This window comes from Opisthocomus hoazin, chromosome 33 (genome assembly GCF_030867145.1).
Source record: "Opisthocomus hoazin isolate bOpiHoa1 chromosome 33, bOpiHoa1.hap1, whole genome shotgun sequence".
In the NCBI taxonomy this organism is placed as follows: domain Eukaryota; kingdom Metazoa; phylum Chordata; class Aves; order Opisthocomiformes; family Opisthocomidae; genus Opisthocomus; species Opisthocomus hoazin.
In genome coordinates, this window is record NC_134446.1 from 2876117 (window position 1) to 2982975 (window position 106859).

General features: G+C 51.5%; 2 protein-coding genes across 2 annotated transcripts; one reads left to right on the top strand and one right to left on the bottom strand.

Annotated features, from left to right (window-relative positions):
- Positions 1 to 21983: 21983 nt before the first annotated feature.
- On the bottom strand, positions 21984 to 51431 carry LOC142365219 (protein maelstrom homolog). Its single transcript, XM_075445854.1, has 14 exons — positions 51322 to 51431; positions 50850 to 50880; positions 43102 to 43203; positions 34268 to 34354; positions 32015 to 32117; positions 29877 to 30032; positions 29315 to 29356; positions 28316 to 28443; positions 27402 to 27456; positions 25500 to 25641; positions 24205 to 24267; positions 23197 to 23329; positions 22854 to 22932; positions 21984 to 22099 (listed from the first exon to the last, which is right to left on the bottom strand). Exons 1-14 carry the CDS (start codon positions 51429 to 51431, stop codon positions 21984 to 21986), a joined length of 1347 nt encoding a protein of 448 aa, XP_075301969.1.
- A 2066-nt stretch (positions 51432 to 53497) lies between these two features.
- Positions 53498 to 67335, top strand: LOC142365220 (protein maelstrom homolog). Its single transcript, XM_075445855.1, has 13 exons — positions 53498 to 53519; positions 53856 to 54007; positions 55207 to 55293; positions 57443 to 57545; positions 59527 to 59682; positions 60222 to 60263; positions 61135 to 61262; positions 62122 to 62176; positions 63878 to 64019; positions 64977 to 65039; positions 65915 to 66047; positions 66312 to 66390; positions 67220 to 67335. The coding sequence occupies exons 1-13, from the start codon at positions 53498 to 53500 to the stop codon at positions 67333 to 67335; spliced, it is 1278 nt and encodes a 425-aa protein (XP_075301970.1).
- Positions 67336 to 106859: the final 39524 nt, after the last annotated feature.

A 106859-nucleotide genomic window follows, 5' to 3' on the forward strand; every position in this document is an offset into this window, starting at 1 on the left:
CCAGGCTGAACAAGCCCAGCTCCCTCAGCCTCTCCTCGCAGGAGAGATGCTCCAGTCCCCTCATCGTCTTCGTAACCCTTCACTGGACTCTCCAGTAGTTCCTCATCTTTCTGCAAGTGGGGAGCCCAGAGCTTGAACACAGCACTCCAGATGGGGCGTCCCCAGGGCAGAGCAGAGGAGGAGGATAATCATAGAATCATAGAATCATAGAATGGTTTGGGTTGGAAGGCACCTTAGAGATCATCTGGTTCCAACCCCCCTGCCATGAGCAGGGACATCTTCCACCAGACCATGTTGCTCAGAGCTCCATCCAACCTGGCCTGGAACATCCCTCAACCTCCTGGCCACACTTCTCTGAATGCACCCCAGGATCCCCTTGGCTTTCTTGGCAGCCAGGGCACGCTGCTGGCTCATGGTCACCCTGTCGTCCACCAGGACACCCAGGTCCCTCTCCACAGAGCTGCTCTCCTCAGGTCAGCCCCAGCCTGTACTGATGCATGGGGTTGTTCCTCCCCAGCTGCAGGACCCTGCCCTTGCCCTTGTTGAACCAGCAAGGGGGAAAGAAAAGAAATAATTCAAAAAATCACCGCACCGGACACCAAGTGCAGGGAAACTTCATCTCTCCTTAGTGCCCATTTCCCAGGCAAACCTCCAAACCCTGGGGCCAGCCAAGACAAAGGCGGCTTTGGGAAGCGGCATCTCCCCTCAGGCTCTGGCCACAAGCTCTCTGCCCAAGGCAATGCCTTCTGCAGGAGCACTTGAGGAGCACTGCAGAGCTCTCTGGCCTCCAGCCCTGCACCGCCAGGGCCAGCAGCCGTAAGAAATCCCATGCAGAGACATCTTGCAAATGATCCCCGCACTTGGGAGCACCCACTGGTGTCCGGCCAGGCGCTGCAAGCATTCCTGCCCCCAAGCTCCACCAGCCCAGGGGCAGCTGCCCACTCTCACAAGCCTCTCAGATGGCTCCAGCTCGATGGACAAGAGATCTGGGGCATCTCCTGGCAGGTGTGACCAGCCTGTGGCACCAGGAGCCAGCTCTTGCTCCCGTGCTCAGGGAAGAGCCCAGCCCAGCTCTGGGCTCAGCAAGGAATTTTCCCCCAGCGCACACTGGCACTGCTCCCCACAGGTTTTTCGCCTTCCTCTGCAGCACTCAGCACCACCACTTGCCCCAGCTCCTCCAGTCCCTTTGGCCTACCTTCCTGCCTGCTGCTCCTGCACCACCAAGATGGCCTCTCGTGCCCTGCACCCGCTGGGAGGAAGGCTTTTTTCCCCCCGCCGCGGGCTAGCAAGGCTCTCCGGGGGTTTTTTGCCTTCCTCTGCAGCACTCGGCGCGGCCCCTTGCCAGGGCTCCTCTCGGCCCTTTCGCCTTGCTCCGTGCCTGCTGCTCTTGCACCTCCAAGGCACCACTCGTGCCCCGGCTCTCTCGGGCTCTCTCGCCCACCCCTCGCTGGCCCAGCTCCACAGCGCAGCACTGCTTGCAGGGCACAGGCAGGACTGGCAGCGACAAGTGGAAGACTTTGGAAAAGACCACGCATGTCCTTCTCCTCCTCCTCGTTTGTGTGGGATGGGTCCTGCTCCTCAGCCTTCAACTTCTCGCTCTTGAGGAAACAGGCACCGCTCAGCCTCCATTCCTGCTGCCAGCTTGTTAGAGTTTTTCCTCCTCGGTGCTAGCTGACACTGCTGACAGTTGTTTCTTCTCAAAGGCTGAAAGGAAAGAAGAATTTAGAAGGAGAAAAGGAATTCTAATCTAGGTGGGGCAATGTTTTCAGGGCTTTTTTGGATGCTGCAATGAAAACCGATGTGAAAAAAAATTCATTACAAAAAAAGAAAAAACAGAGAGAAACCACATTCCTGAAAGCTTTCCTTTTCTTCTCCAGAGCACAGCCTTTGTGCATCAGTCATTCACCAGCTCTCCTCTTCCTGGCAAAGGTTCATATTTTCTCTAACCAGACGAGGCACGCGTCCGCCTCGCCACCGGACGCAGGGTACTGACGACGCTCTGGGGCTCTCCCTTTCCTTTCCCACGCTCCAAGGGATTTTTTTTTGTAAGCTAAACTGAGGACTGCATCAGCCTGCTCCTGGCTAGACGTGCACACCCTGTCAATGTCTGTGAGCATCTGCTCTGAAAGAGATGCAGAACAATACAATGAATCCTGTTCACACTGGTAACCTTTGTGAGATGTGTCCTTGTGAGTACTTTGGAGCTCAAAAAACCCCCTGGCGTTCCCCGCAAATAACAGCCTCGTCGTTATTGGACTCATCGGGAGGGAAGGGGAAAGGAAGGATGGAGAGTGGAAGGGAAATCACAAGATTCTTTGAGCAATTCTGGTGTTAGCGAAATGGAGGGGAGGGGAAGGGAGGGAAGGAAAAGGCGAAAAGGGGAAGGGACAAAGGGGAAGGAGACAGAGAAGAAGAGAAAAGAAGAGAGAAAAGGAATTGTTAAAGCAAAAAGACAGTCAAGTAACACTTGTACTTCCAAAATAATCATCCATTCCCATTGGCTAAAAAGAAAGGAGATGGCCTAGTGGGTGTCTACCACTGATCGCCCAGCTGCAATGGAAGCACCCACGAGTTCTTCCTTAGGCCATCAGGAGAAATTTCCAGACCTCGTCCTTACGGGAGATTTCAACCTCCCACACATCAGCTGGCAACATCCCACTGCTCTGACGCCAGCAGCGCTGCTCCTCAGGGCTCAGCTCCAGGGCCAGCTCCGTCATGTTTCGTTACCAGCCATCTGGAAGCAGGGGTTCAACGCACCAGGAGCCACCTTGCTGATGGTACCAAACTGGGAGGTGCTGTTGACTCTCTGGAGGGACAAGAGGCCTTGCTGAGGGATCGAGGCAGATGGCAGCGCTGGGCTAGGATTAATGGGATGGCGCTGAGCGACTCCAAATGCCGCATTCTGCGCCTCGGACGGAGCCCTGCCAGGCACAAGCCTGAACTGGGAGACGAGTGGCTGGAGAGCAGCCCTGCAGAAAGGCATCTGGGGCTGCTGCGCGACACCAGGCTCAGCGTCACTCAGCAGTGTGCCCTGGCCGCAGAGAGGGCAAACCGCACCCGGGCTGCATCCAGCACAGCATCACCAGCCGCTCAAAAGCGGTGAGCATCCCGCGGGATGCAGCGCTCCTGCAGCCTCAGCAGGTCCAGTCAAGAAACAAACGACAACTGGCCTGAAGCAGCCATCGTCAGGGGTTTCTCTGCTTCCTACGTACCGGCTGACTTGTCACGGGAACCCTCTGCAGCGCGTCATCAAGTCCCACACGGCCTGAAATGGGCAGCAGAGCTCGGGGGTACTACTCACTCGATCGTGACCTTCATTCATCTGAAACAAATGACGAAAACTTCAGCAGTATTCCCAACAAAACTGCTTTTCTGGATACCTCTTTGCTACTGAGAAGAGGGGTGGCCTAAGGAGAAAGGGACAACAAACACAGCTCTCCACCATATCTACTTGCTCATGCTCTTGTCCATTCACGGCCAACACCGGGTTTCCTTGCACCAGGCGTTTCTACACGCTCCTCAGGTTCTACACGACACCAGGGAATTCAGACCTGTCAGGGAAATTCCCTTCCCCAGCTCTGCTCTCGGTCAGGCTGTGCAGCAGGAAAGTCTCTTACCTTGGTGAACACCTCTCAGGTCCCATCACACCCTGCAAAGTCACGAGCTCGTGGAACTTCCCTGGCGACTCTGCTGTCGAGAGGCAGCGAGCTGGAAGCAGGCCGTGCTGAACACACCCGGGCAGGAGCAGGGCTGCTGCGCTCGGGCAGCTCTTCCCACCCAGTCCCTCTGCAGACAAGGGCAGCCCCACCTCAAAACTGCCCTTCTCCAGGCTTGGAGGAGAAAAAGGGGATCCATTTGCTCTCCCTCACCACGCAATGCGCATCACTCAGCACTGTATTCTTCCCACTGACTGCAGCCTTTGGTGCCTTTTCATGGACTGACCTAAAAGCTGCTCTGACCAATTCCCCATCTCACCGGAGGTTCCGAGGATGCCTCTGTATCACCCGCAAACTGTTTGGATACCAAGAAAATCACAAGGGAAGAAATTAAATATATTGGGTTTCATATGTCAAAGTGTTATTGATTTGCGTGGCCCTGCAGACCATGGTGAGGCAGGCTGTTCCCCTGCAGCCCATGGAGGTCCAGAGTGGAGCAGATATCCACCTGTAGCCCATAGAAGGGGCCCCATGCTGGAGCAGGTGGATGCCTGAAGGAGGCTGCGACGCCGTGGGGAGCCCGTGCTGGAGCAGGCTCCTGCCAGGACCTGCAAACCCGTGGAGAGAGAAACCCAGACTGGAGCAGGTTTGCTGGCAGGACTTGTGACCCCATGGGGGACCCAGACTGGAGCAGTCTGTTCCCGAAGGTCTGCACCCTATGGAAGGGACCCACGCTGGGGCAGTTTGTGAAGAACTGCAGCCCATGGGAAGGACTCCCATTAGAGAAGCTTGTGGAGAACTGTCTCCTGTGAGAGGGACCTCATGCTGGAGCAGGGGAAGAGTGTGAGGAATCCTCCCCCTGAGGAGGAAGCAGTGGCAGAGACCAAGTGTGATGACCTGACCACAACCCCCATTCCCCTTCCCCCTGCGCCGCTTGGGGGGAGGAGGTAGAGAAATCAGGAGTGAAGCTGAGCCCGGGAAGAAGGGAAGAGTGGGGGGAAGGTGTTTTAAGATCTACTTTTGTTTCTCATTATCCTGCTCAGATTTGATTGGTCATAAATAAAACTTTTTTTTCCTTCTGAAGTTCAGTTTGTTTTGCCTGTAACAGTAGTTGGTGAGTGATCCCTCTCTGTCCTTATCTCGACCCATGAACTTTTCATCATATTTCCTCTCCCCTGTCCAGTTGAGGAGGGGGAGTGATAGAATGGCTTTGGTTTTAGTGGAACAATTGAAAGCATCACAGAATGCAGAAGGGTGGTGGGTAAGGCCAGAAAAGCAGGTAACAGTAACCCCGCAAGTTATGGTGGAACTTGCGACAGAAAAGCATGCGCAGACACATTGGGGTGTAGATGTCATGATCTTGAGTTTAAAATCATCTGCAGTGTGTGTAGGAATGACAGGGGTAATTAAATCAATAGTGGCCAAGTGTCCAATTTGTCTCCAAAATAATCCTTTAAATGGGAAAAGGGCACCCCTAGGAGTAACAAAACAGGGTAACTCCCCAGGAGACTATTGGCAGGTTGATTTTTCTGAATTACCTAGGCAAAATAGATTTAGATATTTATTAGTATTAATTGACACATTTCCTGGATGGCCGGAAGCCTTTCCTTGTCGCACCAACAAAGCAAGAGAAGTGGTTAAAATATTGCTCAAAGAAATAATACCAAGGTCTGGGGTACCAATCGGCATGTCTTCTGATAGGGGACCACATTTTGTAGCAGAAATAGTTCAACAAGTAAGTAAAGTTTTAGGAATAAACTGAGAATTACATACCCCGTGGAGGACGCAATCAAGTGGGAAAATTGAAAGAATGAACCAAACATTAAAAAGACAAATAAGTAAGATTTGTCAAGAAGTGTCTTTAAAATGGCCACAAGCTTTACCATTAGCACTCCTGAGAATCAGAATCCAACCAAGGTCTAAAGATGGTGTAAGTCCATACGAAATCTTGTATGGCAGACCTGATCAGACTCCTTTAATCCCAGGGGATATGAAAATAGCAGGGGAAACATTTAAAAATGTATTTGATTTCTTTAGGAAGAACCCTCGAAGCACTCCGAAAATACGTTGTGCTGCAGCAATAAGTATTAGACCAGTGTATAACTAAAATATAATTTAATTTAAGATGGAAGTATTGAAAAGATGATTATTTCAAAACTTCCAAAGGGGGGAAATGTAACCAGGGTGATGGAATCAGCTGACCATAAAGCACGAACAACGCTGCTATTCTGTCCCTGGTGCAGCCCTGCCCACCTGGACATGAGGGCTGGGGACAGAGGGTCTCGTCTCTAGGTAACCATTAATGTTAAACAATAGTGGGGAGGGGGATTTTTAATAGAAACAGCGTTACCTAATGGCTGCAGGTGCATTTGTGGTACCTGTCCACTGTGTGAATGAACTGAAGCAGAGAGTCTGGCATCTCCATCCAAAGGGGTCAGTTTTTGGTAGGGGCTGGGAGTCGCCTGGAACCGGTCAAGACGACCCCGCGGTGTGGATGGGAGCCAGGAGAGAGCTGAGTTTGCGCAGAAACAAAAGTCAATCAGCGAACACTGTGATGAGGAGGATGAGCCTTCATCTTGGGACCCCCGACGACCACCACTAGGAGGCACTGCGCAAGCGCGGCTGGGAGGAGTCTATGGAAATGACTTCTTGGAACTGATTTTAATATGAAAGGGATAAGTTATGTCACCTAATGAATACGTATATTTTTGATCTGTATAAACTATCTGGAAAAGGTATGGGGTGTGCACGTTGGGTGGAATTATCCCCCGTGCATCCAGCGCTGCCATAAAGAATGCTGCCTGTTAACACCACAGTGCTGTGACGAGGTTTTATGCCCGGATTTTCGGTGACACCATCCTACTTCATTCCAGTCCATCCCAGTGCCCCCCAACCCCCTCCTAGTCCCTCCCACTGTCCCCCAGTACATCCCATTCCTCTCCCAGCGCCCCCAGATGCCCTCGCAGTGTCCCCCAGTACCTCCCAGTTCATCCCAGTACATCCCGGTGCCCCCAGATCCCCTCCCAGTCTCTCCCAGTCCCTCCCACTGCCCCCAATCCCCCTCCCAGTCCCCTCCCACTGTATCCCACTGCCCCTAAACCCCCTCCCACAACACCCCAGTCCCTCCCAGTGCCCCCAAACCCCCTCCCAGTCCCTCCCGGTACATCCCAGTCCCTTCCCAGTGCCCCCAATCCGCATCCCAGTCACCTCCTAGTGCCCCCAAACCCCCTCCCAGTCCCCCCCAGTCCCATCACAGTACCCCCAAATCCCCTCCCACTCTCTCCCAGTCCCAACCCAGTGCCCCCAACACCCCTCAGTCCCTCTCAATGCCCCCAGAACCCCTCCCAGTCCCTCCCTGTGCCTCCAAACTCCCTCCCAGTGTCCCCAAATCCCCCCCAGCTTCTGACCAGTGACAGAGACACCAATTACTTGGTCAGTATTAGAAAAGCCTGACATCAAAGTACCTTCCGTTATCCTAGAAGCCTAGGCCAACTGCAGCTTTTCAGTACAGAAACAAAGCACTACATGTTTTCTTATCAATAAGAAATAATATTTCTTACCATTCTGGTAAGAATAAATATTGCAAGGTGAAAAAAAATGTATACTTCCATCACTCACGCACAGGGAAAAACACCCAGCTTTTGTCTGTCAGAAATTTCATACAGGACTAATTTACACTCAGGCTTTGAGGTCCCAAGTAAGGTCATAAAATTACTACCTTCTCCCCAGACTAGCTCAGGAACTGAGAGTAAGCACACTCCCTCACATCCAGGGAAAAGGCATCGTCATTTAAAATACTCCTACTGCAAAACATTCACAATTTAACACTGAGCTTCAGGAGTCCCTGCTATTCTGCTCTGGTAAATTTAAGTTACAAGCCACGTTTGATCTGCATTTGTCCTTGCTGTGTTCCCCTAAGACACAAAAAACTCTCCCGTGGTAGGTACTCGTAGTGGTATTCCCACATTTACCATCAAGACAGACAACGACTGCCCACGTCCCACAATTATTTTCATTGTCTTCTGCCGAGTTTATTCTTGCCAAAGTTCAGAGGGGGAGAGAACAAATAATTACCTGTTTGCTAGCGCTACAGCGTCCCTGCTCAGCTACTGGCTGAGAGCCAGCTCTACCACACATCGCCTCAAGAGAACCTACATCACCTGTATAATCCCCGAACCACAAAACACTTCCAGCCTATCTTGCTTGGGAAGCCCACAGGCGTACCTTTCACAGAAGCTTTCAGTAACTCCATCTTCTCCATCAGGCCTGCAGTCCTTCCATTCACATCTGCGCCCTCTAACTGCGAATCGCTTCTAGCAGCACCCCAGAAACAGGCTTCCTGCTCAGAGAAAAAACACAAAAGTCATCTAGTTGCCAAGCAGGTGTATTTATTTTATAAAGCCTTCTCACAACTGCCCTGCTGCACAGCCCTTCCACCACAAAATCCTTGCTGGGAGATCCAGTACCATTACACAGAGCAATACACAGACCCAGCGGACAGAAGAATGGCTGAAGCCTCTGCTGTCTTCACTCCTTCCATGCTCTGCTCTGCTCAAGACACTTGGAACTTACAGAAATACGTCCTAACAGCAAGACCCCAGCCAGCTACAGACAGCCACGCTGCCTCTAACACCGACAACCGAGCGCGCTGTCCCGCTGGCACCTCCGCTCCCAGGACGAGCCCAGGCAGTTTTCAAAGGCCACGGCTGCCTCCCGCAGACCCTGCGGTATAAATCCAGGGCTGCCAGCACCTGCCTGCACAGCTACGCAGGACCTTGGTTTATGTTCCCACGGAGGAACATTTGCACTAGGACACTTCTGCTCACGGGCCACTCTTTGGCAGCTTCCAGCAGTACGGTCCCCAGCCCACACACGGGATCCAGCACAAAGGCACCCACCTGCACAAACAAAGGGGTTACGGCGTCCCACGCCAGACAGACTCCTCTCCCGGGACACAGCCTCCTCAGGGACGCACAGGTCACCTACCAACTCCCACTGAATCCAGCCTAGGTAACAACCACCACTGGTTTACCGGGCCCAACCTGCCCATGAGAGAGCAGAGCAGAAAGCATCGACAGTTTCGCCAAAGCCGGTGCATCAGTGCCTCTAGCCTGGAGGTGACGTTTAGGGAAACGAATTACGAGCGGACTGCAGACAGGTATTGGCTCCAAATTCATCTGTGGAAAACGTCACACTTGCTTCTGTTCTCTTTTGGGAGAACAACCCCAAACAAGGTTTGAAGCCCGCACAGTGAAAAACTCTTGCCATTCAGACATACACACCCATACAAGGATACATGGATCCTGAGGAGGACCCGGGAACACAGCAGATATCTGGCTGAACAGCAGCTGACAGCGCGCTCTGACCACAGGTAAGGCAAACCCTGCCCACAGCCATCAGAGCGCGGGGCATTCAAATCACCACACTTCTCCCAAGCTTCCAGCACCAGCCCTGACAAGCAGCAACCCCCTCCTTCATTCAGGGCTCCACATCTTTGCCACGAGCACCCACTGACACCCATTTCAGCCAGAGATGCCATGGCCCACGCAGCTGTGGACCGCAGCCCTGCCGGTTTGATATACTCTGTGTTTGCCTGCGGAAGCCTGCAGACAGCAAAAAATCACGGGAAGGTAACGGCACAACCACCCAGAAAAGCCCCTGTAATAAGAACGACCAAATGAACTGGACAGGTCTGCAGACAGACAGACAGAAACCACAGTCTGCCTTTAGCCATAACTCCCTGCAAAGTCTGGCCTGCGTGCTCAGCTCAGCTCCAGACAGACCACAAGACCGGTGTGACAGTCCAGTGAATATTAAACCAGAAGACAAACACTCACAGCAAGAGCATTTAGAAATTATGCCCGTTCTGACACTGCCTAGACAAACCCGGTGAGGAGAACGCCTACCTGAAAAGAGGAATCCCCACCACAGAGTGAATGTCGTTAAGAGGTACAAAGATCTGAAAGAGGAAAAAAATTACATTAGAAACCCTCAACCTGAAACAGCAAGAGCTTTAACTCATTTAAACCAGACACAGAAGATGTTTCTACAAACTTCTGATCCTACTTTTTAAGAACAAAAATGCACACTTTCGACAATTGTGATTAGCTGGAAGAAATCACACTAGGTAACCTGAAGGCCACTTTAAAGAGGATTTAACATCCAAGCAAGCAGGGAGGGGAATTTTGTCAGCCAGGAATCCATCAGCAAGCACTTGAATCTAAGGGAGCCGAGTTTTGTAACACTGAATGGGTATTTTTAATTATAAAACCACTCACTCTAAGCAGGAGAAGATTCTTCACAGAATGCTAGCTACTAGCACTGAGCTGTTCACACATACACCCCCTTTTCAAAAAAACACACAAAACCCCAACACAAACCCCCATCAAAAAATGAGTGCCACCAAGCCATATTTCAGATGGAAGGCAGGTGTGGGTCATCCTTCCAGAAGTACAGGCACCTCAAAGAAATTGTCCTCCTGTGCCGTTCAGAGCATCCCAAAAGCAGACTGAGCTCCCCAACAGGTCTTGCCTGACCGCAGTCCCTCCCCGGGAAGCCCACAGAGAAACACGACGCTTTTGAAATGTCCCAGTCCTCAGCACCTGAACGGTTTCAGAGCAGAAACGTGGACAAGACCAAGAGCCCCACTTGAGGCTCAACAAAGCCGTCTTTGATGCAGAGCCTGGGAAAACCGGAGCCAGTGGATGAACTCGGAGCTTTCACAGGCGGCCTCAGCATCAGTGCTGAGAGCAGCTTCCACACGCCAAGCACAGGCATGGAGAAACAGCTTGTCACGAGCAGCCAGTCCTCTCCGAGGTCTCCAGACAGCTTGGCACCAGGGAGGGTTCCTTAAGCAAGCTCCTTGTCGGGGAGAGGGTCTAGGAGGAGGCTCTCCCGCCATGGGCATTCTCAAGTCCAGCTCCTCGAGAACATGGCCTTGCTGCCCGCTCTCTTCCCCTACAGAGGCTGAACCAGCTGCCCAGTGGCTCGGGCCATCTCCGTTTCCAGCGGAGCCCAGCACTCCGTAAGCATCCCAAGACAGCGCCTGTGTGGATCCTGCCCCTCGTGCAGGCCCACGCTGGCCGGGCTGGTGTTTGAGGGCTCTGCACGGCACGCACACAGCGCCTACCAAAAAGCTCTGCTCAGCGCTACCAGATCATTTCTAGCTCAACTCAGCGGCACAAAGACAAACAGGGAGAGGCCACGGCCCCACGTGCAAAGGGAGCAGAACACACAGCAAAAGATGTCAGGGGCAGCTCTGGAAGCAGCCACAGGCCGTCCACCACGACCCCCAGATCGGGGTCCCGCAGCTCAGCCCGCCACCCACACTGCTTCGAGAGCGCTGCGCCAGCGGCTCTTCCCATCTCCTGCGAGGGGAGAGAACAGGCACAGGCAGCAGAAATAACGGGGTCAAGAAAATTACAGATCACAGCCTTGCCTGCACCATCCTCACAGACACCTGGGGAGAGAAAGGGTCTCTTTTATCCCTACAAGAACATTGGTACAAGACCAGAAGAGGCACCCCAGGGCACAGCCAGCGAGCCAGGGGCAGAGCAGAGGCACGGCAGGACAAAACGACTGTCCCTCAGCTCCAGCGCAGGAGGCCGAAGTTCAAGTCCTGCCCAAGCTACAACAAAAGCTGTCATCGTTTTAGAATTGTGCATCGCGCACAAAACATTTCTGGCGGCTGTAACCCAGATAACCTAAGAGCAAACTTGTGAAGGCACAACTGCAGCTCACAATTTTAATGCTCTTAGGGCATCCAGAAAGCTCTGAACACCTTCAGAGCAGGAGAGCTCACACGCACAGCACAAACTGAAGCAAACATTCCTGCTGGCAGGCTGATGCGTCCCACCTTCCCAAGGCACCAGCTTTAGCAGCAAAGAAAGAAAGATCTCGCTAAACGACTGTTATCTTTGAGTAAGAGAAATCTGCATAAATTGCAGCTACACTGGGTTTCTTTTCGATTTTTTTTTTTTCCTCACAGTAGAAAGATACCGTAGATGGGTGAAGTGCTGCATGGAAAGGGCCCCTGGAGGTGTCTGTGCCACCACCCTCTCCCAGCCATCTGCCCCCCAGGACACCTCCCAGGGCTGCACCACCCTCCTGGGGAACAAGTTCTCCCCAGCACCCACCCAGACCACAGCCAAGCTGCACATTCTGCCTTTTGCCCCATCTTCTCCACTGTCTGCCACAATGGAGAGCAGTCTGGCTCCATTGTCCTCGCAATGGCCCTTTAAGCACCTGCAAACCACCATCAGATCACTCCTCAGGCTCCAGGAGCCCGGCCACCCCAACCTCTTGCCTTTACTTGTCCACAATAACAGGCATTGATTAGAAAAAAATGCAGGGTAACAGTGCCCACAAATTAACAACAGCCCTTGGATTTCTACTTGTTTAAGGTAAGTGCAGGTTAAGGGCTTTTCTGAGAAAATACAGAAAAAGCTTCAATCCGCTTGCTGCTCTAAAACAGACAACACACAGCTGAAATGACAAATGAACTACACATCTCTCTTCCCCTTCGCTACCTTCTTCTAACACGCAGACACTTCAGCATAGAGCGTACCTGTGAAGGAAGTATTCTGGCAATCGCTCCGCGACAGCCACGAGAAACTCTACAACTGCAGCCAAGCTGCTCATTCGCAGCAGGTTTCTCCCCCTGCTTCTGGGAGGGTCTCCTAAGGAAGCCTGGCTTGCAGCCCGGCAGCCCTGAGGGCTCTTTCTCTCCGGTCCCACACAGCTCTCTCCAGCTTCCACTCGACCCTCCTCAGGCACGGGCTCTCTCACCTGTTCCGTCTGCTGCCTTTTCGCTGCAGGATTTGTCTCTTCTGCCGATTTCCTCTTCAGAGGCAAGCGGTCTTCTGGAGAGACGCTGTCTTTCTTCCCCTCACACCCATGAAGGTTTCTCCAGGTGGAGAGAACATCCAGCCAATGCTTTGGCTCCTCAGTGACAAGGCTTTTAACCTCATGCAGCATTTTCCCTGGAAGAAAAAGCAGCTTCAGGTTCAGTAGTTCAGGCTCAGCATTTGGTTTTCCTGCAGACCGAGAACAGCTGTTAGCAGAGACCGTGTTCAGATTTCATTGCTGTGTGAGCCCAGGAACCGCAGCAGCAGCCATCACAGGCACAGCTGAGCTCTCAGCGCCCACCTACCCCCCAGCAGAGACCCAGGCCTCCCTCTGGTTACGAGCTCTGCGGAACCAAGAGCAAATCGTGCAGGGGTCGAATTCTGCACAAGAATTCAGCAGCCCTAGAAACCAGCCCAGCCCGGAGAGTCACTCCCAGGGACGGAGGACCAGCCTAACGCACCATCCTCCCCGAAAGCCCTTGGTCCAGGATGAGAGATGTGGGGCACTTTCCAGGGCTGAAACACAGACACGAACGGGAATCGCACTGATCCAGCCGGGGCCTCCCGCGCCCGCCCTGCCCGCAGCCCGGGGGGGGCCGGGCCGCGCCTCCGCTCCCGGCCCCCGCCCGCGGGGCCGGCCCCGCAGCAGCGGAACAGCCGCTCCCCGCACCCGGGTCTCCGCCGCTCCCCCCGCCGCCCCGCGCTGGACAAGACCTTTCCCGGCCGCAGCCCGCCCCGGAGAGCCGCACACCCAGCCCCGCCGCCGAGGCGTTTCGGGCGGGCCCCTCCCGCAGCCCCGCAGCCCGCGGGGAGGGGGGCGGCGCGGCCCCGCGTCTCGGCCGAGCGGAGACGGCCCGGCCCTGGGGGGCCCTTCCCGCCCCCGCCCCGGCCCCGGCCCCGGCCCCGGCCCCGGCCCCGGCCCGACCCGCGGGACCCCCGCAGGCGGCGGCACCGCCCGCGCCGCACCCGCCCGGCTCCGGGGCGCCCGGCGGACGGGGCCGCGCTCCCCGCCGCTCCGCTCCGCTCCGCACCGCACCGGGCCGGGCGGGCCCCGGCGCCCGCGGCCCCCGCGCCGGGAGAGGCTCCGGCCCCCCCCGCCGCCATCTCGGCCCCCCCGCCGGGACCGGGCCTTGACGGGCGGCAGCGGCCCCGGGGCGCGGAGGCGGTGTCCGCACCCAGGCGGCGGGGGAGGGCGATCCGCAGGCACCCCCCCCCCCCCCCCCTGGAGCGGGTCAGCAGCCGCGGCCCCGGGGGAAGCGCCGGGAGGGCGGGGGGGCCGTCAGCTGCCCCCCACGGGCGACCTTCTGTGGCCCCGCAGGCACCTGCGGGGGTTTGACCGGGGGCAGGCGGGGGCTGGAAACCCGACGGGACAGCCGCTGGGACAGAGAAGGGGGGGACGGGCCGGCGGGGCGAGCACCGGCACCGCCGGCAGCAGCAGCTGAGCCCCGCGAGCGGCAGCAGGAGCAGCCTCCTGTACGGGGAGGGGGGGGGGGGGAAGCCCCCATCCCTGGGGCCAAACCCCTCCGGCTGCTGCGGCAGAGCGGCCGAGGAACAAATTCAGCTCCCTCGGCCATCGGGGAGATGGGGGGAGGGGGCGCGCTGGCTCGCTCCTCCTCTCCTGTCCTCAGTGCACAAATTTCACTCCCTTCCCTGCACCCGGCTCCGCCTGAACTTCACCAGAGCTCTGTCACAGCAGTTAAATATCTCGTTATCCAAGCACGCATCTTCAGGAACTTTTCTTCCCCAGACTGCTCTGTTGCACGGGGCAATGTTCTCCTCCTCCTTCCCACTCGGTCACAGGGCACAGAGCCAGAATGTGCAGTCACACAGGTGTCACGAGTCACGGGTAGGCCAGTCCTTCTGTGGGCCCAAAAGGAAATGCTCCCACAGCAGAAAAGTGAAATTCTGTCTCACCTGCCACAGCTCATGCATCTCTGGATTAATTAAAAAACTGTAGCGGTCCTTTGGCTTGAGAAAAGCATCTGTGCTCCAGACCATGCTGGTCTCCAAGAAGCGCTCGAAATCCAGAGGCAGACAGAGAACAGATTTCAGTAGAAAATTCACACTTCAAGCTACTTATGGTCTTGGTTCCCTTCCCTCAGTCAGCTGGGGATCACAGGATCACGGAATGGTGGGCGTTGGCAGGGACCTCTGTGGGTCACCCAGTGCCACCCCCTGCCCAAGCAGGGTCACCCAGAGCAGGCTGCACAGCACCGCGGCCAGGCGGGGCTGGAATATCTCCAGAGAAGGAGACTCCACAGCCTCCCTGGGCAGCCTGGGCCAGGGCTCCGTCACCCTCAGAGGGAAGAAGTTCTTCCTCGGGTTCAGCTGGAGCTTCCTCTGCTCCAGTTTGTGCCCGTTGCCCCTTGTCCTGTTGCTGGGCACCACTGGACAGAGCCTGGCCCCATCCTCCTGACACCCACCCTGCAGATATTTGTAAACATTTATTAGGTCCCCTCGCAGCCTGCTCTTCTCTAGCCTGAACAAGCCCAGCTCCCTCAGCCTCTCCTCGTAGGAGAGATGCTCCAGTCCCCTCATCGTCTTCGTAACCCTTCACTGGACTCTCCAGTAGTTCCTCATCTTTCTGCAAGTGGGGAGCCCAGAGCTTGAACACAGCACTCCAGATGGGGCGTCCCCAGGGCAGAGCAGAGGAGGAGGATAATCATAGAATCATAGAATCATAGAATGGTTTGGGTTGGAAGGCACCTTAGAGATCATCTGGTTCCAACCCCCCTGCCATGAGCAGGGACATCTTCCACCAGACCATGTTGCTCAGAGCTCCATCCAACCTGGCCTGGAACATCCCTCAACCTCCTGGCCACACTTCTCCGAATGCACCCCAGGATCCCCTTGGCTTTCTTGGCAGCCAGGGCACGCTGCTGGCTCATGGTCACCCTGTCGTCCACCAGGACACCCAGGTCCCTCTCCCAGAGCTGCTCTCCAGCAGGTCAGCCCCAGCCTGTACTGGTGCCTGGGGTTCTTCCTCCCCAGCTGCAGGACCCTGCCCTTGCCCTTGTTGAACCAGCAAGGGGGAAAGAAAAGAAATAATTCAAAAAATCACCGCACCGGGGACACCAAGTGCAGGGAAACTTCATCTCTCCTTAGTGCCCATTTCCCAGGCAAACCTCCAAACCCTGGGGCCAGCCAAGACAAAGGCGGCTTTGGGAAGCGGCATCTCCCCTCAGGCTCTGGCCACAAGCTCTCTGCCCAAGGCAATGCCTTCTGCAGGAGCACTTGAGGAGCACTGCAGAGCTCTCCGGCCTCCACCCCTGCACCGCCAGGGCCAGCAGCCGTAAGAAATCCCATGCAGAGACATCTTGCAAATGATCCCCGCACTTGGGAGCACCCACTGGTGTCCGGCCAGGCGCCGCAAGCATTCCTGCCCCCAAGCTCCACCAGCCCAGGGGCAGCTGCCCACTCTCACAAGCCTCTCAGATGGCTCCAGCTCGACGGACAAGAGGCCTGGGGCATCTCCTGGCAGGTGTGACCAGCCTGTGGCACCAGGAGCCAGCTCTTGCTCCCGTGCTCAGGGAAGAGCCCAGCCCAGCTCTGGGCTCAGCAAGGAATTTTCCCCCAGCGCACACTGGCACTGCTCCCCACAGGTTTTTCGCCTTCCTCTGCAGCACTCAGCACCACCACTTGCCCCAGCTCCTCCAGTCCCTTTGGCCTACCTTCCTGCCTGCTGCTCCTGCACCACCAAGATGGCCTCTCGTGCCCTGCACCCGCTGGGAGGAAGGCTTTTTTCCCCCCGCCGCGGGCTAGCAAGGCTCTCCGGGGGTTTTTTGCCTTCCTCTGCAGCACTCGGCGCAGCCCCTTCCCAGGGCTCCTCTCGGCCCTTTCGCCTTGCTCCGTGCCTGCTGCTCTTGCACCTCCAAGGCACCACTCGTGCCCCGGCTCTCTCGGGCTCTCTCGCCCACCCCTCGCTGGCCCAGCTCCACAGCGCAGCACTGCTTGCAGGGCACAGGCAGGACTGGCAGCGACAAGTGGAAGACTTTGGAAAAGACCACGCATGTCCTTCTCCTCCTCCTCGTTTGTGTGGGATGGGTCCTGCTCCTCAGCCTTCAACTTCTCGCTCTTGAGGAAACAGGCACCGCTCAGCCTCCATTCCTGCTGCCAGCTTGTTAGAGTTTTTCCTCCTCGGTGCTAGCTGACACTGCTGACAGTTGTTTCTTCTCAAAGGCTGAAAGGAAAGAAGAATTTAGAAGGAGAAAAGGAATTCTGATCTAGGTGGGGCAATGTTTTCAGAGCTTTTTTGGATGCTGCAATGAAAACCGATGTGAAAAAAAATTCATTACAAAAAAAGAAAAAACAGAGAGAAACCACATTCCTGAAAGCTTTCCTTTTCTTCTCCAGAGCACAGCCTTTGTGCATCAGTCATTCACCAGCTCTCCTCTTCCTGGCAAAGGTTCATATTTTCTCTAACCAGACGAGGCACGCGTGCGCCTCGCCACCGGACGCAGGGTACTGACGACGCTCTGGGGCTCTCCCTTTCCTTTGCCGGGCTCCAAGGGATTTTTTTTTTTTGTAAGCTAAACTGAGGACTGCATCAGCCTGCTCCTGGCTAGACGTGCACACCCTGTCAATGTCTGTGAGCATCTGCTCTGAAAGAGATGCAGAACAATACAATGAATCCTGTTCACACTGGTAACCTTTGTGAGATGTGTCCTTGTGAGTACTTTGGAGCTCAAAAAACCCCCGGCGTTCCCCGCAAATAACAGCCTCGTCGTTATTGGACTCATCGGGAGGGAAGGGGAAAGGAAGGGTGGAGAGTGGAAGGGAAATCACAAGATTCTTTGAGCAATTCTGGTGTTAGCGAAATGGAGGGGAGAGGAAGGGAGGGAAGGAAAAGGCGAAAAGGGGAAGGGACAAAGGGGAAGGAGACAGAGAAGAAGAGAAAAGAAGAGAGAAAAGGAATTGTTAAAGCAAAAAGACAGTCAAGTAACACTTGTACTTCCAAAAAAATCATCCATTCCCATTGGCTAAAAAGAAAGGAGATGGCCTAGTGGGTGTCTACCACTGATCGCCCAGCTGCAATGGAAGCACCCACGAGTTCTTCCTTAGGCCATCAGGAGAAATTTCCAGACCTCGTCCTTACGGGAGATTTCAACCTCCCACACATCAGCTGGCAACATCCCACTGCTCTGACGCCAGCAGCGCTGCTCCTCAGGGCTCAGCTCCAGGGCCAGCTCCGTCATGTTTCGTTACCAGCCATCTGGAAGCAGGGGTTCAACGCACCAGGAGCCACCTTGCTGATGGTACCAAACTGGGAGGTGCTGTTGACTCTCTGGAGGGACAAGAGGCCTTGCTGAGGGATCGAGGCAGATGGCAGCGCTGGGCTAGGATTAATGGGATGGCGCTGAGCGACTCCAAATGCCGCATTCTGCGCCTCGGACGGAGCCCTGCCAGGCACAAGCCTGAACTGGGAGACGAGTGGCTGGAGAGCAGCCCTGCAGAAAGGCATCTGGGGCTGCTGCGCGACACCAGGCTCAGCGTCACTCAGCAGTGTGCCCTGGCCGCAGAGAGGGCAAACCGCACCCGGGCTGCATCCAGCACAGCATCACCAGCCGCTCAAAAGCGGTGAGCATCCCGCGGGATGCAGCGCTCCTGCAGCCTCAGCAGGTCCAGTCAAGAAACAAACGACAACTGGCCTGAAGCAGCCATCGTCAGGGGTTTCTCTGCTTCCTACGTACCGGCTGACTTGTCACGGGAACCCTCTGCAGCGCGTCATCAAGTCCCACACGGCCTGAAATGGGCAGCAGAGCTCGGGGGTACTACTCACTCGATCGTGACCTTCATTCATCTGAAACAAATGACGAAAACTTCAGCAGTATTCCCAACAAAACTGCTTTTCTGGATACCTCTTTGCTACTGAGAAGAGGGGTGGCCTAAGCAGAAAGGGACAACAAACACAGCTCTCCACCATATCTACTTGCTCATGCTCTTGTCCATTCACGGCCAACACCGGGTTTCCTTGCACCAGGCGTTTCTACACGCTCCTCAGGTTCTACACGACACCAGGGAATTCAGACCTGTCAGGGAAATTCCCTTCCCCAGCTCTGCTCTCGGTCAGGCTGTGCAGCAGGAAAGTCTCTTACCTTGGTGAACACCTCTCAGGTCCCATCACACCCTGCAAAGTCACGAGCTCGTGGAACTTCCCTGGCGACTCTGCTGTCGAGAGGCAGCGAGCTGGAAGCAGGCCGTGCTGAACACACCCGGGCAGGAGCAGGGCTGCTGCGCTCGGGCAGCTCTTCCCACCCAGTCCCTCTGCAGACAAGGGCAGCCCCACCTCAAAACTGCCCTTCTCCAGGCTTGGAGGAGAAAAAGGGGATCCATTTGCTCTCCCTCACCACGCAATGCGCATCACTCAGCACTGTATTCTTCCCACTGACCTCAGCCTTTGGTGCCTTTTCATGGACTGACCTAAAAGCTGCTCTGACCAATTCCCCATCTCACCGGAGGTTCCGAGGGTGCCTCTGTATCACCCGCAAACTGTTTGGATACCAAGAAAATCACAAGGGAAGAAATTAAATATATTTGGTTTCATATGTCAAAGTGTTATTGATTTGCATGGCCCTGCAGACCATGGTGAGGCAGGCTGTTCCCCTGCAGCCCATGGAGGTCCAGAGTGGAGCAGATATCCACCTGTAGCCCATAGAAGGGGCCCCATGCTGGAGCAGGTGGATGCCTGAAGGAGGCTGCGACGCCGTGGGGAGCCCGTGCTGGAGCAGGCTCCTGCCAGGACCTGCAAACCCGTGGAGAGAGAAACCCAGACTGGAGCAGGTTTGCTGGCAGGACTTGTGACCCCATGGGGGACCCAGACTGGAGCAGTCTGTTCCCAAAGGTCTGCACCCTATGGAAGGGACCCACGCTGGGGCAGTTTGTGAAGAACTGCAGCCCATGGGAAGGACTCCCATTAGAGAAGCTTGTGGAGAACTGTCTCCTGTGAGAGGGACCTCATGCTGGAGCAGGGGAAGAGTGTGAGGAATCCTCCCCCTGAGGAGGAAGCAGTGGCAGAGACCAAGTGTGATGACCTGACCACAACCCCCATTCCCCTTCCCCCTGCGCCGCTTGCGGGGAGGAGGTAGAGAAATCAGGAGTGAAGCTGAGCCCGGGAAGAAGGGAAGAGTGGGGGGAAGGTGTTTTAAGATCTACTTTTGTTTCTCATTATCCTGCTCAGATTTGATTGGTCATAAATAAAACTTTTTTTTCCTTCTGAAGTTCAGTTTGTTTTGCCTGTAACAGTAGTTGGTGAGTGATCCCTCTCTGTCCTTATCTCGACCCATGAACTTTTCATCATATTTCCTCTCCCCTGTCCAGTTGAGGAGGGGGAGTGATAGAATGGCTTTGGTTTTATTGGAACAATTGAAAGCATCACAGAATGCAGAAGGGTGGTGGGTAAGGCCAGAAAAGCAGGTAACAGTAACCCCACAAGTTATGGTGGAACTTGCGAAAGAAAAGCATGTGCAGACACATTGGGGTGTAGATGTCATGATCTTGAGTTTAAAATCATCTGCAGTGTGTGTAGGAATGACAGGGGTAATTAAATCAATAGTGGCCAAGTGTCCAATTTGTCTCCAAAATAATCCTTTAAATGGGAAAAGGGCACCCCTAGGAGTAACAAAACAGGGTAACTCCCCAGGAGACTATTGGCAGGTTGATTTTTCTGAATTACCTAGGCAAAATAGATTTAGATATTTATTAGTATTAATTGACACATTTCCTGGATGGCCGGAAGCCTTTCCTTGTCGCACCAACAAAGCAAGAGACGTGGTTAAAATATTGCTCAAAGAAATAATACCAAGGTCTGGGGTACCAATCGGCATGTCTTCTGATAGGGGACCACATTTTGTAGCAGAAATAGTTCAACAAGTAAGTAAAGTTTTAGGAATAAACTGAGAATTACATACCCCCTGGAGGACGCAATCAAGTGGGAAAATTGAAAGAATGAACCAAACATTAAAAAGACAAATAAGTAAGATTTGTCAAGAAGTGTCTTTAAAATGGCCACAAGCTTTACCATTAGCACTCCTGAGAATCAGAATCCAACCAAGATCTAAAGATGGTGTAAGTCCGTATGAAATCTTGTATGGCAGACCTGATCAGACTCCTTTAATCCCAGGGGATATGAAAATAGCAGGGGAAACATTTAAAAATGTATGTGATTTCTTTAGGAAGAACCCTCGAAGCACTCCGAAAATACGTTGTGCTGCAGCAATAAGTATTAGACCAGTGTATAACTAAAATATAATTTAATTTAAGATGGAAGTATTGAAAAGATGATTATTTCAAAACTTCCAAAGGGGGGAAATGTAACCAGGGCGATGGAATCAGCTGACCATAAAGCACAAACAACGCTGCTATTCTGTCCCTGGTGCAGCCCTGCCCACCTGGACATGAGGGCTGGGGACAGAGGGTCTCGTCTCTAGGTAACCATTAATGTTAAACAATAGTGGGGAGGGGGATTTTTAATGGAAACAGCGTTACCTGATGGCTGCAGGTGCATTTGTGGTACCTGTCCACTGTGTGAATGAACTGAAGCAGAGAGTCTGGCATCTCCATCCAAAGGGGTCAGTTTTTGGTAGGGGCTGGGAGTCGCCTGGAACCGGTCAAGACGACCCCGCGGTGTGGATGGGAGCCAGGAGAGAGCTGAGTTTGCGCAGAAACAAAAGTCAATCAGCGAACACTGTGATGAAGAGGAGGAGCCTTCATCTTGGGACCCCCGACGACCACCACTAGGAGGCACTGCGCAAGCGCGGCTGGGAGGAGTCTATGGAAATGACTTCTTGGAACTGATTTTAATATGAAAGGGATAAGTTATGTAACCTAATGAATACGTATATTTTTGATCTGTATAAACTATCTGGAAAAGGTATGGGGTGTGCACGTTGGGTGGAATTATCCCCCGTGCATCCAGCGCTGCCATAAAGAATGCTGCCTGTTAACACCACAGTGCTGTGACGAGGTTTTATTCCCGGATTTTCGGTGACACTCCCAGTGCCCTCAATCCCCATCCCAGTCACCTCGCAGTGCCCCCAACCCCCCCAGTCCCTCCCAATGCCCCCAGCCCACTCCCAGTCCCTCCCAGTCCCCTCCCAGTGCCCCCAATCCCCTCCCACAACCCCCCAGTCCCTCCCAGTACCCCCAAACCCCCTCCCACAACCCCCCAGTCCCTCCCAGTGCCCCCAAATCCCCTCCCACTTCCTCCCAGTCCGTTCCCAGTTCCCCCAAACTCCCTACCACCCCCCTCCCACAACGCCCCGAACAACCTCTTTTGGAGTTTGAACAAGTTTTTTTTCAAGAAACAGGTTTTCACCGTCTTTAAAGCCACTCAATAGTTTTATCCTTCTAACAAGAACTGGAACTGGGAAGGGTTGCACGTAACATGAAAAACTGCAGCCTGGAGAAACTGCTGGTTATCCTCAGGAAACCACAAAAAGCAGAGGTAAACTCTGTGCTGTTCTGGATGGAAGATGAAAGATTTTCAATGACTGAAAGACTTGGGTAGATCAGCTGCACTGTTCAGCCATCGGGGAACTCCTCTTCCTCGCATGGCACTTGTTCCACAAAGGGAAGTCTTCACACCACCTGGAGAATCGCCTGTGAAATTCAATACGGTTTGCAATCAAATCAGCCTTTAAGGCTCGCATAAACAAATGGAATTGCTCTTCATACGTTGCGGAGCTGAAACGACTCAATAGCTCCAATACAAAAAGTCACTGACAGGGGTTGTGTTCTCTATAAACACCCAGCCCAGAAGATCTCACGATTTATAATGGGAACAGTTTCAGAATTTAATCCAACATGTATTTTACATGCAAGAAAAGCAGCTGCAAGCTCGGAATTCTCACAGTGATTTCTCTTGCAGACTTGATTCCGTTCCTCTGAAGATCAGCCGTGAACTGCCCAGATGAACTGAGCTCACGCGCCTTCTACCAAAAAAATTCCATCTCCAGAAAGATGACTGACAACGAGCAGCCTTTATAAACTGAGTTATCACAGAATACGTGCAACAAGCACCAGCTGAGTCTACACATATCATGACTTCAGAGCAAGGAGAGTATTTTAAAGCTGGCCCTGCCTCAAAGCACCTAAGCATATGAGAACGGACCTCACGTCGCAGAAAAATAAAGGGGTATCAAATCAGAGAGCAACATTTATGAGAAAAACTCAATTTTGAGAGACCTTTCTGACCATAAGATTGTGTCCAGTCAGAAAAGGGCAGCTCATGCAGAGCTGCTGAAGCTTTATGCCACTGACAGGCAACATCTAAGCCCAGAAATCTGAAAAAGCAGCAGCTGGATGAAGTTTCAATACCTCTTTCCCCTTACAAATGTGAAAGTTTCAAACTCACACTCAGAAGGGACGAACTCTTGATCCCGACCTGGAGAAGCGAAATGTCCATCACATCTCGAACCCTCAGCCTTCATCTTCTGTAGGAAGAAACAGACGTTCAAAATAATGTATGCATCTTCTAAAAGGCAGTGTACACCACCATCCAGGAAACCTAGGAATTACGGTCAAAAATCACAAGAAATGACCCAGCTAGTGGTTTATTTTTCTTTTCTTTCATCCGTCTGCCCAATATATGTCTCAAAAGACAGCATCCAAAGAGAAAACAGCTAACCTGCACCTGGCAAGTCTGAACGTTTGAGTTAACTGGAAAGAAAACAGGCGATCGGTTGAAAGAATCTGACCTGGAAACGTCCACAATCCAGCAGCACCATCCTGCTATTTCTGCTTTCACCGTGATCAGAGTCTTCAAGAGGTAGGTGAGCTGCCGTCAGCGAGACTCCATATGCACTGGCTAAATATTTACTGATGCAGTAACTTGACCAAAACAAAGAGAAAAGGTTGGCTAAGATGTCATGCTCATGTACGGAGGCACATCGGTTTTAGCTCTTCAGCTGGCAAACAGAAGCAAGCACAGACGGAGACGCACAGAGCAAATGACCGAGGACAGAAGGACCTTGTCGCAGCAGCTACACAGTTCCCCTGCACCCTTCCAAGACCGCCAGCCTATTCTGCAACAACACCTGAAATTTAAAAAAATGCTTCCCCACACAATCAAATGCAGCCGCTTAGAAGTGGGAAAAGCAACGCTTTTCTTTGCAAGGCATAGCAGTGCATCACAAGAGTTTTTTGAACGAAATACTATTCGTTATTATCTCTCTCAGAGCACTGCTGCTACTGACTGAGACCTTCAATGGCATTTCCTTCTTTCCCAGCCATTTCCTTTCCCTTTCCCCACACCAGAAAGCTCACAGAACCCTATCTATCTACATTACACGTAACGCAGTATAAAAGCTCCCAAAGCAGAGATATACTAGAATATACCAAAAATGTCTCACCAAACAGAGGTACACTAAACCTCGGAAGAAAACCAGAGAATGTTAATGTCATTAACACTTCTCTCAGCTCTCCACTAGGAAGTGGAGGTAGCCAGAGGATCACCACAGACTGATGGACATTACCACCACAGCAATGACATTACATCCAGGTGCTGAGACTGAGAGCATCCCGCTGCGCCATACAAACAATGCAAGCTACAAACACAGCGAAACCTTGGGGGCGGAGGGAATCAATGAAACTCCAGGCCTAGAACTACAGCGCTGCAGGCCGTCAGAGCAGCCAGCGCCGAAACGCTGCCTCTGCAACACAACAGAAAGTCCGCACGCGGCAGCGAACTCCTTAGCAATACTCACGCGATTTTCTTACAGGACGCCAAAGCGCAGCAGAGTATCTCGTTCTCTTCGTGCCACTTGCACCTACACGGAATGGAGTTCAGGCTCATTTCAGAAGCATCGACAGCGTTAATCGACATGAACAGTTGCTCTGCTCACAGGGAGCAGGAACAAGCATTCAAGATGCGACCTTTCCGTCTCAGCGACCGTACGGCACCTCTGAAATTTCGCAGAGGACCAGCGTTCAGTAACTCAGCTCCCAGTGCTCTGTGCAGAGTTCAAAGGCATGCTTCACAGGCAACCTGCTTCACGCAGAGGTGGGGGCAGGGAGACAAGAGAATCCTGAGGTTGGGAAAGGGAACTGAAAGGGAACACTCTGAAGTTTCCCACTCATGTGAAATAGGTCCTCTTAGTACAAGCACCCCCGCTTTCCTCTCCACGCCAGTGTTTTAAAATGCATTTTTCCATTCTTGTTAAGGTCTCCCTCTAGTGTGCCGATACTCGTAGAAATGGAAAACCACCTGACTGTAAAAAGATGAAGTGACATTGATTCTCCCAACAGATCTTAAAATCCATCCTGTAAGCAGACTCGCAAGAATAATTTTTTTTTTTAAAGATCTATTCAAATTTAAGATCAAATTACTGGTTCTTACTTCATACTTTTAACTTTTCCTTTGCTACTCTTTATTTCTCTAAGTTAACTGCGTCATCACTAAACATTCCCTCGCAACACCACCAGCTACACACCACTTTTATACAAACACAGAGGAATCGGAAAGCAGGAAAAGCTTTACCATTCAAGACTCATCGGGGGGGCAGGGAGAGAAAAAAATCCATCAGAGTAAATCGGATTCCAGAAGTGTTAGAAAGAACATTCATTCCAGAAGAAAAAAGATAGGATCTTGCTTAACGCTTACGCTCGAGAACTGGATTGGTACCCCTGGGAAACAGACCTTCTCCCTCCTCACAGCAGCAATATGGGGCATCTGGTGGACTGAAACAGCCAGGTCTGATTCAAATTACACGGAGAGAGTCTGAATCTTCTGACTTCTAGGATTTCCAGTTAAATACCACAATGTATTGTTTTCCAATTTTTCACCCCACCCTTTAAATCGGGCCTCAGCGTTAAAAAGCTGAGTGTCTTTATACTTCTTTTGGGGAAGTATTTTTCATTTCCAGCTGTGCTCATGATGTGACCAGAAGCATTTCTTATCACAAGGCTTGCAGAACATTCTAGCTAGCAGCATACAAGCTGTATGTAAAGCACCAAGAACATCAGATTAATACAGATTTCCACAAAGAAGAACCCAACATACCTCGTATTACAGGAGAAATCCCAATGGAAGACATCCAGTTCTCCACACACCCAACTCCTGGATGGCTCCTTCTGGTATTTCTTCCGGCAGAGTTCTATTACCAGGTCTTCTGCAGCAAGAAGCTCCAGATGGCTCTCAGTGCCTAGAGCTCAGAGAAAATCCACGTCAGGAGAACAAGTCAGTCACTATTCTGCTGAGCTCAGTTCTCACTCACTCCCTGTTCACTGCCCAGCCTCACACTGGAGCGTGAACGCTCTTGTAAACCTTCCCAAGTTCTTCCAACAGCGGTTTCAAGAAAACCTGGCTTCCTAGCAAAGCAGGTCCCATACTCCCACCATTTCAGTCCTTTAAAGAAGTTGAGTAAGACTGGGCCAAGTTCTGAGCCCTGGGGAACACCACTGGTTACCGGCCTCCAACCAGACTCAGCGCCGCTGATGTCACCCTCTGAACTCTGCCATTCAGCCAGTTCTCAATCCACCTCTCTGTCTGCTCCTCCAGCCCACCCTTCCTGAGCTTCCCTACCAGGATGTGATGGGAGACAGTGTCCAAAGCCTTGCTGAAGTCGAGCTAGGCAGCACCACAGCTCTCTCCTCATCTACCCAGCCAACCATGCCACCATGGAAAGATATGATCTTGCTCAAGCATGATTTCCCCTTGGTCAATCCATGCTGACTACTCCTGATAACCTTCTTTTCCTCCACTTGCTTGATGATGACAGCCAGAATGAGCTGCTCCATCACCCTTCCAGGGATGGAGGCCAGACTGACTGGCCTGTAGTTCCCCGGGCCCTCCTTCTCGCCCTTTTGGGAGACTGGAGTGACACTGGCCTTCCTCCAGTCCTCGGGCACCTCTCCTGTCCTCCAGGACCTTTCAAAGACCATGGAGAGGGGCTCAGCAATGACATCCGCCAGCTCCCTCAGCACTCGTGGGTGCATTCCATCGGGGCTCATGGATTTGTGGCTGTCCAGTTTGCTTCAACCATCTCTAACCCAATCCTCCTCGACACAGGCAAGCTCTGCCTTTCTCCAGGCCTTCTGTCTTACCTCCAGGGCCTGGGATTCCTAAGGGCCAGCCTTAGCAGTAAAGACTGAAGCAAAGAAGGCATGCAGTAACTCTGCCTTCTCCATGCCCTCCGTCACCAGGGCACCCACCTCATACAGCAGCAGGCCCACATTGTCCCTAGTCACCTGTTTGCGATACTGATGTACTCGAAGAAGCCCTTCTTCTTGTCTTTGACATCCCTTGCCAGGTGGCATTCCAGATGGGCCTTAGCCCCCCTTCGCGCCCCCCTGCATGCTCTGACAACCTTCCTCTATTGCTCCCAAGTGCTCTCTCCCTCCTTCCACATTCCATAGACATTTCTTTTCCATCCAAATTTTGCTAGAAGCTCCTTGCTCATCCACGCACGTCTCCTGCCTCCTTTGCTTCATTTCTTACCTATGGGGATGCACCCATCTTGAGCAGGGAGCAAGTGATGCTTGAATAGCGACCAGCTCTCTCGGACCTCCCCCTGCCTTCCACAGCCCTAACCCAGGTGTTTCCTCCAAGGTCCTTCAACAGGCCAAAGTCAGCTCTCCTCAAGTCCAAGGCTGTGATCCTACCTACTGCCCTGCTCCTTCCACGCACGATCCTGAACTCACACCACCTCATGACCACGGCAGCCAAGGCTGCCCCCAACCTTCACACCCTCAACCAGTCCTTCTCTGTCTGATCACGCTCTTTTGCTCTCACCGATGGGGAGCAAAACAAGAGGGAGAAGCATGCAAAGTAGTTCTAGCTATCAGGACCAGCTTTTAGGAAACCTTTCAGACCCAAAGCTTTTCAGACAAATACAGCTGTCCATGACTACATAACCCCTCTCTCGGGGAAAAAAGAAAAGGCCAAAAATGATCCTTTTCTCACCTGTTACGCTAGCCATTCGATTGAGACACCACTTAATTCGGAATCTGTCACCAGACTAGAGGAAAGAAAATTTCAGTCACTTTGAAGAAGTACAGTATATAACTCTGACATCTGCAAGACTTCTGACTCAAAAAGTCACCTCCAAAACAAAGGCCAACGTTTGTGGGATTCAATGGACGCTCTTCCTGACAATTATCTTGAAGAGGAACCAAATGCCACGGAGCCTCTCCAACCAAACTCCAGGCGAAATACTGGACTTGTGTTTGGGGGCACTTTAAAGGCTAACCCATGCTACTGGCATCTCCATTGAGCTCTGCATCGCTTTCACCTGTATTTCTTCAGAGCCCTATATTGATGGATGGAGACCAACATCTTCACCCTCCCTGCCTTTTGAAGAACTAACATTAGGCTCCAATGGAATCAAAACCTAATATAGCTGTCACAAAGCTTAAACGCCTCTGAAGCCCAGCAGTTTGTTTTGCTCATTGGCAAATGAAACTTGAGCACAAATTAAGATGTACAGTGTTCTCACGGGGAAAGTGCCAGAAAAACATCCCTTAGAAAAGCAGAACTGTGCAACTATTGTTCAGCACAATCAATTTCAGTCAATCTTCAAAGCTCTGAACCTAAGTTAAAACAAAGTCAGAGACCAAGTGAAATGTTCACCAGCAGACTACAGCCAGAAGCGCAGGCTGAAACTAAGGCGGCAGAAAATTAGGTCTCTGCTTTATAAAAAGGCCAGCTTCTAGGGGCCATTTCTTCCTGCACGGAACTGGGATACCTTAGCAAACAGCGCCTTTGCCCACTCCTTTCCACACCAGTTAGGTTTGAGAGTGAAGCATCTCCTTTGGCATCCAACAGAAGTGAAACGAAAGGTTTTGATTGAGAGCATCTTACTTTGACCTGGACCATACCCTGCAGTAGATGTGAGGCGAAACACCCCTGGCTGGCTGGACAAACTCCAGAAGCTCCCGCAAGACAACGGCGTAAGAAGTACGGGAAAGACCAAATCCAGACAGAGGGATCTTATGAGTGGCATCACCTAATGGGGGGGTGTCAGAAAAAAAACAAAACACCAAGTTATAACAAGTCCTGTTTCCTTAAATGATACAGTTCCCCCCTCCTTTCTATCTTTTTATATCCATATACGTACACACACACCCCCCTCTTCTTCTCTACAGGCACTGTGTCTGTGCTTAAGCCATCAAAACCCTGCTTTTGCCAGCAGCAGACTGGCAGGGCTGGGCTGCGAGCACACACACACCACTTTTACAAGGCAATTATCTAAGTATTTGACCTAGGAAACATTGGCCAAGTTTGTTCCCTCTGTACACCAGGGGAGGAAGTGTCCTAACAGAAACCAACGGGAATCTACAAACACTACTCAAGAGTCACAAAGGGAGCACGGCAGGCCAAGCCAGGCACAACAACAGCAGAAATACTTTAACTTTGGTGACAGATGTGAAGCTGCCAAGCACAACTTTGAAACACAAACTGGTATCTTTGAGCTACCCTATCATGAGTTAGCAGTTCATGCTGAAGATACACTCCAGGACTATCAAGGGAACGACGCTCGGCTCAGGTGGGCTTGAAAGCATTTAAAGCCAAACAAAGTTGTCCCATTTAAGAAAAACCTACTGCAGTTATTATGGAATTAAAATAGGAAGATGGAACACAAATAATTCTCCCACTGACAAAACCACTTTGGGTCAAGTGCTCTGCCATTTGTGGGTACAAGAAACATGCAAAAGGCGACTGCACCAAGCTGCTCTGTCACTCCTTTTTCTTCAAAACTCCACCAGTTCCCAGAAGCAGGAACTGCAGACTTCCCAAACGTTCTGACACAAATCAGATAAGCTGAGTCTAAAACCACACACCTCTGCACACCCCTCCTCTTCTCCACTGATACTCACTAGCAGTCTGGCAGCGGTACCGAAAACCAAGTGGTGGTGCTTCTGCAGAAGAGCAGGGGAGACGGGAGAAAAAGAACAATCGTTACCCACCATCCACAATGACAGATCCTTAACTCTCAGCCATGCACCAGTCTCACGTACAGAAAGGAACAGCTTCATCTTCCACTGGGGCAAGTACAACTGCCACAACTATTTTCGAAAAAGTTCTTTTCAGTCATACGCATTTTAAAAAACAAAAAGTCTATGATACAGCGTGTGTGTGTGTGTGTGTGTTTAGGTCCAACCAAGACAAACATTCATTGGCATGAACTACAAAGCACAAACATCTGAAGGTCCTTCTGCAGTTGTTCTACCCTCTTTCAAGCGTCATGCAGCCACGCTTCAGTCCGTCTCTCCAGAAACAACCAGCACTGCTCCAATATTTGAAGAAGGCCAACCACTTACAGTCAAAGAAATAAACCTATCTTCATCTCATCCGGGCAGCAGTAAGTGACCGCAGAACGCCTCCCTCTCACCCCAAAGCAGGATGAACTACTTCTCCTCTCCCTTCCTTGGAACTCACCTGCATCGATGAAATGATGCAAATCGGCTATTACGCCGTCCTTTAGGGAGTACTTCACACACCCGATCTCACAAGGAAGGAAGCGCTGTTCACAGCTGGATGGCAGCTTGCCATGGCTGTAAATGTCCAGGAAGTAGAAGATGTCTGAAACCACGGCTGAAAGGAAACAAAACCCACACACATTTTCAGAAGAGCCAACAGAGGTTACCTCAAGCCATCCTGGCCTCATCTCATCCAGCGTAAGCTTCAGCGCGCTTTATCATATGAGTGACGTAGGGTAATGACCAAGTAAAACACAGCTCTTTCTCTCTATCACAGATGACCAGGGAGTTAACACTTCTGCAAGAGTCAGGCACATTAGTGATCCCGGTACATCTCCCATAGCTGCTACTGTGTGTAGAGATCAGGGCCAAAAGAGGGAAGAAAAAAATAAATCAACCCCCAAACCCACACAAATGTTAAGAGGCCTGGAATCAACAACAGGACCTACTATTCCTTTTTATGATAGGTCTCTTCACCCTCTAGGAAAAAAAGGTTAGAAAAAACATCAGTCTGAGGCAGCAAAGCAGCCTCACCAGCTCAATTCAGTGACTTACACAAGTTACAGCAGCGAAATAATCTTCTGCAGCAAGAGGAGGCAACAAGTCTGCTCGTTAAAAGGATTGCTTCTCCACTGCTCTATGAGCTCCCAAAGAAGTCGGCAAGCACACCCAAAGCAAATGTGAAGAAATAAATTTACCATTTACTAATTTGAAAAGTACCCAACGACGAAAAATGTTTCAGAGTACACCTTAATCCTTCTCTTCATGAATGTCACATAACATTCTCACTGAAGCTTTAGGTACCTATTTCTTCTTTACCCTTAGGTTACGCCCCTCATCAAAAAAATCCTACTTGTTCTCCTAAACAACGGAGCTGTAGAACTGCTTTTGCAGACAAATACTGCTCTAGGCCAGATTTTAAGGCATTTAACACCACTTGTCCGAAGCTTGAATGCTGGTGCTCTCTTACATTGGCTATCAACCTCTACAAGCTGCGGAGTCAGGAAAGACACCTCTGACCCGCTTTCCTTACCAAAAAAATGGATATAGCTACAGGGAACCGTGCAGCACTTGGACCGAGACAGAAAGGAGCAGCAGCATCAAATGCGTCTCAGTTATCCCTCATCATTACCCCCTCCTTCAGTTTAAAGACAAATTGTGCCAGCTCAAGCCACCACCACCAACCCCATCAAATTTGCATCACAGTGACAGGGGAGCACAACCTCTGCCAGGGAGGACACTAAGATGTATCACGCTTTTTATGGAGCTGCTCTTTCCTGCCCCTCCATGACCATGGCAACAGGAAAAGACTTCAGGAGACCTGTGACGCAAAAGGCTTCAGCTGAAACTTAGCCACACAGCAGATGCAGCTCACATCAACTGGCTGCGTGACTTCTCTTGTAAGCACTGCCACTTCTCATTTTTCAGAATAACGTCATATTCATGGGGAAATGATTACAGATGTGTTCACTACTCCATTCCAATCAAAACATCCATTTGAAGAAGGGGGCACCGATAAAACAGGTTTCGTTTTGTCAAGAGTTTTCACCAAGGAAGCAAGCCAGGATGTGACAAAAGCACTGACAAAGCACATATCCCCTCTTTTATTCTCCCAAGGAGGACAGGTCACTGTTTGCTTTAACACCTCTACCACACAAAATTTTTGAACTTTGATATCTAACAACTCTTCACCCTTTCACATTAGTACAAGCATTATTTTATGCTGAACTTGGGTTAGACCTTGTAAACCACAAATCGTAGGAGTTCAACACTTTCCTTTTTCTTCAAAGCCTTGAAATAATTGTAAAGAAACCATTAGTGGCTACATTTCCCTCCAGCTAAAGAACAGAGGACAAGGATTTTGGGGGAGGGGGGGTAGGGAAGGGGGCATGGCAGCACAACACACATCTGCACTGACTTCCCGCTGTCCTACAGAAGACCTTTTCCCAGCAGCAGACCCTTGGTTTAACACAAAGAAACAGCTGACACAGACGGCCATTAGCAAAATGGAAGCAGCCTTTGTACAGGTACCCTTGAGAATATCTACACAGGGCAAGCTTCTGTCTACCAGGATCAACTGCTCTAAGATTACCCTACCCTGATCGTTCTCCCAGGACACAGCAGAGGCCTTTGGAAGAGAAGTGACACCGGGCATCTTGGTGGTCAGACAAGCAGGAACCGGATGAGCCACATTAGACGTCTGCAAGAGAAGAGAAGAGAAAGTTAAAAAAAAAAATCAAAACAGTCTACTAACACCCAACAAAGTCCTTCACCTCCTCCTCTCAGAGGAACACAGGATGGCCACTAACAGTGACGGTCAGGTGGAACAAGCCTGCAGTTTCTATACACGTGCCCATGGACTTGCAGACCCGAAAGGCAGGATTTCTCTTCTAACAAAAACAGAGCTGGGTATCTTAGCACCCTGCTCAACTCACTGCAACTACAAAGAGCTACAGCTAAAAATCACAACATGCAATTCAAAAAAAAAATTGTTTTCGGGAGCTTTTCAAGTTGGAATTTCCAATTTTTTTCCATAAACTTTATGGAAAAGTTTGGCACATGCGTTAGTTGCCTTGGACTAGGAAGGAAAGTGATGAAAAGCTGACAAAGCCTCAGGGAAGCCATCAGGCTGCTCTGGCACAGAGCAAGTAAGAAAGGCACCGGCGTCCATTCAGCGCTGCAAATTCACACAGGAGCAGGAAGCTTTTCAGAGGACAGGAAGAGAAACCCGGCAGGCTTACAGAACTCAATCATTCAGGACCCAAACTGGGAATAACACCCACATCTAGGTGCACTCATTCCAGATGACCATCTTAGCCAAAGTTTGTGGATTATCAGTTTCAACTACTGCAAATAAACCGAGGAATCGGTCCCATTCACCTAAGCTTCAGTCACCTCCAAAAGATGACCAAGACCTTTCACTACACAAAGTCAGCGGGGTTGTCTGTGTGATTAATCAATGGAGATCACACATAACCTCACACATACACACTTCCCTATTTCCACTGACAGCCAAGAAGGATGATGATCTTTATTTTGCTAAAGCAATTATTGCTTTCCCTGATTACAGCTTTCTAAAATGCCACCACTCCTGGAAGGAAATACACAAGCCTCTGCTTCTGACTTTGCTGTCATTTCAGGCAGCTCTCCATTACACCTGAAAACGGAGCTCCACTGATTACATACCCCTAGCCTGCTACATAACACAATGATGATCAGATTTTAAACAGCTCTTTTCGATATAAGCAAGCCCACAGAATCAGAAAACATTGCCTAACATCTCCCTACTAGTCTGGACTGACTAAATTAACTGCTCCAGCTTTACCCGTGACTCCACACTATGATCATCCTGGCATTCCCTCTGGAAGTGTTTCATAGTCCTCACCACTAATTCATAGTTCATACTCAGTATCTAGTCACACGGGATGAAGAAATAAATGTGGTATTATCCATTCGCTCGACCAGGCTCTCTGCTGTGACACACAAGTTTTCACACTGCCAACCAAGACTGCAATAAAATAAGCTTTCCCACACCTCGCACAAGTCAAACTCTGAAGCAAACTATGCTTCAGGGAACTGCTGGGAGAGGGAGACAGACATAAGGGACAAAAAAATAGGGGAGGTGGAGGGACAGACACATGAGACACACACCTTTTCAAGACCCTAAATAGTACAAGGGATCCTGTTAGCACTGTTTTTGACTACAACCACATTCAGCTTCACCTAACTGCTTACTTTTACATTGAGGGACTTTGTCCTCCACCAGAGCATTACTGTTCTCTCCATAACCAAACCAATCTACAAACAACGGCAAGGTACAATTCTTCTTTCTGTGCACAGGTTCCAACATTTCACTGACCTGCTCCACCACGCAGCCGCTCAACAATGCCCCAGCAGCTGCCTTTAAGATGTGGCTTCAGGCCATCCGCCAAGAACCACCTAAATTAAGGACACCCACAAAGCAAGAGCAACATGAACCTAGCACCAGAAGCCACACCAATTTACAAGATTACAAAGAAAAAAAAAATGGCAAAGCCAGTCACTGCAAAATGTTGTTAAACATCACACTAAGTTGTCAGAGAACGACATTTTACTTGGGAAAAGAGCCCAAAGGAACAAGCTGCGCTGGTTTAAAACAGGATAGAGTATTTTCACCTTTAATTGAAACCAGAACAATTTCCCGCTTAACCTTCGTCACGGTACGGACTGCCCCAGCAGCCGTAACCTCCACAGGCTGGAGGCTCTGGAGAGCAGGTCCTCCTCCATGGCACCACAGCTGACCAAACCCAACACCACTCCCTCCGCCTCTGGTTCAGCTACTCTGGAAGCTCTTCCTTTCTCAGCATTTACCTCTTGCACCATCTTCTCCGAGCGTTTCTTTTCATTCCACTTACGAGCCTTCTCTGCATATCCCATCTTTTCTTCCTTACTCAGCAACTAAAGGAAAGGGAATGGGAAAAAAAAAGTTTTACTGCTTCCTCCTAGCAGCCCCACAAAGCAAGAAACTCCATGTAAGAAATTAATTGTGCATTTCCAAAGGACCTTCTCAATGCTTGCCAAGAGCTGCCAACTGCTAGCACTGACTCCAAACATTTCCTGCAGCCTTCTCCCTAACGGACCCCCAACCTTTGATTCCAAACGCCTGGCGAGCACACGCTTCTGAAGCATCTTTGGGCGAGAGCAAACTAGCACTGCCCCACCACAAACCAGAGGTCTTCTGAAATCCCTCGGGCCAGCCGGGGATGCCACTACCCATAGAATCCTAGAGTTTGGGTTGGAAGGGAGGTTCTCCTTCCCCTCTACACTGCCCTAGTGAGGCCCCATCTGGAGTACTGGGTCCAGTGCTGGGCTCCCCAGTTCAAGAAAGATGAGGAGCTACTGAAGAGAGTCCAGTGGAGGGCTACGAGGATGAGGAGCTACCAGAGCATCTCTCCTACGAGGAGAGGCTGAGGGAGCTGGGCTTGTTCAGCCTGGAGAAGAGCAGGCTGAGAGGGGACCTTAGAAATGTCGATCAGTATCTGCAGGGGGGGGGTCAGGAGGACGGGGCCAGACTCTTTCCAGTGGTGCCCAGCAACAGGACAAGGGGCAACGGGCACAAACTGGAGCAGAGGAAGCTCCAGCTGAACCCGAGGAAGAACTTCTTCCCTCTGAGGGTGACGGAGCCCTGGCCCAGGCTGCCCAGGGAGGCTGTGGAGTCTCCTTCTCTGGAGATATTCAAGACCCACCTGGACAGGGTCCTGTGCAGCCTGCTCTGGGTGACCCTGCTTCGGCAAGAGGGTTGGGCTGGGTGACCCACAGAGATCCCTTCCAACCCCTACTGTTCTGTCATTCTGTGATTCTATGATGGAATCAGTTGACCATAAACATGAACAATGCTGCTGTGTCCCTGGTACAGCCCTGCCCACCTGGACATTAGGGCTGGGATCAGAGGGTTTAGTCCCTAGGTACTCATTAATGTTAAACAATAGTGGTAGAGGGGGATTTTTAATAAAAATAGCGTTACCTAATGGTTGCAGGTGCATTTGTGGTGTCTCTCTGTTGTGTAAGTGAACTGAAGCAAAGAGTCATACATCTCCCCCCAAAGAAGTCAGTTTTAATTAAAACCAGGAGTTGCCTAGAACCGGTCAAGACGACCTGGCTGCAGGGACAAGAGCCAGGAGAGGGCTGAGCTTGCGCGGAAACAGGGGTCAACCAGCGGACACTGTGATGAAGAGGAGGAGCCTTCATCTTGCGACCCCCCGACGACCACCACTGGGAGGCACTGCGCAAGCGGAGCTGGGAGGAGTCTATGGAAATGGGCTGATTTGACTGTGAAAGGAAGGGCTTATGTAATCAGATGAATATGTATATTTTGATCTATATAAACTGCACGGAAGGGGCATGGGGTGTGCACGTTGGGTGGAATTATCCCCCGTGCATCCAGCGCTGCCAGAAAGAATGCTGCCTGTTAACACCACAGTGCTGTGACGAGGTTTTATGCCCGGATTTTCGGTGACACCATCCCAGTTCATTCCAGTCCATCCCAGTGCCTCCCAACCCCCTCCTAGTCCCTCCCACTGTCCCCCAGTACATCCCATTCCTCTCCCAGTGCCCCCAGATGCCCTCGCAGTGTCCCCCAGTACCTCCCAGTTCATCCCAGTACATCCCGGTGCCCCCAGATCCCCTCCCAGTCTCTCCCAGTCCCTCCCACTGCCCCCAACCCCCCTCCCAGTCCCCTCCCACTGTATCCCACTGCCCCTAAACCCCCTCCCACAACACCCCAGTCCCTCCCAGTGCCCCCAAACCCCCTCCCAGTCCCTCCCGGTACATCCCAGTCCCTTCCCAGTGCCCCCAATCCGCATCCCAATCATCTCCTAGTGCCCCCAAACCCCCTCCCAGTCCCCACCAGTCCCATCACAGTACCCCCAAATCCCCTCCCAGTCTCTCCCAGTCCCAACCCAGGGCCCCCAACTCCCCTCAGTCCCTCTCAATGCCCCCAGAACCCCTCCCAGTCCCTCCCTGTGCCTCCAAACTCCCTCCCAGTCCCTCCCAGTGTCCCCAAATCCCCCCCAGCTTCTGACCAGTGACAGAGACACCAATTACTTGGTCAGTATTAGAAAAGCCTGACATCAAAGTACCTTCCGTTATCCTACAAGCCTAGGCCAACTGCAGCTTTTCAGTACAGAAACAAAGCACTACATGTTTTCTTATCAATAAGAAATAATATTTCTTACCATTCTGGTAAGAATAAATATTGCAAGGTGAAAAAAAATGTATACTTCCACCACTCACGCACAGGGAAAAACACCCAGCTTTTGTCTGTCAGAAATTTCATACAGGACTAATTTACACTCAGGCTTTGAGGTCCCAAGTAAGGTCATAAAATTACTACCTTCTCCCCAGACTAGCTCAGGAACTGAGAGTAAGCACACTCCCTCACATCCAGGAAAAAGGCATCGTCATTTAAAATACTCCTACTGCAAAACATTCGCAATTTAACACTGAGCTTCAGGAGTCCCTGCTATTCTGCTCTGGTAAATTTAAGTTACAAGCCACGTTTGATCTGCATTTGTCCTTGCTGTGTTCCCCTAAGACACAAAAAACTCTCCCGTGGTAGGTACTCGTAGTGGTATTCCCACATTTACCATCAAGACAGACAACTACTGCCCACGTCCCACAATTATTTTCATTGTCTTCTGCCGAGTTTATTCTTGCCAAAGTTCAGAGGGGGAGAGAACAAATAATTACCTGTTTGCTAGCGCTACAGCGTCCCTGCTCAGCTACTGGCTGAGAGCCAGCTCTACCACACATCGCCTCAAGAGAACCTACATCACCTGTATAATCCCCGAACCACAAAACACTTCCAGCCTATCTTGCTTGGGAAGCCCACAGGCGTACCTTTCACAGAAGCTTTCAGTAACTCCATCTTCTCCATCAGGCCTGCAGTCCTTCCATTCACATCTGCGCCCTCTAACTGCGAATCGCTTCTAGCAGCACCCCAGAAACAGGCTTCCTGGTCAGAGAAAAAACACAAAAGTCATCTAGTTGCCAAGCAGGCGTATTTATTTTATAAAGCCTTCTCACAACTGCCCTGCTGCACAGCCCTTCCACCACAAAAACCTTGCTGGGAGATCCAGTACCATTACACAGAGCAATACACAGACCCAGCAGACAGAAGAATGGCTGAAGCCTCTGCTGTCTTCACTCCTTCCATGCTCTGCTCTGCTCAAGACACTTGGAACTTACAGAAATACGGAGGCTACGTCCTAACAGCAAGACCCCAGCCAGCTACAGACAGCCACGCTGCCTCTAACACCGACAACCGAGCGCGCTGTCCCGCTGGCACCTCCGCTCCCAGGACGAGCCCAGGCAGTTTTCAAAGGCCACGGCTGCCTCACGCAGACCCTGCGGTATAAATCCAGGGCTGCCAGCACCTGCCTGCACAGCTACGCAGGACCTTGGTTTATGTTCCCACGGAGGAACATTTGCACTAGGACACTTCTGCTCACGGGCCACTCTTTGGCAGCTTCCAGCAGTACGGTCCCCAGCCCACACACGGGGTCCAGCACAAAGGCACCCACCTGCACAAACAAAGGGGTTACGGCGTCCCACGCCAGACAGACTCCTCTCCCGGGACACAGCCTCCTCAGGGACGCACAGGTCACCTACCAACTCCCACTGAATCCAGCCTAGGTAACAACCACCACTGGTTTACCGGGCCAAACCTGCCCATAAGAGAGCAGAGCAGAAAGCATCGACAGTTTCGCCAAAGCCGGTGCATCAGTGCCTCTAGCCTGGAGGTGACGTTTAGGGAAACGAATTACGAGCGGACTGCAGACAGGTATTGGCTCCAAATTCATCTGTGGAAAACATCACACTTGCTTCTGTTCTCTTTTGGGAGAACAACCGCAAACAACGTTTGAAGCCCGCACAGTGAAAAACTCTTGCCATTCAGACATACACACCCATACAAGGATACACGGATCCTGAGGAGGACCCGGGAACACAGCAGATATCTGGCTGAACAGCAGCTGACAGCGCGCTCTGACCACAGGTAAGGCAAACCCTGCCCACAGCCATCAGAGCGCGGGGCATTCAAATCACCACACTTCTCCCAAGCTTCCAGCACCAGCCCTGACAAGCAGCAACCCCCTCCTTCATTCAGGGCTCCACATCTTTGCCACGAGCACCCACTGACACCCATTTCAGCCAGAGATGCCATGGCCCACGCAGCTGTGGACCGCAGCCCTGCCGGTTTGATATACTCTGTGTTTGCCAGCAGAAGCCTGCAGACAGCAAAAAATCACGGGAAGGTAACGGCACAACCACCCAGAAAAGCCCCTGTAATAAGAACGACCAAATGAACTGGACAGATCTGCAGACAGACAGACAGAAACCACAGTCTGCCTTTAGCCATAACTCCCTGCAAAGTCTGGCCTGCGTGCTCAGCTCAGCTCCAGACAGACCACAAGACTGGTGTGACAGTCCAGTGAATATTAAACCAGAAGACAAACACTCACAGCAAGAGCATTTAGAAATTATGCCCGTTCTGACACTGCCTAGGCAAATCCGGTGAGGAGAATGCCCACCTGAAAAGAGGAATCCCCACCACAGAGTGAATGTCGTTAAGAGGTACAAAGATCTGAAAGAGGAAAAAAATTATATTAGAAACCCTCAACCTGAAACAGCAAGAGCTTTAACTCATTTAAACCAGACACAGAAAATGTTTCTACAAACTTCTGATCCTACTTTTTAAGAACAAAACCCACATTTTCGACAATTGTGATTAGCTGGAAGAAATCACACTAGGTAACCTGAAGGCCGCTTTAAAGAGGATTTAACATCCAAGCAAGCAGGGAGGGGAATTTTGTCAGCCAGGAATCCATCAGCAAGCACTTGAATCTAAGGGAGCCCAGTTTGTAACACTGAATGGGTATTTTTAATTATAAAACCCCTCACTCTAAGCAGGAGAAGATTCTTCACAGAATGCTAGCTACTAGCACTGAGCTGTTCACACACACACCCCCTTTTCAAAAAAACACACAAAACCCCAACACAAACCCCCATCAAGAAATGAGTGCCACCAAGCCATATTTCAGATGGAAGGCAGGTGTGGGTCATCCTTCCAGAAGTACAGGCACCTCAAAGAAATTGTCCTCCTGTGCCGTTCAGAGCATCCCAAAAGCAGACTGAGCTCCCCAACAGGTCTTGCCTGACCGCAGTCCCTCCCCGGGAAGCCCACAGAGAAACACGGCGCTTTTGAAATGTCCCAGTCCTCAGCACCTGAACGGTTTCAGAGCAGAAACGTGGACAAGACCAAGAGCCCCACTTGAGGCTCAACAAAGCCGTCTTTGAGCAGCCACAGGCCGTCCACCACGACCTCCAGATCGGGGTCCCGCAGCTCAGCCCGCCACCCACACTGCTTCGAGAGCGCTGCGCCAGCGGCTCTTCCCATCTCCTGCGAGGGGAGAGAACAGGCACAGGCAGCAGAAATAACGGGGTCAAGAGAACTACAGATCACAGCCTTGCCTGCACCATCCTCACAAACACCTGGGGAGAGAAAGGGTCTCTTTTATCCCTACAAGAACATTGGTACAAGACCAGAAGAGGCACCCCAGGGCACAGCGGGCGAGCCAGGGGCAGAGCAGAGGCACGGCAGGACAAAACGACTGTCCCTCAGCTCCAGCGCAGGAGGCCGAAGTTCAAGTCCTGCCCAAGCTACAACAAAAGCTGTCATCGTTTTAGAATTGTGCATCGTGCACAAAACATTTCTGGCGGCTGTAACCCAGATAACCTAAGAGCAAACTTGTGAAGGCACAACTGCAGCTCACAATTTTAATGCTGTTAGGGCATCCAGAAAGCTCTGAACACCTTCAGAGCAGGAGAGCTCACACGCACAGCACAAACTGAAGCAAACATTCCTGCTGGCAGGCTGATGCGTCCCACCTTCCCAAGGCACCAGCTTTAGCAGCAAAGAAAGAAAGATCTCGCTAAACCACTGTTATCTTCCAGTAAGAGAAATCTGCATAAATTGCAGCTACACTGGGTTTCCTTTCGATTTTTTTTTTTTTCCTCACAGTAGAAAGATACCGTAGATGGGTGAAGTGCTGCATGGAAAGGGCCCCTGGAGGTGTCTGTGCCACCACCCTCTCCCAGCCATCTGCCCCCCAGGACACCTCCCAGGGCTGCACCACCCTCCTGGGGAACAAGTTCTCCCCAGCACCCACCCAGAGCACAGCCAAGCTGCACGTTCTGCCTTTTGCCCCATCTTCTCCACTGTCTGCCACAATGGAGAGCAGTCTGGCTCCATTGTCCTCGCAATGGCCCTTTAAGCACCTGCAAACCACCATCAGATCACTCCCCAGGCTCCAGGAGCCCGGCCACCCCAACCTCTTGCCTTTACTTGTCCACAATAACAGGCATTGATTGGAAAAAAATGCAGGGTAACAGTGCCCACAAATTAACAACAGCCCTTGGATTTCTACTTGTTTAAGGTAAATGCAGGTTAAGGGCTTTTCTGAGAAAATACAGAAAAAGCTTCAATCCGCTTGCTACTCTAAAACAGACAACACACAGCTGAAATGACAAATGAACTACACATCTCTCTTCCCCTTCGCTACCTCCTTCTAACACGCAGACACTTCAGCATAGAGCGTACCTGTGAAGGAAGTATTCTGGCAATCGCTCCGCGACAGCCACGAGAAACTCTGAAACTGCAGCCAAGCTGCTCATTCGCAGCAGGTTTCTCCCCCTGCTTCTGGGAGGGTCTCCTAAGGAAGCCTGGCTTGCAGCCCGGCAGCCCTGAGGGCTCTTTCTCTCCGGTCCCACACACCTCTCTCCAGCTTCCACTCGACCCTCCTCAGGCACGGGCTCTCTCACTTGTTCCGTTTGCTGCCTTTTCGCTGCAGGATTTGTCTCTTCTGCCGATTTCCTCTTCAGAGGCAAGCGGTCTTCTGGAGAGACGCTGTCTTTCTTCCCCTCACACCCGTGAAGGTTTCTCCAGGTGGAGAGAACATCCAGCCAATAGCTTGGCTCCTCAGTGACAAGGCTTTGAACCTCATGCAGCATTTTCCCTGGAAGAAAAAGCAGCTTCAGGTTCAGTAGTTCAGGCTCAGCATTTGGTTTTCCTGCAGACCGAGAACAGCTGTTAGCAGAGACCGTGTTCAGATTTCATTGCTGTGTGAGCCCAGGAACCGCAGCAGCAGCCATCACAGGCACAGCTGAGCTCTCAGCGCCCACCTACCCCCCAGCAGAGACCCAGGCCTCCCTCTGGTTACGAGCTCTGCGGAACCAAGAGTAAATCGTGCAGGGGTCGAATTCTGCACAAGAATTCAGCAGCCCTAGAAACCAGCCCAGCCCGGAGAGTCACTCCCAGGGACGGAGGACCAGCCTAACGCACCATCCTCCCCGAAAGCCCTGGGTCCAGGATGAGAGATGTGGGGCACTTTCCAGGGCTGAAACACAGACACGAACGGGAATCGCACTGATCCAGCCGGGGCCTCCCGCGCCCGCCCTGCCCGCAGCCCGGGGGGGGCCGGGCCGCGCCTCCGCTCCCGGCCCCCGCCCGCGGGGCCGGCCCCGCAGCAGCGGAACAGCCGCTCCCCGCACCCGGGTCTCCGCCGCTCCCCCCGCCGCCCCGCGCTGGACAAGACCTTTCCCGGCCGCAGCCCGCCCCGCAGAGCCGCACACCCAGCCCCGCCGCCGAGGCGTTTCGGGCGGGCCCCTCCCGCAGCCCCGCAGCCCCGCAGCCCGCGGGGAGGGGGGCGGCGCGGCCCCGCGGCTCGGCCGAGCGGAGACGGCCCGGCCCTGGGGGGCCCTTCCCGCCCCGGCCCCGGCCCCGGCCCGGTCCGCGGGACCCCCGCAGGCCATCTCGGCTCCGGCCCCCCCCGCCGCCATCTCGGCCCCCCCGCCGGGACCGGGCCTTGACGGGCGGCAGCGGCCCCGGGGCGCGGAGGCGGTGTCCGCACCCAGGCGGCGGGGGAGGGCGATCCGCAGGCACCCCCCCCCCCCCCCCCTGGAGCGGGTCAGCAGCCGCGGCCCCGGGGAAGCGCCGGGAGGGCGGGGGGGCCGTCAGCTGCCCCCCACGGGCGACCTTCTGTGGCCCCGCAGGCACCTGCGGGGGTTTGACCGGGGGCAGGCGGGGGCTGGAAACCCGACGGGACAGCCGCTGGGACAGAGAAGGGGGGGACGGGCCGGCGGGGCGAGCACCGGCACAGCCGGCAGCAGCAGCTGAGCCCCGCGAGCGGCAGCAGGAGCAGCCTCCTGTACGGGGGGGGGGGGGGGGGGAAGCCCCCATCCCTGGGGCCAAACCCCTCCGGCTGCTGCGGCAGAGCGGCCGAGGAACAAACTCAGCTCCCTCGGCCATCGGGGAGATGGGGGGAGGCTGCGCGCTGGCTCGCTCCTCCTCTCCTGTCCTTAGTGCACAAATTTCACTCCCTTCCCGGCACCCGGCTCCGCCTGAACTTCACCAGAGCTCTGTCACAGCAGTTAAATATCTCGTTATCCAAGCACGCATCTTCAGGAACTTTTCTTCCCCAGACTGCTCTGTTGCACGGGGCAATGTTCTCCTCCTCCTTCCCACTCGGTCACAGGGCACAGAGCCAGAATGTGCAGTCACACAGGTGTCACGAGTCACGGGTAGGCCAGTCCTTCTATGGGCCCAAAAGGAAATGCTCCCACAGCAGCAAAGTGAAATTCTGTCTCACCTGCCACAGCTCATGCATCTCTGGATTAATTAAAAAACTGTAGCGGTCCTTTGGCTTGAGAAAAGCATCTGTGCTCCAGACCATGCTGGTCTCCAAGAAGTGCTCGAAATCCAGAGACAGACAGAGAGAGAACAGATTTCAGTAGAAAATTCACACTTCAAGCTACTTGTGGTCTTGGTTCCCTTCCCTCAGTCAGCTGGGGATCACAGGATCACGGAATGGTGGGCATTGGAAGGGACCTCTGTGGGTCACCCAGCCCAACCCCCTGCCCAAGCAGGGTCACCCAGAGCAGGCTGCACAGCACCGCGGCCAGGCGGGGCTGGAATATCTCCAGAGAAGGAGACTCCACAGCCTCCCTGGGCAGCCTGGGCCAGGGCTCCGTCACCCTCAGAGGGAAGAAGTTCTTCCTCGGGTTCAGCTGGAGCTTCCTCTGCTCCAGTTTGTGCCCGTTGCCCCTTGTCCTGTCGCTGGGCACCACTGGAAAGAGTTTGGCACCGTCCCCCTGACACCCACCCTGCAGATATTTGTAAAGATTTATTAGGTCCCCTCTCAGACTTCTCTTCTCCAGGCTGAACAAGCCCAGCTCCCTCAGCCTCTCCTCGTAGGAGAGATGCTCCAGTCCCCTCATCGTCTTCGTAACCCTTCACTGGACTCTCCAGTAGTTCCTCATCTTTCTGCAAGTGGGGAGCCCAGAGCTTGAACACAGCACTCCAGATGGGGCGTCCCCAGGGCAGAGCAGAGGAGGAGGATAATCTCCCTCAACCTCCTGGCCACACTTCTCTTGATGCACCCCAGGATCCCCTTGGCTTTCTTGGCAGCCAGGGCACGCTGCTGGCTCATGGTCACCCTGTCGTCCACCAGCACACCCAGGTCCCTCTCCACAGAGCTGCTCTCCAGCAGGTCCGCCCCAACCCTGTACTGGTGCATGGGGTTGTTCCTCCCCAGCTGCAGGACCCTGCCCTTGCCCTTGTTGAACCAGCAAGGGGGAAAGAAAAGAAATAATTCAAAAAATCACCACACTGGACACCAAGTGCAGGGAAACTTCATCTCTCCTTAGTGCCCATTTCCCAGGCAAACCTCCAAACCCTGGGGCCAGCCAAGACAAAGGCGGCTTTGGGAAGAGGCATCTCCCCTCAGGCTCTGGCCACAAGCTCTCTGCCCAAGGCAATGCCTTCTGCAGGAGCACTTGAGGAGCACTGCAGAGCTCTCCGGCCTCCACCCCTGCACCGCCAGGGCCAGCAGCCGTAAGAAATCCCATGCAGAGACATCTTGCAAATGATCCCCGCACTTGGGAGCACCCACTGGTGTCCGGCCAGGCGCCGCAAGCATTCCTGCCCCCAAGCTCCACCAGCCCAGGGGCAGCTGCCCACTCTCACAAGCCTCTCAGATGGCTCCAGCTTTTATCTATACATCAAACAGCATCAATAATTCAATAATGGTCTAATTGCTGTATTTCAGCATCTGGCAATACTATGAATCCCATGTAAGAAATCAACAATGATCAACAAACCCAGCTTTTATCTAAACATCCAACTTATGGTCAGTAAATCCTGTAACTGCTTTTCCCCTGTTTAACATCATTTTCTTCCCCTGAACCACTGAAAAAGGATTGTGTGGCAGTTTAAGTCAATCTAAGGAAGAATGACTGCAGTCACGTGCCCTCTCTCACACCACCAGTGCTGCTGTCACCGAAAATCCGGGAATAAAACCTCGTAACACCAATGTAGTGTTAAAAGGCAGCATTCTTTATTGCGACGTCGGATGCATGGGGGATAATTCCGCCGAACGTGCATACCCCATACCCTTTCCGTGCAGTTTATATAGATCAAAATATACATATTCCTCTGATTACATAAGCCCTTTCTTTCATAGTCAAATCAGCCCATTTCCATAGACTCCTCCCACCCGCACTTGCGCAGTGCCTCCTAGTGGTGGTCGTCGGGGGTCCTAAGATGAAGGCTTATCCTCTTCATCACAGTTTCTGCGCAAACTCAGTCCTCTTCTGGCTCTTGTCCCTGCGGCACGGGTCATCTTGACCAGTTCTAGGCACCTGCTCATTTCAATTGAAACTACCTTCTTTGGGGGGGAGATGTATGACTTTTTGCTTCAGTTAATTCACACAATAGATAGGTACCACAAATACACCTGCAATCATTTGGTAACGCTATTTCTATTAAAAATCCCCCTTCACCATTATTGTTTCACATTAATGATTACCTAGGGACTAAACCCTCTGTTCCCAGCCCTAATGTTCAGATGGGCAGGGCTGTACAAGGGACATAGCAGCATTGTTCGTGTTTTATGATTAACTAATTCCATCACTGTGGTTACACTGCCAGTGCCAGCTCTAAGGAAACTGTACAGCAAATTGGGTAAGGAAACAAATCTCTCTCCAAACTAACTCTTTAAAAAAAGCAACAGGCTTTTGGACAGTTCAGTTTTCTGACTCAGCTCAGTGTACAACAATTCAATAGCAGGACTGTGAAAAAGAATTGGAGCGCGGCAAGCGCGCACACGGCTGGAGCTTGGTAACCCCAACAGCGGCTTCCATGACCTAGCACAGAACTGCAGCTCAGTTTCTCAACAGAGCAGAGCCAAGGCTTGATTTCAGTTCTGGTGTCTCATCCTGGTGCAGCCCTTCATTACTACAGCAGCAAAACATTTTGTTCACACAAGCACGGCCCACGTAAAGAACGGGTATTTCAGAAGCTGTGCTCTCCAAAACAGTACACAGGCCCAGTCACCTACAGTTCCAAAGGTTTATAACTTAGCCAGATTTTCATGGTGACCACTGCAGGTGTTCACTGGTGTCCAACTCCAAACACACATCTTTACTCATGGGGTGTTTCCTAAAAATGTCACTACTAAATCTGTATCATGACAAACAACTTTTTCCCTTGCCACTGTTCTCAAATAACAAACTATCTGGTGGATCTTTAAAAAAAAAAAAATTAGAACAGTGCTATTGGATGCTTCTACAAGGTACCAGGCCTAATGCTGCATTTCAATCCCAGGATTTTGGAAATACACACAAGGCACTCACACTTTTTGTAATCTGGTAAGACATCTTACATATTTAGCAGAAAGAAAGCTTTTTTCCCCCAAGAGGGGGAAAACTACTACTCCACCAGCAGTTTACCAATACTTCAGGAAGTGAAGATATGGGGTTACTAAACTTACCGATAAGCAATCTGCCACTTTTTCCTCTGAATCTTCTTCTGTTGTGTCATACCTTCCTTTATATTTCATTTCTTGTCTTTCACCCAGTCTATCTTTCACAGGCCGCTCCCGTTTCAGAAAGCCTTGCCCATTTTCCTTTTCCACTGGCAATGTTTTCTTGTCATCGTGCACGTATTCATCCAGTTCTTTACCTAAAGTCTCTGCCTCCTTTTGCTAGAGCTTCCTTCTTCAGCTTTTTAGCCAACAAATAATTGTAAGTCTCAGGCTGCCTGCTTCTGTCAATACTACCATCCATGCCTAGAATCCCAAGTTCAGTAGCCACTGCATCCCGATTCTGCTCCTGGAGCACCACACCCACCGAGAGCAGTTTGGTTTTGGTGGTTCTGGCTAAGCTGAAAAGGCTCAGATTTAGCAGGAGGAAAGCTGAAACATTTCTGCCGTTTTCCTTTCCACAAACAGCTGTCATCAGCAGATTCAGAAAAGTTTTCATCACTTGAATCCACACTTTTGGTTGTCCGATAAGTAAAACTCGGTGCACACGATGAAATGCTGCTCTGGAATGGTCTGCCGGAATCATGGCCATCGCGCTCCTCATGCCTCTCCTGTGCACTCCTCGTGCCTCTCCCGCGCACTCCTCGTGCCTCTCCTGTGCGCTCCTTGTGCCTCTCCTGTCACAGCGGGGCCAAGAGGACTACTCACGGGTGTAAGTTTAGGCACGTGTTGCAGACCTTGCGGGGCTGAAGGCAGGCTGATGAAGAGCAAGGAGAGATTTCCTTTCTAAACTTGTGGCCTTTGTTCTGGGCTGGATCAGTGCGATTCCCGTTCGTGTCTGTGTTTCAGCCCTGGAAAGTGCCCCACATCTCTCATCCTGGACCAAGGGCTTTCGGGGAGGATGGTGCGTTAGGCTGGTCCTCCGTCCCTGGGAGTGACTCTCCGGGCTGGGCTGGTTTCTAGGGCTGCTGAATTCTTGTGCAGAATTCGACCCCTGCACGATTTACTCTTGGTTCCGCAGAGCTCGTAACCAGAGGGAGGCCTGGGTCTCTGCTGGGGGGTAGGTGGGCGCTGAGAGCTCAGCTGTGCCTGTGATGGCTGCTGCTGCGGTTCCTGGGCTCACACAGAAATGAAATCTGAACACGGTCTCTGCTAACAGCTGTTCTCGGTCTGCAGGAAAACCAAATGCTGAGCCTGAACTACTGAACCTGAAGCTGCTTTTTCTTCCAGGGAAAATGCTGCATGAGGTTCAAAGCCTTGTCACTGAGGAGCCAAAGCATTGGCTGGATGTTCTCTCCACCTGGAGAAACCTTCACGGGTGTGAGGGGAAGAAAGACAGCGTCTCTCCAGAAGACCGCTTGCCTCTGAAGAGGAAATCGGCAGAAGAGACAAATCCTGCAGCGAAAAGGCAGCAAACGGAACAAGTGAGAGAGCCCGTGCCCGAGGAGGGTCGAGTGGAAGCTGGAGAGAGGTGTGTGGGACCGGAGAGAAAGAGCCCTCAGGGCTGCCGGGCTGCAAGCCAGGCTTCCTTAGGAGACCCTCCCAGAAGCAGGGGGAGAAACCTGCTGCGAATGAGCAGCTTGGCTGCAGTTGTAGAGTTTCTCGTGGCTGTCGCGATTGCCAGAATACTTCCTTCACAGGTACGCTCTATGCTGAAGTGTCTGCGTGTTAGAAGGAGGTAGCGAAGGGGAAGAGAGATGTGTAGTTCATTTGTCATTTCAGCTGTGTGTTGTCTGTTTTAGAGTAGCAAGCGGATTGAAGCTTTTTCTGTATTTTCTCAGAAAAGCCCTTAACCTGCACTTACCTTAAACAAGTAGAAATCCAAGGGCTGTTGTTAATTTGTGGGCACTGTTACCCTGCATTTTTTTCCAATCAATGCCTGTTATTGTGGACAAGTAAAGGCAAGAGGTTGGGGTGGCCGGGCTCCTGGAGCCTGAGGAGTGATCTGATGGTGGTTTGCAGGTGCTTAAAGGGCCATTGCGAGGACAATGGAGCCAGACTGCTCTCCATTGTGGCAGACAGTGGAGAAGATGGGGCAGAAGGCAGAACGTGCAGCTTGGCTGTGCTCTGGGTGGGTGCTGGGGAGAACTTGTTCCCCAGGAGGGTGGTGCAGCCCTGGGAGGTGTCCTGGGGGGCAGATGGCTGGGAGAGGGTGGTGGCACAGACACCTCCAGGGGCCCTTTCCATGCAGCACTTCACCCATCTACGGTATCTTTCTACTGTGAGGAAAAAAAAAAATCGAAAAGAAACCCTGTGTAGCTGCAATTTATGCAGATTTCTCTTACTGGAAGATAACAGTCGTTTAGCGAGATCTTTCTTTCTTTGCTGCTAAAGCTGGTGCCTTGGGAAGGTGGGACGCATCAGCCTGCCAGCAGGAATGTTTGCTTCAGTTTGTGCTGTGCGTGTGAGCTCTCCTGCTCTGAAGGTGTTCAGAGCTTTCTGGATGCCCTAACAGCATTAAAATTGTGAGCTGCAGTTGTGCCTTCACAAGTTTGCTCTTAGGTTATCTGGGTTACAGCCGCCAGAAATGTTTTGTGCGCGATGCACAATTCTAAAACGATGACAGCTTTTGTTGTGGCTTGGGCAGGACTTGAACTTCGGCCTCCTGCGCTGGAGCTGAGGGACAGTCGTTTTGTCCTGCCGTGCCTCTGCTCTGCCCCTGGCTCGCCCGCTGTGCCCTGGGGTGCCTCTTCTGGTCTTTGTACCAATGTTCTTGTAGGGATAAAAGAGACCCTTTCTCTCCCCAGGTGTTTGTGAGGATGGTGCAGGCAAGGCTGTGATCTGTAATTTTCTTGACCCCGTTATTTCTGCTGCCTGTGCCTGTTCTCTCCCCTCGCAGGAGATGGGAAGAGCCGCTGGCGCAGCGCTCTCGAAGCAGTGTGGGTGGCGGGCTGAGCTGCGGGACCCCGATCTGGAGGTCGTGGTGGACGGCCTGTGGCTGCTTCCAGAGCTGCCCCTGACATCTTTTGCTGTGTGTTCTGCTCCCTTTGCACGTGGGGCCGTGGCCTCTCCCTGTTTGTCTTTGTGCCGCTGAGTTGAGCTAGAAATGATCTGGTAGCGCTGAGCAGAGCTTTTTGGTAGGCGCTGTGTGCGTGCCGTGCAGAGCCCTCAAACACCAGCCCGGCCAGCGTGGGCCTGTACGAGAGGGGCAGGATCCACACAGGCGCTGTCTTGGGATGCTTACGGACTGCTGGGCTCCGCTGGAAACGGAGATGGCCCGAGCCACTGGGCAGCTGGTTCAGCCTCTGTAGGGGAAGAGAGCGGGCAGCAAGGCCATGTTCTCGAGGAGCTGGACTTGAGAATGCCCATGGCGGGAGAGCCTCCTCCTAGACCCTCTCCCCGACAAGGAGCTTGCTTAAGGAACCCTCCCTGGTGCCAAGCTGTCTGGAGACCTCGGAGAGGACTGGCTGCTCGTGACAAGCTGTTTCTCCATGCCTGTGCTTGGCGTGTGGAAGCTGCTCTCAGCACTGATGCTGAGGCCGCCTGTGAAAGCTCCGAGTTCATCCACTGGCTCCGGTTTTCCCAGGCTCTGCATCAAAGACGGCTTTGTTGAGCCTCAAGTGGGGCTCTTGGTCTTGTCCACGTTTCTGCTCTGAAACCGTTCAGGTGCTGAGGACTGGGACATTTCAAAAGCGTCGTGTTTCTCTGTGGGCTTCCTGGGGAGGGACTGCGGTCAGGCAAGACCTGTTGGGGAGTTCAGTCTGCTTTTGGGATGCTCTGAACGGCACAGGAGGACAATTTCTTTGAGGTGCCTGTACTTCTGGAAGGATGACCCACACCTGCCTTCCATCTGAAATATGGCTTGGTGGCACTCATTTCTTGATGGGGGTTTGTGTTGGGGTTTTGTGTGTTTTTTTGAAAAGGGGGTGTATGTGTGAACAGCTCAGTGCTAGGAGCTAGCATAGTGTGAAGAACCTTCTCCTGCTTAGAGTGAGTGGTTTTATAATTAAAAATACCCATTCAGTGTTACAAACTCGGCTCCCTTAGATTCAAGTGCTTGCTGATGGATTCCTGGCTGACAAAATTCCCCTCCCTGCTTGCTTGGATGTTAAATCCTCTTTAAAGTGGCCTTCAGGTTACCTAGTGTGATTTCTTCCAGCTAATCACAATTGTCGAAAGTGTGCATTTTTGTTCTTAAAAAGTAGGATCAGAAGTTTGTAGAAACATTTTCTGTGTCTGGTTTAAATGAGTTAAAGCTCTTGCTGTTTCAGGTTGAGGGTTTCTAATGTAATTTTTTTCCTCTTTCAGATCTTTGTACCTCTTAACGACATTCACTCTGTGGTGGGGATTCCTCTTTTCAGGTAGGCGTTCTCCTCACCGGGTTTGTCTAGGCAGTGTCAGAACGGGCATAATTTCTAAATGCTCTTGCTGTGAGTGTTTGTCTTCTGGTTTAATATTCACTGGACTGTCACACTGGTCTTGTGGTCTGTCTGGAGCTGAGCTGAGCACGCAGGCCAGACTTTGCAGGGAGTTATGGCTAAAGGCAGACTGTGGTTTCTGTCTGTCTGTCTGCAGATCTGTCCAGTTCATTTGGTCGTTCTTATTACAGGGGCTTTTCTGGGTGGTTGTGCCGTTACCTTCCCGTGATTTTTTGCTGTCTGCAGGCTTCTGTTGGCAAACACAGAGTATATCAAACCGGCAGGGCTGCGGCCCGCAGCTGCGTGGGCCATGGCATCTCTGGCTGAAATGGGTGTCAGTGGGTGCTCGTGGCAAAGATGTGGAGCCCTGAATGAAGGAGGGGGTTGCTGCTTGTCAGGGCTGGTGCTGGAAGCTTGGGAGAAGTGTGGTGATTTGAATGCCCCGCGCTCTGATGGCTGTGGGCAGGGTTTGCCTTACCTGTGGTCAGAGCGCGCTGTCAGCTGCTGTTCAGCCAGATATCTGCTGTGTTCCCGGGTCCTCCTCAGGATCCATGTATCCTTGTATGGGTGTGTATGTCTGAATGGCAAGAGTTTTTCACTGTGCGGGCTTCAAACCTTGTTTGGGGTTGTTCTCCCAAAAGAGAACAGAAGCAAGTGTGATGTTTTCCACAGATGAATTTGGTGCCAATACCTGTCTGCAGTCCGCTCGTAATTCGTTTCCCTAAACGTCACCTCCAGGCTAGAGGCACTGATGCACCGGCTTTGGCGAAACTGTCGATGCTTTCTGCTCTGCTCTCTCATGGGCGGGTTGGGCCCGGTAAACCAGTGGTGGTTGTTACCTAGGCTGGATTCAGTGGGAGTTGGTAGGTGACCTGTGCGTCCCTGAGGAGGCTGTGTCCCGGGAGAGGAGTCTGTCTGGCGTGGGACGCCGTAACCCCTTTGTTTGTGCAGGTGGGTGCCTTTGTGCTGGACCCCGTGTGTGGGCTGGGGACCGTACTGCTGGAAGCTGCCAAAGAGTGGCCCGTGAGCAGAAGTGTCCTAGTGCAAATGTTCCTCCGTGGGAACATAAACCAAGGTCCTGCGTAGCTGTGCAGGCAGGTGCTGGCAGCCCTGGATTTATACCGCAGGGTCTGCGTGAGGCAGCCGTGGCCTTTGAAAACTGCCTGGGCTCGTCCTGGGAGCGGAGGTGCCAGCGGGACAGCGCGCTCGGTTGTCGGTGTTAGAGGCAGCGTGGCTGTCTGTAGCTGGCTGGGGTCTTGCTGTTAGGACGTAGCCTCCGTATTTCTGTAAGTTCCAAGTGTCTTGAGCAGAGCAGAGCATGGAAGGAGTGAAGACAGCAGAGGCTTCAGCCATTCTTCTGTCCGCTGGGTCTGTGTATTGCTCTGTGTAATGGTACTGGATCTCCCAGCAAGGATTTTGTGGTGGAAGGGCTGTGCAGCAGGGCAGTTGTGAGAAGGCTTTATAAAATAAATACGCCTGCTTGGCAACTAGATGACTTTTGTGTTTTTTCTCTGAGCAGGAAGCCTGTTTCTGGGGTGCTGCTAGAAGCGATTCGCAGTTAGAGGGCGCAGATGTGAATGGAAGGACTGCAGGCCTGATGGAGAAGATGGAGTTACTGAAAGCTTCTGTGAAAGGTACGCCTGTGGGCTTTCCAAGCAAGATAGGCTGGAAGTGTTTTGTGGTTTGGGGATTATACAGGTGATGTAGGTTCTCTTGAGGCGATGTGTGGTAGAGCTGGCTCTCAGCCAGTAGCTGAGCAGGGACGCTGTAGCGCTAGCAAACAGGTAATTATTTGTTCTCTCCCCCTCTGAACTTTGGCAAGAATAAACTCGGCAGAAGACAATGAAAATAATTATGGGACGTGGGCAGTAGTTGTCTGTCTTGATGGTAAATGTGGGAATACCACTACGAGTACCTACCACGGGAGAGTTTTTTGTGTCTTAGGGGAACACAGCAAGGACAAATCCAGATCAAATGTGGCTTGTAACTTAAATTTACCAGAGCAGAATAGCAGGGACTCCTGAACCTCAGTGTTAAATTGTGAATGTTTTGCAGTAGGAGTATTTTAAATGACGATGCCTTTTGCCTGGATGTGAGGGAGTGTGCTTACTCTCAGTTCCTGAGCTAGTCTGGGGAGAAGGTAGTAATTTTATGACCTTACTTGGGACCTCAAAGCCTGAGTGTAAATTAGTCCTGTATGAAATTTCTGACAGACAAAAGCTGGGTGTTTTTCCCTGTGCGTGAGTGGTGGAAGTATACATTTTTTTTCACCTTGCAATATTTATTCTTACCAGAATGGTAAGAAATATTATTTCTTATTGATAAGAAAACATACAGTGCTTTCTTTCTGTACTGAAAAGCTGCAGTTGGCCTAGGCTTGTAGGATAACGGAAGGTACTTTGATGTCAGGCTTTTCTAATACTGACCAAGTAATTGGTGTCTCTGTCACTGGTCAGAAGCTGGGGGGGATTTGGGGACACTGGGAGGGACTGGGAGGGAGTTTGGAGGCACAGGGAGGGACTGGGAGGGGTTCTGGGGGCATTGAGAGGGACTGAGGGGAGTTGGGGGCCCTGGGTTGGGACTGGGAGAGACTGGGAGGGGATTTGGGGGCACTGTGATGGGACTGGGGGGGACTGGGAGGGGGTTTGGGGGCACTAGGAGATGATTGGGATGCGGATTGGGGGCACTGGGAAGGGACTGAGATGTACCGGGAGGGACTGGGAGGGGATTTGGGGGCACTGGGAGGGACTGGGGTGTTGTGGGAGGGGGTTTAGGGGCAGTGGGATACAGTGGGAGGGGACTGGGAGGGGGGTTGGGGGCAGTGGGAGGGACTGGGAGAGACTGGGAGGGGATCTGGGGGCACCGGGATGTACTGGGATGAACTGGGAGGTACTGGGGGACACTGCGAGGGCATCTGGGGGCACTGGGAGAGGAATGGGATGTACTGGGGGACAGTGGGAGGGACTAGGAGGGGGTTGGGGGGCACTGGGATGGACTGGAATGAACTGGGATGGTGTCACCGAAAATCCGGGCATAAAACCTCGTCACAGCACTGTGGTGTTAACAGGCAGCATTCTTTATGGCAGCGCTGGATGCACGGGGGATAATTCCACCCAACGTGCACACCCCATGCCCCTTCCGTGCAGTTTATATAGATCAAAATATACATATTCATCTGATTACATAAGCCCTTCCTTTCACAGTCAAATCAGCCCATTTCCATAGACTCCTCCCAGCTCCGCTTGCGCAGTGCCTCCCACTGGTGGTCGTCGGGGGGTCGCAAGATGAAGGCTCCTCCTCTTCATCACAGTGTCCGCTGGTTGACCCCTGTTTCCGCGCAAGCTCAGCCCTCTCCTGGCTCTTGTCCCTGCGGCCAGGTCGTCTTGACCGGTTCTAGGCAACTCCTGGTTTTAATTAAAACTGACTTCTTTGGGGGGAGATGTGTGACTCTTTGCTTCAGTTCACTTACACAACAGAGAGACACCACAAATGCACCTGCAACCATTAGGTAACGCTATTTTTATTAAAAATCCCCCTCTACTATTATTGTTTAACATTAATGAGTACCTAGGGACTAAACCCTCTGTTCCCAGCCCTAATGTCCAGGTGGGCAGGGCTGTACCAGGGACACAGCAGCATTGTTCATGTTTATGGTCAACTGATTCCATCATAGAATCACAGAATCACAGAACAGTAGGGGTTGGAAGGGATCTCTGTGGGTCACCCAGCCCAACCCTCTTGCCCAAGCAGGGTCACCCAGAGCAGGCTGCACAGGACCCTGTCCAGGTGGGTCTTGAATATCTCCAGAGAAGGAGACTCCACAGCCTCCCTGGGCAGCCTGGGCCAGGGCTCCGTCACCCTCAGAGGGAAGAAGTTCTTCCTCGGGTTCAGCTGGAGCTTCCTCTGCTCCAGTTTGTGCCCGTTGCCCCTTGTCCTGTTGCTGGGCACCACTGGACAGAGTCTGGCCCCGTCCTCCTGACCCCCCCCCCCCCGCAGATACTGATCGACATTTCTAAGGTCCCCTCTCAGCCTGCTCTTCTCCAGGCTGAACAAGCCCAGCTCCCTCAGCCTCTCCTCGTAGGAGAGATGCTCCGGTAGCTCCTCATCCTCGTAGCCCTCCGCTGGACTCTCTTCAGTAGCTCCTCATCTTTCTTGAACTGGGGAGCCCAGCACTGGACCCAGTACTCCAGATGGGGCCTCACTAGGGCAGAGCAGAGGGGAAGGAGAACCTCCCTTCCAACCCAAACTCTAGGATTCTATGGGTAGTGGCATCCCCGGCTGGCCCGAGGGATTTCAGAAGACCTCTGGTTTGTGGTGGGGCAGTGCTAGTTTGCTCTCGCCCAAAGATGCTTCAGAAGCGTGTGCTCACCAGGCGTTTGGAATCAAAGGTTGTGGGTCCGTTAGGGAGAAGGCTGCAGGAAATGTTTGGAGTCAGTGCTAGCAGTTGGCAGCTCTTGGCAAGCATTGAGAACGTCCTTTGGACATGCACAATTAATTTCTTACATGGAGTTTCTTGCTTTGTGGGGCTGCTAGGAGGAAGCAGTAAAACTTTTTTTTCCCATTCCCTTTCCTTTAGTTGCTGAGTAAGGAAGAAAAGATGGGATATGCAGAGAAGGCTCGTAAGTGGAATGAAAAGAAACGCTCGGAGAAGATGGTGCAAGAGGTAAATGCTGAGAAAGGAAGAGCTTCCAGAGTAGCTGAACCAGAGGCGGAGGGAGTGGTGTTGGGTTTGGTCAGCTGTGGTGCCATGGAGGAGGACCTGCTCTCCAGAGCCTCCAGCCTGTGGAGGTTACGGCTGCTGGGGCAGTCCGTACCGTGACGAAGGTTAAGCGGGAAATTGTTCTGGTTTCAATTAAAGGTGAAAATACTCTATCCTGTTTTAAACCAGCACAGCTTGTTCCTTTGGGCTCTTTTCCCAAGTAAAATGTCGTTCTCTGACAACTTAGTTTGATGTTTAACAACATTTTGCAGTGACTGGCTTTGCCATTTTTTTTTTCTTTGTAATATTGTAAATTGGTGTGGCTTCTGGTGCTAGGTTCATGTTGCTCTTGCTTTGTGGGTGTCCTTAATTTAGGTGGTTCTTGGCGGATGGCCTGAAGCCACATCTTAAAGGCAGCTGCTGGGGCATTGTTGAGCGGCTGTGTGGTGGAGCAGGTCAGTGAAATGTTGGAACCTGTGCACAGAAAGAAGAATTGTACCTTGCCGTTGTTTGTAGATTGGTTTGGTTATGGAGAGAACAGTAATGCTCTGGTGGAGGACAAAGTCCCTCAATGTAAAAGTAAGCAGTTAGGTGAAGCTGAATGTGGTTGTAGTCAAAAATAGTGCTAACGGGATCCCTTGTAATATTTAGTGTCTTGAAAAGGTGTGTGTCTCATGTGTCTGTCCCTCCCCCCCCCCTTTTTTTTGTCCCTTATGTCTGTCTCCCTCTCCCAGCAGTTCCCTGGAGCATAGTTTGCTTCAGAGTTTGACTTGTGCGAGGTGTGGGAAAGCTTATTTTATTGCAGTCTTGGTTGGCAGCGTGAAAACTTGTGTGTCACAGCAGAGAGCCTGGTCGAGCGAATGGATAATACCACATTTATTTCTTCATCCCGTATGACTAGATACTGAGTATGAACTATGAATTAGTGGTGAGGACTATGAAACACTTCCAGAGGGAATGCCAGGATGATCATAGTGTGGAGTCACTGGTAAAGCTGGAGCAGTTAATTTAGTCAGTCCAGACTAGTAGGGAGATATTAGGCAATGTTTTCTGATTTTGGGGGCTTGCTTATATGGAAAAGAGCTGTTTCAAATCTGATCATCATTGTGTTATGTAGCAGGCTAGGGGTATGTAATCAGTGGAGCTCCGTTTTCAGGTGTAATGGAGAGCTGCCTGAAATGACAACAAAGTCAGAAGCAGAGGCTTGTGTATTTCCTTCCAGGAGTGGTGGCATTTTAGAAAGCTGTAATCAGGGAAAGCAATAATTGCTTTAGCAAAATAAAGATCATCATCCTTCTTGGCTGTCAGTGGAAATAGGGAAGTGTGTATGTGTGAGGTTATGTGTGATCTCCATTGATTAATCACACAGACAACCACGCTGACTTTGTGTAGTGAAAGGTCTTGGTCATCTTTTGGAGGTGACTGAAGCTTAGGTGAATGGGACCGATTCCTCGGTTTATTTGCAGTAGTTGAAACTGATAATCCACAAACTTTGGCTAAGATGGTCATCTGGAATGAGTGCACCTAGATGTGGGTGTTATTCCCAGTTTGGGTCCTGAATGATTGAGTTCTGTAAGCCTGCCGGGTTTCTCTTCCTGTCCTCTGAAAAGCTTCCTGCTCCTGTGTGAATTTGCAGCGCTGAATGGACGCCGGTGCCTTTCTTACTTGCTCTGTGCCAGAGCAGCCTGATGGCTTCCCTGAGGCTTTGTCAGCTTTTCATCACTTTCCTTCCTAGTCCAAGGCAACTAACGCATGTGCCAAACTTTTCCATAAAGTTTATGGAAAAAAATTGGAAATTCCAACTTGAAAAGCTCCCGAAAACAATTTTTTTTTTGAATTGCATGTTGTGATTTTTAGCTGTAGCTCTTTGTAGTTGCAGTGAGTTGAGCAGGGTGCTAAGATACCCAGCTCTGTTTTTGTTAGAAGAGAAATCCTGCCTTTCGGGTCTGCAAGTCCATGGGCACGTGTATAGAAACTGCAGCCTTGTTCCGCCTGACCGTCACTGTTAGTGGCCATCCTGTGTTCCTCTGAGAGGAGGAGGTGAAGGACTTTGTTGGGTGTTAGTAGACTGTTTTGATTTTTTTTTTTAACTTTCTCTTCTCTTCTCTGCCAGACGTCTAATGTGGCTCAGCCGGTTCCTGCTTGTCTGACCACCAAGATGCCCGGTGTCACTTCTCTTCCAAAGGCCTCTGCTGTGTCCTGGGAGAACGATCAGGGTAGGGTAATCTTACAGCAGTTGATCCTGGTAGACAGAAGCTTGCCCTGTGCAGATATTCTCAAGGGTACCTGTACAAAGGCTGCTTCCATTTTGCTAATGGCCGTCTGTGTCAGCTGTTTCTTTGTGTTAAACCAAGGGTCTGCTGCTGGGAAAAGGTCTTCTGTAGGACAGCGGGAAGTCAGTGCAGATGTGTGTTGTGCTGCCATGCCCCCTTCCCTACCCCCCTCCCCCAAAATCCTTGTCCTCTGTTCTTTAGCTGGAGGGAAATGTAGCCACTAATGGTCTCTTTACAATTATTTCAAGGCTTTGAAGAAAAAGGAAAGTGTTGAACTCCTACGATTTGTGGTTTACAAGGTCTAACCCAAGTTCAGCATAAAATAATGCTTGTACTAATGTGAAAGGGTGAAGAGTTGTTAGATATCAAAGTTCAAAAATTTTGTATGGTAGAGGTGTTAAAGCAAACAGTGACCTGGCCTCCTTGGGAGAATAAAAGAGGGGATATGTGCTTTGTCAGTGCTTTTGTCACATCCTGGCTTGCTTCCTTGGTGAAAACTCTTGGCAAAACGAAACCTGTTTTATCGGTGCCCCCTTCTTCAAACGGATGTTTTGATTGGAATGGAGTAGTGAACACATCTGTAATCATTTCCCCATGAATATGACGTTATTCTGAAAAATGAGAAGTGGCAGTGCTTACAAGAGAAGTCACGCAGCCAGTTGATGTGAGCTGCATCTGCTGTGTGGCTAAGTTTCAGCTGAAGCCTTTTGCGTCACAGGTCTCCTGAAGTCTTTTCCTGTTGCCATGGTCATGGAGGGGCAGGAAAGAGCAGCTCCATAAAAAGCGTGATACATCTTAGTGTCCTCCCTGGCAGAGGTTGTGCTCCTCTGTCACCGTGATGCAAATTTGATGGGGTTGGTGGTGGTGGCTTGAGCTGACACAATTTGTCTTTAAACTGAAGGAGGGGGTAATGATGAGGGATAACTGAGACGCATTTGATGCTGCTGCTCCTTTCTTTCTCGGTCCAAGTGCTGCACGGTTCCCTGTAGCTGTATCCATTTTTTTGGTAAGGAAAGCGGGTCAGAGGTGTCTTTCCTGACTCCGCAGCTTGTAGAGGTTGATACCCAATGTGAGAGAGCACCAGCATTCAAGCTTCGGACAAGTGGTGTTAAATGCCTTAAAATCTGGCCTAGAGCAGTATTTGTCTGCAAAAGCAGTTCTACAGCTCCGTTGCTTAGGAGAACAAGTAGGATTTTTTTGATGAGGGGCGTAACCTAAGGGTAAAGATGAAATAGGTACCTAAAGCTTCAGTGAGAACGTTATGTGACATTCATGAAGAGAAGGATTAAGGTGTACTCTGAAACATTTTTTGTCGTTGGGTACTTTTTGAATTAGTAAATGGTAAATTTATTTCTTCACATTTGCTTTGGGTGTGCTTGCCGACTTCTTTGGGAGCTCATAGAGCAGTGGAGAAGCAATCCTTTTAACGAGCAGACTTGTTGCCTCCTCTTGCTGCAGAAGATTATTTCGCTGCTGTAACTTGTGTAAGTCACTGAATTGAGCTGGTGAGGCTGCTTTGCTGCCTCAGACTGATGTTTTTTCTAACCTTTTTTTCCTAGAGGGTGAAGAGACCTATCATAAAAAGGAATAGTAGGTCCTGTTGTTGATTCCAGGCCTCTTAACATTTGTGTGGGTTTGGGGGTTGATTTATTTTTTTCTTCCCTCTTTTGGCCCTGATCTCTACACACAGTAGCAGCTATGGGAGATGTACCGGGATCACTAATGTGCCTGACTCTTGCAGAAGTGTTAACTCCCTGGTCATCTGTGATACAGAGAAAGAGCTGTGTTTTACTCGGTCATTACCCTACGTCACTCATATGATAAAGCGCGCTGAAGCTTACGCTGGATGAGATGAGGCCAGGATGGCTTGAGGTAACCTCTGTTGGCTCTTCTGAAAATGTGTGTGGGTTTTGTTTCCTTTCAGCCGTGGTTTCAGACATCTTCTACTTCCTGGACATTTACAGCCATGGCAAGCTGCCATCCAGCTGTGAACAGCGCTTCCTTCCTTGTGAGATCGGGTGTGTGAAGTACTCCCTAAAGGACGGCGTAATAGCCGATTTGCATCATTTCATCGATGCAGGTGAGTTCCAAGGAAGGGAGAGGAGAAGTAGTTCATCCTGCTTTGGGGTGAGAGGGAGGCGTTCTGCTGTCACTTACTGCTGCCCGGATGAGATGAAGATAGGTTTATTTCTTTGACTGTAAGTGGTTGGCCTTCTTCAAATATTGGAGCAGTGCTGGTTGTTTCTGGAGAGATGGACTGAAGCGTGGGAACTGCATGACGCTTGAAAGAGGGTAGAACAACTGCAGAAGGACCTTCAGATGTTTGTGCTTTGTAGTTCATGCCAATGAATGTTTGTCTTGGTTGGACCTAAACACACACACACACACGCACACACACACACACACACGCTGTATCACAGACTTTTTGTTTTTTAAAATGCGTATGACTGAAAAGAACTTTTTCGAAAATAGTTGTGGCAGTTGTACTTGCCCCAGTGGAAGATGAAGCTGTTCCTTTCTGTACGTGAGACTGGTGCATGGCTGAGAGTTAAGGATCTGTCATTGTGGATGGTGGGTAACGATTGTTCTTTTTCTCCCGTCTCCCCTGCTCTTCTGCAGAAGCACCACCACTTGGTTTTCGGTACCGCTGCCAGACTGCTAGTGAGTATCAGTGGAGAAGAGGAGGGGTGTGCAGAGGTGTGTGGTTTTAGACTCAGCTTATCTGATTTGTGTCAGAACGTTCTGGAAGTCTGCAGTTTCTACTTCTGGGAACTGGTGGAGTTTTGAAGAAAAAGGAGTGACAGAGCAGCTTGGTGCAGTCGCCTTTTGCATGTTTCTTGTACCCACAAATGGCAGAGCACTTGACCCAAAGTGGTTTTGTCAGTGGGAGAATTATTTGTGTTCCATCTTCCTATTTTAATTCCATAATAACTGCAGTAGGTTTTTCTTAAATGGGACAACTTTGTTTGGCTTTAAATGCTTTCAAGCCCACCTGAGCCGAGTGTCGTTCCCTTGATAGTCCTGGAGTGTATCTTCAGCATGAACTGCTAACTCATGATAGGGTAGCTCAAAGTTACTAGTTTGTGTTTCAAAGTTGTGCTTGGCAGCTTCACATCTGTCACCAAAGTTAAAGTATTTCTGCTGTTGTTGTGCCTGGCTTGGCCTGCCGTGCTCCCTTTGTGACTCTTTAGTAGTGTTTGCAGATTCCAGTTGGTTTCTATTAGGACACTTCCTCCCCTGGTGTAGAGAGGGAACAAACTTGGCCAATGTTTCCTAGGTCAAATACTCAGATAATTGCCTTTTAAAAGTGGTGTGTGTGTGCTCGCAGCCCAGCCCTGCCAGTCTGCTGCTGGCAAAAGCAGGGTTTTGATGGCTTAAGCACAGACACAGTGCCTGTAGAGAAGAAGAGGGGGGGGTGTGTGTACGTATATGGATATAAAAAGATAGAAAGGAGGGGGGAACTGTATCATTTAAGGAAACAGGACTTCTTATAACTTGGTGTTTTGGTTTTTTTCTGACACCCCCCCATTAGGTGATGCCACTCATAAGATCCCTCTGTCTGGATTTGGTCTTTCCCGTACTTCTTACGCCGTTGTCTTGCGGGAGCTTCTGGAGTTTGTCCAGCCAGCCAGGGGTGTTTCGCCTCACATCTACTGCAGGGTATGGTCCAGGTCAAAGTAAGATGCTCTCAATCAAAACCTTTCGTTTCACTTCTGTTGGATGCCAAAGGAGATGCTTCACTCTCAAACCTAATTGGTGTGCAAAGGAGTGGGCAAAGGCGCTGTTTGCTAAGGTATCCCAGTTCCGTGCAGGAAGAAATGGCCCCTAGAAGCTGGCCTTTTTGTAAAGCAGAGACCTAATTTTCTGCCGCCTTAGTTTCAGCCTGCGCTTCTGGCTGTAGTCTGCTGGTGAACATTTCACTTGGTCTCTGACTTTGTTTTAACTTAGGTTCAGAGCTTTGAAGATTGACTGAAATTGATTGTGCTGAACAATAGTTGCACAGTTCTGCTTTTCTAAGGGATGTTTTTCTGGCACTTTCCCCGTGAGAACACTGTACATCTTAATTTGTGCTCAAGTTTCATTTGCCAATGAGCAAAACAAACTGCTGGGCTTCAGAGGCGTTTAAGCTTCGTGACAGCTATATTAGGTTTTGATTCCATTGGAGCCTAATGTTAGTTCTTCAAAAGGCAGGGAGGGTGAAGATGTTGGTCTCCATCCATCAATATAGGGCTCTGAAAAAATACAGGTGAAAGCGATCCAGAGCTCAATGGAGACGCCAGTAGCATGGGTTAGCCTTTAAAGTGCCCCCAAACACGAGTCCAGTATTTCGCCTGGAGTTTGGTTGGAGAGGCTCCGTGGCATTTGGTTCCTCTTGAAGATAATTGTCAGGAAGAGCGTCCATTGAATCCCACAAACGTTGGCCTTTGTTTTGGAGGTGACTTTTTGAGTCAGAAGTCTGGCAGATGTCAGAGTTATATACTGTACTTCTTCAAAGTGACTGAAATTTTCTTTCCTCTAGTCTGGTGACAGATTCCGAATTAAGTGGTGTCTCAATCGAATGGCTAGCGTAACAGGTGAGAAAAGGATCATTTTTGGCCTTTTCTTTTTTCCCCGAGAGAGGGGTTATGTAGTCATGGACAGCTGTATTTGTCTGAAAAGCTTTGGGTCTGAAAGGTTTCCTAAAAGCTGGTCCTGATAGCTGGAACTACTTTGCATGCTTCTCCCTCTTGTTTTGCTCCCCATCGGTGAGAGCAAAAGAGCGTGATCAGACAGAGAAGGACTGGTTGAGGGTGTGAAGGTTGGGGGCAGCCTTGGCTGCCGTGGTCATGAGGTGGTGTGAGTTCAGGATCGTGTGTGGAAGGAGCAGGGCAGTAGGTAGGATCACAGCCTTGGACTTGAGGAGAGCTGACTTTGGCCTGTTGAAGGACCTTGGAGGAAACACCTGGGTTAGGGCTGTGGAAGGCAGGGGGAGGTCCGAGAGAGCTGGTGGCTATTGAAGCATCACTTGCTCCCTGCTCAAGATGGGTGCATCCCCATAGGTAAGAAATGAAGCAAAGGAGGCAGGAGACGTGCGTGGATGAGCAAGGAGCTTCTAGCAAAATTTGGATGGAAAAGAAATGTCTATGGAATGTGGAAGGAGGGAGAGAGCACTTGGGAGGAATAGAGGAAGGTTGTCAGAGCATGCAGGGGGGCGAGAAGGGGGGGTAAGACCCATCAGTATCGCAAACAGATGACTAGGGACAACGTGGGCCTGCTGCTGTATGAGGTGGGTGCTCTGGTGACGGAGGGCATGGAGAAGGCAGAGTTACTGCATGCCTTCGTTGCTTCAGTCTTTACTGCTAAGGCTGGCCCTTAGGAATCCCAGGCCCTGGAGGTAAGACAGAAGGCCTGGAGAAAGGCAGAGCTTGCCTGTGTCGAGGAGGATTGGGTTAGAGATGGTTGAAGCAAACTGGACAGCCACAAATCCATGAGCCCCGATGGAATGCACCCACGAGTGCTGAGGGAGCTGGCGGATGTCATTGCTGAGCCCCTCTCCATGGTCTTTGAAAGGTCCTGGAGGACAGGAGAGGTGCCCGAGGACTGGAGGAAGGCCAGTGTCACTCCAGTCTTCCAAAAGGATGAGAAGGAGGGCCCGGGGAACTACAGGCCAGTCAGTCTGGCCTCCATCCCTGGAAGAGTGGTGGAGCAGCTCATTCTGGCTGTCATCATCAAGCAAGTGGAGGAAAAGAAGGTTATCAGGAGTAGTCAGCATGGATTGACCAAGGGGAAATCATGCTTGAGCAAGATCATATCTTTCCATGGTGGCATGGTTGGCTGGGTAGATGAGGAGAGAGCTGTGGTGCTGCCTAGCTCGACTTCAGCAAGGCTTTGGACACTGTCTCCCATCACATCCTGGTAGGGAAGCTCAGGAAGGGTGGGCTGGAGGAGCAGACAGAGAGGTGGATTGAGAACTGGCTGAATGGCAGAGCTCAGAGGGTGACATCAGCGGCGCTGAGTCTGGTTGGAGGCCGGTAACCAGTGGTGTTCCCCAGGGGTCAGTACTTGGCCCAGTCTTACTCAACTTCTTTAAAGGACTGAAATGGTGGGAGTATGGGACCTGCTTTGCTAGGAAGCCAGGTTTTCTTGAAACCGCTGTTGGAAGAACTTGGGAAGGTTTACAAGAGCGTTGACGCTCCGGTGCGAGGCTGGGCAGTGAACAGGGAGTGAGTGAGAACTGAGCTCAGCAGAATAGTGACTGACTTGTTCTCCTGACGTGGATTTTCTCTGAGCTCTAGGCACTGAGAGCCATCTGGAGCTTCTTGCTGCAGAAGACCTGGTAATAGAACTCTGCCGGAAGAAATACCAGAAGGAGCCATCCAGGAGTTGGGTGTGTGGAGAACTGGATGTCTTCCATTGGGATTTCTCCTGTAATACGAGGTATATTGGGTTCTTCTTTGTGGAAATCTGTATTAATCTGATGTTCTTGGTGCTTTACATACAGCTTGTATGCTGCTAGCTAGAATGTTCTGCAAGCCTTGTGATAAGAAATGCTTCTGGTCACATCATGAGCACAGCTGGAAATGAAAAATACTTCCCCAAAAGAAGTATACAGACACTCAGCTTTTTAACGCTGAGGCCCGATTTAAAGGGTGGGGTGAAAAATTGGAAAACAATACATTGTGGTATTTAACTGGAAATCCTAGAAGTCAGAAGATTCAGACTCTCTCCGTGTAATTTGAATCAGACCTGGCTGTTTCAGTCCACCAGATGCCCCATATTGCTGCTGTGAGGAGGGAGAAGGTCTGTTTCCCAGGGGTACAAATCCAGTTCTCGAGCGTAAGAGATCTTAAATTTGAATAGATCTTTAAAAAAAAAAATTATTCTTGCAAGTCTGCTTACAGGATGGATTTTGAGATCTGTTAGGAGAATCAATGTCACTTCATCTTTTTACGGTCAGGTGGTTTTCCATTTCTACGAGTATCGGCACACTAGAGGGAGACCTTAACAAGAATGGAAAAATGCATTTTAAAACACTGGCATGGAGAGGAAAGCGGGGGTGCTTGTACTAAGAGGACCTATTTCACATGAGTGGGAAACTTCAGAGTGTTCCCTTTCAGTTCCCTTTCCAAACCTCAGGATTCTCTTGTCTCCCTGCCCCCACCTCTGCGTGAAGCAGGTTGCCTGTGAAGCGTGCCTTTGAACTCTGCACAAAGCACTGGGAGCTGAGTTACTGAACGCTGGTCCTCTGCGAAATTTCAGAGGTGCTGTACGGTCGCTGAGACGGAAAGGTCGCATCTTGAATGCTTGTTCCTGCTCCCTGTGAGCAGAGCAACTGTTCATGTCGATTAACGCTGTCGATGCTTCTGAAATGAGCCTGAACTCCATTCCGTGTAGGTGCAAGTGGCATGAAGAGAACGAGATACTCTGCTGCGCTTTGGCGTCCTGTAAGAAAATTGCGTGAGTATTGCTAAGGAGTTCGCTCCCGCGTGCGGACTTTCTGTTGTGTTGCAGAGGCAGCGTTTCGGCGCTGGCTGCTCTGACGGCCTGCAGCGCTGTAGTTCTAGGCCTGGAGTTTCATTGATTCCCTCCGCCCCCAAGGTTTCGCTGTGTTTGTAGCTTGCATTGTTTGTATGGCGCAGCGGGATGCTCTCAGTCTCAGCACTTGGATGTAATGTCATTGCTGTGGTGGTAATGTCCATCAGTCTGTGGTGATCCTCTGGCTACCTCCACTTCCTAGTGGAGAGCTGAGAGAAGTGTTAATGACATTAACATTCTCTGGTTTTCTTCCGAGGTTTAGTGTACCTCTGTTTGGTGAGACATTTTTGGTATATTCTAGTATATCTCTGCTTTGGGAGCTTTTATACTGCATTACGTGTAATGTAGATAGATAGGGTTCTGTGAGCTTTCTGGTGTGGGGAAAGGGAAAGGAAATGGCTGGGAAAGAAGGAAATGCCATTGAAGGTCTCAGTCAGTAGCAGTAGTGCTCTGAGAGAGATAATAACGAATAGTATTTCGTTCAAAAAACTCTTGTGATGCACTGCTATGCCTTGCAAAGAAAAGCGTTGCTTTTCCCACTTCTAAGCGGCTGCATTTGATTGTGTGGGGAAGCATTTTTTTAAATTTCAGGTGTTGTTGCAGAATAGGCTGGCGGTCTTGGAAGGGTGCAGGGGAACTGTGTAGCTGCTGCGACAAGGTCCTTCTGTCCTCGGTCATTTGCTCTGTGCGTCTCCGCCTGTGCTTGCTTCTGTTTGCCAGCTGAAGAGCTAAAACCGATGTGCCTCCGTACATGAGCATGACATCTTAGCCAACCTTTTCTCTTTGTTTTGGTCAAGTTACTGCATCAGTAAATATTTAGCCAGTGCATATGGAGTCTCGCTGACGGCAGCTCACCTACCTCTTGAAGACTCTGATCACGGTGAAAGCAGAAATAGCAGGATGGTGCTGCTGGATTGTGGACGTTTCCAGGTCAGATTCTTTCAACCGATCGCCTGTTTTCTTTCCAGTTAACTCAAACGTTCAGACTTGCCAGGTGCAGGTTAGCTGTTTTCTCTTTGGATGCTGTCTTTTGAGACATATATTGGGCAGACGGATGAAAGAAAAAAGAAATAAACCACTAGCTGGGTCATTTCTTGTGATTTTTGACCGTAATTACTAGGTTTCCTGGATGGTGGTGTACACTGCCTTTTAGAAGATGCATACATTATTTTGAACGTCTGTTTCTTCCTACAGAAGATGAAGGCTGAGGGTGCGAGATGTGATGGACATTTCGCTTCTCCAGGTCGGGATCAAGAGTTCGTCCCTTCTGAGTGTGAGTTTGAAACTTTCACATTTGTAAGGGGAAAGAGGTATTGAAACTTCATCCAGCTGCTGCTTTTTCAGATTTCTGGGCTTAGATGTTGCCTGTCAGTGGCATAAAGCTTCAGCAGCTCTGCATGAGCTGTGCTTATTCCTGCAGGTGGATTTGACTGACTAGATGACGATGTAAGCATCAAGAGCTGCCCTTTTCTGACTGGACACAATCTTATGGTCAGAAAGGTCTCTCAAAATTGAGTTTTTCTCATAAATGTTGCTCTCTGATTTGATACCCCTTTATTTTTCTGCGACGTGAGGTCCGTTCTCATATGCTTAGGTGCTTTGAGGCAGGGCCAGCTTTAAAATACTCTCCTTGCTCTGAAGTCATGATATGTGTAGACTCAGCTGGTGCTTGTTGCACGTATTCTGTGATAACTCAGTTTATAAAGGCTGCTCGTTGTCAGTCATCTTTCTGGAGATGGAATTTTTTTGGTAGAAGGCGCGTGAGCTCAGTTCATCTGGGCAGTTCACGGCTGATCTTCAGAGGAACGGAATCAAGTCTGCAAGAGAAATCACTGTGAGAATTCCGAGCTTGCAGCTGCTTTTCTTGCATGTAAAATACATGTTGGATTAAATTCTGAAACTGTTCCCATTATCAATCGTGAGATCTTCTGGGCTGGGTGTTTATAGAGAACACAACCCCTGTCTTTTTGTATTTTGTTTTTGTGACTTTTTGTATTGGAGCTATTGAGTCGTTTCAGCTCCGCAATGTATGAAGAACAATTCCATTAGTTTATGCGAGCTTTAAAGGCTGATTTGATTGCAAACCGTATTGAATTTCACAGGGGATTCTCCAGGTGGTGTGAAGACTTCCCTTTGTGGAACAAGTGCCATGCGAGGAAGAGGAGTTCCCCGATGGCTGAACAGTGCAGCTGATCTACCCAAGTCTTTCAGTCATTGAAAATCTTTCATCTTCCATCCAGAACAGAACAGAGTTTACCTCTGATTTTTGTGGTTTCCTGAGGATAACCAGCAGTTTCTCCCGGCTGCAGTTTTTCATGTTACGTGCAACCCTTCCCAGTTCCAGTTCTTGTTAGAATGATAAAACTATTGAGTGGCTTTAAAGAAGATGAAAACCTTGTTTCTTGAAAAAAAACTTGTTGAAACTCCAAATGAGGTTGTTCGGGGCGTTGTGGGAGGGGGGTGGTAGGGAGTTTGGGGGAACTGGTAATGGACTGGGAGGAAGTGGGAGGGGATTTGGGGGTACTGGGAGGGACTGGGGGGTTGTGGGAGGGGGTTTGGGGGTACTGGGAGAGACAGGGGTGTTGTGGGAGGGGGTTTGGGGGCACTGGGAGGGGACTGGGAGGCACTTGGAGGGGGTTGGGGCCATTGGGAGGGACTGGGGGGGTTGGGGGTACTGCGAGGTGACTGGGATGGGGATTGAGGGAACTGGGAGTGTCACCGAAAATCCGGGAATAAAACCTCGTCACAGCACTGTGGTGTTAACAGGCAGCATTCTTTATGGCAGCGCTGGATGCACGGGGGATAATTCCACCCAACGTGCACACCCCATACCTTTTCCAGATAGTTTATACAGATCAAAAATATACGTATTCATTAGGTTACATAACTTATCCCTTTCATATTAAAATCAGTTCCAAGAAGTCATTTCCATAGACTCCTCCCAGCCGCGCTTGCGCAGTGCCTCCTAGTGGTGGTCGTCGGGGGTCCCAAGATGAAGGCTCCTCCTCTTCATCACAGTGTTCGCTGATTGACTTTTGTTTCTGCGCAAACTCAGCTCTCTCCTGGCTCCCATCCACACCGCGGGGTCGTCTTGACCGGTTCCAGGCGACTCCCAGCCCCTACCAAAAACTGACCCCTTTGGATGGAGATGCCAGACTCTCTGCTTCAGTTCATTCACACAGTGGACAGGTACCACAAATGCACCTGCAGCTATCAGGTAACGCTGTTTCTATTAAAAATCCCCCTCCCCACTATTGTTTAACACTAATGGTTACCTAGAGATGAGACCCTCTGTCCCCAGCCCTAATGTCCAGGTGGGTCGGGCTGTACCAGGGACAGAATAGCAGCGTTGTTCGTGCTTTATGGTCAGCTGATTCCATCACCCTGGTTACATTTCCCCCCTTTGGCAGTTTTGAAATAATCATCTTTTCAGTACTTCCATCTTAAATTAAATTATATTTAATTATACACTAATTTATACTTTACTGTCAATAATGATTTTATAACAATTTAGTTATCCACTATTCACTATATGATGGTGGGAGCGTCGTGACCGAATCACTTAAATTTTGTTTTTTGGCTACGGTCTGAATAATCATTCGATTGAAGGCTGTTTTATTGGTGAGTTCTTTTTTTAAACAATAATAAATGAGTAATATTACTAAAAATATGATTAACAAATGTAGTCTAGTATTAATTAAGGATTTTACTCAGGAACTCAGATTGCACCCCAATCCACTGAAAAATTTTGTCAAGCTCATTTTTTTCCAGAGTTCTTGGGAAGTATATTAACAGTTGTGCTTTTATTGACAGCCGATTTTTATTTTTTGTTTTTACTTTTAATATTTTAAACAATGCTCCCATCATCATCAGTCTCTATGTCAGAATTTATTTTTTCCATATTTTACAATGATAGCCCCCCTTTTAGACACCTTTTTGAATTAGTTTTGCAGTCTCTGCACCTCTATTGATGACCTTCCACGAAGGGGCCTTCTTCACTCGAGTGTGGTGTACCCACGGTTCCAGCCCTTCTACTGTGACCGCAGTGTCAGTTGTTAACAGTCCCTGGGAAGGTCCCTTCCACCTCTCCTGCAGTGGTTCAGAGCTCCAAGTCCTTATGCACACGAAATCACCTGGTGGATACTGATGCACAGGCGTGTCCAAAGCAAGCGACCTGGTCAGCACAACGTATTTTCGGAGTGCTTCGAGGGTTCTTCCTGAAGAAATCAAATACATTTTTAAACGTTTCCCCTGCTATTTTCATATCCCCTGGGATTAAAGGAGTCTGATCAGGTCTGCCATACAAGATTTCGTATGGACTTACACCATCTTTAGACCTTGGCTGGATTCTGATTCTCAGGAGTGCTAATGGTAGGGCTTGTGGCCATTTTAAAGACACTTCTTGACAAATCTTACTTATTTGTCTTTTTACTGTTTGGTTCATTCTTTCAATTTTCCCACTTGATTGCGACAAATGGCTTCTTTTCTCTCACTGCCTAATTGTCTTTGCCTTGGGATATTTCAAATCCCAAATAAATCACTGCTTCTTTTCCTGTCTGGGCCTTATTTCTGGAAACTCTGTACCCCCCTTGGCCCAGAAAATTCAATAAACTGACAGTAATTTCAAAACATTTTTCCTTGCTTTCTGCTGCTATCAGAATATCATCCACGTATTGCAACAGTGTTCCCTTCTCCTGGTTCTGTTTCTTCCATATTTCTAATTCTTTTGCCAACTGATTCCCAAATATTGTGGGGCTATTTTTGAATCCCTGTGGAAGTACAGTCCATGCCAGTTGCGTCTTTTGTCCTGTAGCAGGGCTCTCCCATTCAAAAGCAAAGAAGGCATCCTTTAAATCTAGTACAGTAAAGCAGTTATGTTCCTCTTTCAGAGATGGCAGTAAAGTATAGGGATTGGCTGCTACTGGTTGTATATCTTGAACTATCTGATTTATAGCTCTTAAATCCTGGACTAGTCGATATTTATTTTCCTCCAGATTTCCTTACTGGTAATATAGGAGTGTGATATTCTGACTCGCATTCTGCCAAAAGTCCATATTCCAAAAATTTCGTGATTAACCCCTCCAGTCCAGTTGTTCATGGTAGTGAGGTTTCTTTGCAGGTAACACTGGAGTGTTAAATTCTGACTGACAGTCTCTTAATTGTCCGTGCTCCAAGAGGGAGTTTATTACGGGTTCTAACCCTTTTCGGGCTTCCAATTTGATGAGACCACCTCACTGACCACTGATCTAGCCCACCCTTCCTTCCCCTGTGAGGATGTTATGGGAGACAAGGGCAAGTCCTGTCTGGCCAACATAGTGGCTTTCGATGGTGGCGTGGCTAGATCAGCGACAAGGGAAGAGCTATGGATGTCATCTGTCTGGACTTCTGTAAAGTCTTTGACACATTCCCTCACAACATCCTTCTCTCTAAATTGGAGGAACATGGATTGGATGGGTGGACTATGCGGTGGCTTGGAAGGTGGCGGCCAGAGGGTAGTGGTCAATGGCTCAATGTCCAGGTGGACGCTGGTGACAAGTGATGTCCCTCAGGGGTCTGTACTGGGGCAGGTGCTGTTTAATCTTTTCATCAATGACTTAGCGAGATCAAGCGCACCCTCAGCAAGCTTGCAGACAACCCCAACGTGAGTGGTGCAGAAGACATGCCAGAAGGGCGGGATGCCATCCAGAGAGACCTGGACAAGCCCGAGAAATGGGCCTTTGTAAACCTCGTGAGGTTCAACAAGGCGAAGTGCAATGTCCTGCTCCTGGGTCGGGGCAACCCCTGCTATCAATACCGGCTGGGGGGATGAGGGGACTGAGAGCAGCCCTGCCGAGAAGGACTTGGGGGTACTGGTGGATGCTTTGCCTGTGCTGCACCAAAGCTGTGTGTGGACAGCAAGGGAAGAGGAGATGTGGGCACACGCCAGCAGGGAGTTTTACCCAGTTTGTTCCCAGTTTATTCCTTGGTGGTTTTGCTCCAGGGAGCCAACACGGACGTTGTTGAGACCGATGTGGCAGAGCGTCACAGGGTTTGGCCGAGTCCCCGGTCAGGGGCAAGGAGGTCTCTGTGGACATGGTGCCCTCTGCCAGGCCCCAGCCGTGTGTTCTGACGGGCTCGTGTGCCCGTCCGGTTGCTGGGAAGAGGCTCCTCTGGGGGGAAAAGCCAAGGGGGAAGCGAACCTGGCACCGGCCGGGCCTGGCCATTCCTGCGCCGAGCTGTGCGGGGGCTCAGCCCTCCCCACAGCCCCGAGCCCTCCCTCTCCCCCCGCGTCGGGGCTGTGTGGGGCCGGGCAGCGCCGGGCGGCTGGGCCGGGCCTGGCCCGGTGCTGGCGAGGGGCCGGGCCGGGCAGGAGGGCCAGGGCCCAGCTGGGCCTGTGGGCCCTTTCACATAGCAATGGTGGCAGGGCGCTCGCCATTGGCTGCGCCCAGAGGCCGCCGGCCAATGGGGCGGCGCGGTGCCGCAGGAGAGAGAGGCTGGGGCGGTCGCCAAGGCGACGGGGACGCGGCGGAGCCCCTCGGGGGAAGCTGCCCGCGCAGCGGCGAGGCAGGGCCCGGGCAGGCTCGGCCCGTCCCGTCCCGTGCCGGGAGAGCCGGCCTGGAGGCCGTGCCCGGGGCTGCGGGAGGACGGAGCCGCCTCGGCGAGCCCTCCCCGGGAGCGGCCGGAGCAGGTCAGCAGCGCGGGGCTGGGGCTTGGCCCCGGCGGGGCTTCGGGTGGAGCCGGGGCCGGGCCGAGGGGCCGTCGGGGCCGGGCCGAGGGGCCGCCGGGGCCGGGCCGGGCTCGCCTGTGCTTTCCTGCGCGGCCCGGCTTTGCCCCCGGGCCGGTCCCGGGGCCGGGCTCTGCCCCGGGCGCCGCTCTCTGCCTGCGGTGCCCGCTCCTGCCGGAGCTGCGGGCCGGCGCTGCCTGGCGGGAGGCTCTGCCGGGCCGCTCTCGCCTCTGGCCGGGGCTGTCGGCGCCCCCTTCCCCCGGGGCTCCCCCCGCTCCCCCCCGCTCCGCTCTCCCCGGGGCCGGATGCGCGCGCGGCTTCGGGAAGCTGCGGGCGGCAACGGCCGGCGCGGGGCGAGCGGGCGCGTGGGAGGCAACGGCCGGCGCGGGGCGCTGGGGGCGGAGCTGGGGGCGGGGCGGGGCGGAGCGGGGCGGAGCGGGGCGGAGCGGCGGTGCCCGGCGGAGAAGCGGGCGGTGTCGGGGGGGGGCGGCGGGGGCCGAGGCGCCGGCGAGGGGCGGGGGGAAGCCCCTTCCGTGCGGGGAGCGGGCGGCGGGCAGCCCGGCCCTGCCCCGGCTGCGGGCGCGCTGCGGGCCGGGGAGCCGGGGCGTCTGCCGGGCGCTCGGAGCCCGGGGTGCCCGCGGTTCCGCGGCTGAGCGCGGGAGCCGGAGTCTGGGGCCCGAGGTGCCGCCTGTTTGCACCCGGCTGCGATCGTGACAGCCGTGTCGTGGCCGTGCGTGTCTGCCCCAGGCCCTCGGGTGAGGAAAGGCAGAGCTGGGCATGGCCTTGGTGCTGACGCAGGGGCAGGTCAGAAGGTTCCTAACCGAGAGCTGAGGGGTCTGGGGGGCAGAACCCAGCCGAGGGCTCCGTGGTTGGGGAGCTCCAGCCAAGCGGTGGTGGGCGTGGGGAGCAGGGTCCTGGCTTGGGCAATAGCCGTGGCCGTGGCCATCGCAGCCGGGCCAAGCAGCGGCTGCCCGAGCAGACTTCGTTCTGGCACTGCCCCGCTGTGCAGAGCTGGACTGGAAAGGCGGTGTGGAGTGTTCTTCTGGCAGCAGCGTCACAAATGCGCCTGTGCTGGTGGTGTGGGTGCCTGTTGCTGTTGCACACCGGCTGCTGGTGGGAGGAGGAGGGGACTGGCTTTCGGAGAGGCCGCCCTGCCCTGATGCTGGTGAAAGTCTGGTAGGGTCTCGTCTAAAGCGCGTTGGCTTGTGCACTGCTGAGTACCCGTTCGCAGAACTCACTGCGCTCTGGTGTCTGGCAGCCGGGCAATGAGTCTCGCTGCTTGGGTTTTCTTCTGTATCGTAACGTCATGGTGCTGCTTGTCTCTTGCAGCATCTTCTGACGAGCTTGCAGCTGAGATGAGGAGAATCGAGCAGACTGGTCACCAAGTCACTTCTCAGCGATACGCCGCAGGGTCCCGTTCTTGGATGACTTTCAGGCTTGATGGTAAGAGACTCAAGTTGCAAAGAAAGAGTATTCTGAAGGCAAAAATTCATCTCTATTGTTAGATCAGCCTGTTCCGACCAAGGCTTATTGCGTTCCTGAAGGGCAGTCTCCTTGGTTCCTTGCTCTCTGCCTTCCCAAGGTGAATTCACTTGCCAGGGAGGAGGGTTTCCCCTTGCTGCCGTGGTGAAGACAGTGTCCTGTCTGGTGCTTGTGGTGGCATCTTGCATATGTTGCAGGGAGTTGCTGTGTGAGTGGATTCCTCGCGTGCCTGCTGCAGCTGTGTCCCACTCCATCGGTTCCCTTGACAAAAACACAGTGACTTACTTTGGTTGGCATTAAAGGTGACCTAGAGAATAGACCCTCCGTCCTACTGCCCAGGTGGGTCGGGCTGTACCAGGAACACAGCAGCGCTGTTCGTGTTTATGGTTGGATCTCCTGAGTTTCTTTTTCTAGCTGTTCTAATAAATTTAAGTCGTGTTCAACATCGTGAGTAACGCTAGGGATATGTATACAGCAGTGGTCTACCCTGTCTTTTAGCTATCCGCATACCCCGTGGTCCTTTAACAGGAGCATGTCTGAGGCCATTCTGTTTTGCAAGGTCATTCCTGAAGTTGCTTGTAACTGCAGGTTTAACTGTTTGAATCCTTTCCTTGTCACGTTTGCTAATTTTTCTGCCTGACCAATTAGTTTGTATACCCAGGGCCTATTGCTATAAATTGATAAGGGAGTCAATAAGGATTCCAAATACCATCCAATTCTTACCCCTGTTGATGGTTCATTGCAATTTTCATCTTCATTAACTTCTGATCTCTTTACTCGTAATAATTTCAGATTCTCAGAGTTTCCCTTAAAGGGAGTCTTTTTCCAAATGGGACACGATGTCGGCATTCCCAAAGTAATTTGTTTTACCTTCCCATCCACGGGTAGATGAGTGGACCAGGTTCCATCACTCATTGCCCAAACTAAATGTCCCGGGCTTGGAATTGTAGATTTTCTACAACTGAATATTGTTCCTCTTTTGGGCTTATACGTATCAGTCAATTGTAAATTATTTTTAAGTCCTCTACACCAGCATCCCTATTTTAATGCAGCTGCCAGAGGTGGAACGCTTTGGACTGCTTCACTAACTGTACTACAACTATATATCTTTTTACAGTGCCACCAGGGCAAAAATCATCCCATCCCAGGTAAAACACCAGGGGGCATTGGCCATGTACTGAAATTGAGGTGAAATGGCCATTGACCATACTGAATCCCACAGAGCCATCTCTTGTTTAGTTTGGTTAGACTTCCTGCATTTCCATGCCATGATTATTCGACTAACGTTTTTCTTAACCGGCTCATCATAAGCACACCAAGCTCCACTGGGGAAGACTATTTGGACAAAAACATAATTCAGTCACTTCTCACAATTTGCTCTACTCCCGGGGGCTTTCCATTGCTTTCTAACATAATCTGTTTGTTCCTGCCACTCAACAACGGGAAGTTGCTCACAATGAGTACCGTTATTGTTGGATGTTTCGCTGCTCAGATTTGTTGTCAGAATTCCCCATGGAACCGATTCCCCTCCTGCTCTGGGGATTGGAAGGCATGCAGTTATTTGGGTTACGTTCTGCAAATGAGCGAATTCTTTTATCAATCCGTTCGTCAGGAGTTCCCCTTGGGAGCTGTATCAATTGCTCCGCTTCTGTTGACAGCGGATCAGCACTCCTTGTTTTCACTGCTGATATTTTAGACAATGTTCCCATCATCATCAGTTTCCAAATCAAGATCCATTTCCCCCATATTCAACAGTGACAACCACTCTTTTTAGACATATTTTAGGATCAGTTTTGCAGTCTCTGGACCTCTATTGATGATTCTCCATGAAGGGGCCTTCTTCACTTGAGTGTGGTGTATCCACAGTTCCACTCCTACTGTGACCGCAGTGTCAGTTGTTAACAGTCCCTGGGAAGGTCCCTTCCACCTCTCCTGCAGTGGTTCAGAGCTCCAAGTCCTTATGCACACGAAATCACCTGGTGGATATTGATGCACAGGCGTGTCCAAAGCAAGCGACCTGGTCAGCACAACGTATTTTCGGAGTGCTTTGAGGGTTCTTCCTAAAGAAATCAAATACATTTTTAAATCAGTTTCCCCTGCTGTTCCCATATCCCCCGGGATTCAAGGAGTCTGATCAGGTCTGCCATACAAGATTTCGTATGGACTTACACCACCTTTAGACCTTGGCTGGATTCTGATTCTCAGGAGTGCTAATGGTAGGGCTTGTGGCCATTTTAAAGATACTTCTTGACAAATCTTACTTATTTGTCTTTTTACTGTTTGGTTCATTCTTTCAATTTTCCCACTTGATTGCGACAAATGGCTTCTTTTCTCTCACTGCCTAATTGTCTTTGCCCTTGGGATATTTCAAATCCCAAATAAATCACTGCTTCTTTTCCTGTCTGGGCCTTATTTCTGGAAACTCTGTACCCGCCTTGGCCCAGAAAATTCAATAAACTGACAGTAATTTCAAAACATTTTTCCTTGCTTTCTGCTGCTATCAGAATATCATCCACGTATTGCAACAGTGTTCCCTTCTCCTGGTTCTGTTTCTTCCATATTTCTAATTCTTTTGCCAACTGATTCCCAAATATTGTGGGGCTATTTTTGAATCCCTGTGGAAGTACAGTCCGTGCCAGTTGCGTCTTTCGTCCTGTAGCAGGGCTCTCCCATTCAAAAGCAAAGAAGGCATCCTTTAAATCTAGTACAGTAAAGCAGTTATGTTCCTCTTTCAGAGATGGCAGTAAAGTATAGGGATTGGCTGCTACTGGTTGTATATCTTGAACTATCTGATTTATAGCTCTTAAATCCTGGACTAGTCGATATTCTTTTCCTCCAGATTTCCTTAACAGTAATATAGGAGTGTTGTATTCTGACTCGCATTCTGCCAAAAGTCCATATTGCAAAAATTTCGTGATTAACCCCTCCAGTCCAGTTGTTCATGGTAGTGAGGTTTCTTTGCAGGTAAAACTGGAGTGTTAAATTCTGACTGACAGTCTCTTAATTGTCCGTGCTCCAAGAGGGAGTTTATTACGGGTTCTAACCCTTTTCGGGCTTCCAATTTGATGAGACGCTGGTTTTTTTCCTTACCAGCTGAGCTCCTGATTTCCATTTGATTTATGTTTTTTGCGGGTTGTACGTTTTTTGTTTGTGCTGGTGTTCCTGCAGCCCATGCTAAAGGAATGACAGCATCCGATCGTTCTTCTGGAATATCTTCTTCTCCGTTACTCTTCTTAGTCAGCAAGCGTGTCTGAGCTTTCCGTGCCTTTTCTGGAGGAACATGGAGCTGAGCAGCGTTTAGTTTACATAACCAATCTCGCCCCAGCAGTGGCAAGGGACACTCTGGCGTATTGAGAAGTGAATGAGTTACCGTAGTATTTCTAGTAGTACAGCCCATCGGTTCTAAAAATGACCTTTTCCCGGTGACACCAATTACACAAGTTTTAATTTTACTTGTAGGTCCCTTACAGTCAGTAAGTACTGTGGGAGTTGCTGCGCTGTCTATGAAAAGGAAAAAAAAAAAAAAAGAAATCGGTCGTTTTGTTGCCCAGCTTGATTGGAACCAGAGGATGGGCTGGGGAGACTTTGACAGCATCCTCCGGTCCCCTTCAGTCTAAGCCTATCTCTGCCAATACCTCGGCAGCTGCCTCCGTTCCTTTTCCTTGATCCAATAAATGTGGGCAGTTTTTCTTCCAGTGCCTGTCGTGTGTACGACCGGCACACTGGTTTACTCCTAAAGGGGTATTGGTATGACTTAGCGTGCCCTTGACCTTTGCATCCTTGCTCAGTTTTTCCCTGTGTGTGGGTAAGAACGCAGCACCTGGCGGAGGGGGGTGCCCGGTCATTCTGGTTTCAGCCGTGGTGTGTGAGGTGCTGTGGCTCTGTGCTGCTGTCTCCTGGACGCCTCCTCGCTGCGCCCCGCAGCCTGCCTGCAGAGTCTGAGCAGCCTGTGCTGGTGCATGTGGCTGCAGGCCTTCCTCACGCGTTCAGCCAGCCTGCGAGCAGAGGCTCTCTTGCCCGCTCAGTCCAGGAGGCCCTGTCCCTGGGCCAGCAGTCCTTGTTGCTTGTGCTCCTCAAGGCAGGGTCCTATGGTCCTAGGAGCCAAAGCCCTGACTGTGCCCCCAGCCCGACGGTGCTAAGCAGCAGGACGTGTTTGGTCCTAGCTGAGCCTTGATTCCTGTGGAGAATCCTGCCAGGGCCCCAGGCTCTGCTTTTCCCCTGCATGGTGCTTGATGTCGTGGGGACGAGGGCCTGATCATCAGTGCCTGATCATCTGCCCGATGAATGCAGCTGAGACTGCAGGTCAGACTGGCCGCAGGGTGCCTCTGCCGAGCTGCGAGAGGGGGGCTCTGGTACCTGGCAGCCTCCTGGCAGCCTTGCCTTGTCTCGCCCTTCTGCCTGTGCTCTGCAAAGAGGGCCTCGCCTGCGTGCGGGCAGGAGCCCCGCACCTTGCCCTGCCTCTGTGGGTCTGTTATACAGACGAGCAGCGTGTGCTCTACGTACAGAGACATCTCTCTGCTCTGTAGACAGCCTACATTCTGCATACAGGCAGAAGAGCCCCGTGCTTACATGGACATCTGACAGATTTCTCGATGGCGTTTCGTGAGTCCGGAGTTTGTGTTGCTGCTAGAGGTGTGAAATCGGTCTGATTGTAGGTGGACAACAGCCACCTTGAGAATGGCTGGCGAGCGCTGACTTTCACCTCAAAACTATGAGTGTAAGAAAAAGTCTCTAGGGTTTATGCTCCTTCATCTTTGTGTTTGTTTTTGTTTTATTTTTTTCCTTTTCTTTCTTCTTTGCTCTTTGCATGGTCTGTGACGCGTGTTGTCAGTCACCCTTTGGGGTTAGGTATTCGGTCTTCTTGGTATTTCGGTTTCGATCTTTATTTTGCTCTCTTGCTAGTTTACCCACAGCCCCCTGAGAGCAGCCTCTTGCTTTTCTGTTGCCAGAGAACCCCCCAGGCCTTGGCCAAGGGCTTCTGCTCTGTCCTGCCTCCAGCAAAAGGCTTCGCTTTGTTCCTGTTAGTCCCCAAAGAGGACAGGCTGCCTTGCCCGCTTGTTTCATCCAGCTGACCATAACACCCCTCTTTCAACTGCTCTGTGCCCTGCTAGGAGAGCTGCTTGCGCTCTCTCTCTCCCCCCCTCTCTTTCTCGCGGTTCACAGCAAAGCCAGTTGATACCCTACCCGTATGTCTTGCTCAGCTCCTCACAGCTATGGACTGTGGAGTTATTGCCCTATTCTGCCAGCACAGAAATAATACAGCTCTTTATTTACTGCCTCCGATGTGTATAAACCTCTGTCCTCTTCCTTCTGGCCTCCCTGTGACCTCCAGTGAATTGATGGATTCACTGTGTCTTTCTCCAAGGTGGAGCCAAACCGGTCTCTCCATTGGGACAGAACTTGTAAGGCCAAGGATTCCTGGCCTGACGTTGGCCGGTTGCTGGCTTGTGGAGTTGTACACGGGAGGAGACAGAGCTGTAGCAGTTCACACTGCTGAGACAAAGTGCTTGGCTGAGATCCCTTCAAATTAGGTGCTTACAAAGGCTCAGAATAAAGCTCTGTTGTAGCCGTCGGCCTCCCCTGTAGCTTGTAAACGTGCTTACTGACAGTGGAAACTGAAAGGCGACAATCCTGAAGAAGCAGTGGAGAAAATGTTAATCTGTTCTTGAACAAGGTCTTTGGTTTGTTTTCGTAAAGAAGGCCAAGCGCTTTCTCCAGTGGGAAACTCAGGGAAGCCCGAGAGAAGCGATATCCACTGTGTGTGAAAGGTATTGCCTGTTCTTGCATGAGAACTGTCAGCCTGACCCGTGCAGGCACACCAGATTGTCCTTTTCCAGAGATGACAGTTTTCTTGTCCTGTGTCACGATTCCGTAGAGGTGCACTGACACGACGTGCTTACTCCTCCACGCCATCCCGAGGTCACCACCGTCTCCTTTCTATCTTCTGCAGCTTCCATTGCGCACTGGTGTATTTGGTCCGAATGGCACCCTCTCCCGCTTGGGAAAGCTTCTCCTGAAAATCCAATATGAAATGGCGGAGGCGTCTCGGGGGCTTTGTTTCCAAGCGGCTTGTGCTTCTGAATTTGTCTGAAAATGTCGGGGAGCCCCTGGGGTCCCCCAGCAGAGCAGCAGGGCTCAGTTCAGGGTAAGCTCAGCCTCAGGGTGCTGCCCACAAGTCTTCCAGAGAAGAACCTCTTGTGTCACAAGCCCATTTCTGGGCAACTTTCAGAGAGGTTTTCACATGTGCCGGGCAGGCAAGCCGGATTTAATTAGCGTGGGAAGTGAAGGGCTCGGCAGCTCGTGACTTCAGTGATTCTGTAACTCACGCTAGGCGGGATTCAGTCCAGCCTTTTCCACGGACAGGATGTGCGCCTGCCATTGGCCCCTACAACACCTGCAGTCCGTTCCGCAGCTCAGCTGCATGAGGTGTGAAGAAGCACATCCCTTGGTTTCTTTTCGCTCTGCCAACCAATAATGTCATTTAAAGCTCTCTGATCCTTGCACGATGAGGTACAAACCGTAGTTCCCTCTTCTCTCCTTCGAACTCATGATAGCGTAGATGTCTTTCCAACTGCCTCTGCATTCTCCTTCCGTAACACCTCAGCTGCATTTCCTTTGGTTCGTTTCAAGCTCACTCCTCCGTGTCCACAATACGGTGCACAGGGAGGAACTGATTCGCTGTTTCTTGGCAGCATCTTTCAGATGGTAAAGGCCCTTTCACGGCTCCCTTCTGTCTTCTCTTCCTGACCTTAAACAGTGGTCTGGGTTTTCTTGGCGCTGCGCTGTTGCACCACAGAGGAGGTCTTTGTGTCCTTGCACTGCGGGGGATCTCTTTGCGTCCTTGCACCGCAGGAGATGACTTTGCCTCGCGTCGTTGCATCGCAGAGGATGTCTTTCAAAGGTGATGGAGAGCTGCTCAGCAATGACATCTACCACTCCTCCCAGTTTTGTGTCGTCAGCAAACTTGCTGAGGGTACATTCTAACTCTTCATGCAGGTCATTGATGAAGAAGTTAAACAAGACTGGGCTGAGTACTGACCCCTGGGGAACACCACTGGTTACAGGCCTCCAACTAGACCCAGCGCCGCTGATGACAAGCCGCTGAGCTCTGCCATTCAGCCAGTTCTCAGTCCACCTCACTGACCACTCATCTAGCCCACCCTTCCTTCCCCTGTGAGGATGTTATGGGAGACAAGGGCAAGTCCTGTCTGGCCAACATAGTGGCTTTCTATGATGGCGTGGCTAGATCAGCGACAAGGGAAGAGCTATGGATGTCATCTGTCTGGACTTCTGTAAAGTCTTTGACACATTCCCTCACAACATCCTTCTCTCTAAATTGGAGGAACATGGATTGGATGGGTGGACTATGCGGTGGCATGGAAGGTGGCGGCCAGAGGGTAGTGGTCAATGGCTCAATGTCCAGGTGGACGCTGGTGACAAGTGATGTCCCTCAGGGGTCTGTACTGGGGCAGGTGCTGTTAAATCTTTTGATCAATGACTTAGCGAGATCAAGCGCACCCTCAGCAAGCTTGCAGACAACCCCAAGCTGAGTGGTGCAGAAGACGCGCCAGAAGGGCAGGATGCCATCCAGAGAGACCTGGACAAGCCCGAGAAATGGGCCTTTGTAAACCTCGTGAGGTTCAACAAGGTGAAGTGCAATGTCCTGCTTGTGGGTCGGGGCAACCCCTGCTATCAATACCGGCTGGGGGGATGAGGGGACTGAGAGCAGCCCTGCCGAGAAGGACTTGGGGGTACTGGTGGATGCTTTGCCTGTGCTGCACCAAAGCTGTGTGTGGACAGCAAGGGAAGAGGAGATGTGGGCACACGCCAGCAGGGAGTTTTACCCAGTTTGTTCCCAGTTTATTCCTTGGTGGTTTTGCTCCAGGGAGCCAACATGGACGTTGTTGAGACCGATGTGGCAGAGCGTCACAGGGCTTGGCCCATACCCGGTCAGGGGCGAGGAGGTCTCTGTGGACGTGGTGCCCTCTGCCAGGCCCCGGCCGTGTGTTCTGACGGGCTCGTGTGCCCGTCCCGTTGCTGGGAAGAGGCTCCTCTGGGGGGAAAAGCCAAGGGGGAAGTGAACCTGGCACCGGCCGGGCCTGGCCACTCCTGCGCCGAGCTGTGCGGGGGCTCAGCCCTCCCCGCAGCCCCGAGCCCTCCCTCTCCCCCCGCGTCGGGGCTGTGTGGGGCCGGGCAGCGCCGGGCATCTGGGCCGGGCCTGGCCCGGGGCTGGCGAGGGGCCGGGCCGGGCAGGAGGGCCAGGGCCCAGCTGGGCCTGTGGGCCCTTTGGCCTAGCAATGGTGGCAGGGCGCTCGCCATTGGCTGCGCCCAGAGGCCTCGAGGCTGCCGGCCAATGGGGCGGCGCGGTGCCGCAGGAGAGAGAGGCTGGGGCGGTCGCCAAGGCGACGGGGACGCGGCGGAGCCCCTCGGGGGAAGCTGCCCGCGCAGCGGCGAGGCAGGGCCCGGGCAGGCTCGGCCCGGCCCGTCCCGTCCCGTGCCGGGAGAGCCGGCCTGGAGGCCGTGCCCGGGGCTGCGGGAGGACGGAGCCGCCTCGGCGAGCCCTCCCCGGGAGCGGCCGGAGCAGGTCAGCAGCGCGGGGCTGGGGCTTGGCCCCGGCGGGGCTTCGGGTGGAGCCGGGGCCGGGCCGAGGGGCCGCTGGGGCCGGGCCGAGGGTCCGCCGGGGCCGGGCCGGGCTCGCCTGTACTTTCCTGCGCGGCCCGGCTTTGCCCCCGGGCCGGTCCCGGGGCCGGGCTCTTCCCCGGGCGCCGCTCTCTGCCCGCGGTGCCCGCTCCTGCCGGAGCTGCGGGCCGGCGCTGCCTGGCGGGAGGCTCTGCCGGGCCGCTCTCGCCTCTGGCCGCGCGCGGCCCCCCCTTTCCCCGGGGCTCCCCCCGCTCCCCCCCCCCCCCCCCCCCCGCTCCGCTCTCCCCGGGGCGGGCGCGCGCGCGGCTTCGGGAAGCTGCGGGCGGCAACGGCCGGCGCGGGGCGAGCGGGCGCGTGGGAGGCAACGGCCGGCGCGGGGCGCTGGGGGCGGAGCTGGGGGCGGGGCGGGGGCGGTCGCGGGGCGGAGCGGGGTGGAGCGGCGGTGCCCGGCGGAGAAGCGGGCGGTGTCGGGGGGGGCGGCGGGGGCCGAGGCGAGGCGGGGGGAAGCCCCTTCCGTGTGGGGAGCGGGCGGCGGGCAGCCCGGCCCTGCCCCGGCTGCGGGCGCGCTGCGGGCCGGGGAGCCGGGGCGTCTGCCGGGCGCTCGGAGCCCGGGGTGCCCGCGGTTCCGCGGCTGAGCGCGGGAGCCGGAGTCTGGGGCCCGAGGTGCCGCCTGTTTGCACCCGGCAGCGATCGTGACAGCCGTGTCGTGGCCGTGCGTGTCTGCCCCAGGCCCTCGGGTGAGGAAAGGCAGAGCTGGGCATGGCCTTGGTGCTGACGCAGGGGCAGGTCAGAAGGTTCCTAACCGAGAGCTGAGGGGTCTGGGGGGCAGAACCCAGCCGAGGGCTCCGTGGTTGGGGAGCTCCAGCCAAGTGGTGGTGGGCGTGGGGAGCAGGGTCCTGGCTTGGGCAATAGCCGTGGCCGTGGCCATCGCAGCCGGGCCAAGCAGCGGCTGCCCGAGCAGACTTCGTTCTGGCACTGCCCCGCTGTGCAGAGCTGGACTGGAAAGGCGGTGTGGAGTGTTCTTCTGGCAGCAGCGTCACCAATGCGCCTGTGCTGGTGGTGTGGGTGCCTGTTGCTGTTGCACACCGGCTGCTGGTGGGAGGAGGAGGGGACTGGCTTTCGGAGAGGCCGCCCTGCCCTGATGCTGGTGAAAGTCTGGTAGGGTCTCGTCTAAAGCGCGTTGGCTTGCGCACTGCTGAGTACCCGTTCGCAGAACTCGCTGCGCTCTGGTGTCTGGCAGCCGGGCAATGAGTCTCGCTGCTTGGGTTTTCTTCTGTATCGTAACGTCATGGTGCTGCTTGTCTCTTGCAGCATCTTCTGACGAGCTTGCAGCTGAGATGAGGAGAATCGAGCAGACTGGTCACCACGTCAGCTTCTCAGCGATACGCCGCAGGGTCCCGTTCTTGGATGACTTTCAGGCTTGATGGTAAGAGACTCAAGTTGCAAAGAAAGAGTATTCTGAAGGCAAAAATTCATCTCTATTGTTAGATCAGCCTGTTGCGTCCAAGGCTTATTGCGTTCCTGAAGGGCAGTCTCCTTGGTTCCTTGCTCTCTGCCTTCCCAAGGTGAATTCACTTGCCAGGGAGGAGGGTTTCCCCTTGCTGCCGTGGTGAAGACAGTGTCCTGTCTGGTGCTTGTGGTGGCATCTTGCATTCGGGGAAAGCAAGCGAGGAACATTTGTTCCCCGTGAGGGGGCCAGCAGCAAGGTTTGCAGGTGTGGACCTGCTTTCCCCAAGCCTGGGGTTTGTTTACGCGGTGTGCAGTATGGCAGCATGCACACAGAGTGTGTATAGCAATGGTCTGGTTCATTTCAATCATCGTTTCGCATTTGAATTGCTCTGCTCGTTCCTCAGTGTGACGTTTCGCCCCTTTGAGCCTTATTGAAATGCTATGTTTCCACAGGTCTGACCCTGATTTTGTGCAACCTATACGTAAGACTGAGCTATTTGTGTAGTGATTAAACTCTTCAGACATGCAAACAGGATGGAAACAATGATTATAGTTATTCGTGAAAGTGTGTAATGGATCCAGGAGTCCACTCTGTCCGCTTTTACTGCGGTGTAACTTTCTTTCCAAGGTGAAATGTAGACGAGAAAAGACTGGACAGGGGTATTCAAGGGCAGCGGTGTCCTCTGATTGAAGGACCTATGTAGCCGAAGCTAAAATCTGCGCAAGAGAGATTATACACTGTTTAACTGTTTCCTCTCCTCTTTTGTTGTGAGTGCATGAGTAGGATATGGTTTTCCGTCCCTTGTAAGATATTCCTTCTGGAGTACCAAATGTGGGGACTGTTGCTTTTAACGTTACTTTAATTACCTCTCTTGCGTATTGGTGCAACAGGGGAAAGGTTCAGGCCAGCCATAGAAAGTATTTACCAGGACTAACAAATATTTATGCTGGTTACATCTGGGTAACTGTGAAGAATCTATTTGCCGGTAGTGCCTGGGCGTTATTGCTCGTTTTACACTTTCTCCTATTGTTTTCTTTTCGACTTGTGGATTGTTGTGCTTAGAAGTCCTCTTTTTTCCAAATTGCCCCATGAGCATGGGCAACTCCAAAAGCGTATCTGGAATGTGTGAAAAATGCTTGTTCTTTTTGCAGTAAGCAATCAATTCCGCTTTTTGGGCTGAGGTGTTGTAACGTGGTCTCTGGTTACTACTGCGTATGCAGCACATCACTTTCCTCCAGATATGCAACTACTTCCCTCTGTGTATAACTCTAAAGGAAAATCAGAAAGAGGAGTAAAAAGAGAAAAAAGAGGAGTAAAGAAGGAGAAAGAGTCTCCTTTCCTGGAGATATTCAAGACCCGCCTGGACAAGGTCCTGTGCAGCCTGCTGTAGGTGACCCTGCTTCGGCAGGGGGGTTGGACTAGATGACCCACAGAGGTCCCTTCCGACCCCGAACATTCTGTGATTCTGTGAGTATCCTGGCAATTTGGTCGTCTGGAGTAGACTTGCTGGATTGTTGTTGGTAGCTCATTTCGTTGTGAGATCACCAGCAAAGTCTCCGGATTTCAGGCGGCAGGCACGAAAGGGTGACATCATCCTGCTGCAGCAGAACAGCCTGGTATTTGGGCAGTCTGCTAGGAGAAATCCAGCGGTGTCCTTTTGTTTGCCTGAATATATGGTGCTTAAAACAGAGGACAAAAGACTCTAGGAGATGCCTAGGAGGAGTCTCAGGTGCATGGTGGAGGAGAAAGTGTCCTCCAAAAGAGAAAAATCTTCTCGAGTAGCTGCACTGGAGGAGTCTGGAATTGATGCCCGAGACATTCTGTCTCTAAAACGGGGTAAAATGCTCCACGAGATACCTGGCAGCAGTATAGGATGGATCCCAGATTAGGAATTGTGCTCTAAAAGAGAAAAATCATGTCGGGTAGCTGCCTTGGAGGAGTCTGGGGCTGCTACCCGGGACCTGTGATGTTTAGAACAGAGGACAAAAGACTCTAGGAGATGCCTGGGAGGAGTCTCAGGTAGATTCCAGAGGAGGAAGTGTCCTCCAAAAGAGAAAAATCATCTCGGGTAGCTGCCTTGGAGGAGTCTGGGGCTGCTGCCTGAATGTATGATGCTTAAAACAGAGGAAAAAAGACTCTAGGAGATGTCTTGGAGGAGTCTTGGGTGGATCCCGGGGCAGAAACTGTTCTCCAAAAGAGAAAAATCATCTCGGGTAGCTGCCTTGGAGGAGTCTGGGGCTGCTACCTGGGTCTGTGGTGCTTAAAACGGAGGAAAAAAGACTCTAGGAGATGCCTTGGAGGAGTCTTGGGTGGATCCTGGGGGAGAAACTGTCCTCCAAAAGAGAAAAATCATCTCGGGTAGCTGCCCTGGAGGAGTCTGGGGCTGCTGCCTGAATGTATGGTGCTTAAAACAGAGGACAAAAGACGCTAGAAGATGCCTGGAAGGTGTCAAGGGAGGATTCCGGAGGAGAAAATGTCCTTCAAAAGAGAAAAATCACTGGAGGAGTATCAGCTGCATGCTGGAGGATAAAGTGTCCTCCAAAAGAAATAAATAATCTCAGGTACCTGCCTTGGAGGAGTCTGGGGCTGCTGCCTGAATGTATGGTGCTTAAAACATTGGACAAAAGACTCTAGGAGATGCCTTGGAGGAGTCTCGGGTGGATTCCAGAGGAGAAAGTGCCCTTCAAAAGAGAAAAATCACTGGAGGAGTATCAAATTCATGCTGGAGGAGAAAGTGTCCTCTAAATGAGGAAAATCATGTTGGGTAGCTTCCTTGGAGGAGTCTGGGGCTGCTACCCGGTATATTGTGTCTCTAAAAGAGAGGACAAAAGACTCTAGGAGATGCCTAGGAGGAGTCTCAGGTGGTTGCAGGACAAGACACTTCCCTCAAGAAGAAAAAAATCATCTCGGGTAGCTGTCCTGGATGAGTCTGGAGTTGCTACCCGGGACATTCTGTCTGTAAAAGAGGGGGTAAAATACACCAGGAGATACCTGGGAGGAGTATAGAACGGATCCCAGATTAGGAAGTGTCCTCCAAAATAGAAAAAAAGTCTCGCGTAGCTGCCTTGGAGGAGTCTGGGGCAGCTACCTGTGTCTGTGGTGCTTAAAACTGAGGAAAAAAGACTCTAGGAGATGCCTTGGAGGAGCCTTGGGGGGATCCCGGGGGATAAACTGTCCTCCAAAAGAGAAAAATCATCTCGGGTAGCTGCCCTGGAGGAGTCTGGAGTTGCTACCCGGGACATTCTGTCTCTAAAAGAGGGGGTAAAATACTCCAGGAGATACCTGGGAGGGGTATAGAACGGATCCCAGATTGGGAAGTGTCCTCCAAAATAGAAAAAAAATCTCGGGTAGCTGCCTTGGTGGAGTCTGGGGCTGCTACCCGGGATCTGTGGTGTTTAAAACAGAGGACAAAAGACTCTAGGAGATGCCTGGGAGGAGTCTCAGGTGGATTCCAGAGGAGAAAGTGTCCTCCAAAAGAGAAAAATCATCTCGGGTAGCTGCCTTGGAGGAGTCTGGGGCTGCTGCCTGGATGTATGGTGCTTCAAACAGAGGAAAAAAGACTCTAGGAGATGCCTGGGAGGAGTCTCGGGTGGATTCCAGAGGAGAAACTGTTCTCCAAAAGAGAAAAATCATCTCGGGTAGCTGCCTTGGAGGAGTCTGGGGCAGCTACCTGGGTCTGTGGTGCTTAAAACAGAGGAAAAAAGACTCTAGGAGATGCCTGGGAGGAGCCTTGGGCGGATCCCGGAGGAGAAACTGTCCTCCAAAAGAGAAAAATCATCTCGGGTAGCTGCCCTGGAGGAGTCTGGGGTTGCTACGCGCGATATTCTGTCTCTAAAACTGGAGGAAAAGCACTCTGGGAGATACCTGGGATGAGTGTCAGGTGGGTGCTGGAGGAGAAACTGTCCTCCAAAAGAGAAAAATCATCTCGGGTAGCTGCCTTGGAGGAGTCTGGGGCAGCTACCTGGGTCTGTGGTGCTTAAAACAGAGGAAAAAAGACTCTAGGAGATGTCTTGGAGGAGTCTTGGGTGGATCCCGGGGGATAAACTGTCCTCCAAAAGAGAAAAATCATCTTGGGTAGCTGCCCTGGAGGAGGCTGGGTTTGCTACGCACGATATTCTGTCTCTAAAACTGTAGGAAAAGCAGTCTGGGAGATACCTGGGATGAGTCTCAGGTGGGTGCTGGAGGAGAAAGTGTCCTCCAAAAGAGAAAAATCATTTCGGGTAGCTGCCTTGGAGGAGTCTGGGGCTGCTGCCTGAATATATGGTGCTTAAAACAGATGACAAAAGACTCTAGGAGATGCCTAGGAGGAGTCTCAGGTGCATGGTGGAGGAGAAAGTGTCCTCCAAAAGAGAAAAATCATCTGGGGTAGCTGCCCTGGAGGAGTCTGGAGTTGCTACCCGGGACATTCTGTCTCTAAAAGAGGGGGTAAAATACTCCAGGAGATACCTGGGAGGGGTATAGAACGGATCCCAGATTGGGAAGTGTCCTCCAAAATAGAAAAAAAATCTCGGGTAGCTGCCTTGGAGGAGTCTGGGGCTGCTACCCGGGATCTGTGGTGTTTAAAACAGAGGACAAAAGACTCTAGGAGATGCCTGGGAGGAGTCTCAGGTGGATTCCAGAGGAGAAAGTGTCCTCCAAAAGAGAAAAATCATCTCGGGTAGCTGCCTTGGAGGAGTCTGGGGTTGCTACGCGCGATATTCTGTCTCTAAAACTGGAGGAAAAGCAGTCTGGGAGATACCTGGGATGAGTCTCAGGTGGGTGCTGGAGGAGAAAGTGTCCTCCAAAAGAGAAAAATCATGTCGGGTAGCTGCCTTGGAGGAGTCTGGGGCTGCTGCCTGAATGTATGGTGCTTAAAACAGAGGAAAAAATACTCTAGGAGATGTCTTGGAGGAGTCTTGGGTGGATCCCGGGGGAGAAACTGTCCTCCAAAAGAGAAAAATCATCTCGGGTAGCTGCCCTGGAGGAGTCTGGGGTTGCTACACGCGATATTCTGTCTCTAAAACTGTAGGAAAAGCAGTCTGGGAGATACCTGGGATGAGTCTCAGGTGGGTGCTGGAGGAGAAAGTGTCCTCCAAAAGAGAAAAATCATGTCGGGTAGCTGCCTTGGAGGAGTCTGGGGCTGCTGCCTGAATGTATGGTGCTTAAAACAGAGGAAAAAATACTCTAGGAGATGTCTTGGAGGAGTCTTGGGTGGATCCCGGGGGAGAAACTGTTCTCCAAAAGAGAAAAATCATCTCGGGTAGCTGCCTTGGAGGAGGCTGGGGCTGCTACCTGGGTCTGTGGTGCTTAAAATGGAGGAAAAAAGACTCTAGGAGATGCCTTGGAGGAGCCTTGGGTGGATCCTGGGGGATAAACTGTCCTCCAAAAGAGAAAAATCATCTCGGGTAGCTGCCTTGGAGGAGTCTGGGGTTGCTGCCTGAATATATGGTGCTTAAAACAGAGGAAAAAAGACTCTAGGAGATGCCTTGGAGGAGCCTTGGGTGGATCCTGGGGGATAAACTATCCTCCAAAAGAGAAAAATCATCTCGGGTAGCTGCCCTGGGGGAGTCTGGGGTTGCTACGCGCGATATTCTGTCTCTAAAACTGGAGGAAAAGCACTCTGGGAGATACCTGGGATGAGTCTCAGGTGGGTGCTGGAGGAGAAACTGTCCTCCAAAAGAGAAAAATCATCTCGGGTAGCTGCCCTGGGGGAGTCTGGGGTTGCTACGCGCGATATTCTGTCTCTAAAACTGGAGGAAAAGCACTCTGGGAGATACCTGGGATGAGTCTCAGGTGGGTGCTGGAGGAGAAACTGTCCTCCAAAAGAGAAAAATCATCTCGGGTAGCTGCCTTGGAGGAGTCTGGGGCAGCTACCTGTGTCTGTGGTGCTTAAAACAGAGGAAAAAAGACTCTAGGAGATGTCTTGGAGGAGTCTTGGGTGGATCCCGGGGGATAAACTGTCCTCCAAAAGAGAAAAATCATCTTGGGTAGCTGCCCTGGAGGAGTCTGGGTTTGCTACGCACGATATTCTGTCTCTAAAACTGTAGGAAAAGCAGTCTGGGAGATACCTGGGATGAGTCTCAGGTGGGTGCTGGAGGAGAAAGTGTCCTCCAAAAGAGAAAAATCATGTCGGGTAGCTGCCTTGGAGGAGTCTGGGGCTGCTGCCTGAATATATGGTGCTTAAAACAGAGGACAAAAGACTCTAGGAGATGCCTAGGAGTAGTCTCAGGTGCATGGTGGAGGAGAAAGTGTCCTCCAAAAGAGAAAAATCATCTCGGGTAGCTGCCCTGGAGGAGTCTGGAGTTGCTACCCGGGACATTCTGTCTCTAAAAGAGGGGGTAAAATACTCCAGGAGATACCTGGGAGGGGTATAGAACGGATCCCAGATTGGGAAGTGTCCTCCAAAATAGAAAAAAAATCTCGGGTAGCTGCCTTGGTGGAGTCTGGGGCTGCTACCCGGGATCTGTGGTGTTTAAAACAGAGGACAAAAGACTCTAGGAGATGCCTGGGAGGAGTCTCAGGTGGATTCCAGAGGAGAAAGTGTCCTCCAAAAGAGAAAAATCATCTCGGGTAGCTGCCTTGGAGGAGTCTGGGGCTGCTGCCTGGATGTATGGTGCTTCAAACAGAGGAAAAAAGACTCTAGGAGATGCCTGGGAGGAGTCTCGGGTGGATTCCAGAGGAGAAACTGTTCTCCAAAAGAGAAAAATCATCTCGGGTAGCTGCCTTGGAGGAGTCTGGGGCAGCTACCTGGGTCTGTGGTGCTTAAAACAGAGGAAAAAAGACTCTAGGAGATGCCTGGGAGGAGCCTTGGGCGGATCCCGGAGGAGAAACTGTCCTCCAAAAGAGAAAAATCATCTCGGGTAGCTGCCCTGGAGGAGTCTGGGGTTGCTACGCGCGATATTCTGTCTCTAAAACTGGAGGAAAAGCACTCTGGGAGATACCTGGGATGAGTGTCAGGTGGGTGCTGGAGGAGAAACTGTCCTCCAAAAGAGAAAAATCATCTCGGGTAGCTGCCTTGGAGGAGTCTGGGGCAGCTACCTGGGTCTGTGGTGCTTAAAACAGAGGAAAAAAGACTCTAGGAGATGTCTTGGAGGAGTCTTGGGTGGATCCCGGGGGATAAACTGTCCTCCAAAAGAGAAAAATCATCTTGGGTAGCTGCCCTGGAGGAGGCTGGGTTTGCTACGCACGATATTCTGTCTCTAAAACTGTAGGAAAAGCAGTCTGGGAGATACCTGGGATGAGTCTCAGGTGGGTGCTGGAGGAGAAAGTGTCCTCCAAAAGAGAAAAATCATTTCGGGTAGCTGCCTTGGAGGAGTCTGGGGCTGCTGCCTGAATATATGGTGCTTAAAACAGATGACAAAAGACTCTAGGAGATGCCTAGGAGGAGTCTCAGGTGCATGGTGGAGGAGAAAGTGTCCTCCAAAAGAGAAAAATCATCTGGGGTAGCTGCCCTGGAGGAGTCTGGAGTTGCTACCCGGGACATTCTGTCTCTAAAAGAGGGGGTAAAATACTCCAGGAGATACCTGGGAGGGGTATAGAACGGATCCCAGATTGGGAAGTGTCCTCCAAAATAGAAAAAAAATCTCGGGTAGCTGCCTTGGAGGAGTCTGGGGCTGCTACCCGGGATCTGTGGTGTTTAAAACAGAGGACAAAAGACTCTAGGAGATGCCTGGGAGGAGTCTCAGGTGGATTCCAGAGGAGAAAGTGTCCTCCAAAAGAGAAAAATCATCTCGGGTAGCTGCCTTGGAGGAGTCTGGGGTTGCTACGCGCGATATTCTGTCTCTAAAACTGGAGGAAAAGCAGTCTGGGAGATACCTGGGATGAGTCTCAGGTGGGTGCTGGAGGAGAAAGTGTCCTCCAAAAGAGAAAAATCATCTCGGGTAGCTGCCTTGGAGGAGTCTGGGGCTGCTGCCTGAATGTATGGTGCTTAAAACAGAGGAAAAAATACTCTAGGAGATGTCTTGGAGGAGTCTTGGGTGGATCCCGGGGGAGAAACTGTTCTCCAAAAGAGAAAAATCATCTCGGGTAGCTGCCTTGGAGGAGGCTGGGGCTGCTACCTGGGTCTGTGGTGCTTAAAACGGAGGAAAAAAGACTCTAGGAGATGCCTTGGAGGAGCCTTGGGTGGATCCTGGGGGATAAACTGTCCTCCAAAAGAGAAAAATCATCTCGGGTAGCTGCCTTGGAGGAGTCTGGGGCAGCTACCTGGGTCTGTGGTGCTTAAAACAGAGGAAAAAAGACTCTAGGAGATGTCTTGGAGGAGTCTTGGGTGGATCCCGGAGGATAAACTGTCCTCCAAAAGAGAAAAATCATCTCAGGTAGCTGCCCTGGAGGAGTCTGGGTTTGCTACGCACGATATTCTGTCTCTAAAACTGTAGGAAAAGCAGTCTGGGAGATACCTGGGATGAGTCTCAGGTGGGTGCTGGAGGAGAAAGTGTCCTCCAAAAGAGAAAAATCATCTCGGGTAGCTGCCTTGGAGGAGTCTGGGGCTGCTGCCTGAATATATGGTGCTTAAAACAGAGGAAAAAAGACTCTAGGAGATGCCTTGGAGGAGTCTTGGGTGGATCCCGGGGGAGAAACTGTCGTCCAAAAGAGAAAAATCATCTCGTGTAGCTGCCCTGGGGGAGTCTGGGGTTGCTACGCGCGATATTCTGTCTCTAAAACTGGAGGAAAAGCACTCTGGGAGATACCTGGGATGAGTCTCAGGTGGGTGCTGGAGGAGAAACTGTCCTCCAAAAGAGAAAAATCATCTCGGGTAGCTGCCTTGGAGGAGTCTGGGGCAGCTACCTGGGTCTGTGGTGCTTAAAACAGAGGAAAAAAGACTCTAGGAGATGTCTTGGAGGAGTCTTGGGTGGATCCCGGGGGATAAACTGTCCTCCAAAAGAGAAAAATCATCTTGGGTAGCTGCCCTGGAGGAGTCTGGGTTTGCTACGCATGATATTCTGTCTCTAAAACTGTAGGAAAAGCACTCTGGGAGATACCTCGGATGAGTCTCAGGTGGGTGCTGGAGGAGAAACTGTCCTCCAAAAGAGAAAAATCATCTCGGGTATCTGCCTTGGAGGAGTCTGGGGCTGCTGCCTGAATGTATGGTCCTTAAAACAGAGGACAAAAGACTCTAGGAGATGCCTGGGAGGAGTCTCAGGTGCATGGTGGAGGAGAAAGTGTCCTCCAAAAGAGAAAAATCATCTCGGGTAGCTGCCCTGGAGGAGTCTGGAGTTGCTACCCGGGACATTCTGTCTCTAAAAGAGGGGGTAAAATACTCCAGGAGATACCTGGGAGGGGTATAGAACGGATCCCAGATTGGGAAGTGTCCTCCAAAATAGAAAAAAAATCTCGGGTAGCTGCCTTGGAGGAGTCTGGGGCTGCTACCCGGGATCTGTGGTGTTTAAAACAGAGGACAAAAGACTCTAGGAGATGCCTGGGAGGAGTCTCAGGTGGATTCCAGAGGAGAAAGTGTCCTCCAAAAGAGAAAAATCATCTCGGGTAGCTGCCTTGGAGGAGTCTGGGGCTGCTGCCTGGATGTATGGTGCTTCAAACAGAGGAAAAAAGACTCTAGGAGATGCCTGGGAGGAGTCTCGGGTGGATTCCAGAGGAGAAACTGTTCTCCAAAAGAGAAAAATCATCTCGGGTAGCTGCCTTGGAGGAGTCTGGGGCAGCTACCTGGGTCTGTGGTGCTTAAAACAGAGGAAAAAAGACTCTAGGAGATGCCTGGGAGGAGCCTTGGGCGGATCCCGGAGGAGAAACTGTCCTCCAAAAGAGAAAAATCATCTCGGGTAGCTTCCCCGGAGGAGTCTGGGGTTGCTACGCGCGATATTCTGTCTCTAAAACTGGAGGAAAAGCACTCTGGGAGATACCTGGGATGAGTCTCAGGTGGGTGCTGGAGGAGAAACTGTCCTCCAAAAGAGAAAAATCATCTCGGGTAGCTGCCTTGGAGGAGTCTGGGGCAGCTACCTGGGTCTGTGGTGCTTAAAACAGAGGAAAAAAGACTCTAGGAGATGTCTTGGAGGAGTCTTGGGCGGGTCCCGGGGGATAAACTGTCCTCCAAAAGAGAAAAATCATCTTGGGTAGCTGCCCTGGAGGAGTCTGGGTTTGCTACGCATGATATTCTGTCTCTAAAACTGTAGGAAAAGCACTCTGGGAGATACCTGGGATGAGTCTCAGGTGGGTGCTGGAGGAGAAAGTGTCCTCCAAAAGAGAAAAATCATCTCGGGTAGCTGCCTTGGAGGAGTCTGGGGCTGCTGCCTGAATATATGGTGCTTAAAACAGAGGACAAAAGACTCTAGGAGATGCCTGGGAGGAGTCTCAGGTGCATGGTGGAGGAGAAAGTGTCCTCCAAAAGAGAAAAATCATCTCGGGTAGCTGCCCTGGTGGAGTCTGGAGTTGCTACCCGGGACATTCTGTCTCTAAAAGAGGGGGTAAAATACTCCAGGAGATACCTGGGAGGGGTATAGAACGGATCCCAGATTGGGAAGTGTCCTCCAAAATAGAAAAAAAATCTCGGGTAGCTGCCTTGGAGGAGTCTGGGGCTGCTACCCGGGATCTGTGGTGTTTAAAACAGAGGACAAAAGACTCTAGGAGATGCCTGGGAGGAGTCTCAGGTGGATTCCAGAGGAGAAAGTGTCCTCCAAAAGAGAAAAATCATGTCGGGCAGCTGCCTTGGAGGAGTCTGGGGCAGCTACCTGGGTCTGTGGTGCTTAAAACAGAGGAAAAAAGACTCTAGGAGATGTCTTGGAGGAGTCTTGGGTGGATCCCGGAGGATAAACTGTCCTCCAAAAGAGAAAAATCATCTCGGGTAGCTGCCCTGGAGGAGTCTGGGGTTGCTACACGCGATATTCTGTCTCTAAAACTGTAGGAAAAGCAGTCTGGGAGATACCTGGGATGAGTCTCAGGCGGGTGCTGGAGGAGAAAGTGTCCTCCAAAAGAGAAAAATCATGTCGGGTAGCTGCCTTGGAGGAGTCTGGGGCTGCTGCCTGAATGTATGGTGCTTAAAACAGAGGAAAAAATACTCTAGGAGATGTCTTGGAGGAGTCTTGGGTGGATCCCGGGGGAGAAACTGTTCTCCAAAAGAGAAAAATCATCTCGGGTAGCTGCCTTGGAGGAGGCTGGGGCTGCTACCTGGGTCTGTGGTGCTTAAAACGGAGGAAAAAAGACTCTAGGAGATGCCTTGGAGGAGCCTTGGGTGGATCCTGGGGGATAAACTGTCCTCCAAAAGAGAAAAATCATCTCGGGTAGCTGCCCTGGAGGAGTCTGGGGTTGCTACGCGCGATATTCTGCCTCTAAAACTGGAGGAAAAGCACTCTGGGAGATACCTGGGATGAGTCTCAGGTGGGTGCTGGAGGAGAAACTGTCCTCCAAAAGAGAAAAATCATCTCGGGTAGCTGCCTTGGAGGAGTCTGGGGCAGCTACCTGGGTCTGTGGTGCTTAAAACAGAGGAAAAAAGACTCTAGGAGATGTCTTGGAGGAGTCTTGGGTGGATCCCGGGGGATAAACTGTCCTCCAAAAGAGAAAAATCATCTTGGGTAGCTGCCCTGGAGGAGTCTGGGGTTGCTACGCACGATATTCTGTCTATAAAACTGCAGGAAAAGCACTCTGGGAGATACCTGGGATGAGTCTCAGGTGGGTGCTGGAGGAGAAAGTGTCCTCCAAAAGAGAAAAATCATCTCGGGTAGCTGCCTTGGAGGAGTCTGGGGCTGCTGCCTGAATATATGGTGCTTAAAACAGAGGAAAAAAGACTCTAGGAGATGCCTGGGAGGAGTCTTCGGTGGATCCCGGGGGAGAAACTGTCCTCCAAAAGAGAAAAATCATCTCGGGTAGCTGCCCTGGGGGAGTCTGGGGTTGCTACGCGCGATATTCTGTCTCTAAAACTGGAGGAAAAGCACTCTGGGAGATACCTGGGATGAGTCTCAGGTGGGTGCTGGAGGAGAAACTGTCCTCCAAAAGAGAAAAATCATCTCGGGTAGCTGCCTTGGAGGAGGCTGGGGCAGCTACCTGGGTCTGTGGTGCTTAAAACAGAGGAAAAAAGACTCTAGGAGATGTCTTGGAGGAGTCTTGGGTGGATCCCCCGGGATAAACTGTCCTCCAAAAGAGAAAAATCATCTTGGGTAGCTGCCCTGGAGGAGTCTGGGTTTGCTACGCACGATATTCTGTCTCTAAAACTGTAGGAAAAGCAGTCTGGGAGATACCTGGGATGAGTCTCAGGTGGGTGCTGGAGGAGAAAGTGTCCTCCAAAAGAGAAAAATCATCTCGGGTAGCTGCCTTGGAGGAGTCTGGGGCTGCTGCCTGAATATATGGTGCTTAAAACAGAGGAAAAAAGACTCTAGGAGATGCCTTGGAGGAGTCTTGGGTGGATCCCGGGGGATAAACTGTCCTCTAAAAGAGAAAAATCATCTCGGGCAGCTGCCTTGGAGGAGTCTGGGGCAGCTACCTGGGTCTGTGGTGCTTAAAACAGAGGAAAAAAGACTCTAGGAGATGTCTTGGAGGAGTCTTGGGTGGATCCCGGAGGATAAACTGTCCTCCAAAAGAGAAAAATCATCTCGGGTAGCTGCCCTGGAGGAGTCTGGGGTTGCTACACGCGATATTCTGTCTCTAAAACTGTAGGAAAAGCAGTCTGGGAGATACCTGGGATGAGTCTCAGGTGGGTGCTGGAGGAGAAACTGTCCTCCAAAAGAGAAAAATCATCTCGGGTAGCTGCCTTGGAGGAGTCTGGGGCTGCTGCCTGAATATATGGTACTTAAAACAGAGGAAAAAAGACTCTAGGAGATGCCTTGGAGGAGTCTTGGGTAGATCCCGGGGGAGAAACTGTCCTCCAAAAGAGAAAAATCATCTCGGGTAGCTGCCCTGGGGGAGTCTGGGGTTGCTACGCGCGATATTCTGTCTCTAAAACTGGAGGAAAAGCACTCTGGGAGATACCTGGGATGAGTCTCAGGTGGGTGCTGGAGGAGAAACTGTCCTCCAAAAGAGAAAAATCATCTCGGGTAGCTGCCTTGGAGGAGTCTGGGGCAGCTACCTGGGTCTGTGGTGCTTAAAACAGAGGAAAAAAGACTCTAGGAGATGTCTTGGAGGAGTCTTGGGTGGATCCCGGGGGATAAACTGTCCTCCAAAAGAGAAAAATCATCTTGGGTAGCTGCCCTGGAGGAGTCTGGGTTTGCTACGCATGATATTCTGTCTCTAAAACTGTAGGAAAAGCACTCTGGGAGATACCTGGGATGAGTCTCAGGTGGGTGCTGGAGGAGAAAGTGTCCTCCAAAAGAGAAAAATCATCTCGGGTATCTGCCTTGGAGGAGTCTGGGGCTGCTGCCTGAATATATGGTGCTTAAAACAGAGGACAAAAGACTCTAGGAGATGCCTGGGAGGAGTCTCAGGTGCATGGTGGAGGAGAAAGTGTCCTCCAAAAGAGAAAAATCATCTCGGGTAGCTGCCCTGGAGGAGTCTGGAGTTGCTACCCGGGACATTCTGTCTGTAAAAGAGGGGGTAAAATACTCCAGGAGATACCTGGGAGGGGTATAGAACGGATCCCAGATTGGGAAGTGTCCTCCAAAATAGAAAAAAAATCTCGGGTAGCTGCCTTGGAGGAGTCTGGGGCTGCTACCCGGGATCTGTGGTGTTTAAAACAGAGGACAAAAGACTCTAGGAGATGCCTGGGAGGAGTCTCAGGTGGATTCCAGAGGAGAAAGTGTCCTCCAAAAGAGAAAAATCATCTCGGGTAGCTGCCTTGGAGGAGTCTGGGGCTGCTGCCTGGATGTATGGTGCTTCAAACAGAGGAAAAAAGACTCTAGGAGATGCCTGGGAGGAGTCTCGAGTGGATTCCAGAGGAGAAACTGTTCTACAAAAGAGAAAAATCATCTCGGGTAGCTGCCTTGGAGGAGTCTGGGGCAGCTACCTGGGTCTGTGGTGCTTAAAACAGAGGAAAAAAGACTCTAGGAGATGCCTGGGAGGAGCCTTGGGCGGATCCCGGAGGAGAAACTGTCCTCCAAAAGAGAAAAATCATCTCGGGTAGCTTCCCCGGAGGAGTCTGGGGTTGCTACGCGCGATATTCTGTCTCTAAAACTGGAGGAAAAGCACTCTGGGAGATACCTGGGATGAGTCTCAGGTGGGTGCTGGAGGAGAAACTGTCCTCCAAAAGAGAAAAATCATCTCGGGTAGCTGCCTTGGAGGAGTCTGGGGCAGCTACCTGGGTCTGTGGTGCTTAAAACAGAGGAAAAAAGACTCTAGGAGATGTCTTGGAGGAGTCTTGGGCGGATCCCGGGGGATAAACTGTCCTCCAAAAGAGAAAAATCATCTTGGGTAGCTGCCCTGGAGGAGTCTGGGTTTGCTACGCATGATATTCTGTCTCTAAAACTGTAGGAAAAGCACTCTGGGAGATACCTGGGATGAGTCTCAGGTGGGTGCTGGAGGAGAAAGTGTCCTCCAAAAGAGAAAAATCATCTCGGGTAGCTGCCTTGGAGGAGTCTGGGGCTGCTGCCTGAATATATGGTGCTTAAAACAGAGGACAAAAGACTCTAGGAGATGCCTGGGAGGAGTCTCAGGTGCATGGTGGAGGAGAAAGTGTCCTCCAAAAGAGAAAAATCATCTCGGGTAGCTGCCTTGGAGGAGTCTGGGGCTGCTGCCTGGATGTATGGTGCTTCAAACAGAGGAAAAAAGACTCTCGGAGATGCCTGGGAGGAGTCTCGGGTGGATTCCAGAGGAGAAACTGTTCTACAAAAGAGAAAAATCATCTCGGGTAGCTGCCTTGGAGGAGTCTGGGGCAGCTACCTGGGTCTGTGGTGCTTAAAACAGAGGAAAAAAGACTCTAGGAGATGTCTGGGAGGAGCCTTGGGCGGATCCCGGAGGAGAAACTGTCCTCCAAAAGAGAAAAATCATCTCGGGTAGCTGCCCTGGAGGAGTCTGGGGTTGCTACGCGCGATATTCTGTCTCTAAAACTGTAGGAAAAGCACTCTGGGAGATACCTGGGATGAGTCTCAGGTGGGTGCTGGAGGAGAAAGTGTCCTCCAAAAGAGAAAAATCATGTCGGGCAGCTGCCTTGGAGGAGTCTGGGGCAGCTACCTGGGTCTGTGGTGCTTAAAACAGAGGAAAAAAGACTCTAGGAGATGTCTTGGAGGAGTCTTGTGTGGATCCCGGGGGAGAAACTGTTCTCCAAAAGAGAAAAATCATCTCGGGTAGCTGCCTTGGAGGAGGCTGGGGCTGCTACCTGGGTCTGTGGTGCTTAAAACGGAGGAAAAAAGACTCTAGGAGATGCCTTGGAGGAGCCTTGGGTGGATCCTGGGGGATAAACTGTCCTCCAAAAGAGAAAAATCATCTCGGGTAGCTGCCCTGGAGGAGTCTGGGTTTGCTACGCACGATATTCTGTCTCTAAAACTGTAGGAAAAGCAGTCTGGGAGATACCTGGGATGAGTCTCAGGTGGGTGCTGGAGGAGAAAGTGTTCTCCAAAAGAGAAAAATCATCTCGGGTAGCTGCCCTGGAGGAGTCTGGGGTTGCTACGCGCGATATTCTGTCTCTAAAACTGTAGGAAAAGCAGTCTGGGAGATACCTGGGATGAGTCTCAGGTGGGTGCTGAAGGAGAAAGTGTCCTCCAAAAGAGAAAAATCATCTCGGGTAGCTGCCTTGGAGGAGTCTGGGGCTGCTGCCTGAATATATGGTGCTTAAAACAGAGGAAAAAAGACTCTAGGAGATGCCTTGGAGGAGCCTTGGGTGTATCCCGGGGGAGAAACTGTCCTCCAAAAGAGAAAAATCATCTCGGGTAGCTGCCCTGGGGGAGTCTGGGGTTCCTACGCGCGATATTCTGTCTCTAAAACTGGAGGAAAATCACTCTGGGAGATAGCTGGGATGAGTCTCAGGTGGGTGCTGGAGGAGAAACTGTCCTGCAAAAGAGAAAAATCATCTCGGGTAGCTGCCTTGGAGGAGTCTGGGGCAGCTACCTGGGTCTGTGGTGCTTAAAACAGAGGAAAAAAGACTCTAGGAGATGTCTTGGAGGAGTCTTGGGTGGATTCCAGAGGAGAAATTGCCCTTCAAAAGAGAAAAATCACTGGAGGGGTATCAAATTCATGCTGGAGGAGAAAGTGTCCTCTAAAAGAGGAAAATCATGTCGGGTAGCTTCCTTGGAGGAGTCTGGGGCTGCTACCCGGGATATTGTGTCTCTAAAACAGAGAACAAAAGACTCTAGGAGATGCCTAGGGGGAGTCTCAGGTGCATGGTGGAGGAGAAAGTGTCCTCCAAAAGAGAAAAATCATCTCGGGTAGCTGCCCTGGAGGAGTCTGGGGCTGCTGCCTGAATGTATGGTGCCTAAAACAGAGGACAAAAGACTCTAGGAGATGCCTTGGTGGAGTCTCGGGTGGATTCCACAGGAGAAAGTGCCCTTCAAAAGAGAAAAATCACTGGAGGAGTATCAAATTCATGCTGCAGGAGAAAGTGTCCTCTAAAAGAGGAAAATCATGTCGGGTAGCTTCCTTGGAGGAGTCTAGGGCTGCTACCCGGGATATTGTGTCTCTAAAACAGAGGACAAAAGACTCTAGGAGATGCCTAGGAGGATTCTCAGGTGCATGGTGGAGGAGAAAGTGTCCTCCAAAAGAGAAAAATCATCTCGGGTAGCTGCCCTGGAGGAGTCTGGAGTTGCTACCCGGGACATTCTGTCTCTAAAAGAGGGGGTAAAATACTCCAGGAGATACCTGGGAGGGGTATAGAACGGATCCCAGATTGGGAAGTGTCCTCCAAAATAGAAAAAAAATCTCGGGTAGCTGCCTTGGAGGAGTCTGGGGCTGCTACCCGGGATCTGTGGTGTTTAAAACAGAGGACAAAAGACTCTAGGAGATGCCTGGGAGGAGTCTCAGGTGGATTCCAGAGGAGAAAGTGTCCTCCAAAAGAGAAAAATCATCTCGGGTAGCTGCCTTGGAGGAGTCTGGGGCAGCTACCTGGGTCTGTGGTGCTTAAAACAGAGGAAAAAAGACTCTAGGAGATGCCTTGGAGGAGCCTTGGGCGGATCCCGGAGGAGAAACTGTCCTCCAAAAGAGAAAAATCATCTCGGGTAGCTTCCCCGGAGGAGTCTGGGGTTGCTACGCGCGATATTCTGTCTCTAAAACTGTAGGAAAAGCAGTCTGGGAGATACCTGGGATGAGTCTCAGGTGGGTGCTGGAGGAGAAAGTGTCCTCCAAAAGAGAAAAATCATCTCGGGTATCTGCCTTGGAGGAGTCTGGGGCTGCTGCCTGAATGTATGGTCCTTAAAACAGAGGACAAAAGACTCTAGGAGATGCCTGGGAGGAGTCTCAGGTGCATGGTGGAGGAGAAAGTGTCCTCCAAAAGAGAAAAATCATCTCGGGTAGCTGCCCTGGAGGAGTCTGGAGTTGCTACCCGGGACATTCTGTCTCTAAAAGAGGGGGTAAAATACTCCAGGAGATACCTGGGAGGGGTATAGAACGGATCCCAGATTGGGAAGTGTCCTCCAAAATAGAAAAAAAATCTCGGGTAGCTGCCTTGGAGGAGTCTGGGGCTGCTACCCGGGATCTGTGGTGTTTAAAACAGAGGACAAAAGACTCTAGGAGATGCCTGGGAGGAGTCTCAGGTGGATTCCAGAGGAGAAAGTGTCCTCCAAAAGAGAAAAATCATCTCGGGTAGCTGCCTTGGAGGAGTCTGGGGCTGCTGCCTGGATGTATGGTGCTTCAAACAGAGGAAAAAAGACTCTAGGAGATGCCTGGGAGGAGTCTCGGGTGGATTCCAGAGGAGAAACTGTTCTCCAAAAGAGAAAAATCATCTCGGGTAGCTGCCTTGGAGGAGTCTGGGGCAGCTACCTGGGTCTGTGGTGCTTAAAACAGAGGAAAAAAGACTCTAGGAGATGCCTGGGAGGAGCCTTGGGCGGATCCCGGAGGAGAAACTGTCCTCCAAAAGAGAAAAATCATCTCGGGTAGCTTCCCCGGAGGAGTCTGGGGTTGCTACGCGCGATATTCTGTCTCTAAAACTGGAGGAAAAGCACTCTGGGAGATACCTGGGATGAGTCTCAGGTGGGTGCTGGAGGAGAAACTGTCCTCCAAAAGAGAAAAATCATCTCGGGTAGCTGCCTTGGAGGAGTCTGGGGCAGCTACCTGGGTCTGTGGTGCTTAAAACAGAGGAAAAAAGACTCTAGGAGATGTCTTGGAGGAGTCTTGGGCGGGTCCCGGGGGATAAACTGTCCTCCAAAAGAGAAAAATCATCTTGGGTAGCTGCCCTGGAGGAGTCTGGGTTTGCTACGCATGATATTCTGTCTCTAAAACTGTAGGAAAAGCACTCTGGGAGATACCTGGGATGAGTCTCAGGTGGGTGCTGGAGGAGAAAGTGTCCTCCAAAAGAGAAAAATCATCTCGGGTAGCTGCCTTGGAGGAGTCTGGGGCTGCTGCCTGAATATATGGTGCTTAAAACAGAGGACAAAAGACTCTAGGAGATGCCTGGGAGGAGTCTCAGGTGCATGGTGGAGGAGAAAGTGTCCTCCAAAAGAGAAAAATCATCTCGGGTAGCTGCCCTGGGGGAGTCTGGAGTTGCTACCCGGGACATTCTGTCTCTAAAAGAGGGGGTAAAATACTCCAGGAGATACCTGGGAGGGGTATAGAACGGATCCCAGATTGGGAAGTGTCCTCCAAAATAGAAAAAAAATCTCGGGTAGCTGCCTTGGAGGAGTCTGGGGCTGCTACCCGGGATCTGTGGTGTTTAAAACAGAGGACAAAAGACTCTAGGAGATGCCTGGGAGGAGTCTCAGGTGGATTCCAGAGGAGAAAGTGTCCTCCAAAAGAGAAAAATCATGTCGGGCAGCTGCCTTGGAGGAGTCTGGGGCAGCTACCTGGGTCTGTGGTGCTTAAAACAGAGGAAAAAAGACTCTAGGAGATGTCTTGGAGGAGTCTTGGGTGGATCCCGGAGGATAAACTGTCCTCCAAAAGAGAAAAATCATCTCGGGTAGCTGCCCTGGAGGAGTCTGGGGTTGCTACACGCGATATTCTGTCTCTAAAACTGTAGGAAAAGCAGTCTGGGAGATACCTGGGATGAGTCTCAGGCGGGTGCTGGAGGAGAAAGTGTCCTCCAAAAGAGAAAAATCATGTCGGGTAGCTGCCTTGGAGGAGTCTGGGGCTGCTGCCTGAATGTATGGTGCTTAAAACAGAGGAAAAAATACTCTAGGAGATGTCTTGGAGGAGTCTTGGGTGGATCCCGGGGGAGAAACTGTTCTCCAAAAGAGAAAAATCATCTCGGGTAGCTGCCTTGGAGGAGGCTGGGGCTGCTACCTGGGTCTGTGGTGCTTAAAACGGAGGAAAAAAGACTCTAGGAGATGCCTTGGAGGAGCCTTGGGTGGATCCTGGGGGATAAACTGTCCTCCAAAAGAGAAAAATCATCTCGGGTAGCTGCCCTGGAGGAGTCTGGGGTTGCTACGCGCGATATTCTGCCTCTAAAACTGGAGGAAAAGCACTCTGGGAGATACCTGGGATGAGTCTCAGGTGGGTGCTGGAGGAGAAACTGTCCTCCAAAAGAGAAAAATCATCTCGGGTAGCTGCCTTGGAGGAGTCTGGGGCAGCTACCTGGGGTCTGTGGTGCTTAAAACAGAGGAAAAAAGACTCTAGGAGATGTCTTGGAGGAGTCTTGGGTGGATCCCGGGGGATAAACTGTCCTCCAAAAGAGAAAAATCATCTTGGGTAGCTGCCCTGGAGGAGTCTGGGGTTGCTACGCACGATATTCTGTCTATAAAACTGCAGGAAAAGCACTCTGGGAGATACCTGGGATGAGTCTCAGGTGGGTGCTGGAGGAGAAAGTGTCCTCCAAAAGAGAAAAATCATCTCGGGTAGCTGCCTTGGAGGAGTCTGGGGGCTGCTGCCTGAATATATGGTGCTTAAAACAGAGGAAAAAAGACTCTAGGAGATGCCTGGGAGGAGTCTTCGGTGGATCCCGGGGGAGAAACTGTCCTCCAAAAGAGAAAAATCATCTCGGGTAGCTGCCCTGGGGGAGTCTGGGGTTGCTACGCGCGATATTCTGTCTCTAAAACTGGAGGAAAAGCACTCTGGGAGATACCTGGGATGAGTCTCAGGTGGGTGCTGGGAGGAGAAACTGTCCTCCAAAAGAGAAAAATCATCTCGGGTAGCTGCCTTGGAGGAGGCTGGGGCAGCTACCTGGGTCTGTGGTGCTTAAAACAGAGGAAAAAAGACTCTAGGAGATGTCTTGGAGGAGTCTTGGGTGGATCCCCCGGGATAAACTGTCCTCCAAAAGAGAAAAATCATCTTGGGTAGCTGCCCTGGAGGAGTCTGGGTTTGCTACGCACGATATTCTGTCTCTAAAACTGTAGGAAAAGCAGTCTGGGAGATACCTGGGATGAGTCTCAGGTGGGTGCTGGAGGAGAAAGTGTCCTCCAAAAGAGAAAAATCATCTCGGGTAGCTGCCTTGGAGGAGTCTGGGGCTGCTGCCTGAATATATGGTGCTTAAAACAGAGGAAAAAAGACTCTAGGAGATGCCTTGGAGGAGTCTTGGGTGGATCCCGGGGGATAAACTGTCCTCTAAAAGAGAAAAATCATCTCGGGCAGCTGCCTTGGAGGAGTCTGGGGCAGCTACCTGGGTCTGTGGTGCTTAAAACAGAGGAAAAAAGACTCTAGGAGATGTCTTGGAGGAGTCTTGGGTGGATCCCGGAGGATAAACTGTCCTCCAAAAGAGAAAAATCATCTCGGGTAGCTGCCCTGGAGGAGTCTGGGGTTGCTACACGCGATATTCTGTCTCTAAAACTGTAGGAAAAGCAGTCTGGGAGATACCTGGGATGAGTCTCAGGTGGGTGCTGGAGGAGAAACTGTCCTCCAAAAGAGAAAAATCATCTCGGGTAGCTGCCTTGGAGGAGTCTGGGGCTGCTGCCTGAATATATGGTGCTTAAAACAGAGGAAAAAAGACTCTAGGAGATGCCTTGGAGGAGTCTTGGGTAGATCCCGGGGGAGAAACTGTCCTCCAAAAAGAGAAAAATCATCTCGGGTAGCTGCCCTGGGGGAGTCTGGGGTTGCTACGCGCGATATTCTGTCTCTAAAACTGGAGGAAAAGCACTCTGGGAGATACCTGGGATGAGTCTCAGGTGGGTGCTGGAGGAGAAACTGTCCTCCAAAAGAGAAAAATCATCTCGGGTAGCTGCCTTGGAGGAGTCTGGGGCAGCTACCTGGGTCTGTGGTGCTTAAAACAGAGGAAAAAAGACTCTAGGAGATGTCTTGGAGGAGTCTTGGGTGGATCCCGGGGATAAACTGTCCTCCAAAAGAGAAAAATCATCTTGGGTAGCTGCCCTGGAGGAGTCTGGGTTTGCTACGCATGATATTCTGTCTCTAAAACTGTAGGAAAAGCACTCTGGGAGATACCTGGGATGAGTCTCAGGTGGGTGCTGGAGGAGAAAGTGTCCTCCAAAAGAGAAAAATCATCTCGGGTATCTGCCTTGGAGGAGTCTGGGGCTGCTGCCTGAATATATGGTGCTTAAAACAGAGGACAAAAGACTCTAGGAGATGCCTGGGAGGAGTCTCAGGTGCATGGTGGAGGAGAAAGTGTCCTCCAAAAGAGAAAAATCATCTCGGGTAGCTGCCCTGGAGGAGTCTGGAGTTGCTACCCGGGACATTCTGTCTGTAAAAGAGGGGGTAAAATACTCCAGGAGATACCTGGGAGGGGTATAGAACGGATCCCAGATTGGGAAGTGTCCTCCAAAATAGAAAAAAAATCTCGGGTAGCTGCCTTGGAGGAGTCTGGGGCTGCTACCCGGGATCTGTGGTGTTTAAAACAGAGGACAAAAGACTCTAGGAGATGCCTGGGAGGAGTCTCAGGTGGATTCCAGAGGAGAAAGTGTCCTCCAAAAGAGAAAAATCATCTCGGGTAGCTGCCTTGGAGGAGTCTGGGGCTTCTGCCTGGATGTATGGTGCTTCAAACAGAGGAAAAAAGACTCTAGGAGATGCCTGGGAGGAGTCTCGAGTGGATTCCAGAGGAGAAACTGTTCTACAAAAGAGAAAAATCATCTCGGGTAGCTGCCTTGGAGGAGTCTGGGGCAGCTACCTGGGTCTGTGGTGCTTAAAACAGAGGAAAAAAGACTCTAGGAGATGCCTGGGAGGAGCCTTGGGCGGATCCCGGAGGAGAAACTGTCCTCCAAAAGAGAAAAATCATCTCGGGTAGCTTCCCCGGAGGAGTCTGGGGTTGCTACGCGCGATATTCTGTCTCTAAAAACTGGAGGAAAAGCACTCTGGGAGATACCTGGGATGAGTCTCAGGTGGGTGCTGGAGGAGAAACTGTCCTCCAAAAGAGAAAAATCATCTCGGGTAGCTGCCTTGGAGGAGTCTGGGGCAGCTACCTGGGTCTGTGGTGCTTAAAACAGAGGAAAAAAGACTCTAGGAGATGTCTTGGAGGAGTCTTGGGCGGATCCCGGGGGATAAACTGTCCTCCAAAAGAGAAAAATCATCTTGGGTAGCTGCCCTGGAGGAGTCTGGGTTTGCTACGCATGATATTCTGTCTCTAAAACTGTAGGAAAAGCACTCTGGGAGATACCTGGGATGAGTCTCAGGTGGGTGCTGGAGGAGAAAAGTGTCCTCCAAAAGAGAAAAATCATCTCGGGTAGCTGCCTTGGAGGAGTCTGGGGCTGCTGCCTGAATATATGGTGCTTAAAACAGAGGACAAAAGACTCTAGGAGATGCCTGGGAGGAGTCTCAGGTGCATGGTGGAGGAGAAAGTGTCCTCCAAAAGAGAAAAATCATCTCGGGTAGCTGCCTTGGAGGAGTCTGGGGCTGCTGCCTGGATGTATGGTGCTTCAAACAGAGGAAAAAAGACTCTCGGAGATGCCATGGGAGGAGTCTCGGGTGGATTCCAGAGGAGAAACTGTTCTACAAAAGAGAAAAATCATCTCGGGTAGCTGCCTTGGAGGAGTCTGGGGCAGCTACCTGGGTCTGTGGTGCTTAAAACAGAGGAAAAAAGACTCTAGGAGATGTCTGGGAGGAGCCTTGGGCGGATCCCGGAGGAGAAACTGTCCTCCAAAAGAGAAAAATCATCTCGGGTAGCTGCCCTGGAGGAGTCTGGGGTTGCTACGCGCGATATTCTGTCTCTAAAACTGTAGGAAAAGCACTCTGGGAGATACCTGGGATGAGTCTCAGGTGGGTGCTGGAGGAGAAAGTGTCCTCCAAAAGAGAAAAATCATGTCGGGCAGCTGCCTTGGAGGAGTCTGGGGCAGCTACCTGGGTCTGTGGTGCTTAAAACAGAGGAAAAAGACTCTAGGAGATGTCTTGGAGGAGTCTTGTGTGGATCCCGGGGGAGAAACTGTTCTCCAAAAGAGAAAAATCATCTCGGGTAGCTGCCTTGGAGGAGGCTGGGGCTGCTACCTGGGTCTGTGGTGCTTAAAACGGAGGAAAAAAGACTCTAGGAGATGCCTTGGAGGAGCCTTGGGTGGATCCTGGGGGATAAACTGTCCTCCAAAAGAGAAAAATCATCTCGGGTAGCTGCCCTGGAGGAGTCTGGGTTTGCTACGCACGATATTCTGTCTCTAAAACTGTAGGAAAAGCA

Bases quoted from the DNA above. Each gene is read 5' to 3' on its own strand.
- LOC142365219 (XM_075445854.1), bottom strand. From the start codon at position 51,431: ATGAGAGAGCAGAGCAGAAAGCATCGACAGTTTCGCCAAAGCCGGTGC. The intron at 34,355-43,101 runs GTGAGACAGAAT...CCTTTCCTTTAG, and splicing joins AGATGCATGAGCTGTGGCAG to TTGCTGAGTAAGGAAGAAAA. The intron at 28,444-29,314 runs GTGAGTATCAGT...CCCCCCCATTAG, and splicing joins GTACCGCTGCCAGACTGCTA to GTGATGCCACTCATAAGATC.
- LOC142365220 (XM_075445855.1), top strand. From the start codon at position 53,498: ATGTACTGGGATGAACTGGGAG. The intron at 66,048-66,311 runs GTCAGATTCTTT...TTCTTCCTACAG, and splicing joins TGGATTGTGGACGTTTCCAG to AAGATGAAGGCTGAGGGTGC. The intron at 66,391-67,219 runs GTGAGTTTGAAA...TGAATTTCACAG, and splicing joins AGAGTTCGTCCCTTCTGAGT to GGGATTCTCCAGGTGGTGTG.